At 33.3% G+C, this 136,121-nt stretch overlaps 7 protein-coding genes and 1 long non-coding RNA gene across 9 annotated transcripts; 3 read left to right on the forward strand and 5 right to left on the reverse strand.

The window, feature by feature from the left end:
* Positions 1–7,667: 7,667 nt before the first annotated feature.
* LOC134261424 (uncharacterized) lies at positions 7,668–8,954 on the forward strand. Its single transcript, XM_062743867.1, has one exon. The coding sequence runs from the start codon at positions 7,668–7,670 to the stop codon at positions 8,952–8,954; it is 1,287 nt and encodes a 428-aa protein (XP_062599851.1).
* A 4-nt stretch (positions 8,955–8,958) lies between these two features.
* Positions 8,959–11,007, forward strand: LOC134261425 (uncharacterized). Its single transcript, XM_062743868.1, has one exon. It carries the CDS (start codon positions 8,959–8,961, stop codon positions 11,005–11,007), a length of 2,049 nt encoding a protein of 682 aa, XP_062599852.1.
* Positions 11,008–41,421: 30,414 nt separating this feature from the next.
* LOC134261426 (uncharacterized) lies at positions 41,422–116,622 on the reverse strand. The gene is made up of 7 exons (XM_062743869.1): positions 116,532–116,622; positions 112,109–112,323; positions 111,509–111,689; positions 111,172–111,417; positions 109,878–110,063; positions 101,262–101,349; positions 41,422–41,754 (listed from the first exon to the last, which is right to left on the reverse strand). Exons 1-7 carry the CDS (start codon positions 116,620–116,622, stop codon positions 41,574–41,576), a joined length of 1,188 nt encoding a protein of 395 aa, XP_062599853.1. The 3' UTR covers positions 41,422–41,573.
* On the reverse strand, positions 69,786–86,572 carry LOC134261421 (uncharacterized). Its single transcript, XM_062743863.1, has 7 exons — positions 86,482–86,572; positions 86,156–86,370; positions 81,509–81,659; positions 81,139–81,421; positions 71,281–71,441; positions 70,868–71,188; positions 69,786–69,871 (listed from the first exon to the last, which is right to left on the reverse strand). Exons 1-7 carry the CDS (start codon positions 86,522–86,524, stop codon positions 69,786–69,788), a joined length of 1,260 nt encoding a protein of 419 aa, XP_062599847.1. The 5' UTR covers positions 86,525–86,572.
* LOC134261432 (uncharacterized) lies at positions 74,176–79,170 on the reverse strand. 2 transcript variants are annotated; one of them, XR_009990818.1, is made up of 4 exons: positions 78,576–79,167; positions 78,221–78,289; positions 77,806–77,925; positions 74,176–74,288 (listed from the first exon to the last, which is right to left on the reverse strand). It is a non-coding gene; the product is annotated as an uncharacterized LOC134261432 (long non-coding RNA). The 2 variants fall into 2 exon arrangements; XR_009990817.1 differs by lacking the exon at positions 74,176–74,288 and having other exon boundaries at positions 77,610–77,925; positions 78,576–79,170.
* Positions 116,623–117,033: 411 nt separating the features above from the next.
* Positions 117,034–117,987, forward strand: LOC134261427 (uncharacterized). The gene has a single exon (XM_062743870.1). The coding sequence runs from the start codon at positions 117,034–117,036 to the stop codon at positions 117,985–117,987; it is 954 nt and encodes a 317-aa protein (XP_062599854.1).
* An 8,473-nt stretch (positions 117,988–126,460) lies between these two features.
* LOC134261423 (cubilin-like) lies at positions 126,461–129,081 on the reverse strand. The gene is made up of 5 exons (XM_062743865.1): positions 128,967–129,081; positions 128,649–128,857; positions 128,053–128,203; positions 127,557–127,730; positions 126,461–126,621 (listed from the first exon to the last, which is right to left on the reverse strand). Exons 1-5 carry the CDS (start codon positions 129,004–129,006, stop codon positions 126,533–126,535), a joined length of 663 nt encoding a protein of 220 aa, XP_062599849.1. The 5' UTR covers positions 129,007–129,081; the 3' UTR covers positions 126,461–126,532.
* A 4,769-nt stretch (positions 129,082–133,850) lies between these two features.
* LOC134261433 (L-rhamnose-binding lectin ELEL-1-like) lies at positions 133,851–135,302 on the reverse strand. The gene is made up of 2 exons (XM_062743876.1): positions 134,960–135,302; positions 133,851–134,706 (listed from the first exon to the last, which is right to left on the reverse strand). The coding sequence occupies exons 1-2, from the start codon at positions 135,285–135,287 to the stop codon at positions 134,618–134,620; spliced, it is 417 nt and encodes a 138-aa protein (XP_062599860.1). The 5' UTR covers positions 135,288–135,302; the 3' UTR covers positions 133,851–134,617.
* Between the last annotated feature and the right edge of the window lie 819 nt (positions 135,303–136,121).

Below are 136,121 nucleotides of genomic sequence, written 5' to 3' on the forward strand. Positions count from 1 at the left end.
TTAAAAAAATGCAAATTTTCCATTATTAATCAATTATTCAATCTTAAATAAATGTTGACCAGGGCAATAACTCATTCTTAGGTCTCTTCATTCAGGCGTTTGCTTTACTGTAAAATAGTTTCCCTGCCATTCACAATTCAAAAGTATCTTTAAAGTAGGAAGTATTTAGGAACACTCAGCATAAGAATTATGCATTTCAACCAGTTTTTACATATTTTTCTCAATACTGTTTACAAAAATGTACAATTTTTTATGTTGACATACACTTCTGTTTATTTATGTTTCGCATCTTAAATAATATGGTGACTTATACATTTTTTGCAATTAATGAAAAGTTCAAAGTATATCAAATGAAAATAAATGCAATTTTTGTACGTTGAACCTATAAAATTGTGAGGGTTGAAACACCTTAAATAACATATATAATTTTTTTAATGAACGGATACTATTTAAACAGAAATGATATAATTAAGAAATTAACTTACGTATTTGAAACACTACCATATACAAGAAGAAAAACCAGTCCATTTTATATTTATTAATTTCTAAACATCTATATGAACATGGTGCATGCATGTCATTTATAATTATAAACTTTCACAAACATGGTTATACAAGGAAATTGCACCAGGAATATCAAATTTATTTCACAACAAAGTACTTGTTTATAACTTCATATCAGACAACAAATTCTCTCGGATCAATTCAATTTAAACGGATGTAAATTAAAACATTCCTTCATTATCCTTAATTATAGATGTTTATTTGTACAGATATGATTGTTTTTGATAACAAAATAACCTATTGCACATTCTTTAAATATCTCTTTTTTTCGCTGCATTATCACGAATCAAAATTCGAGTTGGGCGGTATTTTTTTTTAAATATAACATTCGCATATTCTTCTTGTCCTTAAATGCCCCTATTTTATTTATACATCTTCAGCTGTTTTATGTGATATTATTTCTAATGTTTTTGGGACTGATATTTTGTATCATTGATTATTTGGTTGCATTTAAATACTTTGATTTTTTTTTTTACAAAAAATAATGTACAATTTCAAGACGATGTGTACGAGAAAGCAATCAGGCGATACTAATGTCGAAGAGCAGACAATACTGGCATAACTTATACGTACATAGACATGTGTGGAGGTAACAAAAAGTATTCGAGCGCTAATGTCCGTGAAACATTACAAAATAGGAATAGAGCAATCAGATTTATTATACTTTCATGTTAAATATTAAAATCTGATTGGTTTAGAAGCAGTTAACAATCTGTTCTATTACCCTCAGCCTTAGCAACACACTTGACAACGGGTAACACAACGGTAATGCCACGTGCGTGGAAATTATGCGCGTACGATTCACCATAGAATTCTCAAAACGTCAGTTGTGCGTTTGAAAGAACCGGAATAAACTTGACGTCAATAAAAGCTTGCGTCCGATGTAGCTTACTTGAAAACAACAAACGACAGAAGTAATATGTTCTACGGTGCCACCGTTGGGGCGAGCGCAGTTATTTACTAAAACTTTTACACAGCTTTTATTTGCACTGCATGTCCTCAATTCTTTGAAAAAGAAGAAAAGAATAAAAAGAAATCACTTCGTAGGCATCGGGATAAAGATTCCGAACTTTTCGGAAGTTTCCGACAAAATCAGAAATACCCGAGTCTTTAAGTGACGAAAGTATGACGTCAAATAAAATGTCCTTGTTGATTTAGAATGCAAACGATAGTTTTGTGGTATGGATATTGCATTAAATCGTTGTTTGTAATTTTTTTCAAGTAAGTTGTTGCTATATTTTAGCCACCATATTGCTATGCACCGCAAAGGATTATTGGGAGTTTGGAATGGTGAGATAATAATTTCTTGGAACAATGTGCAGATTTCAACCCGAATTTCCTCCGTTCGTACACGTTAGTTTAATATGTTTTTACGGTGCTACCGTTAGGGCGAGCGCAGCTACTTTCTTGCACTGCCTATCCAGTTCATTAAAAAAAGAGAGAAGAAAACAATAAAAAATCACTACCCAGGCATCGGGATCGAGATTCCGAACTTCTCGGAAGTTTCCGACAAAATCGGAAATACCCGAACCGTTAAAGTGACGAAAGTATGACGTCAGATAAAAAGTCTTTGACTTAGAAAGCAAACGATAGTTTTGCAATTTAGTGGCATTGGGATTGCATTAAATCGTTGTTTGTAATTTTTTTCAAGCAAGTTATTGCTATGTTTTAGCCACCACGTTGCTGTGCATCGCAAAGGATTATTGGGAGTTTGGAATTTTTTCACGTGGACTCATAAAAATTTCTTGAAACAATGTGCAGATTTCAACCTGAATTTCCTCTGGTCGTACACGTTAGTCTATTGAGCTCGAAGCGCCGCCTCGCTGCGCTCGCTATTAAGCTCGCTATGTGAGCGGCGCTTCGCGCCGCCTCGCTGCGCTGCGCTCGCTATAATAAAATAAATAGTGCCTGTTTTGGAGGGTAACAGTTGAAATTGACCCCCCTCGGAAAACCATTGTCATGATTTGTACGAAATTGATTTACACTATCTGAGGATGATTCCATATGAGTTTCCTTGCCCATTGGTTCTTCAGAAGAAGATTTTTAAAGATTTTTCCTATATACTCCTATGTAAAACTTTGATCGGCCACTTTGGCCCCAATCTACCCCCGGGAGTCATGATTTAAAGGAACTTGAGTCTACACAATCAGAGGATGATTCCGTATGAGTTTCATCTCTCCTTGTCCAGTGGTTCTTGAGAAGAAGATTTAATTTTAAAGATTTTTCCTATATAGACCTATATAAAACTTTGATCAGCCATTTTGGCCCCACCCTACCCCCGGGGGTCATGATTTGAGCGAACCTGAATCTACACTATCTGAGGATGATTTCATATGAGTTTCATCTTTCCTTGTCCAGTGGTTCTTGAGAAGAAGATTTTTAAACATTTTTCCTATATAGTCCTATGTATAACTTTCATCAGCCATTTTGGCCCCACCTTACCGCCAGGGGTCATGATTTGAACAAACTTGAATTCATACTATCTGAGGATAATTTCCTGGCCATGTGGTTCTTGAGAGGAAGATTTTTAAAGATTTTTCCCGTATACTTCTATGTAAAACTTTGATCGGCCATTTTGGCCCCATCCTACCCCAGGGGGTAATTATATGAACAAATTTGAATCTACACTACCTGAGGATAATTCCACATGAGTTTCATCTTTCCTGGTCCAGTCGTTCTTGAGAAGATTTTTTTTAAAAATGGCATTAATTTTTCTCAAATTCATAATTATATCCCCTTGGAAAAGGACGTGGCCCTTCATTTGTACAACCTTGAATCAACTTTACCCAAGGATTCTTTGTAGCAAGTTTGGTTTAAATTGGCTCAGTGGTTCTTGAGAAGAAGATGAAAATGTGAAAAGTTTACGACGACAACAACGACTACGACAACGACGACAGACAACGGACAAATTTTGATCAGAAAAGCTCACTTGAGCCTTTGGCTCAGGTGAGCTAAAAATCAGTCAGCATTTTTTACCGCGCTTATTACGTAAAATAAAGTTTTTATCAAATTTATATGAAATGATGTATAGCAATATCATGTTTACTGCCAATTTTATTTATAAAACAAGTTCTACCCTATAGTCTTTGAATAGATCAACCTAAACCACGTGTCTTGAATTTAAATCACAACAACATTAGTAGGGGTGTGATTTATATCTTAAAAAATTCAGTTTTGCTCAATGTATTTAATTGTATAATAAAACATTTTAAAATCATAGAGAACTGCCATATTTTTATTTTTTTCGTATCATGCATATTTTTACAAAGAACGATAACTCTTCACACTTGGGTAATAACATTTAAAAAGAGAAAATTTCTATTTCAAGAATGATTTCAGCTATTAAAAATAAATAGAAAAACTAACAAAAAATATATAAAAAAGCATTTTGGTGTAATAATCATGATAAAAAAAATTCTTGTTTTTCATCATAGTGTTAAATTATTGATTTTTGTCAGAGTGTTTTCATAACGTGGATCGATGACGTCACAAAGGTAATCAAAACAAAAATGTAATGACGGCACTGCTTGTATCCAGTTAACTGTGTTTCAGAGGGAAATATTTTATAAATTGTTTGTGATTTATTAGAGAATAGGAGCATTAATCAGGTTTACTGATTTTAAATCCGTATGTTTTTCTTTACTGAAGACAAGAAGCTGCGTCCTTATGTAAGTCAGGATTTCCTCTGATATTTTTGAAAAAAAAAATCAAAGAACGCAAATATAAGTAATAAACAACGATTATTCAGTGAACATGGCATTATGAATAACAAAAGCTCTGCTGGCATATTTTCCATGATGCGCTAGCGCGCATCATGGAATATGCCAGCAGAGCTGTTGTTATTCATAATGCCATGTTCACTGAATAACGTTGTTTAATCTTAAATAATACACCAATATTATAGGGTTATTGAACTTATATTGGTGAATATTGGCACGAGTTGGCTGTTCAAATGCAAGAGCTTGCGAGTGCATTTGAACAGCCAACGAGTTGAATAAGTTGAAAGTTGAATAACTCCTTTATTATATTATAGCTAAAACATTTTCACATAATTTATAATAATAAACCCTCAAATTAATGATTTTTAGTAATGGTATTCAAATTAACGTTTGTCCTGTTAGTGTTAGTGTTCAATATCGCATCATTCCGATGACCCAAACGAGCGATATGATTTCCTTATTTAGGCTAAAATGGATCTAATAAGTACTATATTTTAATAAATAATTTCATTTTTGCGTGAAAAATAAACACATCTTACCTAGATGCCACTTCCTTTCTTTAATTTAGCTCTGAGAATTTGACCAGACGACTTTTTTTGTTTACAACGGGGCGTTCGATATTGAACGCTCATATTCGGAATGTTTGGGCATATGTACTCATATTCGTAATACAAAATTAGCGTTCAATAAAACGTCAAGATATTGAACGTTGAAATTCTCTAGATTTTTGGTGGTATTTTATTAGAAACTATTTATTAGCTATATAATAAATGTATATTATAATATTTCATAATGTAGTTATTATACCACCCGCTTGAAAAACGGAAGAGTATATAGTTTGGTGTCATTTGTTTTGATTTATCTGTTTTTTTTACGAGTATCTTAGGTACGAGTTAATGTGAAGGGGTTTTTGTGGAACTCTTTTGTTTTTCATGCACGCTTTTCGTTTTGGCGCCGACCTGTACGTTTATATCTTCTCTTCCTTTGGTTCCCCACGGTGTAAGTATCAAATATATCTTTTTATATAACTATGTTGTATATGATACTGTTGTATATGCAGTTCAATTCAATCCATTATTACCAAATATTTACATGTCATTTACTTGGTGATGAGTCGTTCGGAATTTATGCATACTACATGTGACTTGTCAATGTGTGAACTTGATCCTGATTAACTCATTATGACAATTAATTGTACTATCGTTAAAGTAATTACACTTGAATGTTATCTAAATTAACATATTAGATTTACTCGATTACAAATTCTATGGTTTAACGCAAGTGTCATAATTATCTTTAATTCCGAGGAGTGTGTTCCTTTATGTTTTGTCATAAACTTTGTGAGATGAAATCTGTTAAATATTCTGGATATAATTTCCATTATTCTTTGAGATAGTATGTTTTTGTGATTTGATATTTCTTTGATTGTGAATTTATGATTGTTTGTTTTTTGTAGTGTTTTACCGCATTTCATCATCTGAAATAAAGGGGTTATCTATCTGCAAAGAATCCATCGTCTTTTTCTATGGCAGAATAGTAAAACAACCCAAATGGAGCCATCCAACGAAGCAGTCAAGGTCAAGAAGGAACCTAGTTCACACAGTTCGCATCACAATTCGCATCATAGTTCACATCGCAGTAGATCATCGTCTTCAAGTACTTCAAAACGCGCCAAGGTTGAAGCAGCACGGGCTCTGCTCAAGTTAGCAGAAGAGGAGGCAGCCCTTCGAAAGAAGTTATCCCAGCTTGAAGAACAAGATGAAATAGACCAGGCGACTATAAAAGCCTCCGCGGCAAGAAGAAGAGCAGATTATCAAGCTGATATGGACCTACTCGCCGCCAAGAAAACAGCAGCAGCACTTGACGCAGAAGCTAAAGTCTTGGAGCAAGACTCATCCCTCACCGATCGCGACTTAAGTGAATATGATATTGCAAGCGTAAAGGAGGATCCACAAACACGGACCACTGAATACGTTTCGAATTTGTGCCGGCACTTACAAACAAATGGAGACAAGTCTTACACTGATACAGATATACCACCGAATGCGAACCTACCTCATCGGACAGAGTCACCAGCCTCATCGTATGTAGGGTTACCACGCACTGTGCACACATTCCAAAGTCCTAACCATGTGCAGAATGCACAACTAGTGCCTGACATTTCTAAATTTCTGTTGAGGAAAGAACTTTTGATATCAAGACTTTATCGGTTTAGTGATAAACCAGAATCTTATTTTGTCTGGAAGTCGAGTTTTCAGAATATTCTAGCAGACTTACAAGTTACAGAATTTGAACAACTGGATCTTCTTGTCAAGTGGCTCGGACCTGAATCAAGCTCCTATGCATTAAGCATCAGAGCCGCTAATGCTGACAACCCAGCGAGGGCCTTGCGCCTTCTGTGGGAGAGACTAGATGAAAGGTACGGTTCCCCCGAAAGAATCGAGAGTGTTCTAAAAGACAAACTTTCCAAGTTTTCGAAGATCAGCCTTAAAGACAGCCTCAAACTTTATGAGCTATCGGACCTTCTTACAGAAATTTCGAGTCTAAAGGAGCAACCGATGTATCAACCACTACTGGCTTACTTCGATTCTTCTGTTGGAGTCAACCCCATTATCGAGAAACTTCCCCACCACATGAAGGAAAAGTGGATCACGAGAGCATCTAAGTACAAGGAAACAAACGGACAGTGCTTCCCACCATTCAAGTTTTTTGTTAGTTTCGTGAAGGAGATGAGTACTATGAAAAACGACCCGAGTTTCTTATTCGGCGAAAGTGTACATCAAGTAACAAAGCCTACTCGTCCACCGGCCTTCCTCCCAAAGCCTCGGTTTCCTGTTACAACAACAAAAACTGACATTTTACCTGATTTGAGGGAGAAGATTACAATGTGTCAAATCCATGGAACGAATCATCGACTTAGTGAATGCCGTGCATTCCAAAACAAATCCTTAGAGGCTAGAAAGAACTTCCTGAAAGAAAAAGGATTATGTTTTAAGTGTTGTGACTTTGCGCACAAAAGCAGACATTGTAAAGAAAAACTAAAATGCACCATTTGTGACAGTGACAAACACGCCACGGTTATGCATGGTGACATTCCCCCTAAGGCTCATGGCGGGGAGAGCACAGTACGGTCAGGAACAAGCACTAACACACATAGAACTTCACTTGAAACGCTGACAGTAGAGTCCTCATGCACCGAGATCTGTGGGAAAATCACACTTGGAAAGTCGTGCCAAAATCTTACCTGTGTTTGTACATCCCAGAGAACATCCAGAAAACCGCATTAAAATATATGCCATACTCGATGATCAGAGTAACCGATCACTTGCCAGGAGCTCATTTTTTGACTTCTATGAAATCCATTCACAACCGGAGGAGTACATAATGAACTCTTGCAATGGAAGGACCTTGACATCCGGAAGACGTGCATCCGGATTTGTACTAGAATCATGTGATCATCAAGTGCACATAGACTTACCTGGTCTCGTTGAATGTGACAACATTCCTGACAATAGACACGAGATTCCGTCACCGGAAGTCACTAGGTATCATCGTCACCTGTGTGACATTGACCTTTACAGTTTGGACCATAATTGTCAAATCCTGTTGCTTCTTGGTAGAGACGTACCTTATGTGCACCACATTCTTGACCAGAGGACTGGTCACCCTGATGCTCCTATTGGACTTAGATCTCCACTAGGATGGACTATCGTCGGTGATGTGTGTGTAGGATCTCAACATGGCCCAGTCAATGTGTACAAAACATACGTGTTGTCCAGTGGACGACCTTCCCTTCTACATCCTTGCGAGAACAAGGTAAACATCAAGGAGCTGCCTACGCCAAGTGTACCCTGTAGACAATCTTTAGACTACTCAGGTCACAATGTTTTCGCACTAACACCTCATGACAATAAGCAAGGATTATCCACGGAGGATAGGGCCTTTCTACAGGAGATGGAAAAAGAGTTCAAGAAAAATAGTGAAGGGAATTGGGAAGCCCCACTTCCATTTAAGGAGCAACGGCCATTGTTACCAAACAATCGGGTCATGGCCTTGGAGAGGGCCAGGAGATTTGACACTAGTTTGAGAAGAGATCTCGTCAAACAGAAACATTTTTTCGAGTTTATGCAGAAACTATTTGATAGCAAGCATGTTGAGATTGCACCACCAGTCAAACAGAATGAAGAAGTGTGGTATTTACCCGTTTTTGGCGTATACAATCCCCACAAGCCTGACCAGATCCGTGGAGTGTTCGACTCCTCGGCTACATTTCATGGACTTTCCTTGAACAATGTCTTGATGTCTGGTCCGGACCTTAACAACAGTTTGCTTGGAGTGCTCATCAGATTCCGCAAGGAACCAATAGCCATAACAGCCGACATCCAACAAATGTTCCACTGTTTTTATGTAAGACCAGATCACAGGAACTATCTTAGATTTTTCTGGCACCATGAAAATGACGTTAACCAAGAGCTTAAGGAGTATAGAATGAGAGTCCATGTATTTGGAAACAAACCCTCACCCTCGGTAGCTACATATGGTTTACACAGAACAGCTTTAGATGCTAGAGACTCATTTGGACCTGATGTCACCGACTTTGTTCTAAACCACTTCTACGTAGATGACGGATTAATCTCCCTACCTTCTGTCGACCAGGCTGTCGATTTTTAAAAAAATGAAACGAACACAGCTTGCCCTAGCTACTCACGGTAATTTAAGTTTGCATAAGATTGCCTCAAACAGCAAAGATGTTGTCCGAGAATTCTGTCCAGATGACCTTTCCAAGGAACTAAAGAGCTTGGAACTCACTGATGATAACTTACCACTACAAAGGAGCTTAGGACTGTACTGGAACATGAACTCTGACATGTTTACCTTCAAGATTTCTTGTGAGGAGAAACCCTTAACTCGACGCGGGGTACTCTCTGTCATTAACAGTATTTATGATCCCTTAGGATTTGCATCACCTGTGATAATCAAAGGGAAACTACTGCTACGTCAACTATCTAGTGGAGGCACTGAATGTGATGTGCCACTCGGCGACCTTGAAGGACAGAAATGGCAGTTGTGGAAGGAGTCTTTGTCTGGACTTCAAGATGTATCTATTCCTCGTCAGTATGTTCCGTGTTCTCTGCAAGGAAATGTACGAAACGAACTCCATATATTCTGTGACGCGTCTGAGAAAGCAATTGCAGCAGTTGCATATTTGCGAGTGATTTGTGAGGGAGAAAGACACTATGTGGGTTTCGTTATAGGAAAGACCAAAGTTGCGCCTACTCATGGACATACGATACCAAGACTAGAGTTGTGTTCTGCTCTTCTTGCAGTAGAGATCTATCAACTAGCCAAAGAAAACCTGGACATTGAGTTACAGAGTGTGAAATTTTATTCAGATAGTAGAGTAGTTTTAGGATATATCACTAATCAGACGAGAAGGTTTCTTACTTATGTCTCCAACCGAATTGAACAAATTCTGAGACACTCAACTCCAGAACAATGGAATTACATTCGTACGGAACTCAACCCTGCTGACATTGGAACACGGGGCTTAACGGCCGACAAGCTTCAGAGCAGTGTTTGGATTAGAGGACCTACTGAATTCCTTGAGAGACAGTCTATTGAGTCAGATAATGCTTCTAACCCGAATACTTACCAGCCTGAGGTAAATGCCTACTTGTCTGATGTCACATCAATGCATAATTCTGAGTCGGAGTCGAGAAGTATTGCATGTAGATTTCAGCAATTTTCTGAGTGGTCTAGACTTGTACATGCATTTGGAAGGCTGAAGACAAGAGCACGACAACAGAAAATGAAGAGAACTGAGGATTCATTGGTCACATTCAAGGAATCAGAAAACTTCATCATAAGTCTCGTGCAGCATGACGTTTATGGAGAGGAGATACACTGTATCAGAACAAACAAACCCCTACCGAAGGGCAGTCCACTTCAAGCATTAGGACCAATTTTAGATGAAGAAGGCATACTATGTGTAGGAGGGAGACTCAACAAACTGAGGTTAGATGAATATGAAAAGAATCCAGCCATAATTCCAGGGTCTCATCACATTGCTACGTTACTAGTGCGCCATCACCATCAACTACTCAAGCACCAAGGACGTCACCTTACAGAGGGAGCAGTCAGATCTGCCGGACTCTGGATCACAGGAGGAAAAAGGCTTGTGTCTTCCGTTATTCACCACTGCATCAGCTGCAAGAAACTGAGAGGAAAACACGGAATACAAAAGATGGCCGACCTTCCAGCTGACAGGTTGGATCAAGTACCTCCATTCACAAATGTAGGAGTCGACATTTTCGGTCCTTGGCAGATCATAACCAGAAAGACGCGAGGAGGAAGCGCATCATCAAAGCGATGGGGAGTCTTATTTACATGCTTGGTGACAAGAGCAGTTCACATTGAGATAGTGGATTCCCTAAGTTCATCTGCATTCATCAATGCTTTGCGTAGAGTTACCAGTATTAGGGGCAAAGTGAAGATATTCCGGTCAGATAGGGGCACCAATTTTATTAGAGCAACGGATGACTTTAGAATAGACACCATTAATGTGGAAGATGATACTTTAAAGACGTTTCTCTATGATTCAGAAACAAAGTGGATTTTAAACCCCCCACACTCTTCACACTTCGGAGGAGCTTGGGAAAGAATGATCGGCCTTGTGCGCAACATTCTAACGCCATGCTTATGGAACCAAGCAACCAAAATATAACACATGACATTCTGTGCACTTTGATGGCCGAAGTAACAGCGATTATAAATTCCCGACCCTTGACACCTGTGTCTTCAGACCCCAACTCTCCATTTGTTTTGACACCAAACATTTTGTTGACACAGAAACATTCTTCTGATTCTGGTTCCCTGGAGTTCGGCGATATCGGCATAAAGGACATGTTAAAATCTGAGTGGAAACGAGTGCAGGGCCTTGCAAACCAGTTCTGGAAGCGATGGAAGTCAGACTATCTTCACCTCCTTCAGCCACGCAGAAAGTGGAAGAACGAAGAGCCAAATATCAAGGAAGGTGATATTGTGCTACTTAGAGAAGACAGTCACAGAAATCACTGGCCAATGGCAGTTGTCCAGAAAACGTTCCAGAGTGACGATTCCTTAGTCAGAAAGATTCAAATCAAATTGCTTAGACATGACAGATCAGTTATTCTTATCAGACCAATTTGTCAGGTTATTCCATTATTAACAGTGTGAAATTAATAGCTTATTTCAAGTATGTAACAGTACAGAATGTACAATTTTTTATGTTTGAATGTATGGTTCTCGGCAGTTACACTTTTTCATTCATGTAGACGATTTGTAGACGTCATTATTCAGTAGTTGTGATATCTATAGATATCAGGCGGGGAGTGTGGTGTCATTTGTTTTGATTTATCTGTTTTTTTCACGAGTATCTTAGGTACGAGTTAATGTGAAGGGGTTTTTGTGGAACTCTTTTGTCTTTCATGCACGCTTTTCGTTTTGGCGCCGACCTGTACGTTTATACCTTCTCTTCCTTTGGTTCCCCACGGTGTAAGTATCTAATATATCTTTTTATATAACTATGTTGTATATGATACTGTTGTATATGCAGTTCAATTCAATCCATTATTACCAAATATTTACATGTCATTTACTTTGTGATGAGTCGTTCGGAATTTATGCATGCATACATGTGACTTGTCAATGTGTGAACTTGATCCTGATTAACTCATTATGACAATTAATTGTACTATCGCTAAAGAAATTACACTTGAATGTTATCTAAATTAACATATTAGATTTACTCGATTACAAATTCTATGGTTTAACGCAAGTGTCATAATTATCTTTAATTCCGAGGAGTGTGTTCCTTTATGTTTTGTCATAAACTTTGTGAGATGAAATCTGTTAAATATTCTGGATATAATTTCCATTATTCTTTGAGATAGTATGTTTTTGTGATTTGATATTTCTTTGATTGTGAATTTATGATTGTTTGTTTTTTGTAGTGTTTTACCGCATTTCATCATCTGAAATAAAGGGGTTATCTATCTGCAAAGAATCCATCGTCTTTTTCTATGGCAGAATATATAGTAATCAGGATGTTCATCCGTCTGTACTTCCGTCTGTTACGCTTTGGGGTACCCATCGCCTATCCGCAACTACTTTCATACCACTAAATGAAATGTGGTAAGACTTTCACATAATTTTGCACCTCCTATTTTACATTTTGTTCCGACACATATTTTTGGTCTGACATAGCAAAGCATGGACACTGCCATTATATTCATATGGGAGGCGGGGGTATATCATTCAGTGAGCTCATTAATCACAGTACCTCTAGTTTAATTTGTTTCGCTATATACATGCATTGCTCTATCTATAAGCAAAAAATTACTTTCATGCAGATGATAAAATTCTTTTTAAAATTGTTTGAAGCGCATTTGTTGTTTTAGTAAGCGGTCATCTGACGGTCTAATAAATGTTTTTGTTAGAACTGAACATATACTCCTATTTAAAGCTGATTGATTATACATATTAATTTCTTGATTCTGAAATACTAGTAATATTACCAATTGATCTGAGCTAAATAATAATTCTTTTCAAATCCTTAATGAAAATTGATAACTTGTAAACAATTTTTTGATATGCTGAAGATTTGAAAAATTGACTTGGCTTGAAAAATATTTTTAAGGTACAGTGTACAACAGAATTTTTGGTCTAAGTGCTAACTGTGCTAAATTTCTAAGAAAACATAATATTACAAATACGAGAATGCTGTCCCCCCCCCCTTTTTTTTGAAATCAGAAAACAAACCTTATTTCTGTAACTTTAAATTGTTTCTAGGGACGTTTTTCTCTAGTTAACGTGACACAAGAAAATGAATGAGTCTAGGATAGAAGAATTAGATAAAAGACAAAAACGATTTGGTATAAATATACTGTATCCTGTAATTGCTTAGATATTTTAAAACATTATCAGCCAACGTAATCAAAGAATGTTTGACAACAAATAAACCTAAAAATTAACAGAACAACCACTGTATACAATAACAATAAAGACGGTCAGACAACCGCATTGAATATTAGCTAGATCAGATTTTTATTGCACGGGGTATTCATATTATAAAATTTATTTATTATTTATATTTCAGTCTATTTTGTTCAGGGAAGAAATTATTTGCCGAATACAGCACGGGGATGTTTTTAAACCGCAACTTTAATATATTGTTACTTAAAATATCTATCAGATGAATTTATGAAGAAAATCAAATTTATTTGATTTATTGATACATTTTAACTTTAAACATGTACAAATGTACCACAGGTTTTTGCTGAAACAGCTGATAACTTCCTTTTCAAATATAAATGTTTTCACAAATCGTCTATGCTAATTTTACACCAGGAAAAAAATAAATTTTCTGGAAATACTACTACTAATTTCAATTGCACCTTCTAATTAACATACAGCATCACAACAGATGCAAACTGAAAAATGCAGACCTGTATCAGTTAGTACCAACATGCAGCTTTTATTAATTGACATTCCATAGTTTCTTAAACTATTCTTTAACATTCTATGCTTTGTTGTTATCAAAATGATATATTGTAAAATGTGAGTCTATCATTATGCTGGGGTGATTTGAAATGAATCGAATGTCTTTTATTAGTTAAATGCTTTCTCTTGCGGATGTTTATTGCAATAAAATGAAAATGGGTGTAATTTTCTCGACATGTGAGCATAGATATATCTTTTTTGATTTTAATCTTAAGTTTGTAAATGATTAATTTTTTGACTGCTTCTCATGTAATCGTTCCTCCTCCAAAGCACCTGATCCCTCTTTTGATGTTTTGTAGGTGTTTGCTCTGATCCATTTTGTAGTGTCTTATGCACTTTTGATCTTCAATACGGTTCGTTATCTCCAAATATTTCATTACATAATTGAATACCGAATGCCAATAACAATCGGCATGTTTTCATTTCAGCAGGTTTTGTTTTAGAAGGAATTCCCCTTAACGCATCTAAAAATTTTATGCATACCCGCAGATTGGCTTTTAAAATCACCTTGCGGTGGTTGAAAGAGTTATATATTGTCGTCTGGATTACGCATTGATTAGAGTGGCATTTGTTCTTCGAAATACATGTAGTAGAGGCAAAAGTCGCGAGAAGACATCTTCCTTGGATTAGACCGAGGTCAGGTATAACGCCACACTCACTACGACTATCCCTGAGTATTAAGTATTATAAGGTTTAAAGTCTACAGTCCTCTATTGTGATGACGTCTCAAATTAAAATGATAGACAAATCCTTCGTTTTCTTTAAATAATAGATGTTAAACGAAGAGACTGATTTCTATAATGTGATAAAATGCTTTTATTTTATGCTCGTAAAGGGTATCTACCAACCTTCACAGAAAGACGCGAAGAACATGGGAAAAAGGACACAATGTGTTAATGATTTTGAAAGTACTCTTTAAATAAATGTATGAATTTTAAAAATTGCAATTTATATAGATCTTCAATCAACTATTTAACAAGAAAGTGTATTTATATGAAGGCCAATTCTTGTTTTCACTAAACAATTAATATTTCAATCTCTTCTTCTAGTTGTTATTTTTTTCCCTTGAGAGTTTTGTAAGCGCTGCATCCAGAACCTAGTGACAATCTATATAAAATAATACTTAGATATGATATTTCTGGATGTTTAAATGAGAATTATGTAAAACCCTTTTTTCCTTGTCAAGTTATACATGTATGTGCACGACCCAAATGAAAAGGCGGATATATAAAAGCTAATTTTGAAGAATTGTATTTTTGAGGAAGCAGTTGAAATAATACTATTTAGGTCTGAAAGGGAAATTTATTAGCTATCTCCTCATTGGATTCACATAGAAAAACGCTTAACCCATTAAAATAATCCATTCCAAAATTTTAATTAGATTAAGTAAAGCATCATTATTATGATTAAAATAACTAGAAACACTTAGAATTGTTAAACCTTAAACCGTGTTTCCCCGTGCATCAATGTGGTCCCCCACTCTGCTCAGTTCAAAATATAAAAGTACTTTGAAAAATGTTCCATCGTATGCTAAGCATCCCCCAGGGATATAGTTGGGCCATGAGAGGGTATCAAAGTTTTACATTGGTCGACAGCAGCAAATGAAATTTTGAAACATTTTTTTCAAGAACTACAGACAAGAGCAAAGAAAATTCATTTGTGAAAGCTTTATTACTTTGTGTTGAATGAAAATTGCTTGGACAAATCATTACTCCTACCATTGAAAACAATTTATATTAGACTGTCATGAAGATTGATCTAAGATTCAAATTAATTAAAATATCATTTCAAATCATTTCATCCTTTACCACTGAATAAAATTTAATAATACATTCACAGATTCTTTTTAGTACGTAGTATCAATATATCCTCCAATTTTACTTTCTTGTGCTGATTCTTATTCGGGGGCTTCGGTGGCAAAACATGGACTTTGCTTTTGAATACATATGGGAGTTGGGGTATCATTTTGTGAGCTCAGTGCTCACAGTAACCCTAGTATGGTTTTATTGACAATGTTTTCATTGTAACTAAAATAGATACAATAAATTCTTGTTATTTCAAAATAGATTGGAGATTTGAGATAGCTGTTGGTTTGAAATAATCTTGAAATTATTTTTGACCATCATTTGACCCCTGAGTGTGTGTGTTAAATTATATCTACATGACACCACCAACCATCTCTTAAAAGATGGTTAGACAACTGTGTTAAATGTAAGAAGAGGTTGGAAAGAAGAAAGTGAGACAGACAGACTTTTTTGCATAAAAGCCTGATTTTTCGACCCCCATTGAGCCATAGGGTAAAAAGAGTACGGAAACCTTATAGTATATCTACATGAAACCACATCAACCATCTCTCAAAATATGATAAAGTTACTGTATAACATGTAAGAGGAGGTTGAGGAAGAAGAATGTTAAACAGACGGATGGACTTTTTTGCACACAAGAACCTTTTTCGACCCCTGTTTGACCTTTGGAAACCTTAGTGCTCATCTACATGGCACCAAAAACCTTTTTTCAATGATGATAAAGCTACTGTGTTTAATTTGTAAGTGGAGCTCGAGGGAGAAGAAAGTGTTACTGAGGGACGGGCGGACGGACAGACATGAGTAACAACAATATACCTTTAATATTTTTCAAAAAGCAATATTTTCTCAAGTCTTTAAGTTTATTACCCATTAGCAAGAATCTAAAGCTGTAATGATTATCTCTAACAGGTCTGCAATATATGTTTATGCCACTCACTTGAACTTAATTACTTTTTGTAGCTGCATTTACAAGATCGAACTAAAATAAGTGCATGTTATATACTTTAATATTTAATTCAGTGTAATTTTCGTTATGAAATCCATTAGACATCCACGATGTTCAAATCGTATATAATAATATAAAATATGCGAAACCTTGTCACCGCGCGTTGGAATACACAGTAGGAACTATATGCATTTTCAATAGTTAAGGAACACCAAAATGTACATTGTTTTTTTGACAAAATTTAATAAAGAACTGAAACCCTGTTCAATTAACGTAAAAAAAACAAAAAATACGAAATTAAGATTAATTTGTAACTTTTTTCCCTCGCAATGTTCGTTTTCGTTATTTAACTTTGCTACTTCACAAACGTCACAAACGACTCTTACGTCAAAAAAACACACCAGTTTTGAAGGGCACTAAATTCACATCAAAGAATATCGAAATAAACAATTATGAAGAGAAAAAAATTAGAGAGTGTAAATATTAGCATTAAATTCATATTTTGGGATGTCTACAGTCCTATAACACACCTGACCAAGGTACGTAAAAAAGTTTTTGCAATCATTGCAGAGAACATATAAAAGTTTTGAAATCATTACCTAATCAATTTTCCCTAACAAAAAAAAAATACTGAAGTAAATTATAGTTAACTATAGTTTACTATAGTTAATTATTGTACCAAAGTTAAAACTTTGATTTACTATGGTGAAAACTTCGGAAATTTGATTTACTATAGTAATAACTTTGGAACTATGCTTTACTATGGCAATAACTTTGTAACTTTGATTTACTATGGTGAAAACTTTGGAACTTTGATTTACTATAGTGAAAACTTTGGAACTTTGAATAACTATTGTTTTAACTTTGGAACTTTGATTTACTGTAGTATAAACTTTGGAACTTTCATTAAGTACTACAAAACCCTTGGAATTATGTTTTTGTTTCCCATTTATTACATTTTATGAAATTTCAAGAATAAGATTAATTAAAGTTTCAGAGAACGTTTTGAAAACCCAACCTGTCCCCTAAAAGAACAAAGTACAACTAGATACGATCTCGTTGCGAGCAACGAGTGGGTCTTCCGTCAGATTCTTGATTAGATGAGATAAGATTTTGAGATTTTCATTCCAAAATGATGATAAAGATGGTGAAAAAGAACGATTTAGCCTCCATAATCTTTAAAAAAAGACATTGAATATCAAAGACTTTAAAAAATCGATTTTTGGCCCCCACGGCCCCTAGTACGAGGAATCAACCATTTTTTCTTCATTTCATCTTAAAGTTCTCAAGATTCTGATCACTTTTTGTTCAACAACTATTCAGAGATTCCTTTCCGTTTTCGAGTTATTTGAAAGAGAAATATTTAGGGGCCAACCCTTCAACTCCCAAATAGGGACGTGTAGCGAAAAATGAAAGGTTGTATATTGTTCAAAACATGATTTTGAACATCTTTTGTTCAATATAACTTATCAAAATATTTCTCACTTTTGAGATATAAAGCGTCAAAGATTTGGCATTCTGGCCCCTTGTGGCCCCTAATTATGTAATGTACGACTTTAAAATCATAATAAACAGTTGTAGATTGTTGAAATAAACATTTTTGCTTCAGTAATGTATCATAAATTCTTGACTGTTAAAGAGTTATCGAAAAAAGACTTTTAGCCCCTCTTGGCCCCTAATTTGAGTGTCCAGCCCCCTTTTCTGGATTTCATCTTAAAGCTCTTAGGATTTTGAGCACTCTTTGTTCAACAACTATTCAGAGATTCTTTTTCGTTTTCAAGTTATTCGCAAAAGAAATATTTAGGGGCCAACCCTTCAACTCCCTAATGGGGACATTTAGCGAAAAATGAAAGGTTGCATATTGTTTAGAACACCATTTTGAACATCTTTTGTTCAATATTACTTATCAAAATATTTCTCACTCTCGAGATATAAAGTGTCAAAGATTTGGCATTCTGGCCCCTTGTGGCCCCTAATTATGTACCATACATCATAAAAATTATAATATATATCTGTAGATTGTTAAGATAAACATTTTTGCTTCAGTAATGTATAACAAAATATTGACTGTTAAAGAGTTATCGAAAAAAGACTTTTAGCCCCTCTTGGCCCCTAATTTGAGTGTCCAGCCCCTTTTTCTGGATTTCATCTTAAAGCTCTTAGGATTTTGAGCACTTTTTGTTCAACAACTATTCAGAGATTCTTTTTCGTTTTCGAGTTATTCGTAAAAGAAATATTAAGGGGCAAACCCTTCAACTCCCTAATGGGGACATTTAGCGAAAAATGAAAGGTTGCATATTGTTCAGAACACCATTTTGAACATCTTTTGTTCAATATTACTTATCTAAATATTTCTCACTCTCGAGATATAAAGCGTCAAAGATTTGGCATTCTGGCCCCTTGTGACCCCTAATTATGTAACATACGTCATAAAAATTATAATATATAGCTGTAAATTGTTGAGATAAACATTTTTGCTTCAATATTATATTACAAAATATTAACTGATAAAGAGTTATCGATAGAAGACTTTTGGCCCCTCTTGGCCCCTAATGTGATGAGTCAGCGTTTTTTTCTTGATATTATTTGAAAGATCTCGTTGTTCTGCATAAATGATGTTCAGTATGTTTTTAAAAAATATTTATACTTTAAAAGTTATGGTGCAAAATGTCTCGAAAAAACACTCTTGATTCGTGTCCTAAATTTTGACCCCTACCGAGCTTCCATACTAGGCACTTCCAGAAGATTTGAAAATATAGGTACAAAACTACAACGTGTCCACTATATTCGCTGAAAATTTCGTTACTCTAACTTTTGCCGTTTTCGAGTTTTTGTCTGGACAAAATGGTCACTAAAAGTCCAAATAAAGGCCGATAACTCACGACCGGAAGTGAATTTCGGAAAAATAAAAAAACCATATAAACTTCAGATCATGATACATCATCCATGAAAATTTCATATAAATCCATCCAAGCATCTCTGAGAAATCGTCTGCACAAAATATCGACAGAAAAAAATAATAATAATAAAAGTGAAAAAGAATCAATAGAATAATAGAAGGGTGTTCCGTTGGAGACGGAAGACCCTAATAAATGAATTTTAATGTTAAAATCGTGTCTTGCACCGATAAATAAGCAATAATTATTATTATTTATGGGGAAAAAATTCTATAAGATAAAAATTACTTCATTTAGAATCAAAATATTTCCTTTCTTAACTTCAGATAATTTTTTTTCTACTGTTTAATGTAAATTTTGCATTTGATTAATTACTTTGCATATTTAAATTAAAATGAATAACAAAAGCAGCAAGAACAAACCAATACCACCTCCCTTAAAACAGACTAAAAAATCAAAAGAAATCATAATAAAACAAAATACAAACATTTGATACTTTGATTTACCAAAGTAAACACTTTGGTTCTTTGATTTACTATGGCGAAAACTTTGGAACATTGATTTACTATAGTATAGTAAACTATAGTTAACTATAATTTACTGTAGAATTTTATTTTTGTTAGGGTAAGCAAAAGGATTTCAGAAAGAAATTTTCTCTGATATTATTTTAAACTTTGATTAACTATGGTGAAAACTTTGGAACTTTGATTTGTTATGGTGAAAACATTCAAACTTTGATTTATTATGGCGAAAACTTTCGAACTTTGATTTACTATAGTAATAACTTTGGAACTTTGATTTACTAAAGTGAAAACTTTGGAACTTTGATTTACTATGGTGAAAATTTTGGAACTTTGATTTACTATAGTACAAACTTTGCAACTTTGATTTACTATAGTACAAACTTTGCAACTTTGATTTACTATAGTAAACTATAGTTAACTATAGTTTACTATAGTATTTTTTGTTAGGGTCTCTCCAAGTAGTTTGTTCCATTTCAAAACCATACTCATAGCGTCATTTTAAAGATCGAAAACGATAGCGTTTATGGCGCTATAAGCAATGAGAGTCAAATATTGATAAATTAAACATTCAAAGTAAAATATCATCTGGGGAAAAATACATGATCATCCATGGATTAAAACACATCAACATAAACAGGAATGGGTTCAAATCGTAGTTACATTTTGAACATTTTATCTAAACTCATCAAATTTAGATAAATTACATTAACAACCTAGTATCATGCAAATGAAACTAAGGCAAATGGTATGGAACCCAGAAAAGTTCATTCTAAGTATTTCTATTTTCTGGATTTTCATTGGCGTAACAGGAGAGACAAAAACTCGTGGGACACACATTTTACTCTTCATATTTACAAGATGAGCTTATTTAAGACTTGAAGGCTCCTCAATCGTAGCGACTCTTTCTTCTTTCACCGAAACACGTTCTTTGAATTCTAGGTAATGTCCGCATATTGAATTGGTATGTCAAAGTATGTACTTGTGTATACGTGCGGAGATTCTCGTCGTTGATGGCTGAAAAAGATATTGGTTTTTCTTTATTATTTATAGAAATTACTCTACTTGATAGGGTTCACATGTAAATATTACAGTGATGAAAAAAAGAAATTTGCATTAAATTATAATGTGTAAACTTTCTTTGAACGTATTTTGTATCCAGTATTTTAAATATGTTTCAATTAAAACGCAGAAAGCTATTTTTGTTATTGAAGGCATGCGTGCAATTTGAACTATACATACTATTGTACAATTTAAGCATAGTTACGTTTTTTTCAACTACGCACACTGTTCTCTTTAATTTCAATCCAAGTAAAGCTATGGTAATTATGAATAGTCCATTCCATATCAATTGAAGAATGAAAATATATCCATCTAAAAGTAAACATAAGTCTAGATTATACTACTGTATGTGTACTTAAAAAAGAGGGCTTAATATTTTAGCGGTTTTGGCGCAGACAACATTGCACTTATTCATGAATATTGATAAAATCAAAGTACTCAGAAGTACAGAGAGCCGGGCTCATTTACAGAGTAGAATGGATTTCTTACATGAATCACGTTTATGTTCTGATGAAAAAATTATTTTAACACTATCAATATAAATGATAAGACACTGACAGTGAGTTTTCAATCCTAATCTGGTACCGCAGCTGAATGTATACAAACAGGCCAGTCCGGTTCCCTCTCCTGCTTTACCTCGTATGTGTAGAGAACTACAGTAACACTGATTATCAAAAATCCTTACGCTAATGAACTATGTTCTTTGACTTATGAAGTTTCAAAGTCATTACTACTAATGTTTATTTTATATAGATAAAACTTTGTGTTATTTTTGTTGCTTTATTTAGCGTTTGTATTATCTTAAAAGCGGTTGAGAGTAAGAACTATATTTTTGCACGTAACTTTAAAATGGCGACTATTGGGTTAACATCCTGCCTTGAACAGGATCACATAAGCCGGCAATTGCTCTTTGAGCAATAAGCCCGGCTAAAAATCATTTATACATACAGTATGAAGCACGGATTTCTGTAGTGCTAATTCATGATTGTGCAAACCACTCACTTTCAAGTGATTGCACTAAATTTTGAGTACGCTAATATATGTACAAGTACATTATCTATTCATCTGTATGTCAGCATGATTAAGATATCTCGTTAAAGGTCAAATTCCCCAACTTAAAAAATGGATTTGCGAAGAATGAATAAATAATAAAACAGACAAGGGAAATAAATTGGCATTGTGGAAAGATAGCGTGACAGTGCTTCTCCATTTGTATTATAGGTAATCATAAGTAGTGAAATATCAAAATAGGAGAGCAGTAGAGAAATATCAAAATAGGAGAGCAGTAGAGAAATATCAAAATAGGAAAGCAGTAGAGAAATATCAAAATAGGAGAGCAGTAGAGAAATATCAAAATAGGAAAGCAGTAGAGAAATATCAAAATAGGAAAGCAGTAGAGAAATATCAAAATAGGAAAGCAGTAGAGAAATACTTTTGGTTATTTTTTAATATCTACGCGAGACTGATGGCCGACTACAATGAGTTCCAGACTCATTGAGGACTCACAATTCTTAACTATGGATCAAAAGTTTATCTTAATCCTTAACCATTACATAGTTCCATTTCTTCATATAGCATAAATCTAAACATATGAACATTATTTTTATTTCTCTGAGAATAGCATAAATATTCATATTTTCGGATCTTCGTAGGTCTTCTTTAATCAGAACTTTGTTTCCCTAGCAACCAAACATTTGATTCTTTGGTTTTTATATAAAAAGAATGATAAGTACCTTTTAAGACTAATGTAGCACTAAGTAAAATAAGTGTATGTTATATACCTTAATTTCTTCAGTTTCTTTACAATTACACATACAATACTCGTATCAGTATAACCAATATAATTTTAAAAAGAAGAAATTTAATCTTATGTTTGAATTCATCTGAACCAAAATCATTTCAATCAACGTTTTTAAATTATTGTTAACTCCCAAAATATAAAATCCACGACATGAAAGGTTTGTAGAAACAAATACGGTAATACTAATTTAACATGTCGTGTAACATACATACTAGTATACCAGTCCTGATCTGTTGTGTTGTTTTACATTTTAAAATAGTCAATTTAATCTGTATACATGTATATACGCCAAATCATTTACTGTAACTTTTGGAGATATAGTCATATAATTTTGTTTATCCCGCTTCAGACAAATTTTTCGTTTGCTGATTGGATAAAGGCTGATCACATGACGCCCTGAAAGGACAAGATAGGGTAATAGCCGAATTTTTGATATAAAAATCAGAACACTGATAAAACTGTGATAGTTTGTATTTAAGAACTTAGAATAATGCTTGCTTTCAAACCAGCACCAATCTGGATTCAAATATTACATGGAAGCCACTAGAGGGTTCAGAAATAGGACATTTTCCCGAATTTCCTCAATTCTGGTGGATTTTCATCATATTTTGGGTACATTTCTCTTCGGAAAACATAGAGCACACGCTTGCCTATCTGAGATTTTTACACATATACTGCATCTGATATCAGTGTATAAAATATATAAATTTGGTAGATAGGCAAGTGTGTGCTCTATGTTTTCCGAAAGAAAATGTGATGTAAAATTAGTGAAAATTTGCATAAAAATGAGAAATTTCGAAAATTGACCTATTTCCTGACCTCACTGCGACCTCTGTATATTCTTAATCTTAAAACCAGGACTCAATTTGTGGCAGGGGTGAAAACAGGTTTTCATGGATAAACTGTTGGATCATTCTGAAAGACACCCAAAATCGGGGGCCTAATACTGGTCTTACCCTATCTTGTCCTTTTTCCGTATAACGTCTCCGTCGATGCGTAATATTGAAATGGTTGGAGGAGTTACCTCCCGTTACTTGTTCGAATGATAGTAGATAATCAATGTAAATATTGTAATTAATTGGTCAATTGTCAAAAGAATTATACAAGTATAATTGATTATTGATTTTATGTCAGACAATAAGAATTGACTAGTCTAAAGAACGTTAGTTTGTTATATTTCATTATCTGATATCTGAAAACTTGTAAACATTGATCAAATTGGAGTACAAAGGGTAGTAGGGTTAACTGGTCTGGGTCTGCATTATGGTATATTACCACTTGGTGTCTGCAACTTGGTATATACAACTTGGAAGGAGCTATTTGGCCTGTGTTTCTTGTCTTGGTTAATTTGCTGTTTGCCATTTGGTGTGGGCGAATGGTATTAATCGCTGACTAGGGTTATTTAAGTGTTAGAGGGTAGAAGAAAGTGTACCCTATGGCAAAGAATAAAGTTGTATTGTTTTATTATATTGGAGCCACTTGGCTGTCTAGAGTAGTTAGCTACTGGTTAGCAGAAGACACCAGGCAGGTGTCCACATAGACGGCCAGTTGTCAGCAGACGCCAGGCAGGTGTCTATTGACCTGTATAGTTGTTGTTTATTTAGGCAATTGTCATAAGGCACCAGGCAGGTGCCAGTATTATTGTAAATATATAACATAAAGGCAGTTAGGTCACTTGATTTAAAGTCACTAGGCAAGTGTCATATTATCTGTATATATTGCATTAATCATACTCCCAGTAAAACTCGGTAATCCGAGCACGGACCTACTGACCGCTCAGCTCCGACACGTTACAAAAGTGGTGGCAGCGTCGGGATTTTACTGGAAGTATGGCTGAACGTAATAAATCAATTGAAGATAGTCTTAGGGAATCCTTAGATAGGATGGAAGAAAAGCTAAGGAGGTATCGCCTTGACCAGTCTACGCCCATTACTAAGGAACATGACCAAGTGTCAAGCCGCGACAGTGGACTTGCAACCCATCAGTCAGATGACTCATTTGATTATGACAGAACACTGAGAGACATCCCAGAAAAGAGTTCACAAGGAAAGAAAAGTACAATGAGTCATAGGGATGAAGGGACAGAAATAAGGGACACACCGTCCAGACGTACATATGACGGAGTAAGACCAAAAGTCCGATTTGCCAATGACTGCAATGTTGCAGAGAAACAGTATGACATCTGGTCAGCAGATAACTTGGCTAAATGGTCACATATGCGACAGTCATCCCCTGATCCATATGTCCCTGACCCATATCGTCAGACGGAAAGAGACGATAGAGAGAGAAAGCCCACAGTCAAGCCTGCTACATACGATGGCTCAAGCTCCTGGCTGGACTACAAGTGTCACTTTGAGGCTTGTGCCAATGTGAATGGTTGGAATGAGGAGAAGAAAAGATTGTTTCTTGCCTAATCACTTCGTGGTCAAGCTCAGGCTGTACTTGGCGATTTACCAACTGACAGAGGCCAACATTATGAGACACTTGTAAGGTCTCTGCGAGAAAGGTTTTCTCCTCAAAACCAAACTGACCTGTACCGGGTAAAACATAAAGAGAGGAGACAAAAATCAACAGAGACACTCTCTGAATTAGGCCAGAGCATCAGACGATTGACCAATTTGGCTTATCCAACTGCACCAGGTGAAGTTCGTGAGACACTGGCAAAGGATCAATTCATCGATGCTTTGATTGATTCTGATATCCGTATAAGAATCAAGCAGTCATGCCCCGCCAATTTGAATGAAGCAATTAGCCTTGCTGTGGAACTGGAGGCATACAACAGAGTAGAGAAGAGAGACAGAGAACTCAAAGGTCATTTGAGAGTAGCCTTTGTTGAAGAACAACCTGACACTGACAAATGTAATAGTGGTCAATTTGCTAATTGGATGAAATCTGTTGAAGAGAACATGAAAAGCATAACTGAAGAGCTCAGGGAGCTTAAGCTCTCTAACCAGAGAGCACCTTACGACAACAGGTACAAAGACACAGGGGTAAGTGGCAGAAAGCAGGAGATAAGATACTATGAATGCAAAAAGCCAGGACACATCAGTCGTAACTGTCCTCAGTTGAAGAGAAGGCAAAAGCAGTCAGATGACAGTTCTGAAAAAGCATCTTTGAAACAGGCCAACGGAAATGGAAAAAGAGCATCAGGACCACAGGTGTCCGTATATTGGGCTTCATGAAAAGAAATCACTGCAAAGTCGATATTAGCAACGAAGTTCTGGATGTCAATGGTCATAATAAGAGAATTACAATTGAAGATTCACTTGGATGTTTTAGAATTACAGCAGCGAAGACAGTTAGCATTCCGCCCAGGAGTGAGATAATTGTACCTGGCAAAGTGTGCGTTCCTGAGGGTTCAAGTCTGCCATACTGTGAGAGTATCATTGAACCAGTTGACAATAACAACAATCAGCAGAACACACTAACAGCGAGAACAGTGGTAAATCCCAAAGAAACTGTGCCAGTTAAACTAATGAATGTTGATCAGGAGTCAAAGGTAGTGTACTCTTGGACCGTAATTGGTCAACTTGCTGAAATAGACACAGTGAAGGACTCACTGGTAAATAAGGAATCAGCCACTACCAACGTTCTGCGCAAGGATTTAGCTGATCTACTTCATAAGAGTAAGGACAACATGACTCCTACACAGTTCAAGCGGGCAGAAGGCTTTCTGTTAAAATATACCAACTTGTTTGCAGAAAATAGCTTGGACTTTTGCAGGACTGGAATAGTCAAGCATCATATCGACACAGGTGACAGTAGACCTATTAAACAAAGATCACGAAGGGTGCCAGCTCATCTGACAGATGAAGTCGACAAAAATATAGACGACATGCTTGAAAAAGGTGTCAAACAGCCCTCCAACAGTTTATGGTCCTCACCAATAGTGTTGGTCAGAAAGAAGGATGGGACGTATAGGTTCTGTGTTGACTATCGTCGCCTTAACAGTTGCACTATACAAGATGCATACCCTCTCCCGAGGATTGACGAGTCACTTGACCAGTTGTCTGGGTCTACTTGGTTTTCGATACTCGACCTCTGCTCAGGCTAATGGCAAGTTGAAATGACATCTGAAGACAAACAAAAGACCGCCTTTCCCTCAAGACGAGGCTTGTTGGAATTCAACGTTATGCCGTTTGGCTTGAGTTGCGCTCCGGCAACTTTCGAACGCCTAATGAAGAGAGTCCTTGCTGGATTACAATGGGACATTTGTATGATATACCCAGACGACATAGTTGTCACTGGCAAAACATTTGAACAAATGCTTGACAATTTGGAAAAAGTCTTTGAAAGACTGAGAGCTGGAAACCTAAAGCTTAAGGCCAAGAAATGCTGTCTTCGTGCACGAAAAGTGACATATCTTGGACATGTTGTTTCGGAGTAAGGGGTATCCACAGACCCTAACAAGATAGCAGTTGTCAGAGAATGGCCAGTACCTGCTAATGTCACAGAGCTTAGGTCATTTTTGGGATTGTGCGGATACTATCGGAGATTTATCCAAAACTTTTCTGCCATTGCCAAGTGTCTTCATGCTCTAACAGAGAAGGGGAAACCATTTGCATGGACATCAGAGTGCCAAGAGGCATTTTATTGCCAGAAAAACCATTTGGTTCAGTCCCCAGTGCTAGCCCATCCGGATTTTACTGTTCCATTCATATTAGACACAGATGCTAGTGACCAAGCGATTGGGGCAGTACTATCACAGAATGTAGATGGCAAAGAGCATGTCATAGCCTATGCAAGTAGGACACTAACGAAATGTGAACGCAGATACTGCGTGACGAGAAAAGAACTTTTGGCAGTCGTGCATTTCGTTAAGCATTTCAAACATTACCTTTATGGCAAAGAGTTCTTGATTCACAGTGATCATAGTTCATAAAGGTGGCTGTTCAAGTTCAAAAATCCTGAGGGTCAGCTAGCCAGATGGTTAGAAACCTTGAGTACCTACAAGTTTCATATCCAACATCGACCTGGCATACAGCATAGAAATGCTGACGACTTGAGCAGAGTTCCTTGTCGACAATGTGGTATGACCCTGAGTGGGAGAAATCGGCATCAGATGAAATAAGTGTCCAAGATGCAAAAACAGTGACACATGTCAATGCAGCTCTTCCAGTAAACCCAGGCATAGGACCTTGTCACAAGATGCAAGAACTTCAAGACAAAGACAGAGACCTGAAACTAGTGAAAGGCTGGCTGCAAACAAAGAGTCGACCTTTGTACCATGAAATAAGTGGACTTGGGTATGTCATAAGAGCTCTGTGATTGCAATGGGAAAGATTTTCCATTGAGAATAACATCTTGTACAGGAGATACCAAGAGGACAGTGGCAAGTCATCTTGCTTACAGGCAATAGTACCCAGCAGTGAACGTAGGACAGTATTACAATACTCTCATGATATTGAAACAGCTGCTCACTTAGGTGTGACAAAGACACTGGCACGCATCCGACAAAAGTACTATTGGATCGGTCTTCAGGCAGACACAAGAGCCTACATTGCAGGCTGCGAGAAGTGCTCAAAGAGAAAGAGTCCGCAGAAGAAAAAGAGAGCACCCATGACAATTGTTGATAGTGGAATGCCTATGGATAGAACAGCTACCGATATCCTCGGTGAACTGCCCACAACTGATAATGGCAACAAGTACATCCTTGTTATATCCGACTATTTCACCAAATGGACGGAAAGCTTCCCGATGCCAAACATGAAGGCTGCAAGAGTTGCCAAGATCTTAGTCGAGGAGGTAGTATCGCGATTTGGTGTACCTTCCAGTAAACATTCAGACCAAGGACGCCAGTACGAGAGTGAGCTCTTTTCAGAGGTATGCCATGTCCTGCACATAAAGAAGACTCGCACCTCGCCTTACCATCCCCAGAGCGATGGCATGGTCGAGCGCTTCAATAAGACCCAAGTCACTATGCTAAGCGCCTTTGTCAATGAACACCACTCAGACTGGGATAGATATTTGCCTTACGATGGCGTATCGAGCATCAGTGCATGAAACGACTGGGTTCACTTCCAACTACATGATGCTTGGTCAAGAGGCATCAACCCCACTTGACATTATGTACGATATGCCCAATGCAGTCAAATATATCCCTATTAATCAGTGGGCTTGGCATCTCAAGGAGACAATGGAAGATGCACATAGATGGTCAGGCAAAAGCGATATCATGACCAAAAGTTATTCTGGCAGCAGTTTAAAAAGGGTGACGAAGTATATGTCTTTTTCCCCGTCCGGAAAGCGGGATTGTCGCCGAAGTTTACAAGCTACTGGCGTGGTCCGTATGAGGTCCTGGACAAGATGACAGATATTACCTACAAGATAAACTGTGGACCATGGGGGAAGCCACAAATTGTGCATGTGGACAGATTGCGTCTCAAACGTAGCCAGGCGTTAAGAGATGAGGTTGTAGAGGACAATAGTTCTCAGGAAGACACTGGTCAAGACACAGAGAGGAGTGTCACTGACAATGAGAGAAATGACATAGAAGCACCTCCAAGTGGAGACGACTTGGTTGTTAATGAAGGTGAGGGTAGAATCAGGAGACCGCCTACCTGGTTGCAAGATTATGTGTTAGATTAAGTGAACACCGAGTGAGCAAATGTTAATATTTAACCATTTTGTTACTTATTTTGCCATGTTGTAAAAGTCATGCGGGACGCATTTTCTTAAGGGGAGGGAAGTGAAATGGTTGGAGGAGTTACCCCCCATTACTTGTTTAAATGATAGTAGATAATCAATGTAAATATTGTAATTAATTGGTCAATTGTCAAAAGAATTATACAAGTATAATTGATTATTGATTTTATGTCAGACAATAAAAATTGACTAGTCTAAAGAACGTTAGTTTGTTATATTTCATTATCTGATATCTGAAAACTTGTAAACATTGATCAAATCGGAGTACAAAGGGTAGTAGGGCCAACTGGTCTGCATTATGATATATTACCACTTGGTGTCTGCAACTTGGTATATACAACTTGGAAGGAGCTATTTGCCGTGTTTTCTTGTCTTGGTTAATTTGCTTTTTGCCATTTGGTGTGGGCGAATGGTATTAATCGCTGACTAGGGTTATTATGTTCCCCAAACGAAGTTTGGGAACATATTGTTTTTACTCTGTTTCTTCTTATTATTATTAGGTCTTTCCACCTTTCCGTGGAAAGACCTATTGGTATTCTTCTGTTTCTTATTATTCTTCTTATTTTTCCGCCGTGTGATTTTGAGTTTCAAGATATATCGAAGAGATTTATAGTCCATAAGAATGTACTCCGTAAAAGATTATTGCAGTTGACCCTGCGTAAATGAACCTTGACCGCTTTCGAAGTTATTGCCCCTTTCACAAGAAATGCTTGTTATTGCTACTTCTCCGAAACCATAAGCCGTAGAGATATGAAACCTTCGCTATAGTCTCTGACTAATTGAGAGGACTCTTCATCTATTCAATGCAAAAGTATTCGGTGACCCCTTCAATAAGTTATTGCCCCTGAAACTTTTTGAATTTTACATATAATTAAATTTTTTTAAAACGACAAGTCGTAGAGACATGGGACCAACTGCATAAGATTCAATGACCTTTGACCTTAAAAATCATGTAAAGGTCAAAGGTCATGGTCATTCCAAAAATGAGAAATTTAGCTCTTTTTATATCTCTTTTGTCTTTCAACATATACTTAATGTCAATGCATCATTAATATGTACTCTTAAAACTGTTTCAAAGATTTTATTCTTGTCCCCTAAGATAAAACCTTTTAAAAGTTATTGCCCCTTGTGCAAAAAACCTTGTTATCGCTACTCCTCCGAAACTGTAGACCCTAGCTACACCAAACCTTCACTAATATCTTAAGGGTCTTTAGACCTAACTTCACTGTATAAGTGCAAAGAATCTGATGACCCCTTATATAAGTTATTGCCCTTTAACTTCTTTATACTTACTATTAAACCTTGTATCTTGAAAACTATAAATGGTAGAAGCATGGGGTCAATTGCAATGTGACCCTTGACCTTTGACCTTGAAGATCTGATCAAGGTCAAAGGTCAAGGTCATTTCATTTTTTTTGTTTTTTTAAATTTTCATTTTTTTTAAGCCATGTCCCTTAAAATTAAATTAGAGAGTAAAATATAAAACTATAAGAAATTTAAAAAGGTGGAAAGACCTCTTATTGTCCTGTGAACAATAAGTCTCCTAGTTCTTATTATTTTTCTTCCTGGGAAAATTTTGTACGCGAGTGATCTTGTAAACTATACATCCGACTTAGGTGAAACCTTTTTAGGGTAAGAAGGCATGTTATGTAGATTTGCGGAATCAAGGTCATTTTGCGCGCACGTGCTTGCAAGAGCGCGCACGTGCAACATGTAAAATGACCGATTAAATTGATATAGGCGTAACTTTTTGAATTTTTGATGAAATGCTTTGAAACTCATAATGTAAGGATATATTAGTAATATAGACAATATGACATGGTCAAAATAGGAAGATCTCACGCGCATGCACGTGCGCTTTGCTCTGATTCGCTGAAACTAAAGTATCAATATCTTTCTTGTTTTTTGAGGAAATCCTATGAAATTTTGAACATAGCCATACACTAGGATATCCTACAACATGATATATAGAAATTATCATGAAAACACGTGCATGCACGTGCGCTGCAATCTGATTGGCTGAAACTTTAAAAAGCTATAACTCCCTTGCTTTTCAACCAAACAGGATGGGATTTGGAACATAGATATATAAAATGGACTTCTACAAAAAGGTATGGTCACCATGCACATGCATACACGTGCGTGTACGTGAGCTGCAATCTGATTGGCTGAAACTTTAAACAGTTATAACTTCCTTGGTTTTCAACAAAACAGGATGGGATTTGGAACATAGATATATATAATGGACATCTACAAGAAGGTATGGTCACCATGCACATGCATACATGTGCGTGTATGTGCGTTGCAATCTGATTGGCTGAAACTTTAAACAGTTTTAACTCCCTTGGTTTTCAACCAAACGGGATTGGATTTAGAACATAGATAGATTTAATGAACTTCTACAAGAAGGTATGGTCACCATGCACATGTATGCACGTGCGTGCACGTGAAATGGGTAAAATGAAAAATACACTTGAATGAGCGAATTTTTGAATACTTTTTGATTAAATACTTTAATATTTAGTACATTAAAATATATAGATTGTGTAGACAAGATGATATGGTCATTACGTACATGCCTTCACATGCGCACACATGCAATGCTAAAATTTGAATGAGCATGGTACATTTCTGGGTAAACATTGTTAAAATCTCAAATGCATAGAGTTTGTGTTATTAAATGAAGCTTACAGGGAATATGGCACCAAAAAGGGGTTGGGGAGCGTTTGGGGAACATCTGTAACGGTCCCCGTTACAATTAGCACTAGTTTTAAGTGTTAGAGGGTAGAAGAATGTGTACCCTGTGGCAAAGAATAAAGTTGTATTGTTTTATTATATTGGAGCTACTTGGCTGTCTAGAGTAGTTATCTACTGGTTAGCAGAAGACACCAGGCAGGTGTCCACATAGAAGGCCAGTTGTCAGCAGACGCCAGGCAGGTGTCTGTTGACCTGTATAGTTGTTGTTTATTTAGGCAATTGTCATAAGGCACCAGGCAGGTGCCAGTATTATTGTAAATATACAACATAGGGGCAGTTAGCAGGTTGAGGGGAAACGTAAATTCCGCTATAATAGTGGTATCTCACTATTATAGTGAAATTACGCTATATTTCCTGCCTTGTATACCCTCAGTTTCATCCAATAACATGCAAGGCGTTTGAACCGCAAGTCATGGTGGGTATTAAAATGAACAAAAACTGTCATGCTTTTATGTTTTGAATTTTAATAAATTTTCTACCGTTGCGTTTAATAATGCGAGCACTCTTTTTTTAACGGAAGTTGCATTTTTAACATAGCAACCAATGATTGCGGGGATATTTAAGCCTATTTGAATCTCACTTATTGCTGATAAATGTGCACAAATTAATGCTTGTTGCAATTGTCAACTCGCACTGGAAAGGGTTTATGGAATTAAAGAAGAAAAAGATTATTTTTGTCTGCATGGTTACGGGTATGGAGAGCCGTTATGATAAACGGAAAGACAAATTATGGCAAACATAAAAAAGAGTATATTGATAAACTCGATTTCTATCCTTTTAACAAAATCAATTTATTATAGATAATAAAAAAAATTATATAAAACGATCCTAGAAAATTTTTCTAATTTTTAATTTCCGCTGGTTAATTGTTTATTTCAGAAAAAAAAAAATCAATTTATTTCGAGAATATTTTACAAGAGTGCCTGTAGCCTTATTTTAACACATGTTCAAATAATTATGATTTAACAATCTTTTTAACTCCGCACAAATGTATCTTATTTAACACTTTATGGTTATGCACTTAGGCAAGAATGATTAAACTATAAAATCTGACAGAAATAGCTATAGTTTGTTTCTTGTTATTTGAAAAATATTTATATATAGAAGTACCTGGTATATAGCAAAATATAACACTAAAAGTATTAATTTTTCAGACTTTTAGATTTATGCCATTGTTTTATTGTTTAAACCACAAGGAAACTTCAAATAACCAATCACCACTGCTCAATATTCAGCATAAGAAGTGCCTTAAACATCCTTGACTCAGTTAATATTTTCCACAATTAAAAATTGATGTAAAGCATCAAATCGGCCGCAAACAATTTAGCATTTGAAAAAGTACTTTCACAATTTTGAAAGCATATCCATGCAGTGGAAGTACAAAATATTCAAAGCTGAACTAGAATCTTGAGAAGCGTATACTATAAACGTAAATAATTACATTTAGCTGTGTATTCTACTGTATTTAGCAATTTTGGTAGAAAATACAGTCCGCTAATTCAAGTACATTATTAAATGTCTTATATATTAACTTTTATAACTAGCAACTTCAGGCAGCGCTAAATCAAACCTACTTTAACTTGTTGAAAATTGAATTTCCGCCAAATATTGTACATGCCAAATGTATAATACATTCACAGTATTTTCATTTTCAATCAATTCTTTTATCATTGACTTCATAGGCATCAGAACCGGGGATGGGGAGCTTGGGGGGGGGGGGGGGGGGGGCTTAGACCCCCACTTTTTTTGCAAAGATAGACATTTTCTATATATTGAAAATTGGGGTTTACCTTTCCTGTGGGTTTAACCCCCCCTTTCAATTTGCTTCTGACTCCTATGGACTTTATTACATCGATGAATTCACCTGATGAGCAAATGCACTAAAATATATTTGTACGTACTTATTTAAAAATATTTATTTCTAATGCTTTGAAGACAGTCTGAAATAAAAATGACCGAACCACGTGCATCCTGGATCTTGATCATGTGATAATCCCTATGGTTTTGCGGAATAGGCTATGCTGCAAGGCGCTGGGCAAAATTTGGAAACGAAATATTCCTTGTATCAGTCGCATCATTCGCAGCTTTAACACATTCAAAACAATTTTTACGAGTTGATCAGTTTTTGATTTTTTATTAACCATGCACTTTATGTACCACGTCATGATGATGCGACCGGAAAATCATAATTTCCCTTTATATCTATACATATAGTACTTTTATGGAACGCCGTCACTGCCTTATAGCAGAACACAACATTGCATTGCGTCAACCTTCCACTACATTATGTCAACACTTTATGACATTTACTCACACTACTATTGCATTGTGTCAACCTTCCATTACATTATGTCAACTCTTTATGATATTAACCCACAATACTATTGCTTTATGTCAACCTTCCATTATATTATGTCAGCTCTTCATGACATTAACCCACACTACTATTGCATTGTGTCAACCTTCCTTTGCATTATATCAACTCGTTATGACATTAACCCACACTACTATTACATTATGTCAACTATTTATGACATTAACCCACACTACCCTTGCATCGTGTCAACTTTCTTTTACATTATGTCAACACTTTATGAGATTTACACATACTACAATTATATTTTGTCAACTTGCATTTCGTTATGTTTACTGTTTATGACATGTAATTAAACAACAATTACATTGTGTCAACCTTTCATTACATTACGTCAATTCTTTATGATATTATGTGAAAAGCTCATGTCATACTGTGCGCACTCTTCTACATTATGTCGATTCACTATTAAGTTATGCGAACACGTGTATCCTCGGCCTTTATATGAGCATAACGTATTTTCCGCGTTCCGAAAAGAACTAAAATTGGCGGGAGAGAAAACTGTCGTAGAAGAAATTCTCAGCGAATTTGAAATGGCATCTTTAATAAAAACTTTAAGCGACAAATGATTGACAACCTTGAAAGGTGCAAAGCCTTAACACTACGACTGTGCATTAAAGTCACGTCGAAATTCAATGGCGTTTACTTTAATCTGAAAACAAATAGTCGTGCAGAAATTTTTTTCTTTTTCTTTTTTTTTTGTTTTGTTTTTTTTTTGTTTGTTTTTGTTTTTGTTTTGATAAAAGTCTTAAACTTCTGATCTTACTAAGAACGTTGTCATAAGATTTTTAACAGTCTTTAACTTTCCTTATTTTTAAAAGTGTAAGCACATCGTATAACACACGTGCAGTGGTGGGTTGGGAAGGGGGAGGGGGGCAGAAATCCCGCCCTACCATCTTAAGTGACCAAAATAAACAAAAAATTAATAAATTTATTGGTTATACTTTGTAGCACATTGCATTAATTTCACATTAAGTTTAGCTGAATTAAGTTGAAAACTTTTTTTCTATAAAACTATTATATAAAGCCTGAGAGCTTCTCTGCTTTCCTCCTTGGTCTCCAAACATTGGCATCGGAAGCAAATTGAAAGTGTTGGGGGGGGGGGGGGGGGTTAAGTGTAAGATTTTTTTGATTTACCTTCATAAAAAAACCTGACAAGCAAAAAGAAGAGGGTGGGGGGGGGGGTTAGGTTCGAACTTCACTAGCAATTTTTATTTCCAAACAACACCACTTTCCACATTATTTTTAACCTAAACTACAACGTGTAGTGGGGGGGGGGGGGGGCTTAACCTACGCAGCGATGTTCAATGTCTATACTAAGTCTATCTGAGGAAAAAAAGGGGGGCTAAGCCCCCCCCCCCCGTTCCGACGCCTATGCCAACCATATACCGCCCCCCTTCCTTGTTCCCATATCCGCCACTGATATGTGCCCATGCATGCTTACTAAGGCATATTCAATTGATTTAGATGAAGAACTGGTAAATTTTTGTAATAGAATTCTGGCCCTGGAATGATCTAAAAAAATTACTAACTCCAGTGACGTAGCATGGTTGAAAAAATTTCTAATTCCAGTGACAAAGCATATTTTTGGAAAGGGGAGGTCAGCCAGAAAAAAATATATTAATTTGCCCGAAAAAACTTGACAAGCCCAAAAAAATTGTCCAAGCCCGAAAATCCTATTTCGGGGAGGGGTGAGGGGTCAAACTTCGATCAGTCCTAATTTTTTTTTTCAGATACTGTATACCACATTGCCCTCAGTGGACTATACTTCAACAAAAAGTGGGGGTAGGGCTGTACTTTCAATGAACATCACTTTTTCTCTAAAGTAAAGTTATGTCTGGGAAAAGAGGGGGGGGGGGCTGTTACACTTCCTAATCAATCAGGACCCTCCCCCCCCCCCCCCCTCTTAACAATCTGTAAAACATTCATTATATACTAGATATACAGCTTTGAGATAATGTAAATGTATTTTTACATCAGGTAATGCACTTTTGGAATCAACATGATAAAGATTTAACACAATATAAAGCTATTTTTAGATCACATAAGAAAGAGTTGACATAACGTTATAATATATCCACATCACGGTATGGAGTTTTGACATAATGTAATAAAGTGTTGATATAATCTAAAGATATGTTCACATCATGTTATACACTTTTTACACCACGTAATAAAGCACTGACATGAAGGTAAGATGTGTTCACCTCATATCATGATGCTCTCGCCGTAAAATAAAGATAAGTCCATATCACGTAATAATGCTTTGATATAATAGAAATATACACTCTCAAAAAGGAATGGATTTTTGACTTCATGTAATGATAAGTTTAATTATAAAACACAATTTACTTGACGTAATGCAATTTTGACCTCACATATTAAAGAAACGAAATGATGTAAAGAAACATTCATTTCACGTAATAAAGTTTTAACTCAATATAAACACATTATCACTTCACATAATTAATTTTTTACTTCAAGTTATGAAGTGCTGACATAATGAAAGGATGTATTTACTTTATGTAATGCAGCATTGGCATGATGTTAAGATATTTTTCATCATCTCATAAAAAATTGACATAACGTAAAGATACGTTCACATCACGTTATGATAAATTGACATAATAAATGCATAGTTGTATGCTATAAGGCAGTGATGGCGTTCCATATACTTTTGTTAACTCTTTTTATATAGTCAAAAATTATCAAATATCTTGATGATAAATGACAATGAAATTGAAACATTACAACAATAACATTTTAAATTTGTTTCTAAATTTAAGCATTTATAAAAATATTTTTCTTATGATTTTTTACATGCTATCAATGAATTATTATACTGAACTATAACAAAAATAACTTCTCAGTTCCCATGTTCACTATCTAACACAACCATGCACAAAAAGATCGGCCGCGGTAGCGTCGGATAATAATTAGTCTTTCTGTTTACCATTACGAGCCTCCATACCCGTTACCATGCAGACAGAAATAATCTTTTTCTTCTTTAATTCCATAAACCCTTTCCAGTGCGAGTTGACAATTGCAACAAGCATTAATTTGTGCTCATTTGTGAGCAATAAGTGAGATTCAAACAGGCTTAAATACCCCCGCAATGATCGGTTGCTATGTTAAAAATGCAACTTCCGTTAAAAAAAGAGTGCTCGCATTATTAAACGCAACGGTAGAAAATTTATTAAAATTCAAAACATGAAAGCATGACAGTTTTTGTTCATTTTAATACCCACCATGACTTGCGGTTCAAACGCCTTGCATGTTATTGGATGAAACTGAGGGTATCCACGGCAGGAAATATAGCGTAATTTCACTATAATAGTGAGATACCACTATTATAGCGGAATTTACGTTTCCCCCCAACCTGGTTAGGTCACTTGATTTAAAAACACCAGGCAAGTGTCATATCTGTATATATTGCATTAATCATACTCCAAGGAAAACTCGGTAATCCGAGCACGGACCTACTGACCGCTCAGGTCCGACACGTTACAATATAAAATCGGGCACGCGATACCGTTCGAAGCGTTGTTATTGTAAGTAGAAATGGCGGCTAAGAAACGGTTTACGTAGGTAGTTTACATGCATGTAGTTAAATTTCTTGTTACCGTAACGATATTTTTAGCTCACCTGAGCCGAAGGCTCAAGTGAGCTTTTCTGATCAAAATTTGTCCGTTGTCTGTCGGCGTTGTCGTTGTCGTCGTTGTCGTAAACTTTTCCCATTTTCATCTTCTTCTCAAGAACCACTGGGCCAATTTCAACTAAACTTGGCACAAAGTATCCGTGGTTAAAGGGGAATCAAGTTTGTTCAAATGAAGGGCCACGCCCCCTTCCAAGGGGAGATAATTATGAATTTGTGAAAAATTTATGGCATTTTTAAACAATCTTCTCCAGAAGCGCTGGGCCAGGATAGATGAAACTCATGTGGAAGCATCCTCAGGTAGTGTGGATTCAAGTTTGTTCAAATCATGACCCCCGGGGCAAGGGTGGGGCCAAAATGGCCGACCCAAGTTTTACATAGGAATATATAGGAAAAATCTTTAAAAATCTTTTTCTCCAGAACCACTGGGCCAGGGAAGATGAAACTCGTGTAGAATCATCCTCAGATAGAGCAGATTTAAGTTTGTTCAAATCATGACCCCCGCTGCAAAGGTGGGGCCAAAATGGCTGACCCAAGTGTTACATAGGAATATATAGGAAAAATCTTTTAAAATCTTCTTCTCCAGAACCACTTAGCCAGGAAAGATGAAACTCATGTGGAATCATCCTCAGGTAGTGTAGATTTAAGTTTGTTCAAATCATGACCCCCGGGGCTAGGGTGGGGCCAAAGTTTTACATAGGGATATATAGGGAAACCTTTTAAAATCTTTTCAAGTACTTCAAAGCTATGATTAGTGATATTTATATGGAATCATCCTCAGGTAGTGTAGATTCTAATTTGTTCAAATGATGAACGCCTGGAGGGGGGGGGGGGGAGTAAATTCAAGCCTGATGTGCTCAGGTGAGCGCTGTGGCCCTTGGGCCTCTTGTTCATTGTTATTGGATTAAAACTTTCTATTTTCATAATATGCACAAATATTTTTTTTATATTGAAAAAGGTCTTCAGCGGGATAAATTCGGCTTCGCCTCGCCCAATACGGATTTCCATTTCACACCCTGTATGAATCCGTATTAGGTCACTAACTGACTGTGTAACTAATATTATCAAAATGACCTTGTTTTCAGGGCAAAATATCATAGTGACATTGACGAATAAATCTTCCTTCAAACATTCTGATGAGCACAGGAAATCCTTTCACGGTTTACATTGCGGCGTCGATTATACATATATTATATGGCTTCGAGGGCAGCGTACCAGAATATTTGCCCCAAGGTGAGAGGAAAGCCCTGGAGTGTTTTTTCGCCCGATGCCGCAGGCAGAGGGCGACATAACACTCCAGGGCTTTCCAGTAACCGAGGGGCAAATATTCTGGTATTGCTGCCCGAGAATTAAGCCATGTAATATATGGTATATAACATTTTTAAGCATTGAACCCAAATCGATCATCAAACATATTTTTAACACTATGTACACATATTTACGTTGAGTATAATATTCCGAAATATCCCGTCTTGTTTCATGGCAGAATGTTTTCAGTATGCTGACACTTGTGTTGATAACCTTTGTTGTATTTAAAGAATTTTTCTCCTCAAATAAATTATTTGATTCCTCTGAATTCAAATAAAGAAATCGCAGACGTTGTTTCGATTTTTAACTTTCGCGGAACTGTTTACATTTGCTTAGCAACTGCCTCTGTTAATTTCGAACCCGACGTAATTAATATGCAGAATGATTGCACGCGAGGAAACATAACTGTGTTCGGGAGGGGAACATAACTGTTTCCGGGGAACATAATTGTATCCGGCGTGATTCGGCAGTTTTTCGGGGCATATGGATAAAAATATTATATTTGTGATATAATGGGAAAACTTCTTTAAAAATGTTATATATATACATTTATTGACTGCATTCGAAGACAAGATGTCCTTTACCAAGACTTTGTCTGTTGTAATTAGGCATAGGGAAACAAGGTGTTTGGGTTAGAGCGAAGGCAACTATTTTGGGTTGTGAAATCGTTCATTTTTTTCGAATTTCCGAATTTCATTTAACTAGATACTCAAAATTTGACACAATAAAATGAAATAAAAAATAGCAAACGTGAAAACATTAAAGCGGCTCATTATCTCATACTATTTAAGAAATAAAGTCCGCGTTTTCGTGAATGTTGCAGAATAACCTACGAGGTCGAGAAATGTTGTTTGAAATATAAAAGCCGAGGCGTTAGCCGAGGCTTTTATATTTCAAACAACATTTCGAGACCGAGGAGGTTATTCTGCATCATTCACGATAACAAGGACTTTATTTCTATTCTACCAAGGGCGATAAATACGGCCGATTGTTTCCTCTATAGAGAAACGAATTAGGTCACCATGTCTCGATTACGCTGTTCTATTTAACACCAGAGAGAAATTTTGTTGACTTACCTATATATGGAATGCAGATGATTTGAGCTTTCGTTGCATTAAAAATAGTCTTGTTTACTTACAAATTTGTTCGTAATATGTATTGATCAGTTAAAATGAATATACAAAAACAAAATCATGTTCTTGTTTTACTGCTAAAATCACGTTGTTTAATGTATAGGGAGGTCCGTGGAATAGCCCCGCTTAGCTATAAAAACCGACATTCATCAGCAACTTGATGCAATTTACAGTGTTTATACTGCAAAAGACGACACATCGATGCGGTCTAATCAAGTATTTCATTCTACAGCCAAACATGCATTGGAATTGTTCAGATTTGATACGTGTTTCTGATCTGATAATTTTTTGATGACGTTCGTGATCTATTGGAGAATAATGTCCGGCGGCTTCCTTTCATGTTTTCAATAACCGTGGTAGAATGTTCAACATTCTTCAGTAAAACAGCGTAAATTATCAACTTTTTATAAAATTTGTAAAATTGACAATAGAAATAATTATTTAAAATAAAGGATATGGAGATAACGAGAAGTATTCCATATCATGTGGAAATGTAAGCAGAAGTAATGAAAATTGAAAAATGACGATCACTTATGACACATCACTGTAGCAGTGCATCAGTGACAAAATCTTGGGAAACTAATGATATTATCATAGTACAGACATGTATAAAAGGTTTTGAAATCATTGCAAGGAACGTATAAGAGTTCTTAAAATCATTACTTAATCAATTTCTTTCCCAACAGCCTGCTTCATTTTCAAAATTAACCATACTCATGGCGTCATTTTAAGGTTCGAGCCCGATGGCGTTTATGACGCTATATGCAATGAGAGTCAAATAGAACTGGATAAACTAAACATTCAAAGAAAAATATCCCCGGGGAAAAATAAATGATCATCCATGGATTAAATGACATCAACATAGACAGGAATGGGTTCAAAATAATTAAGCAAAGACTCCTCAATGGTGACGACTTTTTCTTCTTTCAGCGAAACACTTGCTTTGAATTTGAGGTAATGTCCGCTTTCTTGAACTGGTGTTTCAATGGTACCTGTGTATATGTGCGGGGATTCTCGTCGTTGATGGCTAAACACTATATTGATTTTTTTTCTATTATTTCAAGAAACTTCTCTGTATGATCAAAAGGTTTAAATGTAGAAATCACAAGTGGTATCATAAATAAAAATAAGTACTTTATATTTACTTGTCATATTTATACTATATTCGAACCTATTGTGTTTCCAGTTAAATAATTTTGTTTCAATTTAAAATCAAGAAGCTAATATTTCTTTTTATTGAAAACAGACATTATGAACTATTACTGATAAATGTACAATTTCAGCATACGTTTTATCTAATACTCACACCATTATCTTTAATTTTATTCCCAGTAAAGCTATGGTTATTATGAACAGTCCATTCAATATCAATATCAATTATAATATATCCATCTGAGAGCAAACATTATTCTAGATAAGAATATCCCTTGAATACCTGAATGATTATAATTAAGTGAACATAAGTTGTGAAATGTCAAATAGGAGAGCAGTAGTGAAATAAAAGTATACTAGACTTAAGAAAATTCTGTTTTCGCCATCTATGCGAGGTCTATTCCTGATAAGAGCGCAAAATAACCCGGTATATGTACATGAACGTTACTGTAATTTTTACTTCCGATGATACATGTTAAAATTAACCTAATTTCTTTGAAATTAAAGGAAATATATTCTTACATATTTCCATTTCCAATTGTTTTCCCTATGATAAACACTACAAAAGTGTGTCTTGTTAATTTCATCATAATAACCTGTGGTATGTATATTTCTGTATTACTGAAAGGTCAAGTGTCAACCTGCATGTATATCACTGGCGTATGAATACACTGAAGAAAAATATAGTTGTTTTGTTTAATGTGTTTACAAAGTAATAAGATGTAATATTTCTTTTTACAAATGTAATAAAAAATGAATTATAGAAAAATTTGTTGAACTTTAAGTAGATTACTGGTCTTATTCAAATACATAAAGTAATTCTGTTGAACGTCTGCTAAAATCACACAGTCTTCTGCAACTCCCCATCATTTCCAAAAACACAGTCAATAAGCATGGAGCCTGACAAGTCCTACGGAAAATTTAGTGTTCTTCCCCCAGTCACTGATCGACCAGAGTTAACCAATGAAGATGCGTAGTTATTGCTTTCACTTATATCTGGTAACAAATCCGAGCTAGTTCCAACTGAACTGAAACCGAAGCCCTCTGACCATGATGTAGCTGGCATGGATCCCTTTCATGATGATGATGACTCTCTTCTTACTTCAATTACTGCATCGGACCTGATACCACATCTATCGCAAACTCCACTTCAAATGGTTCTTCAGCAGCCTGCAGATCCTGGTTTGCCTCCCCCTGAAACACCAAGTACAAGTTATAGATTTAGAAAAGTTACAGAGAAGCAGATAAAAACTTATCAAGAAATGACTCAATCCAAAAACACCAAAAACACACCAAATGGGGCATCAAAATTTTAGATGGTAAGTTATTTATTTTGCAGATTCTTGAATACAAATTTATAAACATAATACATGTGCAGATTATAGTATAAATATATATACATGTAAAACATGTAAAAAAAGGATCACAGATAAAAAAATCAATTTAATTTTTTAAAAATTAAAATAAAACAAATAATAAGCAAATAAAATAATAAATATACAAAAAGTATGATAAAAATATAGAAAAATTAAACAATTAAAGGTAACGAGTAACATAATGCATGTACATGTATTGTAGATTGGTATTTGGAAACTTTCCACGACAACATTGACCTTTCATCAGTAAGAGCTGAAGAATTAGCCTCTAAACTTGAACGGTTCTACTGTGAAGCTAGGCCTAGCAAAGCCAAAACACCAAATGAAGAGTACCATAAAAATACTTTGAAAGGCATACGTGCAGCAATCAACCGTCGGTTATCAGACCTGAGAAGGGATATTGATATTGTCAATGATAACCTTTCAAAATGGCAAACAAATGCTTGACTGGCCTTCTAAAACAAAGGATGACAGAGGGAACATCTCGCCCCACAAAATACAAGGAAATAATTCCCAAAACTGATCTAAAAAATCTCATCCTTTCTACAGACTGCATATTCCTCACCAATAAATCTTCGCTTGGCGATGTTGTATACCATAGCAATTCACTTTGTATCGCGAGGACTTGAGTTTCACCACCAACTTAAAAGCGACTCGTTCGAATTCAAAACCGACGAAAATGGCTTGACCTATGTCTGTCTCACTCACGAAACAAAGCAGAAAAACTACCAAGGTGGACGTGGACTAGACAAACATGAGATGATGGCTGACAAACGAATGTACGAAACACAATCAAAAATTTGCCCATTTCAAATGTTGAAGTTCTTCCTATCAAAGACTCCTATTACTGCTACAAATCTGTTTAACAAATGTGTGAGAGAGGCAATCTCGAATCCCGATCAAGAACTTCGGTACAACACTCACTCACTTTCCCAGAAAGCGTTTGTAAATTTCTTACCTGATATTTGCAAAATGGCAGGATGTCAACGCTACACAGCACACAGCCTCCGAGCAACAGCAATCCAAACAATGAATGATGCTGGGTTTGAGGCGCGCCACATCATGTACATGTCCGGTCATAGGAATGAGGCTTCAATCCGGAGTTACTGCAGGGAGCTATCCTCGGATCAAAAGCAAGTTGCCAGTGCAACGTTATCAACCATCACAAATCGCCACAGCGTCATCCGACATCGTCCCCCAGTCCTTTAATTCCGACCGACATATCGCTATAGCCACGCCATCATCTGCCATCGTCACTCAGTCATTTAATTCTGACAACTCAACCTCCTCCTCTTTTCTATCATCAACGCAGACCGGTTTCCTCACCAGCTCCCGTTTTATTAACTGTACTCTGATTTTCAACATGGCGGCGGACAAGTAGCTTACACGTGTTTATGCTTCCGCTAAATCTATTATCTAGGTCACATATTCATCATGACAATTAACAAGATTTCTTTGTTCACGATTTAAATTCTATTGTTGCTTATTTCATAAATGTCAATATTTGAATACAGTAATTAAAAAAATCATTTTATTTGTTTCGTGTTTTATGGGACTATTTTTTAAAGTAAAATTTGACGTCACAGGTCGGCCAATATAAAACATGATGGATGCCTTGTGTATTTCAAATCTACGAAGACTGGACGATTACAAAACAAATAAAAAATGAAAATATAAGGAATCACTGTCTAGTTTTGAGGGTATGCCAGGGATCACCAATAGTGGGAAACATGGGATAATTTTAGCATAACGGGCTTCGCCCGTTATGCAAATTATCCCATGTTTCCCACTATTGTTGATGCCCTGGCATACCTTCAAACTAGACAGTGATTCCTTAATTGACTTTAGTGGAAACGTCATAAATGAATCAGCAGAATGTAGATAATTGCAGTCATTTCCTAGACCTGTATAAAAATTAAACAACTGTATAAGAATTAAACAACTGTATAAGAATTAAACAACTGTACATGTATAAGAATTAAACAAAAAAGAATCTTATTTTGTATTGTTTTATGAACTTTGAGATTGAATGCTGTTCGTTATCGACATATCCTTTAATAATGATTTAAAAAAAATCTCTATCTTTTGTTAGTATTTCAAAAACAAAAAAGAGATACACATATACTTGTAGTATGTTAAAATACAAGAAACATATATTGACGCAAGCGTCAAAAATCGGCCACAAACTAATTAATTGTTTCTTTTATGAAGCAACTTAAGACTGAAATGGTGATCTGTTTTTAAAATATCTTATATTTACCTGTTATATCTTTCTGACATTAATCACTTGTGCACTTAATTATATAATGCAGGTTCATTATTACATGTATAAGCAAAGTACCCCTTGTCCCCTGCGTCAACAAACCGTGGACCTGTATAATTAGGAGGCATTTACATTAAAAATTTAAAACTAAAGTTTAATGTAATCTACAACTAAATATGCAGTGTAGTTTTAATTAATTATGCGGGACTCTTGCTTTCTCTTTGAGGAAAAAAACTAAACTCACTCTCGATCCGCCACTGCATTTCTCCTCTTTCAGTTTCTTTGAGTTGTAGAGGGAAAATTCTTGGCAATTGTAAAACGTGCATTATCCTCGTCTGCTAGGCCAAATCTTGTAATATTCTGTAGCCTTTTAGTTCTTTTGATGAATTAACATTTAACCATATTTTTGAAAATGTTTATATATTTACAGGTGTACACGTCATTTTAAAATAAATACGTACAACAAATCCTGCTTTAATAGAGAAAGTAAAATTGTGCAATATACGTAACGCGGTCTTTGCTTTACACTATGCCCAACACATGTCCTAATTTTCTCCGCACCTCAAACACCCCTACTAATGTTATTGTGATTTAAATTCAAGACACGTGGTTAAGATTGATCTATTCAAAGGTTATAGGGTAGAACCGGTTTTATAAATAAAATTGGCAGTAAACATGATATTGCTATAGCCTGTTTCTTTAGAAAACATGTCCTGTAATAAATGTTTCCAGACCTTTCTGAAAGACTTTCATGATTTTCAACAGAAAAGGGTGGCTAAAGGAGGGGTTGTTAAAATAACAACATATCTTATAATACTTTTTGGCGAAAATTAGAGCTCACTAGTGACCGATTCGCTGGTAAAAAATGTGCATTATCATCTTCACTGACAAACCTTTGTTTGCCTTATATGACTATTGTTATAAATGCGCACAGAGGATCTTACCACGAGCAACTGACCATGCATTCGTTGAATGAATAGCAACGTTTACGCTAAATACATGTTTACATTTTACTTCGAACACGTAGTTCAGGTCAATCTACGATCACGTTAATGGACTTCAAAATAAAAAAAGTTCTTACGAACAAAATACAAAGATAAGAAACTGAAAGATGTTACGGGTGTTTTTAATTTGTTGTTAAATGGTAAAAAATGTTTAATAAAATGCAGTTTGCGTCTAGTTCAGAACACCAGCGCTTCAAGGGTAAGGAAAACGAGCAGCATTTCTTATTCATGTAAATGGACAAAACTTTGTTTACGTTCGTGATCACGTGTTCGGCCAGAGAATTCACCTGGCAATTGTATTCACCGATAGTACAACAAAGGAATTGATACAGACGAAATCACTTGCAGTATGACTTTCAGAAACCTAGACTTCCCCCGTTTATGTAATAAATGAATTGTTTTCATTATGAGCATGAAAATAATACTTTTAAAAATGCTTTTTATTTACATTTAAGATTCTCCTTTTTTCAACCGTAAAATTCCTGTAGTATTCGTAGTAACCCATAATGCAATACTCATTCAGCTGATTGGTCAGTTAAAATCATGCTGGTGCCTCATTTGCTAATCTGACGCCAAAAAATATAGTCCTTGTTCCCATGCAAAATATTTGTCCAAAAAGAAATTTTAATTCATAACAGCAGAAAATTGTATCATAGAGAATACTTATTTTAGTTTGAATGAATGTTAAAGAGATCGATTGGTTGAAGTACATTTCTGTAGACATTATCAGCTTATTCTAGGGTGGTGAAAACTGAAACGCACCATATCTTTTCTGTTTACCATTCCTCCACGTGCTAGTCACTTCCTAGCCACATTTCCGTGAATAATTTACCCTATCTCGCTGAAGTCTCGCTAACTCTCGCCAGAGCCACTGCCAGAGCTACTCTGAACTCATCGGGTTTTATAATTTACAGAACACCAAAAAATTAAAGGTTCCGAACACATTAGAAGGGGTGTCAAACATGTCAAAGTTTCTCAATCAGGATTGGATGAAATATTTACCTCATTCTTTATAAAAAAAATGATTTTATTTTTATTGTGCGTTCTTAGTAAACACTTAGACGCTCTTTTTAATATACTATTATATCAATGTAAAAAAAAATTATTTAAATTGTTTTAACTCCGCAGAAACGCAGAGCGACTGCAAACTTTCATATCATATAACCGACCGCCTCCTGGCGGCCGGTAATAAGTGATGTTGCTGCTCCTTTATAAATTTCAGATATGATTTAAGTAAAGGAGAAAGGCCGAAAACTGTCCATTCTGTGAGAGAAAGAACTAATCGAGGGCCGTAGGCCCGAGATTCGTTCTTTCTCTCACAGAATGGACAGTTTGAGGACTTTCTCCTACTTAAAACATGATTCTCTTTGTTCAAGGTATTGTTTTTTTTTAAATGTGTAAAACAGGTAGCACCTATACAATAAATTCATTGTTTACAGAATGGACAGTTACAGATAAGCTTAGGGTGCACAGCAATTTGTTGAATAGCCATTGTGTTTCCAGATGCGAAAAACAAATTAAAGGTCTTTGTCTACAGAATGGACAGTTACAGGTGGATTTCAGGGATGGTAGTATTTACATAAGAATTCAACTCCTCAAAATCATTTTATAATTTGTGTCGTAAAGGCAAACATGTTTCCCTCCGCTGGAAAGAAAATATGACAGAATCGAAATTGAATTGCTGACACCAAAAGGTGCACAAAACCAGCGATATTTTGACCTAGCTGGAAACAAAGAATAGTAAGCGTAAAAGAAAATATTATCCAAACTTTGATCCTCTCGAAACTTGTTCGACGACAAATACATGTACAGATATTTCAAACCGGAGATTTTTTGAATTTGAATTCAGTTTTTGAGGATATATTAATTGCAGCAGTGTAATGGTGAAATGCAATTTGTGTTCTGAGTGTTGGATAACTGTAGCGGGTATTCCCGGCAGTATGATGGAAAACACAATACTGTTGAAGTTTACACTTTAATTACGACATCTCTATGGAATTTATAATGGATTTAATGGAAACAATGGATATGTCCTGCAATATACAAATTGCATCATAAAAATATGTACAAAATAGTATTTCAATTAAACGTTCCGATTATAAAATATAACACATTATCTGTCTTCCCTTTTACAATAAATTATCATCATTTACTATGATAATACACAAGAAATATACTTTACACATGATATAAGGGAAATAACCCTTAAAACTCAATTACAGTTTACAATCTTGTGAAGAGTTATCTTTATTTGATATTTCTTTACAAATCATAAAATATATATATAGACAGACATACCAATTTATGGAACTGAACTTTCTCCAATTCAAATATACATTTCTTTATTTTATGGTGTTACCTATGTACAATAAATAATAAAATCAGGATTTGTCCTTTACAAATACCTTTCTCAAAATAAATAATTATTTAGATTAGCCTGACTATCAAAATCTTCACTTCAAAATATGTCCAGGTTTAAATACAAATTGATCTTCAGCAAAACTTCATCAGATTTATCAATATCTGAATAAATAGACAGATAACTCAGAATGTAACAATAAAAGTAAAATATCTTGTTTTCCATATTTTTAACTAAATATTATAGAAAACATATCTTGTAGCATAAAACAAGTAAAAACTTACATTTCAGGAATTGTCCAAGGTCTCAAGGTCTTAGGAAATAACTTACATTCAGCAAACAACAAAACTATGTCTTCTCCATTCAAAGTCAGAATTTCAGAGCTTAAACTGAATAAAACTCACTACACCACAAAGACCAAAACACTAACCAATGAAAACTAAGCATTTAAAAAACTGACCAATATATATGTGTGTGGTCATGTAAAAGTGTATGTACAGGTGTGGATCCAATGGGGTGTATAACTATATAACTAAATACCAAGTTAGTAAAGAATAGAAAAGAATAATGTACATTAAATTGTATTTAATGTATTTGTTTTTGTTTCCCTCTTGTGCACATGCCAAGGTTTACCTGTAACTGTCCATTCTGTTTGTTTTAACTGTCCATTCTTTTTGAAAAACTGTCCAATCTTTAAAAGAATGGACAGATTTCCAAAAAGAATGGACACTTACAGGTGACTTAATGGATTGTTAGGGGAGATAGCTCAACGCTAAGCTACAGAATAGACAACACAAACCAAAGATTTACGCCATGATCATGTTTTAATGTACATTTAATAACATATATAATCCAAATTTCGAAATGAAAAATTAATATGACTCTCCGAGGCCTTGTTGTCTGTATTTAAAAAAATCGCTCCATATACAATTCATATAAAATTATATTATTCTTTGCTCAAAACTTTTATAGAATGTTTTTTAAACGGATTATGTGGTTTAAACAAATGTTATCCTTGAGTACAATTTAAAGACAAAACATTGATTTCACGGAAACGCACAACACGGAATATATAATCAGAGCATTGCTGAAAAAGGTTGTTTGTTTCTTAAATATAACCTGTATCCTGGACAGTTGTAGTATTGTCTTTTACTTGAATCAATTTAGTTTCTAAAGTTGGCTGATTCGTACTCCTTGAACTAGGATCCGATGTTTGGCTCTCTGAGGTTGTTTCCTTTAGTTTTGTTTTCCCCCTCAGTAACGCCATTGTTGTCTTTAGATTTATGTTCATTGTTGCTAATTGATATAAGATAAAGCGAGTATTAAGAGTCTAAATCTAATTTACGATAATTTGGCCAAGAATTAAAGTCATTCCTTGTAATTTGATTTAAAAATAATTACACAACTTTGGATGTAAATTTGTGCTGCTTTTTATGAGTTCAAATTTACCAAGCAAGAATACAACCTTAGTAATGGAAGTGATGGGAAGGGGAGGTAATAACTGATACATAGATCTAGCAGCCATAATGTCTGTTTACATGAGGTAATATCGAGTGACTGTTTGAAATTAATGGTACATTTATTAAATCTGGAATTTTCCATAGATTTCGAGGACTGGAAATGAGGGGATTGCATGGATAAGAAGATTAAACTGGTCGTCAGGGGGATGTGTCTCCATACCAAACCAGATTATACAAAATTATACAAAATAATATGCGTTCCTTTTTGGAAATCAACCAATGAGAGGCGAGAATACAAATAAAATTAAATTGTTAAAGTTTGCATACAGATATCTCTCCTTCAAGAAATCATGATAGCAGGAGGAGGAACTATATTTAAAGATATAAAATACGTCAAATGTAAAGTTAACGATTGCTTTCTCGTGTCCAGTATCCAGAATTCACCTGTAGTTGACGTTGTGTGGGTAAACCAAGAGAGGCTAAACTATACCTAATACCTGATATGTTCTTTGATAAAATCACTTCATTATATCCACAACCTTCAATTACAAAAATGATGATTTAATTAACATATATAATTATCATGTACGGGAAAAAAACATATCTGAGATAATTTAAACAGTAATGATGTAGTAAAGAAATTAACTTACGTATTTCAAACAGTAACATACACAAAAAGAAAAAGCACTCCATCTTATATGTTATTAATTTCTATATAACTATATGAACATAGTGCATGCATGTCACCGAAAAATCATGAACCTTTACAAACATTGTTTTACAAGGAAATTGCAAAAGGATCATCAAATATATTTCACAGATCATCAAAGTTATTTCACGACAAAGTACTTATTTATAATTTAATATCCGACAACAAATTCTCGGATCAATTAAATACAATATTTTAGTAATTTCTAAATGTCTATATCAACTTGGTACAAGCACGTTATTGAATGATCGTAAACCTTCATAAACATGGTTGTACAAGGAAATACTCCAGTTTCGAGATAATTTCCCTTGGAGCGCTCTTTCGTTGAGGTGGAGCGCTTCGTTGCATGTAAACAGACAGATGGAACAGAATTTTAGCTATTAAATACACTGCATCATCGATATACTGGTTTATCATAACTACATGATTGTCAGGATGCACTGGTCAACTCTAGAATATGGAATTAATGTACAGACGTCATTCTTAAAGCAAAACAAAAATCGGAACAAAAAAGAAAATATCAGTGGATGTGAAACCTTTGTTTGTTTCCTTGAATTCTTAGAAATTAAAATCCGAGTTTGGCTGCATTTTTGATAATTCACGTATTCGACTTATCCTCTAAATAAATGTTTATATTTTAGATCTATATATTCAGTCGCTTGGATATAATATCATTTCTAATTATTTTGGGATTGATATATTTTATTTGTATTTTAAAATATTGGTTTCTCTTCACAAAAATAATATTTATGTCTTTCTACTGTCACATAATTATCTGTTTTAAACGACCAACATATGTACATTTTCAGTGATTATTTACATTACAAAATCTTATCATGAAACCTGTAGTTATAATTTGTATTCTAAAGTTTTGTTAGGAATATGAATTCCAATGACAAGCTTTCACAAAGAATTCAGCAGGATATTTTACGGTTCTCATCCTAACATATTTGAATATTTTGCAATCTAAGCATGTACTGCTTCAAATATTTTAATATTACTACCTGGTCCATGATTTGTTGTATGAGATATATGTCTCATTCTACATATTTTGGACAAGCACATGAAATATGAAAGGAGCGAAATTACAATACAGCAGTATGTTAAGCTAATGGCATTCAAAGCTTTACAGATTGTGTAAAGGTAACGTGAAGAGTTTGGTTTTATCTATGAACAGTTCCTGATTTTAAAAAAGTGGTAAATTTAGATGCAAAAAACATTTTAAAAAAAAATATCTAGCTTAAAGCCCCTCTTTCACCTGCCCGTGATGAGTTTAGGAAACAGGTCTTATGTACATATATGTTGTATGTTACATCAATCTATACACCCAAAAGTGGCTGGTTAACAAAAGAGGCAATGTAGCGGTACTGTAACTTTCTTTTAGCGGTAATGACGATGAAGTGGTTATGAAAATGTTTTGCTAATCATGAAACATGTACACACATATTTTAATAATAAAATTTATTTTAAATTACTATTTTTACATTTCAGTTTATTTTGTTCAGGAAAGAAATAATTTACGAAAACAGGAAGTTTTCATTTTTATCCAACATTAACTTTAAAATATTTATCCTTGTTGTTTTTATGGAAAAAATGTATTAAATAGATTTCATGTTTCAAGGTTATACATGATTACAAAAGGCACTGAAAATCGGAATCTTTAGACATGATTCCAACGCATTGTTTTTGTTGTACTGGAAAGGAAATCTCCACAGCGCATCTGAAGAGTTTATGCACGCCCGCAGATCGGCTTTAAAAATAACTCTGCCGCAGTTATATGACTTATAAAAAGTCACCTGCGTTACGAAGTGATTGGAGCAGTGTTTGCTCTAGGAAAGAGTTGATGCATAAGTCAACGGAAGTACTTTAAATATTCTTTTGGTAGAGTAGAAACTGGGGTAACGTATAACGTACTCACAATGGAATGTCCCTGAGTGTGGAGTATAGGTCTACAATATGCAGTTCTCTAAAGTGTCGACATCACACATTTAAATGATTAGAAATACTTTTTAAAAAATTAAAGATGTCAAACAAACAAACAAACAAACAAACAATCAATCAAAAACAAACAAACAAACTGTGTTCTATTTTGATAGAATGCTTTTATTATATTTATACTTGTAAAAGGTATATACCAACTTTCATGGAAAGACGTTTACTAGAAAGGAGAATAGACGCTATGCGTTAATAAGTTTCAAACAGCACTTTTTGTGAATTCTGAATTTTAATGATTGTAACTTATATTATTTCCAATGAACAATTTAACAAACACGTGTATTAATATTGAGCATAACTCCTGTTTTTATTTATTTGAACAATTAATATTTTACTACTTGCTGATCAAGATGTTTTCGTTTTCTCAGGGATTTTAAAAAGCTCTGCGTCCTGATCCTAATTAATTACGCAGATATGATATTTCTGGATATTTAGATGAGAATTATGTAAAATCTTTTTCCTTGTCAAGTTATTTGTGCAAGACCCAAACCATCACGGAAAATATAAAAGAATTTGCAGGAAGCAGTTGAGATCATATTATTTAGGTTTGAAGGGAAATGAATAAGCTTTCATTTCAATGGATTTACACGGTACAACGCTCAACCTAATTGAACAAATCTTTACAAAAAATTTTACTAGATGCTGGATTAATTCAATTATTATTTACGTGATTGAAATAACTAAAAACATACTTAGAATGAGTTTCTCTTGTAAAATGTTAAATGTGTTGTTAAACCTTTCACCATGCATCAATGTGGGCTTTTCTATTTGCTCGTTACAAAATGTAAAAGTACTTGTGAAAAATATGTCCCAACATATACTTATCCTAAGCATCCCCGATAGATATAGTTTTAGTTATAAGCGGGTAAAGGGTTTTTAAAGTCTTTCATTGGATTGATGGCTGCAGAAAGGTAAAAAGTTGAACTTAGTCATAAGTCATAAAAGTCATAGAAAGTTTAGTATGTCTTACTACTACAAAAAATTATTATTCGCATCACTTACAATCAAAATAGGTCAAAAATATATACACCAGTTCAGACATTCATTTTTCGTTTGTACCAACTGTCTTCAATTCTAAACGACAATTTCTAAAGCGAGATAGACTATTAAGAAACAAGTTGATTAAACCTGAATATCAGCATTATTGTTTCAATTCATTTTCTCGAACATTCTACGGTCGATAAAATGGCCTTGTCAACAAATTCAATCTATCATTAAATCAAATGCTGACTATTTCATTTTGTTTGGTCATTATTTACACACTAAATTTGCTGAAAGCGTGATACAGTCGTTAAAGCATTAGCTTTAGAGTCTTGTACTTAGGATTTGACCCTTATATCGAGGGTTCGAATCCCACTGTAAGACGTGTAGACTGGTCCTCCAAATGAGACCCAATAAACCGAGGTCCCTTGTTGCAGTAAGAACTAGCATGAAATGATCTCTCACTGTTCAATGGCCGTAAATGCCTAGTATAGGACAAAATTTGCACCTCTCTCCCGGCAAGTGCTTGTGTCTCAACATGAATGAAAAAATCTTAAGAGGGACGTTGACAGAAGAACAAAAAGACATTGAAGACAAGAGTTTTCTGTTATTTCCCGATCTCGACAAGGAGCCCACGCCTAATGTGACCAGTCGACAGTGGCTGCTTTTGTGTTTAAGAGTTACGTGTTTGCTTTGTCTCTAAATTTGGATTATGGACTTTTGAACTTGAATGCTGTTCGCATTACGTTATTGACGTTATATACGTCATACACGTTATTGAATGTTTATGATGTATGTCTCGCAAAGTATCTGCCCAAAATCTTCATTCTGAGAAAAAGTTGATGATTCCTTGATATTTTCTCTTTTAATTTATTGTTGTTGTTGTACGCAGATGAATATAATAAATGGGTATTAATCTCTCATAATTTGTTAATTTTAATATCCGAATTAACTTTACAGATTTCACAGATTTTAAATGTATATTGTTGCTCAATTTTATTTTCACATTCGAATAGTTAGTTGTGTATTTTAAACTCCCAAGTAGATTGGTCAGACAGACTTTTGAAATATATGGAGACAACAAAAAAAATAATAGCCAAAAATCAAATATACGAGGGTTGTTCGAAAACTTCGTGGACGATGTCAATCTTCGTTATATTACTCACTAGAAATTCAAAACCATCAAAATATATTAAGTAAATATATTTGTTTTGTTGACGTGTGAAGGTTAATTCCATTCGTTTTAACAGAAATCAATTTGCTTCATTTTAAAAACAACATGTTTAGTACCCGCGGAGCACACTTAACGTCAATGAAACGTCAAAACATAGCGTCAAGAATTTTTAAAACACACTATCCCTATACATTTCACACAGTATAACCGAATGGCCTTTCATTTAATCCCTTTTCTTATAGTTCAAATTTATTTTTTAGGAATTGTTCTCGTTGTATAATTCGTTTTTGTCGTTTTCGTTAAGGAATACCTATCTTCTCAAGTTGATTTTTTTTTGCAACAAAGCAAAATATAAACCATAATTTGTTAAACAAATTCATGTAACAATTATTACTTTAAATTTCAAGGTTGTTTTTTGTTTTTGCTCCATATTACACAGAATATGACTACAGACATTATTTTGACCTGCTCTGCCATCCGATTTTTGCATCTTTAAAATCTGGATGTTTTGAATGAATCAGAATATTTTGAAAAAAAATTAATACGAATCATTTGAATTTATTGTTTAAATATTTCTACCAAATTTGGATAACAAATCCACGAACTTTTCGTACAACCCTCGTAAAATGAAAGGCATAACTATTTACTTGTATGAATTTATCGTTCAAAATTCAAACACAATGCCAAGTTGTATTTGTTTGCAAATCATCATAAGTATTCTGAAATTAATTAAATGCTGAGTTTTAAAAAATCTTGAATTGTTTAATCAATTTATTTGTCAATAACTTGACTGGAGTGTAAAAAAGAACCAGACTTATTGCGTTATTTTAAGGATCAAGTGAGATGGCGCTTAAGACGATATATACAACCATAGTCAAATAAAACATGATAATTAAGGAATGAATATGAAATAAACATTCAAAATAGAATATCCACGAGGGAAAAAATCCATGATCATACATGGTATTAATTCAAGGATTAAATCACGTTAACATAAAAAGGAATGGGTTCAACATAAATAAAACTTTATAATTAAGGAATGAATATGAATTACACATACAAAAAAGAATATCAGAGGAGGGAAAATCTGTTATCAGGCATGGTATTTACATATGTATTAAATAACGTCAACATAAACAGGAATGGGTTCAACATAATCCACCGAAGACTCCTCAACGGTTGCGACTTTTTCTTCTTTCTGCAAAACGCTTCCTGGGAATTTAAGGTAATGTCCACTTTCCTGACTTTGTGTTTCTATGGCACTTGTGTATATGTGCGGGGATTCCCGTCGTTGACGGCTAAAAAAAATATTGATTTTTTTCTATTATTTCAAGAAACATCTCTACTGGTAGGGTTTACATGTAAAAATCACAAATGGTATAATAAATGAAACAAGTACTTTACATTTACTTGACATTTTTAAACCTTCTTTGAGTCTACAGTGTTCCAGTAAAATAATTTTGTTTCAATTTAAATCAGAGAGCTATTAAATGTTTTATCGAAATTTGACTTTATTAACTACATGTATTACTTTTATATTACAATTTCAGCATGCGTTTTATCCAATGCTCACATGATATTCTTTAATTTAAATCCTAGTAAAGCTATTGTAATTATGAACAGTCCATTCAATATCAATTGAAGAATGAATATATATCCATCTGAAAGTATGCATAAATCTAGATTATAATATCTATCCATCTGTATTTCAGCATACATCTAGATCATAATATCTATTCATCTGTATATCAGCAGAATTCTAGATTATAATATCAATCCATCTGTATTTCAGCATAAATCTAGATCATAATATCTATTCATCTGTATTTCAGCATAAATCTAGAATATGTCAATCCATCTGTATTTCAGCATAAATCTAGATCATAATATCTATTCATCTGTATTTCAGCATAAATCTAGAATATATATATCCATCTGTATTTCAGCAGAATTCTAGATTGGAATGTTTCTTTAAACGTGAATAATAATACTAAAGGTCGTATTCCCTAACTTAAAATGGATTCGCAAAGACTGAAAAGAAATAGAAAAAAAAAACAGACAAGACATTAAAGTGGAGAGGTTGAGTGAAAGTGATTCTCCGTAAGAAAGTAACCATATGTAGTGAAATATCAAAGTAGGGGAGTAGTAGAGAAATACAAGTATATTTGACTGAAGAAAACACTACGATTCGTTCTTTTTCCATCAGCCTGGTTGCTGAATCCTTTCTGTTCTAAACACAGATCGAGGACTTGGAAGTCTTAAATATAGATCGAATGTTTATCTAGATCTTTAAGTATTATATCGTTTCAGTTCTTCTTATAGCATAAACCCAATGGCAAATATATGAACATTGTTTCTTTTCTTCGCAGAATGGCAACAACATTTAATACTTTCAGATCTTCTTGTGTCTTCCTAAAGCAGAAATCTTTTATTCTAGGAAATAAACGTTTTGAAGTTTTCGAAGGTATTAAAGAAATTAGAAACAATTTGTATGTGATAACCATTTGAGACTCAGCTAGAACAAATGTTATGGTATAAGCATCACTAGATTCATAAATAGAACTTTTCACATAATTCGAGGTAAGCAGTACATTATTCATAGCAATAAAGATTTGTACTTATTCAAATCTTTATTGAATAAAAACAAAAGTTCAATCTTCATGAGAGCTAAGCAAGGTCTCTAACACTACTCGTAAAAATATGAAATATATTTAATGATGTCTTTACTTGACATTCTTGAGAGATGAAGTCAGTTGAAATCGTTAATCATATCATTCAGGTAAAGGATTACAAATATACCGATAAACATTTTTTTATCATTTGAAAAATAAACATTTTCTAAAACCAAAGAACGTAAGCTATATGTTACTGTTACAACGCACTTTGAAAAATTACGCACTTTGAAAATTTCTGTCAAAGTGCGTTTATTTTGGGACCAAATCAACGCAGTTTGAAAAAGTAAAAGTTTATTTCAAAAGCCTTCAATATTGACCATATTAACGCACTTTGAAAAAAGATATGTATATTTAGCTTGGTCAATATTCTTGCAAATCTTAGGTATGATAAATAATTGAACCTGTTTGATAAATCTTTGGTGATGAGGTCAAATCAGGATATGAAAGTGAGTGATTTTGATTTTTCCATTCTTTGAAAATTCTATCTCCACTGAATGTTTTACTTAAGTTTTGCAGTTTGCATGCATTTATATGTAAACTAAAATTCATTGAAAGTTTTCAACGTCATACCAGTTATGCAAATACATAGATTTTGGTGTAGCATAGGTTTCGGTATCGCAAAGGGGGTCTTAGGTATCCAAATATTTTGCAAAGATATATAGGGATTGAAAATCTGGCCTTATCTTTGAGGGGGTTGCCCACTTTCAATTTGATACCGACTGCTATGTACAATGTTTAAGAAAAAAAGAATTGAGCTGTGAGACCATTTGCTCGTCTTCCCTTTGTTCCTAATGAGGTTTAATGAATACATGTAAATGAAAATGTTTTCGAAAGACATAATTTATACAAATTGATTCTCTCAATTACTAAAATCTAAGTATAGAGGGTTTCTTTTGTTTTGAAACATATTTTTTTCAAAGTGCGTTCTATGTCCTCAAGGTAAAAAATGTTTATGTACACTCTTAACACACTTTGAAATATTTTTTTAAAGTGCGTTGATTTTGTCCTATTTTTGACACACTTTGAAAAAAAATATTTCAAAGTGCGTATTTTTTTCAAAGTGCGTTGCCATAATGCACTCCTCTAAACGGTTTAGAAAATTGCATTTTTGCACTTGTACCCCTCTATGCAATATTTAAAACTTGATATTTTCACCCTTTCATATTCCTCATAAAACGCTCACTCATTCCTGATAAGAGCGCGGATAAACCCGGTAGATGTACATGCACGTAAAATGACATATTTTCTTAATAGCATAATTTATTTGAAATAAAAATGTATATTCTTACTCAACTTTGGTGGAAATATCATAAGTGAATCAGCAGAAAGTAGATACTTGCAGTCATACTCTGTATCAAAATGAAACAAAAAGGATCGATAATAATTTGAAAAATATATTTTTATGTTTTTTTAATATTTCAGAATAAACAAACAAACAAGAGATACATATATTCCCAGGATATTAAATATAACTTTCATTTCTGTCCTTTTCTGAATTTCAGATATGATTTTATGTACATAAAATAACTTATATAACCTCAATTTTGAATTTTTGGAATTGAAAAATGAATTTGACTTTCCGAAGCCATATTGCCTATATTTTAAAAAATCCCTTCATAAGCAATGCATCCCAGCAACTTTTCAACTTGTGTTTATTGTCAGAGAATCTTTGACTGTAACACCTCTATAAAAACGGTATTTTATATGGTGATATGATCTTTAAGGCTTAATCATATATCCCTTAAATATAACAATTCTTGTAAATATATCATATACTTACTACAATATCAAACAGAAGTGATAGTTTGTATATCATGACATTACATATTGTAAACATTTATTTATTGATTGGAGATACAGTCGATTAGATATAAGTAAGGTCTGCTGATTTTTTTCTAGCTAAGACAAGACGTGACCTCATACAAGCCAGAATATTTTCATGCATGAACCGCTAGCGTGAATCATGGAATATGAGCTACAGATCCATGCGTTTTAAAAACCTTCGATTTACGCCGTTGATTGTTTTTCGCTCACTTCAGGTATTATTTCTTTTATTTTATGTTTTCCCTAGCTTTATAAGTGATATCTGATATTTCACCATACATTTAATACCTTTTCCATATTGTTTAGTATGTACGTTTGAACGGTTCTGAAAGAAGGGCCGTTTGTGGAAGTGGGCGTAAAAATAAGAATCCTTAGACCGACATTCCAAATTAAAGAACGGCTGTTTCTGACCACATATGGACCCTTGAAAGGTACTAAAAATATCAATTATTTGAGTAAAATACATGATTAAAGTCGGATACCATTCTAAGATTGTAGAAAAGCAGAAACTACAGGACATAAAACCTGAAATGAGCGACGAAACATCGGCGGCAAAATTCGAAGGTTTTTACAACACATGAAGTTGTATCTCTCTGCTTTATCTGTCCGAATTTTCTCAAGCAGAGAGCTACCGTTCTGCAGTTAGAAATATGCCAGCAAAGCTTGGCTGAATAACGATGTTTAATTCTTAAATATGTACCTGTAATCTGGACTCTCGTTGTTTTGCTGATTTTTGGAATCTTTCTATTTTCTAATATTGTTGTTTGATTTGTACTCCTTGAACTGGGATCGAATGTTTCGCTCTGTGGTGTTGTTTCCTTCATTATTTTTATCTTTTTTGCCAGTACCCTCGGTGTTGTCATTAGATTTATTTTCATTGTTGCTAATGAAATATAATATATAAGTATCAAGGCAAAGCAAAAGTTCCGCTGTTGTTTTGGCAGATCGTTGTCGTTTTATTGAAGACAATCAAAGTTAAATGAAATGTAAACAAATCAGTTATCCTTTTCACAAAAATCCTTTAAATGAGATAAAGATTCCCAATTTAAAAAAGTATCTTGAAATGTTCATTTAAATAGATCAATAAAGCCTTTATTTTTCTATAACATCAAAGAAAATTGTAAATAATATTTACATTTAATATTAAAGGAAAATAAAAACTCTTATGTTAGAGAGTGATAAGGAATTTTAAAATTTTAAGATTGGTCATAAGATTTTTCTAAAGAAAAACTGACACGTAATTTTATTTGAGTAGTTACTTTGTTTGGTGCTATAGATATTATTTGATGATTTCTGTGCTTTTGTTTTCAAGGTCGTTTCTCTTCGCATCTTTGTTGTTCGTGTTGTAATCTCTATAAATATTGTTCGTGTAGTGATTTTGGTATCTTCTCTGGGGTTGATTGTAGTTAGTTCAGGGGGTTTTGTTGTTCTTGTAGTAGTCTTTTGTGTTGTTGTGATGGATGTTGATGTCTGTGTCGTAGTCTTCATTGGTGTTGGTCGACTGACTGAAATCGAAAATCATTCATAAAATCGATTGGAGTATACTTTAAAATTCATTAGTCAAGAAATTACAACAAATTTATTTTCTTATACTTTACCTATCCATGCTAGACTAAACCCTCCTGCTGTGTGACGTCCATCAGAGACAAAGGTTATCCTTATCAATCTACCACTCAGAAACAAAGAAAAAGGCCCTCTCTTACCACATCTGTTCATGGCGGTAAAACAGCATGGATCTATTTCTGTTATCTTATAAATGAAAGACGTGGAGATAACGAACAATAATAGAACTCAAAGCCTATAAAACAATTCAAAATAGGAGCAGAGCAAACACGGATCCCGAAACATCAGAGGTTGGATCAGGTACCATGGAGGAGTACAGTACCGACCAGACCTAATCTGACACATAGCAGTCCCAGAGCAGTCTCACAGCGGTCCCGGAGCAGTCCCGCAGCAGTCCAAGGGCAGTCCAAGCGGTCCCAGAGAGCAGTCCCAGCAGTCCCAGTGGGCGGGGTTTATTAATATTATGGATGGACCTAACTCAGAAATGAGATTTCCAATAAACAATGGAACTATAAAAGGCAGCTGAAATTTATTCTGAGTAGTATGCTAGGAATCCTAACTATGCGAAGGCCATTTACATTTATGACCAGTAAGCGCATAGAAACAATTTGAAATAATATTTACTGAAGAAAGAAAGCTTTCACACCGACATAAATGAATTAAACTTAACATGAATTTTATATATTTAATCACAATTATCTGGTATATTAATAATTCAATTTCTTATTTTTTTTATGATTGATACTGGTTCCCATACATGTATTTTTTTATACAGAAAATTAAACTTGAATTGATTATTTTCCACCAGAATCAGCTTTAAATCGATCTTATAATTATAGAGTAAGGCCAATTTACATAATTTGATATATGATTATTTTTATTGACATGTTAATTCAATTCTTTATAGTTTCTCTATCTCTACAATACTCAGTTTTAATTTTTTGTATTTCTAAATGTTTGAAATCCTAAGATTATGTTGAAAACTAATTAATCCTGAAAGAAATTTATACACGTTTCATTTATCAATTTTTGGCTTTACATAGATTTAATCTAGGGTCATTGTTGAGCCGCATGTTCAATGATGTGTAACATTGATAAGTGTACCAAAATTCATGCATAATCGATTTTTTGCCCAAAGGCGATTGAAACCGCAAGTGTTGATACCATTTTATTTATACACATTATCGGCCTGGTCATGTCATGTCGAGCAAAAAAAAAAAAAAAAAAAAAAAAAAAAAAAAATGAAAAGAAAAGAAAGAGAAAAAGAAACAGTTTACAATTCCCGGTATTTTCAACTGTTTATTTTTTAAAATAAATTAATGTACGAGGGTCATTCAAAAAATACGTAGACAATGCTTCTCATCGTCATATGATTACTACAAGATTATAGATCAAAACATTTTCATATATATAAACATTTATTTTGTCGAAGTGTGAAGTTTCATTACATTTGATTAAATATTAGCCAAAATTTAAAGCAACGTTTTGTTACCACGAAGCACGGCTAACCAACATTGTTACGTTAAAAACAACGTTGAGAAAGTTTGTCAATATTATACTCATTTTTTTTTAAATTTCAAACACGTTTTGTAGCGTCTTCTCCATTCAAAAAGCATATCCATAACACTTAACACCTAGTTTGCTAATAATTGTACAAAAATAGCTTAAATTATAATGTCAGTGTTTTCAAATTCTTTAATTTACCATGTGACTCTATTAATTCTGCAATAATGAAGCACACATCACGTTCAATGACGTTCCTAACTCTTTTGACAATATTTTTAACTTTAACGTGTTTCTTTGCAGACAATCCATCGTCCGATTCAAACTCACTACCACTCAAAAATTATATTTTCCATTTAATACAAATACACATATTTTTCTATATAGATATTTTAAGCTTCTAGACGACGTTTCTCGAATGTAAACTTTAATTTTATTGCCACTTGCTGCTCCGTGACGTCCTCCAACGTCATGGTTTTTGCCTTTTTAAAGCAAGTCCATATGTATTTAGAAACTGATATCCTTAAATGGAGCGACTTATTACATAACCTGATTTCATTTTAATTACTACAGCAATACTTTATTTAAACATGTAAATTTTATTTCGTTTTAGCTCCATTTATTAGAGGTATGTTTGTAAATACTATAAAGTGAAAATTAGTAAATTACTCAATTTTGACGGTGCTCCGTGACCCCATTTTTGCTGTTCTAAATCCTTGGTAATTTTAATAAATATGAAGATACATTCCAATTTTTTTTACTCAAATTATTTTAATCTGTTGTTAAAATATTTGTACCAAATTTGGATATAATATGTCGTTAAATAAAAAAGTTAGGACAAAAGTCTACGAACTTTTTGAATGACCCTCGTACTCTTTTAAAAACTTGTTTATAGATTAAAAACTAATTGATTTATAAATTCCCCAATAATTGTTTACATTGTTTATAATACTGATCAATGATGGCAGAATTTTATTTCATGGTCATAAAATCAATTGATATGTTTTATTAGAGAGTTTCATTTTTTTAGCGTGATACGTGTACTTGTTAAAATGTAGATTTTTCAATTAAAAATAACATATCTAAATGTAATATATCATTTTTAATAGTGCCAGTTAATGCCAATTTTGAGTATTGAATATTACATTAAGTAATAAAATAGGCCTACATTAAGATATTTTTTCTCATGAACATGTAGTTTATTTTAGGGAAAAAATTCTCCTGACTTCCTTATTTAACATTTTAATTTTTTTTTTTAAAATCTTAACTACTTTTGTGTATAAAAAAAAGTCCTGAAATTATCAAATAATTATACATGTAATACATGTAATCTCTATTTATTAAGAGATTATAAGAAATCCTTCCTTTTTAAATAGTTTAAACTCCTCTCTGCTGCAAGTAAACAAAACAGCAGGGAGTCTGCAAATTCAGAATACACAAGGGGGCGGAGCTATCGTGTCACTCAGAACCTCTTTCACACATGAGTGCACAAAGCAGTCCCTGAAAGCATCCCCAGGGACAGCTGGGACTGCTGGGACTGCTTTCTATAGCAGTCCCAGAGCAGTCCCACAGCAGTCCCTGAGCGGTCACAAAGCAATCCCGGGGACTGCTTTCTTGGACTGCTTTGGTGTCAGGCTGGGTCTGCTCGGTACTGTAAGCATCCTCTGCTGACTGATCACACCCGCCGTGTGCTCCTTGTCATGATCAGGAAATAATGGAAAAACCCGTCGTCAATAAAGTGAATTTGCTGAAAAGGTCATTGTATCGAAATCAGCTTCAGAATAAGCATTAGTTTCATTAACAAGTTGTTATGTTTTAAAAGATTATTAAAATATATATTTATGTCAATAATAATTTTTTCCATTAAAATTAAGAAAATATAAAAATGACAATTTCTAGTTATAAATGAATACGTAACCATCCAAGCAAGATTTGCAATATACAGCTTATTATAAAATTAATGTTATTTTATTATTTTTATTTTTATTATTTTTTTTTTTTATTAAAACACATATGAAAAAAAGTCTTTGGTAAAAGCTGTCTTATAAAATCATATATAAAAGAAAAACTGCTATAACTTTTTTTCGATATCAACACAATAGAGTAAAATAAAATATTAATGGCATACGGAGAGTTGTTGACAGAAGTTATTTCTTATGTCAGCATATAATTATTTCTTACTAATTTTTCAAAGCTTGCCAACAGATACTAACCTTCAAGTAATCAGTGCAGGGGCCCCAGTAATCATGATATCTAACAATATCAAAAACATCAAATTTAAAGTTAACGGTTGCTTTCTCGTGGTCAGTATCCAGAATCCACGTGTAGTTGACGTTGTTTGGGTAGTTACCAGGGAAACCTGGTGAGACCAAACTTCCCCTGATACCTGATATATTCTTTGATACAATCAGTTCATTATATCCACAACCTTAAATTTCAAAATTGATGATTTAAACAACACATCTTTTCATCTGCAAGTAACGCGTATCTTAGATTATTTAAACGAAAATGATATCATAAAACATTTAACTTACGTAACTGAAACACTAACATATACAAGAAAACAAACCAGTCCATCTTATATTTTAGTAATTTCTACACATCTTTTTGAACATGGTACACGCATATCGTTGAATTATCATAAACCACTAAAACATGGTTATGCAAGGAAATTGCAACAAGAGTATGAAATTTATTTTACAAGTCCTTGTTTATAAGTTCATATCAGACAAAACCTTTCTCGGATCAATTGAATTAAATCGGATTTAAATTTAAACATTCCCACATTATTCTTAATTAAAGTTGCTGATATGTGCCATGATGATTTTTTGAAAGTTTGATCACATAATGACATTGCACATTCTTTAAAAATGTCCTTTTCCTCTGCAATCACACCAGTCACAATCCGAGTTTGTTATTTTTTAAAGATCATTTGCATATTCGACTTGTCCTCGATTGGGTATATTTTATATCTACATTTTCAGCTGTTCATGTGATATTATTTCTAATGATTTTTAATATTTTTAATATTTAAGTTGTATTTTATTATTATTTTTTTTTTTACAGAAAATAATGTTCAATTTCGTTTCATATAATAATTTGAATATCTGTATTGTAAAGACGCCTCAAACGAGAAAACAAAGACGTGTTGCTAGTGTCGAAGAGCATACATTATTTGCAAAACTTATGCATAAAATGTGTGGAGATAACAAACAGTATTCGAGCTCAAATGTTAATGAAACATTATAAAATAGAAGCCGAGCAAACAGGAACCCCCAAGACATCAGAGGTGGGATCAGGTGCCATGGAGGAGTGAGCAGCCCCTGTCAACCGCTCACAACCGCCGTGCAGTCTTTGTCATGATCGACAAATAACGGAAAAATCCGTGGATAACCCTGTGTGCTGATTGATTATTATTAATGGTTTGATCCTTTATAAATATTACTAGTTTATCTGGAGCCAAAAAATATTCTTTTCGAATCCTTTATGAAAACTGATATCATAAAACATATTTATTTTAAATGCTACAAGATATGAACAAAAAAATTATATGGTTTGAAACGTAATTTCAAAGTGTAACTGTATGTTAGATATGAGTTCTACATGTGGCATATTTCAAGGAATATGTAAGACTTCAAATACAGGAATGCTACTTGTTAATCAGAAAGCAAACCAAAAAATTGGCATAGTGCCTTGAATGAATAACATAATTAGTTGCTAATTTTCTTTTTTTCTGTATTTGAAATTTTTCTCTAGTGAATGTTTTACTTTCTTTGATAAATAGAGATCACTTGACACAATATGCTAATGCACCACTTGTTATTCTTGTAAGTGAATTTAATATTTGCCTAATCGGTACTAATATATCTTATATGCTCTCTTTTCAAATACAAGGGTTGTCCCAAAATTTCGTAGACTGAGCTCATATCTTTTAAAGAAATTAATGTATCTTTATAAAATTTTCAGGGTGGATAAAGCGTGTTCTTGACAGATAAATTACGAAGTTTTATGATGTTTACTTGAAAACTTTTCGAGTAATAACATTTAAAGTGATATCATTCTCTAACACCCGGAGCAATCTTCAACGTCAAAAAAACCCCAGATGTCAACAGTTCAAATTTTGGAGAAAATATTTCAATTAACAGAATCAAATTCTTAAATTAAACGAAACGGTTATAGTTATAAATGTGAAATATCTTAATTACTATGATATGATCAAACAATAAAATATGTAAACAAAGTTTATGCATGTACAGGTATGAAATAATAATAATTTGAAAACGCTACATTTCTACGGGCCTTTCGTCTGTTTTCTCTAAGGGAGTTGCACAATGCAACTCTTGCCCATTTCTTAGCCCCGTCTTTTATTTTAGCTACTGTTATTCACATATACATAGAGAAACCGTTTTAATCATTTTAAATACTCAGGATGAGAAAAAGTTTCCTAGTCTACCAAACCGTTATGACTGGTAAATTTTTGTAAGAGTGAAATTCAGGATCAAAACACTTGATCATAGTCCAGTGCGCCGCCTGTGCCAACGCAGCCGCCATTTTTCAGAAAGTCGGATTTCAACCTCATGTATATAAAACGTTATAAAAATCATATTTATCAAAGCATTAACACCAGAATTTGGAGAAATGTAGTTTATAGAACAATATATAGAATTTTCATGTCCATTAAAAAAAAATACGGGGTAGTAATTACTTTCCGTAGGATTTTAAATATAATGTACTAAATTTCAATCGCAACTCTTGGGTATTGCGCCGTCTACCTACACCAGACAATGAAATGTGTCTTTTGAATTGGAATAATTTGTGTAGTTAATCCATATTTGTCCATAAATTTATTAGATAGTGTTGGTTTAATCTATATACGAAGTTTCATTAATGTATGACATAGGGTTCCTACAAAACAACGCTTGTCTACGGAATTTTGGGACAACCCTCGTACAGTGGAATTAAGGAATTACTATATCCTAATTTTGGTATTTGCGACCGTTAATGCTGATTTAACAGTCACAAACTGAGTTTTACCGGCGACGCGTAAACAATGCCGTTAAATCAGTATTAACGGTCGCAAATAAATTAGATGATTAGTTATTCACATTATAATAAATCCATGCATTCTGTTTATTGTTTACGTCTTATTTTGATGAGTTTCGTTATAAAAAATATGTCACGAGGCATTGTGTATTTGCGTCGGTCTATTATGACGTCACAATGAAAAGCTTTCCCTCTCGTTAATGCTCATTTTACGGCTTCAAACGTCAGTGCGTTAGTCAATCAAAACGTGTCTTACAAAACAGTCGTATTAGAATTCACAAATTGATAGACATTTTAATGACCTTCTTGCAAAAAAAAAAAAAAACAAAACAATTATCCGCACTGTTTTTGCTCATATCATGTATGCCCACTATCATATAATTCAGAATCAATCCAGTGTCTTGCTGTCCATACCCAGTCCAGCCAACTTCCCGTTAACCCAATTTTATGGGAAAATCTAGAACTTGCCTTGAGGTGCTTACATAATGCCATTCCAACCGACCTCTGATTACCCCAGTTTTATATAAAATCTAGAAATTGCTTTGTTGTGCTTATGTAATGCCCTGACTATCTAAAATAAATACTTCTATGAATGTTAATCTATCAACAACTTTTTACAAGGGACATGCATATTAATTGTTTAAATTTTACAAAATTTAACAAAGGAATCCCCTGCAGACACCATACTGATTACTTTAGCAAGCTTTTCCAAAGTCAAGCACCGCATACAATTGAATATTTTTTCTGTGTTTTTTAAAAAGTTCTGACATAAAGAACACAAACGCAAAGATAAAAGAAATTTATCCCTGCAAAAAATATTGCAACGTTTTTTTGAAATGGTTCAGCTTTAGTTAATATTAAGTTATTAATCAGTTTAATGCTTACTTACAGTGTAACTCTGGAATAACATTATTTTATATCAGACAATTCATAAATAAGTTTTTAAAAGTTAAAAATAAATTTTCATTGGCGGTGCGTTAGGAATTTTGTCTAGTGTAATTCATCTGTATTTGCTAAGATATTTACCATTACCACACCTCTGTTGATTTTTCGACGAAATCCTGGTTTACGATTGGTTGAAGTCTGTCAAGTGAAGGAGGTGGATAACTTATTCCCAGTCAATTGTAAATCAATACACAGTCGATGTTTTTATATCAGCCTTTCTTTACATACATTCTATTTTATTAGATATTCATATGATGCATTCATTTACAGCAAAATTTTTACTCGAAAACATCTTCTTTGGTTAAATTTTTTTTTCATTTTCTCTGAAAAAATACAAAAAAAAAATATATAAAATAAGTAAGAGATAATATCTGTCTTTCAATGCTGAAGCCACAATTATCCATCATTCGGACGCATGTCTTTTCACAAAATCATATCGAATCGGTTTGATGATCAAGACTTAAATCCATTGTTTATTTCATTTATTTCCCGGTCGACAATTAATGGTTCCATTAATGTTTTACTGTCTGTTTAGATGTAAGGTATTAACAGGTCATTAAAAACTAGAGTGACACTTCTATGTGAATTTCTTTTTTACTGTATGAGGCTTTAAGTGTTCTGGGTGCATTACACCATTCGTACTGTACACATTATTTTTTATGATAACATGCGGTCTCCTTCCAAAAACTTTGTCGTATATATTTTCTGGAGCATCCATATATATTCCTTTGTCTTGCATGTTGTTTTCATCTTTGAAATGTTCCAATGGAATAGATTCATAAGCATTGTCTACAATGGGTATTGACTTAGGGAATATGTGTCCGCTTTTAGACTTGTCTTGCATATCTCTTGACTTTTTAACAGATGTATTGAAAAACAGAGAAATTTTAACTATTAAGATTTAATAGAATAATTGATGGTTTTAAATGCTACTAATACACAAAATAAGGTTCAGAACATTGGTTCAACATTTTATCTGATAAAGTTAACTTACAGTAATACCATTTATTAAAAAAAAAAAAATAATGATCGTTACCTGTCTCTACGATGCTTGCCGATGTAAATACCAACTGCCACCAAAGTTATTTCAATTACAGCAATCCCAGTTGCCATGATAGCTGTAATATTTTATTTAAAGATGGAATATGTTAAAGTTTTGAGTGATTGAGTTTATTATGTTTAAGGGTACTTACCACAAACAAAAAATGGATGCACGGCTTGATATATATATTTTTTTTGACTGATTTCGATTTGAAATGACATAAATAATAAATCCCTGAATTAAAAAGAAATCGTAGGTTTTCCTTGGTGCTTAGATAGGAGATTTTGTTTTGCTTTCTATATAATTACATACAAAATTTTGCACAATTTTTTAACCTGATGACAAAATCTTACAAAATTCTCCCAATCTACTTGGTAAACATTATTCAGGTTACCAATTTGAATGTAAATCTGAGAAATAATGCTGATTTCTGAAAAAAAAATTGTTTGTGTTATTTATCCTTAAATCAAACAGAATGTAGGATTTTCATCAAGCCAGCTAGCGCGTTGTAAAAATATACCCGTAGAACCAATTTTACATGTTTAAAAACCAATAACCAATATATTATTTGAATACCCCGCCCCCTTCATATCGTAAGATCTAATTATAAACGAAACTTTTTAACATCATTTAGCCTTATATTTCTTCATATCATGTTTATTTGGTATGAACCCATCAATAGCAAAATTTATTAACAAGACTAAATAGGACTATTAATCAACTTTTTTAAAAAGTGCTTTTCATATCATGAAAGTAAAATTTTGAAATTAATTTGTATAAAAGATTTTCAAAAAAAAAAAAAAAAAAAAGTGAAGCAGTAAGTTGATGGACTGTTATTGATATTGTAACATCTCATCAAATCTTTAAAAAAGACTTTGTAAAGGTTAATTTATTACTAATTTTTTTTTGGTTATGATTATGAGCACCATTTTCCTATCCTTCACAAGTAATTTTATACTCATGATAACACATTTAAAAATTAAAAACTTAGGCACAAAAGTAACCCTAAACCTGAAAAAATGTTAACTTATGCGCTGTTAGTTCTAAGCTTTCAGAATTCATGTACATGTACCTGTTTTCTCTCCAATATTTGCATTTTTGTCCGCTGTCGACTGATTAGTTGCTGTTGTTGACTGATCCAAATCACTTGAGATTGGCCTGAATGACTTCCTTTCTGAGGTTGTTTCATTCATTATAGTTGTTTTTCTTGTTGATAACGGCAGTGTTGTTGTTGTCTTGAAGGTCTTTGTTGTTGGTTCTGGATGTTTTGTTGTTTTCTTGGAGGTCTTTGTTGTTAGTGTGGTAGACTTTATTATTTGTTTGGTAGTCTTTTTTATTTGTGTTGTGGTCTTTGTTGTGTGTGCGGTAGCCTTTGTAGTTGCTGATCGACTGACTAAAAAAACAAAGATAAGGACAAAAAAGATATTCTTTTTGCCTTAAATCAGGTAACATATTGCGGAAAAAATCTTTTACTATTTTACATACCTCTCCATTTTAGAATAAACCCTTTCCCTTTGTCCCGTTTATCAGAAACAAAATTAATCCTTATCAATCTACCCTTAGCAATCTGAGGAAACGAACTAAATCGACCACATCTGTGCATGGGGTAATAGCAGCACGGATCTATTACTGTAACAATGTGTAATCTGAAGAATAATTCAATATATATACACATTATATCAAAAATGCAGTGAAGATATTAAAAATATATAAAATCATTAATCGTACCTTTATTTCCATTACCATTCAGAAACTATTAAATTATCATTTAAATTGTGAATACATGTACACAATTATACCAATAACAAAATTACAGCATAATATGAAAAGCTGATAGAAGTCTGATTGAAAACAAATGAACTTATATAAAATGAAAATCTTTACCTTTTACGTTAATATGATGTGACATAAAAGTTATTGTATATATTTTAAGATATTTTAAGGTTAATGAAATGGAAAATAAGTTTTACCTGTAACATGTGTAAGAAATCCTCATTGCAGGAGGAATATTTATATTTGAAAATATCAAAAACATCGAATTGAAAGGTAACTTTTGCTTTCTCGTGTCCAGTATCCAGACTCCATGTGTAATTGACGTTGTTTGGATAGTTACCAGGGAAACCTGGAGAGGTCAAACTACCCCTGATACCTGATATGTTCTTTGATACAAAAAATTTATTGTATCCACAACCTTAAATTTCAAAATTAATGATTTAATTCACAAAGATTATTATTTACTGGTAAATCGTTTCCAATATTATTTAAACAAAAATGATATAGTTAGGATATTAACTTACGTATTTGAATCACAAACATACACAAAAAGAAAAACCAGTAGTTCATTTTATATTTTTAGAAATTTTTAAATATCTATATGTACATGGTGCATGCACATAATTAAATAATTACAAACCTTCATAAATGCTTTAATACAAGGAAATTGCAACCGGAATATTAAATTTATTTCACAACAAAGCACTTGTTGATAATTTGACATTCTGACAACAAATTCACGGATTCATTCAGCTCAAACGGATGTAAATTAAAATATTTCTATCTGATTCTTAATTATAGACGTTGATTTGTAAGATCATTTAAATCATAGATGTTGGTTTGTACAATCATGATTTTTTTCAGTTTGATAACCTTATGACTTTGACCATACTTTGAAATTGATCTTTTCTCCGTTTTCGCGAATCAAAATACAACTTTTCCAGTATTTTAAAAAAGTTACCAAACAGTCGATATTTAAATAAATAAATCTTAGTGTGATAAAAGTATCATCCGTCCATTTTTGTTGGAGGGTGAGTGATATTTCATAACCTTGCTAATTGAATATTTTTAACACAACATCAAGTTTTTTTGTCTTGACTCCTGTCCTTCTCATTGGAAGAATGGAAATTTATTGAGGAATATTTAAGATGTATTTTTTGACAATAGGATTACAAGTGGAATGTACATGCGCATGGATAATACTTGAAAGAAATTGATATGACTTTGATAAAATAATGATTCTTGAGATTCTTTAAACGTTTTTTTAAATAAAAAATGACGTAAGAAAGGAAAACAAATTAATATGATAGAATGAAGATAGGAAACGGGCTGTTCAAAGCTATATGAATTAGTTTAAAATGCAATTGAGATCAGGAATGCCGCAAGTCAGCTGAAAATATGAAAGAAAACTTACATGTTTAAAAGCAACTTAAAAAGTTTTAAAAAAATCTTTATACCTAATTTCGTTTCAATATGTGCAACCTATGCGAAGAAATTGGACGGAAATTGCAAATAATTGGAATTTTTTTAAGTCCAAGGGGTAAAACTCTGTAAAAAATGGCACGATCTTACATAATCAGAACTTGACCTTGATATTAAACTGTTATATCGGTACACCAAATTTCATATCAGTATGTGCAACGGTTAAGAAGAAAATGAACAGAAACTTATCGGACCGACAGACAGAAGAAAAGCAATATGCCCTCCTTCTTCGAGAGGGGGGGGGGATAAAAATTAAATGAAAAACAACTAACAAACAGTATATGCCAACTTTCACAGAAAAATGTTTGCTAGTTAGGAGAAAAAAAATAAACACAATGTGTTAATGAATTTTGAACAACTCTTTCATGTGAAATCTAAATTAAATGATTGTAACTTAGATGATCTCCAATTACCAATTTTACAAATACTTGTATTAATATTGAACATAATTCTTGTTTTTCTATGCACATTTAACATTTCACTAGTTTTAATTTTGTTCTCATTTTTCTTTGAATTTTTTTTTATAGTCCCGCATCCAGATCCTAATAATAACCTAATAGTATATAAAATCATACCTAGATATGCTATTTCTGGATATTTAAATATGGATTATGTAAAAAACTTTTTCCTAGTCAAGTTACATGTGCAAGACCCAAATTAAAAGGGAGAAATCTAAAAGCTAATTTTGGAGAATGATATGTTTAGGAAGCAGATGAAATCATACAATTCAGGTTTGAAATGGAAAGAAATAAACTATCATTGTAATGGAATTACACAATGGAATGCTCAACCTAATTAAATAAATCTTCATGAAATTTTACTAAATGCTGGATTAATAAGATCATCATTATCATGATTAAAATGACCACAAACACACTAAGGATTTATTTCTCTTATAAAATGTTATATCTTGTTAGACCTTTCCCTCACATAAATGTGGTCCCTCTCTTTTCTACCTACCAAATCTCATTGTGCTCATAAAATGTTTACTTCAAACGTGTACTTATCCGGACAATCCCCAGGGATATACTCCCAGTAGTTTGGCCATAAGTGGGTAAGAGGGTTTGTACAGTTTTACATTGGAAGGATGGCTATAAACGGGGAACATCACTTAAAATCGAACTACTTCCGAAATGTATTATTTGCATAACTTACAATCAAAATAGGTGAAAAAATATACCAATCCTGACATTCATTTATTGTTTCTATCGTCTGTCCTCAATTCTGAACGACAATTTCTAAAACAAAACATACTATTAACAAACAAGTTTATTAAACATGAATATCAGCTGTCTCGTTCAAATTTATTTTTTCAAACAATTTACGGTCTATACAATGCCTTTGTCAGAGAATACTATCTATCATTAAATCAAGTGCTGGCTGACGTTTTATATTGTTTGGCCATTATTAAAACAGAAAAGAACCACGAATGATAGTATTGTTCTCCCGCCTACCTCTAAGTCAATTCTCAAAAGTTAACATATTAGAATGATTTTCAAAATTTTTATAGATATTTATATGAATTTTGATAAAACATTACTGTTTTGGGGTACCAAAGAGAGATAACTCTATAATTTTGGTAAAACTTGAGTTTTTCACTATAGAAATCAATGGAAAACGGAAAATATTTTAAAAACATCTTTCCTCCCCGTGAAACAAAAATTCCTTTTTACAGGTAATATAGACTGTCATTTTACAAATTTATGCCAAAGCTTTTTGTGTTTCACGGGGGGGGAACATATGTTTATAGACAAAAAACAAAAAAATGCTGATTTTTTACCAATTTTAGAGCTATTTTCAACTACATAATTTGTTTTATTAATTTATATATGTTTTATTTATTTGCGTAAAACATAAGAAAAGATATGAGATACATTTTATCATATTTAAGACTATTTCAAAATATGGTGATTCTTGAAAGTTCGATTTCACTAGAAAATATCGTCTACCCCCCTTTTTTCGAGAGCTGAAATTAATGATAATTTACTATCTAGCGCTGGAATTAAAATGATTAATCAAATACCATATAACTGTTCTTTGTATTAAACAAAGATTTAATGGCCAAATTGCCATTAAAATGGAATTTAATAGGTGCAAAATGTAGGCGGGAATCAAGAGTTAGAGTACGTAGTTCTTTGTTGTCCGAGTGGTACAGTGATTAAAGCATCAGCTCTAGATTCTAGGACTCAGGATTTGTTCCTTACATCGAGGGTTCGAATCCCAATGTGTGACGTGGCGACCGGTCCTCGGATGAGACCGTATAAACCGAGGCCCTGTGTTGAATATTTTTAGTATATTGCTAAGCATGTTGCATAAACCTCATCAACTCTTAACTCGATTTCCGGTATATGCTAAACGTTAAGCATGGTATGTACCTTTCTTAAATGCCGTAGCATATTGTTTAAGAAATGTAATCAGTAATAACATAACGTTAACATTTAAAGGAATTTTACCAAAAATGAAATGAAAAAAAAATAATCTGCATGTGTCTACTCATGTGGCTTTTAAAGACTTATCAAGACGCTAGCGATATAAAAAAGGATTAAAATATGACATCATTTGATTGTTGCCTAGTTTTGTCAACGTCCAGTACTTGTGACAATGCAGTGTACATGGAAACGCATTTTTCCAGTTCACAAGTGCTATGTTCTTCTAGTTATTCTAAATATCATCAGACGTATTTGATTTTCCCCAAATTATATGAAATATAAACAATCATTCAATCACGACCTGAATCTTGAATTAATTGAATCAAAAATGAAATGTCTAAAAATCTAAGTATAACGCAAAAAAAAAGCATGAAACAGAGAGATGTACATATGTAGAGAGAGATTTGCCTTTTAAATATATCTAATATTTTTTGATAGTTTAATGTTCTGCTGATATAACCTGCATTTAACTTTTATTAATTGAGAAAAATTTAAAGATTTGATGACTTTATGCTAGAAAAATCCCAAATATAACACAAGATTATAAATAGAAATCGAAACAAAACCCACATTTATCATGGAAAAAAAATGCATAACATTACTTTTTCTCTACATCCTCCACAGTTTATTCATCGTTTTTTTCTCTGTTTTGTTCAAGTTAAGACGATAATTAAAATATGTTGTCGATATCAAAGAAAGTATTTTGATAAATTATCATGAATATGTTATTATTATTTTATAAATTTTTGTATTTTTTGCCTTTTTCTTCATGACTAGTATTTGTTTATATTTAATTGAAAGCAGAATTTAAGTGACTTTATTAAGATGGAAGCAGTGTACTTAAGCAGATTTTGAAATGAAACATGGTGCTTAGAATTTTTATGCAACGGAAATTAAGCATGTTATTCAGCTAATATATGCTTAAGAAAATCCTTTGAATTTTTATGCAAACGAATCCTGATGTTAAAAAAGTCCGTGTTTGCTTTGTATCAAAATTTGGATTAATGGACTTTTGAGCTTGAATACCGTTCGTTATAGCCACATAATATGTTATTGAATGTTTATGATGTTTGTCTCACTAAGTATCTGCTCGACTTATTTGTTTATTTTCGCATATGAATTTTACAAATTGTTATTATTTTCTCATAATTTGTTAATTTTAATGTCCGAATAAACTTTTCAGATTTCACAGATTTCAAATGTATCTCGATTCTCAATTTCTCATTCGAAGACTTGGGTATTTTAAACTCCCTAGCGATTTGATCAGACAGATGAAATAAAACAATGGGCCAATTAATGGAACATAAAATGAAAGGCATAATTATTCACAGGTATGAAATATATCGCTCAAAATTCAAACATAATACCTAGTTGATCTTGCTTAGAAAATCATTATAAATATTCTGGAATTAGTGAAATGCTGAGTTTAAAAAAGAAATGATTGTGTAATCAATTTATTTGTCGTTAGCTTGAATGGAGTAAAAAAAAAAAGAAACAGTACTTATTTCGTCATTTTTAAGGATCAAATAAGATGACACTTATGACGCAATATGCAACGATAGTCAAATATATCCTGGTGAGCTTGAGATAAAAGATACCACAGAGTCCGACACTTCTGCTTCATATTTGGATATTTTACTTGAAAAAGACTCTAATGGTAATCTAACAACTAAGCTGTATGATAAACTTGATGACTTTAACTTTTCTATCGTCAACTTTCCTTACTTATGCAGCAATATACCTTCATCACTTGCATACGGAGTATATATATCTCAATTGATTCGATACGCAAGAGCATGCTCTACGTATGAACAATTTCTTAAACGAGGTAAATTATTGACAAGCAAATTGATGAAACAAGAGTATCAACAGTCTCGTTTAAAGTCATCATTTCGTAAGTTCGATGGTCGATACAATGACCTTGTCAGCAAATACAATTTATCATTGAGTCAAATGCTAACTGACGTTTTTCATACCACTTGTTAGTCCATTATTTATACACTGAATTGCGGGTGTGACCGGTCGGCAGGGTATGCTCACTCCTCCATGGCACCTGATCCCACCTCTGTTGTTTCGGAGGTCTGGTTTGCTCTGCTCTAATTTTGTATATTGTATATTGTTTAATGGATTTTAAGATTGAATACTGTTCGTTATCTCCATATCCTTAATGCAACGATAGTCAAATAGAACTTCATAACTAAGGAATTAAGATGAAATAAACATACAAAAAAGAATATCCCGGGGGAAAAAGCCACGATCATATATGGTATTAATGCATGAATTAAATGACGTCAACTTAAACAGGAAAGGGTTCAAGATAATCTACCGAAGACTCCTCACTGGTCGTGACTTCTTTCTGCGAAACACTTCCTTGGAATTTAAGGTATTGTCTGCTTTCTTGAATTGGTGTTTCAATTGTATTTGCGGAGATTCTTGTTGTTGATGGCTGAAAAAGATATTGATTTTTTTTATTAATATTTCAAGAAACAACTCTATATGATAGGGCTTACATGTAAGTATTACAAGTCCTATAAAAATGAAAGAATAAAACGTATTTTACATTTAACTGAAATGTTTGTACTAACTTTGAACCTATCTTGTATAAATAAAATATCCGTATTTCAATTTCAACGAGGCCCAATCTAGCTGGAAATTACGAAAACGGATCTATATATCTTTTTATTCTTGGAAATATATTTGTATGCATTATGCTAAGAAAAATTTGAATGAAATTTTGTTACCTTGCCTTCATTGTAGTGAAATGGGGGCATGTTCAAGATACGGACCATTTTTCATGTTTTCATACACAACTATATACAAAAAGTCCCCAATTAACGAAGGAAATGACAGATTGGAAAAGAAGATAAATAATGAAATATTTTGTTTTTTACATGTATAATGCAATTTCTTTTCCTCTTTTACAAATTGAAAAGGAAATTGGACGTAGCCTTTATTGCAGTTAAAAGTGGGCATATCAAAACACAAAAATGGCATTATTTTATCCAATAATATATTTTATAAGTCGAAATGGGTTTACATCAAATCAACGACTGAATGTAAAACTGTATTAATTTTTGAAAATTAAATAAGTCTTACATTATGACATAATTTTTTTTCTTTCCTTTAGTTTTTTTTTCTTAACACACGACGTTGTTTTACTTTAAAAGGCGGATGAAAAATACAAAATAACGAATTTTACTTATATCATGTAATACATGTATAAGGATTTTAAAGATTCATAGAAGTAATAGTTTTTAAACCCAAGCTTATCCATGCATATTTACGTTATCAATATAAAAAGAAGCTAGTACTGAGTAAACACTTGAACATTTTCAAGGAGAAATGCTAAAAACCGCTTACTTTTGGTTGCAAGTTATTTAAACTCACAAATTGAAACCAAGATGAAATCAATGAATCTCTACCTAGAAATTGATACCTAAAATAAATTATGTTCCAGAAGAGGCCAGAATGAGCGAGCTTTTCAAAAATGCACAGTCTATAGAGCTACCAGGTATGCGAGATTTCCAAAAACATTTTAGCGCAATTTGACGTCATTTCAATTGTGTACTGTGTACTGTGATTATGCCTGAAATAGCGCTGCATGAAACCGTATGCACAGATCAAGTTGATCGGAACTTGTTAAGTAAGAAAACATTTTTTTCTTTCTTTCATTGAAAACAGGCAATATCAGCTATAAATCCTGGTAATATTTCAGCAGACGTTCTTCTACTACTCACGTCGTTTTCTTTGATTTCAATCCAAGTAGAGCTATGGTACATATCTGAACATTCGATTCAATATCAATTGAAGAATGAATACATACCCATCTGAAAGCAAGCGTTATTCTTGATAAGAATATCTCTTGAAAACCTGAATGATAAGAAAATGAACATAAGTGATGAAATGTCAAAGTAGGGGAGCAGTAGATAAAAATACAAGTATATTAGACTTAAGGTCATTTGCAACGCAGGGTTTTCGGAGAAAAAAAGGTTTATACATAGGTTTTTTCACTTATGAAAAAAATGTCATTGAGAGTTATCTCCCGTATGGAATTCTCTAGGCGCTGAAAACAAATAAAGCATAAAGAATAGGTACATGAATACTGGGAAGTGCAAAGATGTAACATAATTATGCTGAAAGTGGTGATAGCTAGGTAGACCGGATGAGAACGATTCTATAGGTTATTTGAAGGAGGCACCATTAAAAGTTACCAATTAAACCTTGCAAAAATGTTTTATGACAGTTCGTTTCCAATAAAGTAAATTATAGAATAGAACAAACAATTAGTCTCTTGATCATTATGAATATTGATTAGATGTTAAAGGAAGTAGCTCAAAATTTAGACCAGTGCTGGTATTTTTGTGTTTTGTTTCAATATTTGCATTTTCTGCCAAAGTATATGCGTGTCATCGGAAATGATGATTCAACAATGTATTTTATGTATAAATGGGTTTTGGAGAACACTTAAGGTAAAAACTAATATAGACCCATTTTATCAACATTTTACATAGGAAATGCATTGAAAATTGTACAAACATTAATTTGACAAAATCTATAAAAGAAGGTTGACTTGATGGGTAAAAAGGGTTTGAATTGAACATGTTTGGTAACATTAAACCTGTTCAAAAAATCTTGAAAAATTCTATATGAAAGCCAGAAACATTGCCAATGTCCTTGAGAAAATGTTATGTTTTTTTTGCCATCCACGCGATCCTTGTCCTTGAATCCCATGGACTCCAGAACCTGCATTCATGGTACCTTAATACAAGTAGGAACGGGTTATAGCACACCCGCCTTTTCTCTTCAATTAAGACATGCCATTAACAACATTTTACAAACATGTCATTAAATATTAAGGCTTTTAATGCCATAGATAATCGAAAAAATAAATGAAATTCTACTTACGAGTGTTTTGTTCACTAATTCAGTGTATGTGGGTTGATCTTGACCGACACAACTACTCCCTCCAACGTGGATATGTGTTGACCAAATCGAGAGGCGTGTTATAATGCTTTTAAGTACAATAACACTTTACAGAATGAAATATTGCATATCTACTTTCATTTTTCAAGTACATAAACGTTTGCTTTTTAACGTTTTGCAATTTAAAACCTTTTTAAATCGAAAAAACACAAAGCTTCACCTTTTTTTCATGTTGAATATTTCGATCGATTTTCACTTCTCGTATGTTGGTCTTATATCTAGTTCTCGCAAGGAAAGCTGGTCGGACTTTTACGGATTTTCTTCATATTTTATTATGTTAATCTCCGAATTGTTCCAATTTACGCCTAATAAGGTAAGAAGTTATGTATGTGTGCTACGTGATCATTCAATACCTTGTCAGCTTGTAAAACAAGCAACATGCATACATTATATTAAACAGTTATATAAGACCTTTCCCTACTATGATGTTTTAGATGTCCGGTTTGCTCTGCTCTTGGTTTTATTTTGTGAATAAATCTTTGAGCTTGAATACAATTCGTATTATCCTTATCAGCAAAAGATACGTTAAGATGTTGTAATCGATCGGAAAAAAGGATTTCAAACTCATTTTTACAGAACAAACAATCCATAGATATTTTGCGTTTACATTGTTTTAAATGCAAAGATTAGTTGCTGTATCATGCAGATAATTTTTTTAATAGTCAATCAAAGGTGTATTAAATGTAAACAACCCAGATTCCTTTTGAGAATATGGTTACCTTGTTTGGTGTCATATAAATTACAAAGTGGATTCTTTGCTGTATTTTTCATTGTTGATTTTCTTTGCATTCTTGTTGTTCGTGTGATGCTTTCTGTTGTTCCTATGGTGTCTTTTGTTGTTTTCCTGGAAGTCAATGTTGTTCGATAAGGGAGTTTCGTTGTTCTTGGTGTAGACTTTTGTGTTTTTGTGATGGATTTTGTTGCGTGTGTGGAAATCTTGATTACTTCCGGTCGACTGACTGATATAAAAATAGTTTGAAAATCTAAAATCACAAGGAAACTACTTTAAACCATATTTATTCAATAGTTCTTTTATTATACCTTACCTATCCATGCTAGACTAAACCCTTTTGCTGTGTACCATTCATCAGAGACAAAATTGATTCTTATCAATCTACCCCTCACAGTCAAGGAAAAAGGGCTATATTCACCACATATGGTCATCGCGTCAAAACAGCACGGATCTATTTCTGTTATCTAAAAAACAAACATCAGATTCATGAACAACCTGTTATGTTTCGATAAAGTACATATAATAATTTTATCATTTATGATATCAAAAAATATACATATATAGTTGTGTCCTTGTGACATGACCCGGCGAGTTTTTCTTTAAAGTCAAGCATACTGTAACTGCGATACAGAACACTTTTTGTGGGCGTTTCTTATGCAAATAAGCAGAAACTGTGCTGTATCTGCAAAATATCAACGATACAGTATAATTCATCTTTAGCGATGACAGAAAGCTGTATCTGTATACAGACACAACAATCGTTCAATTCGCATGATAGAACTGGTAACATTTACTCAAAATTTGAGATGAATTAAGAGTAAAATTTTACAGCATTAATTTAATAGTGTCGGATTCAAAAATTTTAGAAATCAGGGAGTTTGGCAGTTCACAAATGATTACTTTGACCCCCCCCCCCCCCCAAAAAAAAAAATCAGTTGAAAATCATTTTTCGTGAGGTTAGATTTATAACCAACCAAGACACTATGTACATGATATCGTAATCTAGTGTATATAAATTAAAAACCGTATAATGTACAAAAGTTTATCAAAAATCATTTACGAAAGTGAAAAAGAAAAAAAAAGGTGGGATGAGAGGCACCAGTGAGTGCTTGGATCCCCTCTGTTTACACTACATTTTATTAAAACATGTAGGTAAAGTACCCCCCCCCCCTTCCTTTCATCTATTTATTTAAATTTTGTCTATGACGACCTGAGGAGGACATTGTCGGACACTTCTCTCAGATTACGTTTTCCCCAAAGAAAAATATTTCCACCTGATTCTTACGTACCTAGTATCAAAATGTATTGGATTCAATCGTAGCTTAAAGTTAAAAAAAATGTCAGCAAGAGCTGGATAGAGAAAAAATCCTACACAATGAAATCTAAATTAAAATTTTTTGGAAAACAAATTATATAATGCATCCCCTAAATAATTATTTCAAATGATAAATACCCGCACGTCCACCTCACTCGGCATTTCAGTTGCATTGCTTAAAATGAGATACTAAATCAACTTTCTGCAAAATCATCTGACTGGTTGAGTGATATGTACCCAACTACGCATGTAAATATGTGAGGTCATTAAAAAGGTCATGTCACAAGTCATTTAAAATACTCGTTTCCTACTGTGTCGGAGATACAGGGCGGGGCACGGCTGGAGCTATCGCTCTCGCCTCAAGCCCCGCCCTGTATCTCCGATGCAGTAGGAAACTCGTACTTTAAATATAACATAATAGTTTTGTATCCATTCACATCAAGAAAAGATATTTATAACAATTTCTAATTCTAAAAAAATTCTTTTTTTAAAAAACATTTTGATTGGCTTATGCACTGATGTTTGAAGCAGTAAAGTGAGCATCAAAGAGAGTAAAGGCTTTTCATAATAGAGGGACGCAAAAACACAAGGCTCATGACTTATTCCATATGACAAGATTCAGCAAATTAAGACGTAAAACAACAAGAAAAATGCATAAATTGCATAAGCATTGTAAAAAGTATGTTATCATTTGATATTTGCGACAATTAATGCAAACATCCGTTTTACCTTTGTAACGTTGAGTTATGACCCGGATTGGAAATTGACCTGGGGGTCATTTTTCAATTGCAACGTTGAATACTGAGACCAAAGGCGTTGAATTTAGACCCTAGTCCGTTTATAACTGAGCCGGGTCATAGAATTTTGATCATTAAACCGGTTCTATATTCAACAGCATAAAAAAACATATTTATGACTTGGTTTTCACAACTGTGATTTAATCAATAGGCGTCGGGAACAGGGGGGGGGGTTAGGGTTGCTTAGCCCCCCTACTTTTTTGCAAAGATAGACAAAATATAGGCATTGAACACAGTGAAATTGGTTTAAGCCCCCCACCCCTATTTTTTTCAACAGACACGTTACAGTGTATTCAAAGAAAGAAGAGTAATTGGTGTTACTTAAAAAAAAAAATTGGATCCTGACCCCATCCCGCAATGATTTCTTCTTATCTTTTCCAAAATAAACTTTTCTTGTTTGTAAAGTAATATTCCGCTACTACCTGTTTAAAATATGGAGGGTAAAACGTTGCATTAATATACTTTTTTGTTTTTCTTATTCAAGAATTGTCTTTATTATTATTATTTTTTTTTAATTTGAATTCCACAATGCTATATAGTAGAAACATATAATATGAACACAATATTTCATTGCAGCATTCATTTTTTGAGAGGGAGAGAGAGAAAGAGAGAGAATGCAAGAGATGATGTCATAAAAGAAAGTCGGTGATAGATAGAGTAGGTAGCAAAACTATTTTTGAGACAGGGTTTATTGATATTAGTCTGAGAGTATGGATTGCCAATTTTGCCAGGAGGCGTTAAACTCATCTATTTTATCACTTTCTCTGGCTGTATATTTCAATGTTTTGTAAATAATTTTGAATTCGTTCAGAAAACCATGGGTAGAGAGGCTAAGGTGTTGACAACGAACTCTGTAAACATATTGTTTCATTGACATAAGCAAAATATTATATGATTTTGATGATATTGTTTTACTTATATCTTCAAATATAAAACTTTTACCATCTAGATTTAATACAATGTCTTTTCGATGACAATGTCTAACAAAACCATCTAGAAATTGTTTTACAACGAGACATTGTCTTTATTTTTCCTAAATCATGTCATTGTTCGATAAAATATGATTCCTATTCGATTAATTGTTATTGTTGTGCGAAAAAATATTATATTTCTGTTCGAGAATCATCACCTTTAAGTTCCTATTCTATTCGAAAATATGTGATTCCTATTCGATAATTTTGTCATTTCTATTCGATAATAAAATGATTTCGATAATCATGTTAAACCTGTCATTCCTATTTAATTGAGTTTACATCCAGTTTTAGTTTTGTCATATTTCCCAGAATGCAATTACTTAAAAAGACTAAGAAAAACATCGCATAGGAAAGATCAAATTATGCAACAAGATAAAAAGTTTATCAATTAGGAATCGTATTTTTTTTTCGAATAAAAATAAATGCTAGTATGTTTTCGAACAACTTTATTACCTATAAACCAAAAACACAAAAGAAAGATGAAATTATCGAATCGGATTAAAAAATTTAGCGTATAGGAATCGCATGTTTTCCAATATGAATGGCATCGGATAGGAAACGCGTGTTTTGGAAAAGAATGATATACTATGATATAATAATCATATTGTCATATTTTCTCCAATGGGAAAAGCAATTCATCGAATACAAGTTACAAATTATCGAATAGGAATAACAACTAATCGAATAGGAATCACACTGTATCGAATGAGAATATGTTTTAGAATAAGGATAATCTCATTCTCAAGATTTTGCTCCAAAAACGATCATTTTTTAAGCCGAGGCAGCCTACTGACAGATAAGTTTGTTACAAGGATTTCACCAACCTTGTTTACGGACAGCATTACTTATGGTCGCTATATTGATCTTTTTTCACAAATATAACCTATCATTGGATTCATTCTGGCCGATGTGTTTCATTCTAATTTTTAGGCTTTTAATTTTTATAATTTTATACTGATTCTGACTAGATGGGATGTTCTGCCCACCTGATCAATATATATACATGGCTCACTTTCTAGATACCAGATTTCCAGGATTTTTGTTTTATGCCATATTCATAGTTTTGTAGTTAGTTATGGATGCTACATAATGGATTTTGGAAATTATTGTCAAACAATAAAGTTGTCATGCTTGAAGATAACTGAAATCATGTACTGATCAAAATGTAGATATGTACGCGGGATGATAGGTTTATTTATATTATTCTTGAAAAGTGAAAACATTGAAACCGAAATATAAATATGGAGATACTGATAAATCCCGGAAAACAACTTCCCAGTTCAAGAAATGTTCTTGAAAAAAAAAAAATCTGGAGTAGGTCAATATTCAACAGGGTCAATTTTCAACTTGTTGATGTCATCTTGGATAAGAAAAAGAATTATCAAGTTGTTGAAAAATAACCCCGGGTATAATTTCAAGGACTTTTGGTCTCAAATTTCAACGAAGAAAAATCACCCCCGGTTCAATATTCAACGTTGAAAAATGAACCCTGGATTAATTTTCAACTCGGCTCAAAATTCAATATTTTTATTCAACGGAAAAATCAGCTTGCGATCGTTATTGCAGCATTATCGGTCGAATAACCAAATTAAAAGATAGTTATTCCCATATGCAATATCCTTTACTGAATGCAAGCCGGCAATCATTATCATAAATTTAAACACAAATCAATTTTAATGAATCTTGCATAAATATAAAATAATGATTTTAGATAAATATCTGTATAATAAAATCAAAGATAATAAAATTGCTTCAACTTCGACATGATCAAACAAAGTTAAGAAAATCTTTTTAAAAAATTCTAATACAAGAAAAGGAAAAAAAGTTGCTGTCTTATGTGCTTGTCTATCAAGAATTGCATGCATATATCTTACCTTCACGAAATCATCAGTGCAGGAGAAGGTGAAACGATGTTGAAAAATATTCATAAAGTCAAAGAAAAATACAGCGGTAGCGTTGACGTGTCCAGTATTCAGAATCCACGTGTAGTTGATGTTGTTTGGATAGTTACCAGGGAAACAAGGAGAGGTCAAACTTCCCCTGATAGCTGTTATGTTCTTTGATACAATCACTTTATTGTATCCACAACCTTCAAGTTCAAATTTGATGATTTAATTAACATTTCTTATTATGCACTGGTAAAGCGTTTACCTTCTAATATTATATAAACAAAAATGATATGATTAGGACATTAACTTACTAATTTGAAACACTAACATATACAAGAAGAAAAGCCAGTCCATTTTATATTTGAGTAATTTCTAAATGTATATGAACATGGTACATGCATGTCAATTAATAATGATTAACATTCACAAAGTTGTACAAGGAAATTATAAAAGGATCATCAAGATTCTATTTCACAACAAAGTATTTATTTATAAAGTTATATCAAACAACAAAAAATCGGATTAATTGAATTCAAGCGGATGTAAATTTAAACAATCCTACATTATTCTTAATCATAGCTGTTGACGTGTACGATCATTATTTTTTTTTTAAATTTGATAACATATGAACTTAATGACTAATTGCACAAATTTATAAAGAATTTATTTTAATATTGTTTGTTTCCCAGCATTCTTAGAAATTAAAATCTGTGTTTGGCTATATTTCCAAATATGGATCACTTATTTGACTTGCCTATATTTTAGTTCTTCATTTTTAGCCGTTTTATGTGACATAACATTTAATAATTTTGATGGGATTGACACATTTTTTTTTTGTATTTGAATAATTTCATTTCACTTGTATCAAGCAATTGAAATTGAATCATTCAGAGGAACTTATAATATTTTGTATAAAATAACTTGTCTACGTCACAATGAGTTACGTCAAAAACGTATTACTCCGCTTGACGTTACTTTTGAAATAATTCTCAATTAGAAGCCTTTTTCCGGATGAAATATTGTCACGTTGTCTACTCTGAAATTAAATTATAAGGAATGAAGCTAATTTCAACTTATATCAACAACAACAAAACTTGGGGCAGTTTACGCTTTCTTATAAACCGCTTCGCGGTTTATAAAGCGTTAACTGCCCCAAGTTATGTTATATGGGATAACATAAGTTGAAATAAGCTTCATTCCTTAAATACGTAAATTTCTTTTCACAAAAATGATATTCAACTTCATTTCTTTTAATAACTTCTGGATATCTGAAATTTTAGAGACACATAAAAGAAAAATGAAACATGTGTTGGTAATGTCAAAGAGCTAAAAATAATGGCAACCAATAACCTTACTTATAACGTGAATTAACTTTAAATAAAAGTATTGATATACAAATATGGACTCAATGTAGGTCAATATGCATTTATAATGACCCAGGATGACAGATATTGACCGAAGATACATGTAGTATATCGACCGAGGGCGCTAGCCCGAGGTAATATAAATGTATCTGAGGTCAATACATGCTTCCTGTCATTACATGCATCAAAGTTGCATTGAGAAAAAATTTATTATATTATATAAATAATAATTTCCAAAATTTTTTAGTACAATGTATATCTTCCTTTAAGTTATGTTTACAGAGATAGTATTAACCATAAATAAGTTGAATGTAAATGTTTCAGAATTCATTGAATATCACTCAGAGGAAATTGTTTCGGTAATAAATTTTAACCAATATCATAATAATAACGCAATATATCTATCTCCGAGTAACACAGAATACCCCCTCCCCCAGATTGAGAATTGCACTCGTTTACACTTGCACAGGAAATGCACTCACAAAATATAAATACCTATGTCTTCTAAGATAAGATACAATCTTACATGTCTTTATTTTCTTTAGTCTCCGTAATCGCGTAAACAGCGTCAAAACTCTGCTCGCCGAGTGAGTGGAAAAATGAAAGGGTATCACCGTATGTGCTAAGTATTCCCGAAAAATTTTGACAGATATGCTTGTAATTGTTTTGTATTATCAGCCTCAGAGTTCTTCACTATGTCTTTTAAATTTTTCTTACCTACAACTTGCGAACTTCCATGTTTGTCTAAAGCGAAAGTGAAAACGAGGCAGCTCGTGCGAGTCATTATTCGCTTTCAGCAGTCGTTATTAAAAAATAAGTACTTCGTATTGACCAATCAGATTATCGGATTTCACAAAGTTATGTAATATTAAGTTATATGAAATAATGTGAAGAAGTAAATAGAAGAGGATTAAACTATTAATGTCTTTCTACGGTCTCATATCTGATTAAACCGACCGAAGAATGTCCATAATCATTGATTATCTAAATAAGGAAAACTTATCATGAAACCTGTTATGTTATAATGAGTCTTCTGAAGACAATCATACACTAGACAAGTAACTTTTATCAGCCAACATAATCAGAGGATTGACAACGAATAACAGTGCACAGGACCGCCGTAAAAATTAACAAAACACTGACAAAAAACTCTATGAACAGTGCTTGATTAAAAAAATAATAAAGTGGTTTATTTAAAAAATGGATTTCAAATTAAAAAAAAAAATTTTGCTCAAAACCCGTCTTTCAATTCCCCGTGATAAGTAGGGGAAACAGGTCTTATGTACGTATATGTTGTACAGTTGTACCTTACATCAATCTATACACCCAAAAGTTGCTGGCTAACAAAAGAGACAATGTAGTGGTTATGCAATTGCTTTTACACGTAGGGGTAATGACTATGACGATATAGCGTTAATGAAATGTTTCGGTAATGAAACGCACAGATTTTAATAAAAGAATTTATTTGTTATTTACATTTCAGTTTATTTTGTTCAGGAAAGAACTAATTTTCCGAAAACTTGATGTTTTCATATTTACCCAACTTTAACTTTAAATATTTATCCTTGATGTCTTTTTTATTGAAAAAAATATTACATGTAAATATATTTCATGTTTCAAAGGTACTTGGACACAGATTTGAAGTTAATATTTTCTCTATAATATTACGACTTACATATCTTAATGTTGTGTATTAATGAAATAAGGTACTTGGACACAGATTTGAAGTTAATGTTTTCTGTATAATATATATCACGAATTATATATTTTAATACCATTTCACACAAAAATTAATTAAAAATATTATTTCATTTAAAAATTATTTGAACTTTAAATTTTTTGGCGGGTTTGATTGACACATCCTTGCACTTTTACAAATTTTAACTTTATTCTTAATCCTTGGAAAAGTGGCAATTCTGATGTGTATTAATGAGAAAAATTAAAACTTAAATTAAGAAGAATAATTTTATTCAGCGTACAAATGTTAGAAAGCAGAACTACTTCACAAGTATCGTCATTCCGCTATGTACAGAGTTTTGCGAATCGATCACACTCGTGTTATGTACAAAGGTTTTTGTAAACATGTTATTGTTTGGTGTTTACGATTCACCGGGTGCGTTAAATCGCCAAAGTCTGTTCACCACATCTGCACGGACTGACAATATATTGTGCGTTTGTTTTGCTTTAGAACATGTCTACTCTGAATTTTCTGGATTATAGTATTAATATTTTTCATTAAATACACATCAGGATTGCCACTTTTCCTATGGATTAAGAATAAAGTTAAAATTTGTGAAGGTGCAAGGATGTGTCAATCAAATCCGCCAAAAATATAAAGTTTTAATAATTTTTAAATGAAATAAGACTTTAAATTAATTTTTGTGTGAAATGCTATTAAAATATGTAAGTCGTAATATTATAGAGAAAATATTAACCTCAAATCTGTGTTCCAAGTACCTTTAATACTATAATCCAGAAAATTCAGAGTAGACATGTTCGAAAGCAAAACAAACACATAATATATTGTCAGTCTGTGCAGTTGTGGTCGGCAGACTTTAGCGATTCAACGCAACAGGTGAATCGTAAACACCAAACAAATAACAGGCTTTTGCCATGATTACAAAAACTGTATACATGACACGAGTGTGCTCGATTTGCTAAACCCTGTAAACAACGGAATGACGATATTTTTGAAGGAGATTTGCTTTCTAACATTTCTACTCTGAATAAAATTATTTTTCTGGATTTAAGTTTAAATGTTTCTCATTAATACACAACAAGATTGTTACTTTTCCTAAAGATTAAGAAAAAAGTTAAAATTTGTGAAAGTGAAAGGATGTGTCAATCAAACCCGCCATAAAATTAAAAGTTTTAATAACTTTCAATGATATAAGATTTTTTATTAAGTTTTATGTAAAATGCTATTAAAATATATAATTCGTGATATCAAACAGATAAAAATAACCTCAAATATGTGTCCAAGTACCTTAAAGGTTATACCTGATTACAAATGGCACTGAAAATCGAAATCTTTAAACATGATTCCTGTGCATTGCTTTTGTTGCACTGGAAGGGAAATCTCCCCAGCGCTTTTCAAAAGTTTATGCATGCCCGCAGATCAGCTTTACAAATAACGTAGTCGCTGATATGACTGATATAAAGTCATCTGCGTTACACAGTGATTAGAGCGGTGTTTGCGCACGGAAATACTTGATGCAGTTCTCAAGAGTGTTGATATCACACATTTAAACGATTGACAGTCAAATACTCTTTTGAAAAATCAAAGATTTCAAACAAACAAAAAACAAACTGTGTTCTATTTTGTGATAGAATGCTTTAATTATATTATACTTGTAGAAGGTATATACCAACTTTCATGGACAGGGGTTTATGATCATAAATATCGTACAGCTCTTTTTGTGAATTCTGAATTTAAAGATTATAACTTATATTATTCCCGATGAACAATTTAACAATCACGTGTATTAATATTGAACATAATTCCTGTTCTTTAGTAAACAATTAATATTTCACTACCTGTTGATGTTAACTTTTTCTCTTGGGATTTTTGTACGCTCTGCATCCGGATCCTTATTATAACCTTAATAAAATATTATATTTCTGGATATTTAGATGAGAATTATGTGAAACAATTTTTCCTTGTCAAGTTATATGTGCAAGACCCAAATCATCACGGAAAAAATATAAAAGAAGGATATTTTCAGGAAGCAGTTGAGATCATACTATTTAGGTTTGAAGGGAACCTAATAAGCTTTCATTTCAATGGATTCACGCTGTACATGCAGTACAATGCTCAAGCTAATTGAATAAATATTTACAACAATTTTTATTAGATGTTTGATTAGTTAGAGTATCATGAACATAATTAAAATAATTAGAAACACACTGAGAATTAGTTTCTCTTATAAAATGTTAAATATGTTGATAAACCTTTCCCCGTGCATCAATATGGGCACTTCCATTTGCTCGGTACCAAATGTAAAAACACTTGTAAAAATGTCCCACCATATTCTTATCCTTAGCAGCAGCAAGGGATATAGTTGGGTCATAAGTGGGTAAGAGGGTTTTTAAAAGCTTATGTTCGAAGGATGGCTGCTGGTAAAATGTTGAACTCAGTCATAAATCATGGAAGTCATAGAAAGTTAACAATATCTTACTACTACAGAAATTTATCATTCGCATCAGCTACAATCAAACTAGGTCAAAAAATGTATACCAATCCATGCATTCATTTTTGCTTAGATCAACTGTCTTCAATTCTAAACGACAATTTTTAAAGCGAGATATACTATTAACAAACAAGTTGATTAAACATGAATATCAGCATTTTCGTTTCGATTCATTTTCTCAAAAATTTTACTGTTGATACAATGACTATGTCAATAAATTCAATCTGTCATGGAATCTAATGCTGACTGACGTTTTTATATTGTTTGGCCATTATTTACACTGTCTTTTAATATGTTGCCTGCGTGATACAATCATTAAAGCATCAGCTTTAGAAACTTAGACTTAGGATTTGACCCTTATATCGAGGGTTCGAATCCTACTGTAAGACGTGGAGACTGACCCTTCAAATGAGACCAAATAAACCGAGTCTCGTGTTTCAGTAAGAACTGGCATGAAATGATCCCCCACTGTTCAATGGCCGTAAGTGCATTATATAGAAAAAATTTTGCAGCTCTCACTGGCGAGTGTTGATGCCTCCATATGAATGAAAAAAAACTCGCGAGGGACGTTAAAAAAAGAACAAACAAACAAACTGCATTGTAGACAGTGTTTTCTGTTATTTGATTTGTATATTGACAAGGTCTTTTTATTTGTCAGTAGTTTGCCTTGAGTAAAAAGAGAACGATACTTATTGCGTCATTTTAAAATCAAAGATTTCGCTTAAGATGCTATATGCAACGATAATTAAATAGAACATCATGATTAAGAAATCGAGATAAATTTAACATTCAGAATAGAATGGATTAAATAACATCAACATAAACAGGAATGGATTCAACATAATCAGCAGAAGACTCCTCACTGGTTGTGATTTTTCCTTCTTTCTGCAAAAGGCGTCCTTGCAATTTTTGGTGATGACCATTTTTCTAAATTTGTGTTTCAGTGGCACTTGTGTATCTGTGCGAGGATTCCCTTCGTTGATGGCTATAAAAATATTGATTCTTGTCTATTTTCTCAAGAAACATCTCTACTTGATAGGGTTTACATATAATAATCACAAGTGGTATAATAAATGAAGTTCTTAGCTTTTTCTTGACGTTTTTAAACTTTCTTTCAACCTATAATGTTTCTAATAAAATAATTTTTGTCAATTCATAATCCGAATGCGATTATTATAATTTTTATAGAAATTAAACTTTACAATATCAGCATACATTTATCCAAGGTTTTCTCCAATACTCACATAATTTTCTTTAATTTCAATCCTAGTAAAGCTATGGTAATTATGAATAATCCATTTAATATCAATTGAAAAATGAGTATATATCCATCTGAAAGCAAGCATAAATCTATTTTATAACATCTATGCATCTGAATGTCAGCATAATTCTAGGTTAAAATACCTCTTTTAATGTGAATGATTATACAAATGGTCGTATCCCCCAAATTAAAAAAATGGATTCGCGAAGAATGAAAAGAATAAAAAAGAAAAGGGAATTACAGTGGAATTGTGTAGAAGTTGAGTGCAAGTGCCATAAGTAGCCATAAGTATTAAAATATCAAGATAAGGAAAGAGTAGAGAAATACAAGGATATTAGACATATGAAAGCGCTACAATTGGGTTTTTGACATCACAGGAGTCTGAAGTTTTATTGTCTAAAAAAAAATTCTGAAAAAAATTACGCACCCTCAACTGAAAAAGACACCAGGATGGCAACGTGTTTTAGGGGGCCCCACCTAAAGAAATAGATCCTGGCTAGGCCAGAAAAAACTAATTCAATATCTGGAGCGTTTGTGTTATTTATTCAAGTTGAAAAACTTAATCTGCTTGATGACTACCCTCTGTTTCTTGCCCCTTTACCACTTTGGCAGTTCATCCTGGATTCCATGCCACGAAACCGAGCAAGGCAAATATCTGAGCAAGGCAAAAGCCCCGTTATTGTATTAGGCAGATTGTTGTTAAAATCAGAATTAATTGAAATATAAACAAACCAGTGATCCTTTTCATAAAACGATATTGATTAAGATAAAGATTCCCAATTTATCACGAGTATCTTCATTGAAAAAGATCAATATAGCCCTTATTTTTCTATAACATTAAAAATCTTTGTTAATAATATTTGAAAGGAAAAGAAATACTATTTTGTATCAGAGTGATAAGAAATTTTGAAATTGAAGCTTAGTCATAGAAAGGACACCGATAACTTTATTTAAATATATATCTACCCTTTTTGGTGCTATAGAAAATAGCTGTTGATTTCTGCGCTGTTGTTTTCGATGTTGTTTCTCTTTGTATCTTTGTTGATCGGGTTGAAATTTCTATGAATGTTGTTCGTGTAATGATTTTTGTTTCTTCTCTGGGTGTCATTGTTGTTAGTTCAGGTGGTTTTGTTGTTCCTGTAGTAGGTTTTTGGGTTTTTGTGATAGATAGTGTTGCTTGTCTGGTAGTCTTTATTGATGGAGGTCGACTGACTGAAATAAAAAAAAATCAGTTTGAAAATCACAAGGAAAATACATTTAACTTTACTTAGTCAAGAAATTACAATTAATTTCTATTATTTTACTTTACCTGTCCATGCTAGACTAAACCCTTTCGCTGTGTCTCGCATATCAGAGACGAAATTGATTCTTATAAATCAACCATTCACAGTCAAAGAAAAAGGGCCTCTCTTACCACATCTGTTCATCGCGTCTAAACAGCACGGATCTATTTCTGTTATCTAATAAACGAACATCAGATTCATGAACAACCTGTTATGTTTTGGTAAAGTTCGTTTACATATAAAATTAATAATATGAAAAATATAGATAGTTGTGTCCATAATAATTTTGTATCCGTTGAAATTAAGAAAATATATATTTCTACCCCGGTAATTCTGTTTTATATTATTTCATGGACTTTTGATCTTGAATACTGTTCGTTATCTCAATATGTTTCATCAATATCGTTCACTGAATGCAAGCAAACAAGATTTGCAATATGTGTGTAAGTTACAAACATAAAATTTGAAGACAAAATCAAATCAATTACAAGATACATGCAACATAAATATAAAAAAGATTTTGGTTTAGTGCCTGTCTCATAAAATCGCAGATAAAAAAAACTGCTTCAACTTTATTTCGACATCATCAGAATAAACATAATTAAAAATGGATTAATAAAATGAAAAACAAAAAAAGGAGAAAGTTTTTTTGAAGTAATTTTTACTTATGATTGTTTATCAAAGTTTGCATACAGTTGCCGTACGTTCAAAAAATCATCTGGAATGGAACCTATGTAGTTATACGGAGTCTTCTAAAGACAACCATACACAAGACAAGTCACTTTTTCAGCCAACATAATCAGAGAATGTGACAACGAATAACCCCACAAGACCGCCCTAAAAGTTAACAAAACACATACAAAATGACAGTCAGACAATATGACATATAACATTAGCTCGATAAGATTTTTATTGATATTCATATTTTAAGGTAATACATGTACCATGTATGTGTGCTGAAACAATTGATTACTTCCTTTTTAAAGTTATTGTGTTGAAAAAGTGTGTATCGATTTCACGCAAAGTAAAATATAATTATCCGGGAGATTCTAATTACAACTACAACTCGAAAAAGGTCACCACAATGGTAACAGACCGCAAAGTACCCAACCGTATCAGGACAGCTATCATTTACATGTAAAAATTCGTAAATGAAAATCCGTCTTTCTTAACAACTAGTATTCGGTAAAATTTTATGTGTTGCTGTTATCAAAATTACAAATTTTTATGAACTGTCAGTTGTCTAACATCATACATGCATGCTGAGATGCTTTTAATAAAACAAATTGTACTGATAACAGATAGTTTATTGCCTTCTCATGTGGATGTATATTGCAATAAATTGAAATCAGTTGTGATTTTCTCGATATGTGGACATACATGTAGATATGACTCTATGGCTCTATTTTAAATAATTAATTTTGTGAACGGTAGTCTGAGGATGCCCACTCCTCCATGGCACCTGATCTCACATCAGAGGTCACTGTTTGCTTTGTTCCTATTTTGTATTGTGTTATGGACTTTTGATTTTGAATATTGTTTGTTATCTCCATATGTTTCATTTTATAATTGAACATCAGATGCCAATGATAATCCTTAGACATGATTGCAACTTATTGTTTTCATTTCAGCAGGTTTTTGTTCTGGAAGGGAATTCTCTTCAGCGCTACTTAAAATAAAATAAAAAAAAAAACTTAAAAATCATTTAGTTGTCGTAAAATGTCATATGAAGTCGTCTGCATTAAGCAATGATTGGAACGGTGTTTCCTCCCAAAAAAAGTTGACGCATTTGTCGCGGGTAGTAATCTCCTTTGGGCAGAGGTACCGTTTAACGTCGCACTTACGGCTGGATGTGCCTGAGTGTTGAGTATAATTCTATTGTGTGATAGAAAGCTTTAATTTTATACTTGTAAAAGGTATTTCAACTTTCACAGAAAGACGTTTACTAGAAAGGAGAATAGACACAATGATTTTCGAACAGCTCTTTTATGTAAATTCTGAATTTTAATGATTGTAATTTATATGATCTTCAATTAACAATCAAACAAACACGTATATTAATATTGAGCAAAATTCTTGATTTAAGTAAATAATTAGTATTCCACTTTTTTATGTTATTATTTTCTCCTGGGATTTTTTGTAAGTTCTGCATCCAGATCCTAATGACAACCTATATAAAATCATACTTATTAATGATATTTCTGGATATTAAGATGAGAATTATATAAAAACTTTTTTCCTTCTCAAGTTATATGTGCACGACCCAAATCAACACGGAAAAATATAAAGCAAGGATATTTTCAGGAAGTAATTGAACTCATACTATTTAGATTTGAAGGGAAATTTATAAGCAATGGATTCACACAATACAACGCTCAACCTAATTGAATAAATCTTTATACAAAACTGTTAACTAGATGCTGGTTTAATTTGATTAGAAATAACTAGAAACACACTTAGAATTAGTTTCTCTTACAAAATGATGAATGTGTTGTTAAATCTTTCCCCATGCAACAATGTGGGCCCTTTCATTTACAAAAGGTAAAAGTAAAAAAAAATGTCCAAACATATAATTATCCTAAGCACCAAACGGAATATAGTTGGGTCATAGGTGAGTAATAGGGGTTTTAATGTTTAACGTGGGACGGATGGCTGCAAAAAGGTAAAAAGTTGAACTCAGTCATAAGTCATAGAAGTCATAGAAAGTTAACAATGTCTTATACTATTAAATAAATGTATGATTTACATTACTTACAATCAAAATAGATGAAAAAAATATTTACCAATACAGGAATTCATTTTTGTTTGTATCAACTGTCCTTAATTCTAAACTTCCATTTTTAAAGCGAGATATGCTATAAACAAACAATATGATTAAACATGAATATCAGAAGTCTAGTTCAATTCGTCGATAAAATAACCTTGTCAGCAAATTCGATCTATCATTAAATCAGATGCTGACTGACGTTTTTATATTGTTTTGCCATTATTTACACACCTAATTTGTTGCAAACGTGATACCACGGTTAAAGCATCAGCTGTATAGTCCTGGACTTAGGATTTGATCCTTACGTCGAGGGTTCGAATCCCACTGTCAGACGTGGAGACCAATCCTTCGGACGAGACCAAGTAAATGGAGGCCCCTGTCGCAGTAGTGCTGACTCGAAAAAAGATCCATCCCTGCTCAATGGCCATGTAAGTGCGTAGTATAGGACAAAGTTTGCAGCTCTCCACCGGCAAGTGTTGGTGTCTCAACATGAATGAAAAAATCTCGAGAAAGACGTTAACAAAACAACAAATCAACACACTAAATTGTAGACAGAGTTTTCTGTTATTTTCTGACCTTGACAAGGAACCCACGCCTAATGTGACCGGTCGGAATATGGGTGCTCTCGTGTTTAAGAGGTCCGTGTTTGCCTTGTCTCAAAATTTGAGATTAATGGACTTTTGAACTCTAATGCTCTTCGTATAACGTTATTGACGTTATAAATGTCATATACGTTATTGAATGTTTATGATGTTGTGATGTCCCGGACTAATGTCTCGCAAAGTATTTGCCCGAAGTCTTCATTTTGAGAAAAGGTTGATTATTGCTTGATATTTTATCATTTTTTTAATTATTGTTGTTGTTGTACGCATTGTACTTTTATTGATAATAATATTATTTATGCATGCATATGTAATTTTCAATTCCTGTGATTAAAATATAATGATTGTAGTATATTTTATGTATATGTCAGGTTTCGGAGCTAGGACGTTATGTTATGCATAGTCTCAGGTTTTGGGGTTTTGCGTTGATTAGTCGTTAGCTAACAAGATTTGTACACACCATTTTTTGTAAGAAAAACATACCCTCCGCCAACCCGTACAACCGTCCCTTAGGTTTACTATGGGATGTATTTAATAATGTTTTTGTCTTGTGGCCTATTGTTGTGTTGCCACCTTATTTTTCAGTTTAAACGTCTGATATATTTGTGTTTTTTGAGTATTGTCATGATGTTCTTTTAATTGTTGGGAGATCCAATAGAAGGTGTAGAAACAAATTGTAGAAAGTCACAGGATCTCCCAAATTTCATGTGTTTCATTTGTGTCATTGATAAATGACATATTTACAGCAATACTCATTCTTGGTTTTTCATTCAATCTGAAAAATAACAGAGCTGCGGGAAACTTGGTTTTAAATTTGCACTATTATCATATGGAAGGCATAAATGAATTTTATAAATTGGTATTAATCTCTCATAATTTGTTAGTTTAATATCCGAATTAACTTTTCAGATTTCACAGTTTTAAATGTATGTTGATGCTCAATTTTCTCATTCGAATAGTCGCCCGCGTGGACCAGTGGTTAGAGCGTCTGCTCTAGAGTCGCAAAGTAAGGAATCAATCCTTACGTCGCAGGTTCGAATCCCACTGTGGGACGTGGGGACCAGTCCTTCGGATGGGACCGTATAAACCGGCACGAAAAAGATTCCTCACTGCTCAATGGCCCTGAGTGCCGAGTTTAGGATAAAATTTGCAGATCACCACCGGCAAGTGGTGGCGTCTCCATATGAGAGAAAAATTCTCGAGAGGGACGTTTAACGATATACAATCAATCAATCAATCTCAGTCGAATAGTTGTGTATTTTAAACTCCCATATAGAATGATCAGACAGATTTATGAAACTGATGGAGACAACGAAAAAAAAAAAGAAAGCCAAATCAAATATACGAAGGTTGTTCGAAAAGTTCGTGGACGGTGACAATCTTTGTTATATTACTCACTAGAAATTTAAAATCAACACAATATTATATGTAAATATATTTGTTTTGTTAATGTGTGAAGGTTCATTCCATTCGTTTTAACAGAAATCAATTTACTTCATTTTAAAATCAACATGCTTTGTACCCGCGGGGCACACTTAACGGCAAAAAAAAAACCCCCAAAAAAAACGTCAAAACATAGCGTCAAGAATTTCTAAAAATACTATCCCTATACATTTCACACAGTATAAACCAGTGCCCTTTCGTTAAATCCTTTTTCTAATTATTATTTATTTTTTAGGAATTGTTCTCGCTGTGTAATTCGTTTTTGTCGTTTTCATTGAGGACTATCTATCTTCTCAAGTTAATTTCTTTGCAACAAAGCAAAATAAAAAGTCATAATTTGGTAAACAAATTCATGTAACAATTATTAATTTAAATTTCTTGGTCATTTTCTCCATTTTACATAGAATATGACTACAGGCATTATTTAGTGCATTGTCTGTAACTTACTAAATTTTGACCTGCTCCACGATCCGATTTTTGCATTTTTAAAATACTAAATCGGAATATTTTGGATAAAAAAATTAATTTTAATCATTTGAATTTATTGTTAAAATATTTCTACCAAATTTATGTAACATATGACGTCATCTAAAAAATATATGACAGTTGTCCACGAACTTTTCGAACAACCCACGTGAAATGAAAGGCATATCTATTTACTTGTATAAAATATATCATTCAAAATTCAAACACAATCTTCAAATAATTGTTTAATCAATTTATTTGTCAGTAGCTTGACTGGAGTGTAAAAAAAACCCTCTGAGTTCATCATTTCAAGGATCAAATAAAATGGCGCTTAAGACGCTATGTGCAACGATAGTTAAATGAAACTTCATTATAAAGGAATAATATATGAATTAAACAAATAAAATAGAATATCCTAGGGGAAAAAATCTACGATAATATATGGGTATTAATACATGGATTAACGATGCCCTGTCTAATTATTTCTGCCCTAGGGATTTTGATAATTTTTTGATAATTAATTTTTACTGTTATATTTATTGTTTTAAGATTAAAAAATCGAATGTTCACCACTCCGATTTCCTAGGGGGTCATCTCAAAAGTTGTCAAATTTTACTATTGGATCGTATGGGAATTTTTTTTAAAAAGCGTCAAATTATCACATTTTTCCGTATTTTTTGGTATTGCTGCCCTAGGGATTTCTATTTCATTCTAGTATATGAAAGTTATAGTAAAAAGTCACCAAATTGTGAAATAAAAAAAATAATTCACCATCTACGTTGGTTTAGGAATTAATTATTAAGTTCATTTTTCTTCAAAGCCCAATAGCTCTAAATTTGCCATATTATGGTATTAATAAATATCAGTGCAGATGAAGTATCGGCGCTTATCATTTTTCCCGTAAAAATAGCAATGTTTAGATTGCTAGTAAATTTCTTTGGATGATCTGTCATCAGTTTTTATGTTAAGTTCCATGGACGTCTTGAACATACAAGCGAGTCATGCGTTATTTTTCAGCGTCATGCATTGCTTACAAATTCCGAAAATTGTGACGTCGCTAGAGCCATTTCAGCGATTTTTCCTAATTGTTGTCGAAAAATCACATTTTCATACCAGTAGAGTTTACAAATAATGTTAATTTTCTATGTAAATAAAAATATTTGGCAAAGATGTTATGTCGCACAATTTTCTGTATGAAATTAAAAAGCTGTGCAAAGTCGTGCGCACTCGAATTAGACTCGGCCTCGTTAAATAACATCAACATAAACAGGAATGGGTTCAACATAATCAATTGAAGACTCCTCAATGGTTGTGACTTTTCCTTCCTTCTGTGAAAACATTCCTTTGACTTTAAGGTAATGTTCACTTTCTTGAATTGATGTTTCAATGGCACTTGTGTATATGTGCGGAGATTCTCGTCGTTGCTGGCTGAAAAAGATTTTGATTTAACTTTATTATTTTAAGAAACTTCTCAACTGGATACATGTAGGGTTAGTGTGTAAATATTACAAGTCCTATCAATAATGAAAAAAATAGTTGCATTTAATTGAAATGTTTGTAATATCTTTGGATCTATTTTTCATCCAGTAAAATAATTGTGTTTCAATTCAAAATTAGAAAGCTTTTTTTTTAAATTTAAAACATATATTATGAACTATACCATGTATACATCTTATTGAACAATTTATGCATAATTACCTTTTCTCCACTACTCACATCGTTGTCTTTAATTTCAATCCAAGTAAAACTATGGTAATGAGGAACAGTCCATTCAATGTTAATTGAAGAACGAAAATGTAGCCATCTGAAAGTTAGCATTAATATAAATCAGAAAATTTATCCATGTGTATGTCAGCATAATTCTAAAAGCTTCAAATTTCTGTTTGAACGTGCAGGTTATTACAGTAGAGGGAATTAAAAAAATTTCAATGCACATTTTTAAAGCAACTCAATATTAAGTAAACCTGTTTGGTTTTTTGTTTTGATTGCTATTTATATAAAAAGATATCGATCTGCCACCATAGCAAGGACTTTGCTTTCAGCAAAGCCTGTCTAAAATGGATTCGCGAAGAATGAAAAAAAAAATGGACAAGGGAATAAGGGTAATTTGGAGAGTTTGAGTGCAAGTGCTTCACTATAAGTAAGTTATTATAAGTAGTGAAATATGAAAAAGGGGAGAGCAGCAGAGAAATACAAGTATATTAAGTTTAAGAAAAACGCTACGATTGTTTTAATTTAATTCAATTTTATTTTATTTTTTTTTGTGATCTGCACCAGCCTGGTGGCTGAACTCCATGGGTTTCAGACATCGATCAAGGATTCGGAATATGGATCGAATGTTTCTCTGAATCCTTATGTATAGTATAGTTCCAGTTCTTTTTATCGCATAAATTTCAACATATGAAAATCATTTTTTTCTGTGTATAATGGCGACAAAATAATTATAATTTCGGATCTTCTTAGGTCTTCCTAAAGCAGAACTCTGTTTTGTATGTAGGTACCATTTGAGACTCTGGTAGAACATATGCTATCATTTTACAGATATCACTCGATTTATAAAAAGCTTTTCACGTAGTTTGATCGATGCGTATTCAGATAGTTCTTGTATCAAAATATATTTTCAATTTACACGAGAGCAAATTCAAAGCAAAGATTTAATAACTCTTGGAATTTTTTTTTCAAATCTGTGATAATTTTGGGAGATGAAGTGGTTTTAATCGTTAATGGGAAAGGATTATACATAATTATACGATGAGCAATAGTTTTATCAACTTAAAGGAATTGAAGATTTACTAAAACAAATGAATGTAAGCTAAATGTATGTCAGTTCTCTGATCGGGTAATAAAATCTCTTTCACTAATATTCAAATGTTGCAGTTCCGTATACAATCTTTAAAATTAACTTTTTTATCCTTTATATCACAATTCATTAAACATTCAATAACATTTTAAAAACAATGTGAATATACCCGGTAGAATGACAATTATGCACATTATCTTTTGCTTTCGATGATTTATGTTATAATTAACATAATTTCATTGAAATTAAAATATACATATTCTTACTCAACTAAAAGAATGGAAACTTCTAAAACAAATGAATGTAAGCTTTATGATAATTGCAGTCATATGCTGTATCAAAATGAAACAAAAAGGAAACAAATGATTTGAAAAATAAATCCTTTTGCGTTGTTAATATTTCAAATTCAAAATATCAACAGCAACAACAAGAACAAAAAAAAAAAAAACAAAACAAAACAAAAACAAAAACAAACAAAAAAACAAGAGATACACATTAATATCAAGTATTTCATATTGCTATCTAAACTCCAGGAAATTTAATGTTCATTTTAAAAGCTAACCCCATTTTGTTATCTAACTAATATGTTTTACGGTGTGAACGTCGGGGCGTGCGCAATTCTACAACAAAGAACACTTGAAAAATTAATCAGTCACTTCAAACATCAAGCTGCACGAGACATCTCGACCAGCTGTGACGTCAAAAGACGTCACTGAGCTCGTCCGAACTTACGGAGACAGACGAGCGTCTGATTGAAACTAGGGGCCTATATAACTAGTGCAATATGATCGAAAAACATCGCAGAGTTATTTTTTTTGTTTCTTTGAAGGATTTTACAAACAGAAAGCCTTTTATGCTTTACGTTATTATTTATTCGCGCAAAGGACATTTGGTAAAAATAGGAATTCTGGGAATGTTACACAGAGAAATTTGCCTGACGTATGTAAAGATTTCATTTTGAATTTTCTCTGTTCTTACATGGTAGTCTATTGAGCTCGCTTCGCAAGCGTTGCTTAGCGACGCTGGCTGCGCTCGCTAAAAAGAAAACATCATTTCTTATAAACCTATTTACCTTGTGATGTCAGCATGTTGTCAGAAAATCTTTGACCTTTCTTAAGGATTCGGGGTTAAATATCATACTCAATATCTCTGCACTTAAGATTTTCATGTTCTCAGCATTTTTATTGAATTTCGGCAACGGATTAAACTTGACATTTTGATATTTGACAATGTACTGCCAGTTAACAACGTTTATTTCCATTCTTATGTCGATACGATATATTCCATTGAGTTTTGTAATGTTTTCGTGCAAACGTTTATGATAAACAGAACCGAGCAGTTTGTTTATCATTGATGATGCTGAACTCTGACTACTTTTGACATCAATTGCTTTAATCTTTAACTCTATCGCTCACTTGCCAAATGTTTATACTTTCCCAGGATATTTTGTATCTTTGTTTATCCATGTAATCTATGCATGAATAGATTTGCATCCAAAGCGAAATCATGTGAAACTAGCAACATTACATTGGCCTCGAGGATATAAAATTTTTACATAGTGTTTGAGCGGTTGTTAATATTTTGACCGAGAAATATCAATAATGGCTACTAGATTTCCCCCATTTCCGAAGTTTGATTTTTCAGATCAAAGTTCAATAGGACAGCGTTTGAAAAATGGATCCAGCGATTTGAAAATTTCATCCTTGCTATGGGAATTACCAGGAATGATCGCAAAAAGGCAATGCTCTTACACTATGGAGAAGATGATGTTTACAACATCTTCGACACTCTTGATGACACAGGTGGGCCAAATGATTATGATGCAGCAAAGACAAAACTGACAGAGCCCTTCAACCAAAAGAAAAACCTTGAATTCCAAATATACTAATTTAGACAGGCTAAACAACAATCAGGTGAAATGGATTCCTATCATACAAGACTGCAACAATTGGCAGAAAACTGTGAGTTCGAAGATGTAGATAGGGAAATAAAATCAAAAATTATTCAAGGATGTGAGTCAAGTCGTCTTAGACGCAAAGCGCTGCGTAAACCTGACTTAACTCTCCAACAAATTCTAGATTCAGCGAAAGATCACTTTATGAAGTCGAAAAATCCAAGCCTCCTTAAATATACAAATTTAGACAAGCTAAAAAACGATCAGGTGAAATAATGGACATCATAAATGCTGTGGCAAACAGGAAAATGAATTCGTGTAAGCAAAGAAAACAAAGGGAATCAACAAATAAGTGTCGCAATTGTGGAAAGCAATGGCCACATAAAAATAGACCGTGCCCAGCAAAGGACAAAGCGTGTATCAAATGCAAGAAAATCGGACATTTTGCAAAGCAGTATAAGTCTAAGCCAGGAAACAGGAATCAACAAATAAGTGTCGCAATTGTGGAAAGGAAAGCCCACACAGGACAAACGTGTATCAAAGAAGAAAATTGGATATTTTGCAAACAATTTGGATAAGAAATTTACACACACCCAAACCAAAGAATATGCTTTTGGATTACAACTTAATGCAGCAACATCGATATCCTTTGCCCGAGAATAGTGTTGTTTCATTTCCAATGTCATTTTCTTTCCAACTTAATGCAACAAAGTCTTTGCCTATTGCAAATGTCGAAATAAATGGGATGAAAGTTGACATGCTGGTGGATTCCGAAGCAATTGTTACTGTCATCGATGAGTCGACGTTTGAAAGAGTAAGTCGCAAGAAACCAATTAAGTTGTCAAAATCAAATGCTAAAGTTCATGCTAACGGAACTAAAGCAGCGTTACCGATAATAGGTAAATTTCGAGCTGAAATAGAATCTAAGTTCAGGATTATCGACATTGAAATTCTTGAAGTGAAGAGTGCGAGTGGATGTTTACTTAGCTGCGCTGACGCACAAAAGCATGGACTTATTTCGATTACAATGAATGCTGTAGAACAAAATTGAAATACTGACCAATCTGTTATATTAGCAAGGTTTGCTGATCGATTTGAGGGGAGAGGAAAACTGAAAGACTTTAAAGTGAAACTTCACATTGACGAAACAGTAAAGCTCGTTACGCAACCACATCGCAGAATTCAGTTTCATTGACGAAAGAAATTAGAACGAGAGCTAAAGATATGGAAGAAATGGACGTCATAGAAAAAGTTGATGGACCGACTCCGTGGGTGTCACCAATTTTAGTAGCTCCAAAACCTAAATTCCTGACCAAGTGAGAGTTTGTATTGACATGAGAAGAGCTAACAGAGCTATACTGAGAGAACGCCATGTCATGCCTACAATCGATGAACTTGTTATTGATTTGAATTGAGCTAAGATATTCTAAAAATGGACATAAACAAAGGCTATCACCAACTTGAGTTAGTTCCAGAATCGAGATATATCACAACATTTTCATCACATGCTGGACTGTTTCGCTACAAAAGGCTTTTTGGAGTAAATTTGGTAGCTGAAGTTTTCTAGGCAGACATACAACAAACTATTGAAGGCATGCCTGGAGCACGCAATATAAGTTATTATATTATTGTGTATGGCAAATCCCAGGAGGAACACGACAATTAGTTGCTCTTAAAACAGAAAAAAAAACCTTACGCTGAACAAAGATAGGTGTGTATTCTTTGGATTTATTTTCTCTGAAAATGGGATATCAGCTGACCCCAAGAACGTTGAAGCAATCCAGTTTCCTTGGCATTGCTAACTACTGTGCACGATTCATCAAGGACTTCGCCACAATATCACAACCTCTATGTGAACTGACCAAAAAGAATCAACAATGGAAATGGACTTGGGAAAAGAAACATGAACAGGCGATGCAGAATATTAAGGATGCATTAACCAGTAGTGCAGTAATATCCTATTTTGACCCTTCAAGACGCACAGAACTCATTGTCGACGCAAGTCCTATCGGACTAGGAGCTATCCTTACTCAAATTGATGGAAATGGCAACCTGAAAGTTATTTCCTATGGAAGTAAAACGCTTTCTCTAGTGGAAAAACGATACTATTAGACAGAACATGAAGCCCTTTCAATTGTCTGGAGTTGAGAACATTTTCACCTTTATCTTCTTGGAAACACATTTGAACTTGTAACTAGTCATAAGCCATTGGAATTAATATTTGGGAACCCAACATCAAAACCGCTTGCCAGAATTGAAAGATGGGCATTGAGACTATAGCCGTATGATTTCGCCATAAAATACAAACCTGGAAAGTGACTATATCTCACGTCACCCAATTCGTCAAGGAAATGAAAAATCGTTCTCTGTTGAAAGTTGCACCAATTTTGTAGTCCAGACAAATATCCCGAAATCAATGACTCTGGATGAAATTCAGAAGGCTTCTGACAACGATGTACTGATACCAGTATTCGAAATACAGTGAGGAGTGGATCATGGTCTGATTTCAAAAAATCAACCCGACCAGACTGGCAATCTGTATATAATTGAAGGATGAATTGACTGTTTCGGATTCTGTGATAGTTTACCGAAAGGACAAACTGTTTGTTCCACACTCACTCAGAAAACACATAATAAGTTTAGCACACGAAGGACATCAAGGTATCGTAGATACGAAGTCGTTGCTAAGGGAAAATGTTTGATTTCTGGGCATTGATAAACAAGTTGAATCGACATTAAAGGGTTGTTTACCTTGCCAAGTTACGACAGAAACAAAACATCTCGAGCCGTTTAAGATTCCACCTTTACCAAGTGGACCCTGGACGGAATTGTCAAAGGATTTTTGTAGACCATTTCCCTCGGGAGATTATCTCATGGTTATTATGAATGAGTACTCTAGATACCCAATAGTGCATTTTCTTAAGTCTACGTCAGCAAAAGCTGTTATTCCTAGGTTAGACAAACTATTTGCGGAGTTTGGAACACCAAAGGTTCTGAAAACTGACAACGGACCTCCGTTTAACGGAACAGAATTTCACTAGTATTCGGAATACTTAGGATTTTCTCACAGAAAAATTGCTCCTTTATGGCCTAAAGCAAATGCAGAATCCAAAAGTTTAATGAGAACAATTGAGAAAACAATCAAAGCAGCTAATGTGGAGCATAAAATTTTGAAAAAAGAAATTTTTACATTTCTAAGGAACTACAGAGCTACACCTCATTGTCGAACAAAGTATCTCCATTCGAAGCTTTATTCACCGGAAAATCAGGACCAAGATGGATGTAGAAGCTCTTAACGAAAACAGATGAGGGAAATACGAAATCCACACGGAAACGGAGGAAAATGATCTTAAAGCTAAATTAAATATGAAACAACATGCAATCACTATTCTCGGGTAAAGGAAATAGATTTTGGAGTAGGAGACAATGTTTTGGTATAACAATAAAAAAAATTAAACTGTAAACCCCATTTGATTCAAAACCACATGAAATTTTAAAGACTAAAAATACTATGTCCACCATCGGGAATAATGAGAAGACAATTATAAGAAACGCGTTGCACTTCAAAAAGTTAGAAGATAAGGCAGATCAGGATGAGGAACTCGAAGTTGACGTTGAAATACGTACCCGTGAAGACAGATAACTCTCCGTGTGAGTGACCCAGCCGTCCTCAGAAAGAAATCCGCGCGCCTAAAAGACTTATTGAAAAAAATGTAATTTAAAACACCATTACGCGTGTAAATTGTTACCATTAGTGAATAAGTGACAAGAACAGTGTATTAATAGAAATATTACCTGTGACTGTGTTTATATCTACTTAGAATTAGACAAAAGTGTTGTGTCTGTTTATCTTTATTTTGATTCCTATTTTAATTCATTTGGGATTTAATTCTATTTCAAACAAAAGGAGTGATGTAATGTTAAGTGCAAACGTTTATGATAAACAGAACCGAGCAATTTGTTTATATTTGCTGATACTGAACTCTGAATGCTTTAAACTTCAATTGCTTTGTAATCTTTAACTGTATCGCTCACCGGTCAAATGTTTCCCAGGATATCATATTAACTCTGCCATTTTGTATCTTTGTTTATCTATGTATGAAATAGTCATAGATTTGCATCCAAAGCGAAATCATGTGTTGTTCTTACTAGTAACATTACAAGTTTGAAAAAAGATACCACACAGTCTGACACACCAGTTTCGTATTTGAATATTTTACTACTTAAAGACCAAATAGTAATCTAACAACACAACTTTATGATAAACCTGATGACTTGAACTTTTTAATCTTCAACATCCCTTACTAATGCAGCAATAAACCTTCCTCACCTGATGCTCTACGTATGTACAATTTTTATAACGAGGTAAATTATTTATAACCAAGTTCACGAAACAAAAATATCAGCAGTTTCGTTTAAAGTCATCATTTTGTTCATTTGTCGATACATTGATCTTGTCAGCAAAGACATCAATCATTTCAAGAGTCAAATGCTGACTGACGTTAAATTTCTCGTACTGATTTTTAGTCCACTATATACACACTGAATTGTTGACGGATTTTTCATTCATTTCCCGATCATGATAAGGAACACACTTCGGGTGTGACTGTTCGACAGGAGATGCTCACTCTTTCATGACACCTATTACTTCATCTGCTCTGATGTTTTAGATTCCCGTGTATGCTCTGCTCCTGAACTGTATTCTTTAATGGACTTTGATCCGGATTACTCTTTATTATCTTCATTTATTTGACTGACAGATAATTTCGATTTCAGAATAGAAAACTTTCTTAAATATATTTTCATAATTGTATATTTTCATACTGCCTGTTTTCCCTCTCTATGAACCTGCATGCATTAGTTTCATTCATAGCACGATGAAAGCAACTTCTGCCATAATTCATCCTTTTCCTGTACTGGTCAGGTGCAGCACAAACTACCCCATTTACAGAACACATTTGAAAGTACATTTATATATATGATATATATAATAATTATATATATGATATATATAATAATCTATATAAAAATCAGTTTGTATAATTGCATAGTAAGAATTTTAAGAAATTAGACAGATCTCTATCTATTTCATATTTAAAGTAAAAAATCTTGTTAAAATGCATCATTTTCAAGATCAAATTGAAGTCTTTAAAAGAATTTACGTTAGAAAATCATTCTTTACTTAAAATCAATCGAAAAAAATTCTCTTTTCATAAATTAATATTGTTATTTGTTAATTTTCTCCGAGAGTGTAGATTATGATGACGCATTACAACTGCATTAAAACAAAAAGTTAAGGCGACACCTATTGTATCCAGAAAACTGTGTTTTAGAAGTAAATATTATTTTGTATGTGATTTATGCGAGATAAGGTGGGATAATAATGAGTTTGGTCTTCTGATTTTCTTCAGATATGACAACCACCCGTGCCCCTTTTTAGGCAGGATTTCCATTGATACTCTTGAAAACATCACAGAAATGCAAATTTAAGTAATATTCTATGATTTTTCGGTGAACATGGTCTTGTGAATAGCAAAAGCTTTTGAGGCATTCTTTCATGCATGCCCCACTTGAACGCTTCATGGAATATGCCAGCAAAGCATTGCTGAATAACGTTGTTTATTTCCTAAATATGTACCTGTATTCTGGATAGTCGTTGTTTTGTTGTTTGTTGGAATATGTCTATTTTCTAATTTTGTTGTCAGCTGATTCGTACTCCTTAAACTGGGATCGAATGTTTCGCTCTCTGGGGGTGTTTCCTTCATTATTGATATCTTTTTTGCCAGTACAGTCGGTGTTGTCTTCAGATTTATTTTCGTTGTTGCTGATAAAATATAATATATACATATCTAGGTAAGGCAAAAGTCCGCTGTTGTACTAGGCAGATCCTTGTCGTTTTATCTAAAGCAACCAACATTAAATGAAATGAAAATAAATCAGTGATCCTTTTCACAAAACTTTTATGATTAAGATAAAGAGTCCCTACATGTATCTCTTACGGATATCTTCGTTGAAATTGATTAAGGAAAACCTTACTTTTGTAATTCATCAAACAACATTGTAAAAAAATATATGAAAGGAAAATAATATATATTTATTGACTGAGTTCGTGGGCGGTATGCGTTTTGTCGGACCAAAGAACTAAACTGTCTGCCTGAGACATATAGGTCTAAGGCAGACAGTTTGCATTGGTTCGAGGTTCGACAAAACGCATTTTGCCCGAGAACTCAGTCAACAAATGTTTTGTTATACCTTTCATTTTATTTTTTACCAACATATATTTGTATTGTCTTCCGTAATGTAACTTCAGTGCCACCCATTCTGTGAAGTAAGCGGTTCAACATCTCATCGACCGGTCCAACATCTCACTCAGTGGCCCAACATCGATTTTCCAATGTCCGCTCAGCAAAACATTAGAAATGTTGGACTTCTTTTTTATAAATTTGTATAGGAATAAATTTTAAAGGGATAACAAATACTATTATGTAAGAGAGTGATAAGGAATTTTATTAATCTTAAGCTAAGTCATAAGATTTTTACGATAAAAAGGACATAAAACAATTTATTCAAGAAATGAATTTAATTTTTGAAGATTCATGAGTTTATGAACTACTACGTTTCACACCAGCACATTTCATGAAGAGCGTTAGCATGAAGTGTTATAATTCATATACCTGTTAAGTTTTAAAACTTATATCTTATATTTACATAACCTTTCTGATAATTTGCAACAAAATGTATGCCAATCAGCTGTTATTTTCAGAACACTTAGTTTGCAATATAGTCTTGACGTCAAGTGCGGTATTATGACGTAACAATAGAGATATTTAAAATGCTCATCCATTGAACGTAATGAGAAAATGAACAGTCTTCCTAATTGCAAAAAATTTTAAGGAAATTATTTGGAAATGTAGATATTAAGGTATAGATACCTTTTTTGGTGCTATAGAAAATAGCTGTTGATTTTTGTGCTGTTGTTCTCAATGTTGTTTCTCTTTGCATTTTTGTTGTTTGAGTTGTAGTGTCGATAAATATTGTTCTTGTAGTGAATTTGGTTTCTTTTCTGGGGGTAATTGTTGTTAGTTCAGGGGGTTTTGTTGTTCTTGTAGTAGACTTTTGTGTTGTTGTGGTGGATGGTGTTGCTTGTGTAGTAATCTTCATTGATGCTGGTCGACTGACTGAGATAGAAAATTAGTTATAAAATTAATAGGAAAATACTTTAAAGTTTATTAGTTAAGAAATTACAAGAAAGTTTTTTTTTTACTTTACCTATCCATGCTAGACTAAACCCTCTCGCTGTATGGCGTCCATCAGAGACAAAATTGATCCTTATCAATCTACCCCTCACAGTCAAAGGAAAAGGGCTGAACTGACCACATCTGTGTATAGGGGTGAAACAGCACGGATCTATTTCTGTTATCTTATAGATAGATATTAGTTTATTTAAAACCTGTTGTGTTTTTTAAAAGCACATGAACAAAAATATAACATATATTTATGCTATTAAAAAAATGTTTGTGTCAATGTTTTTTTTGTATTCATTATGATTAAGAAAAAAATATTTGTGAAAATTACTCAGTAAATTTTCGTTCATAAATTTATCACTGAGCGTGAAATTGATGCAGAAAGGTTGTAAAATGAATATTATAATAATTAAAATTTGAAAACAAAATGAATTCGATGAAAAGAAAAGAGAGATCTGTTTGATAAAATGAATTCATGGATAATTAACTGCAACAATTTTATTTCGACAGCAAAAGAATAATCAGATTTAAATAAAAAGAGTGGCTGTCAGGTAAGCTATTACTTATATGAACTTATATAGTGATTTCAAACTAGTTTATCGAAGGTTGCAAACAGATACCTTACCTCCAAGAAATCAGCGCAGCGGGAAAGGTAACTGTGATACTTATCAATATCAAATACATCAAAGGTAAAGTCGACAGTTGCTTTCTCATGTCCAGTATCCAGAGTCCATGTGTAGCTGACGTTGTTTGGATAGTTACCAGGGTAACCAGGAGAGGTCAAACTACCCCTGATACCAGATATGTTCTTTGATACAATAAGCTTATTGTATCCGCAACCTTCAATTTCAAAATTGATTATTTGAAGTAACATACCTTATCATATCAAGATCTTAGATAATTAATATATATATACAGCATGCTATCTATTTAAACTTACGTATTTGAAGCACTAACACAAAAAAGAAAGACACCTGCATATTGTTTTAGTTATAATAACAACTATTCCTCGTATACATGTACATTTAGCATTTACAAATATTGTTTTACAAGGACATTAAACAGGAATTGTATATTTATGCCACCTCCTGGTGCTTGTTTCTAATTTTTGACTAGGCTTTTTTTCATTTGATGTCAAATGATTAGGCTGTGAAAGTGATGTTTAATTGCTTCTCTTAAAATGTTAGCGAATAACGAATAGCATTTTTCATCATTCATGCAATATAATATTTCACTGTATGTTATCATTTGTGCTTTTACGACTTATCAATAAATTAAAAGATAAATAATAATGTTGAACACGTGATCAAATCTGGTGACCTTCAAATGGTTTCTCAGAAGATCTCAGTGAACATTTTAATCTTGTCATTTTGTCCTTATATATTTAGAGGAATATTGAGACGAGAAGAACCATGCTATAACAATAACTTTATAAAACATATAAAATGCAATTATTATAACAAAAATTAATTCTTATGGCTTATGTACATGTACGTACTTTTCTCAAAAGTACCTTTGTACAAAATGACTACATACATGTAAATTTGAGTTGATTTGTGTGTCTACAACATTTTTTTCTTTGTTTGGCTTTTTTCCGTTAATTTGTTAAAATCTGGTAAGTAACTTTTGTTGGCTGTGATTTTTCTTTCTTGAGTTGAACTTTTATTTTTCTGAGATTGACTCGCTCTGAAAGCTTTTTCGTCAATGACAATAATGTTTCCCTAGGAATAGAGCGACATGAATTTCATGTTCGTATATACTATGAAATCTGTTGATAGACTTGGTTAGAGAAATCAGAATGAAAGAAAAATCGTTTTGATTAAAGATACTATTTGAATTAGATTGAACCCTTCAGCTGCACCACTGTTAATCTACCGCTCATATTAAGAGGAAACGGGTCAAATGTACCACATCTGTGGAAAGCGGTATAATAACACGGAAATTTTTCTGCTTTCCGATAAAATAAAATTATTACACACAAAACAAACCCCATTATATTCATTCAAACATTAATATTCTTTTTTAAATATAAGTATTGCAGAGAAAGATATGTTTTGTTTCAAACATATTTTTTCATATATTTTGTCTGAGACTCTAGTTTTACTGGCTTGAACTTAAACCTGTCACAAAATCAGAGAGAGGAAGGACATATACTATTATACTTGAGAATATCACAACAGCGGAAATAGAAGAAAATGGGGGGGGATAGATTAAATAATTAAAATGAATAAAAAGAACAACACTTATGTGTATTTTAACTGTATACCAAGCTTATGATATAATGTAATGTCATTAGACGTGATGGGGAAAATGGCCTTTTTGAAAGGACGTAAATATAAATGAAAGAATAACATGTTGACTTTATATGATATCAATATGTTTTGTGACACGGAAATCCAAAGCACATTTTCCCCAAACTATTGCGGATATCGAATGAATTTTTAGAATATTTGTATTTCTGGTTGTATAGCATGGTATTGGATGAGATCCTGTGAAACATAAAAGTAGTAATTTTTTTTAATAAAATACTAATCCTTTCAAAACATATCAGAGTGACAGCTTCATCGGACATCAGGCATTCGATGTTTTTTTTATTATTGTTATTTATTTATAAACAGACAACTGAAAAAATATGCAGATAACAAACACTTATCAAACTCAATAGTCAATTGAAATAATACAAATTTAAGGCAGAACATTTATGGACACTAGACAGAAATATCAACATCCACTAAGGTTTTTCAACAAGTTTATAACAAGGTTATCAGTATTGATAATCTCTTTTAAACACTATTTATATTTTTAATTCAAGTCATGTTTTTATTCAAAAATTAAATTTTTCTTCCATAAAGTTTTCTTTTAAAACCAATTATGTTAACACGATTAATTAATTTAAAAAGATTTTTGGATGGGAGACCTTAAACCAGGTGTTTTATGATTATTGATTCCAATTTATCTAAAATATTGTAAAAGTTCTGGATATGTCGTATAAGGAAATGAATGCAGGAAATTGGTACTTTTATTATTTCAGCACTATACTATCTTCAAATGAAAAGCAAACATCCGCCACACTTGAATATTAAAACTTTTCCAATGGGAGGTATCAAAGTACATCTATACATCTGCTCTTTTCATCCTTTTTTATTGTTAATTTTATTGGGTTTCTAAAATTTGAATCTCATTTGAGAATTTTAAATGACAATTTGATAGTTTTTCGTAAATTATTTTCAAACTGTTGCTGTATCAGAAATGATAGATTTTTCTACCAAAAAGCCAATTTATATGAACATTTTGATGGAAACACCTCGAAAGTTGATAAAATTTTCGTTGATTTAAACTAGGTGAGGCATTTAGGTCGTTTACCGTTGTCTTTAAAGTCGTTAGGTACTTTTAGTGTATACTAAAGACCAGAAAATACGAAGGCAACAAAAGGGTGCAGAAATACTTTTTAGGACTTACATGTAGCAGTTATTATAATTTTACATCTACAGGAATGTATTTGACTGGTAATACATTTATTAACAATGTGTCTTTGTGAAACAATGATGTCCCCGTAGGTTAGCTAATATTGAAGGTTTTAAAGTGTCACAGATTTGACCACCAGAATTGGGGAAATATGGGAAAATAACCTACTTCGTCACTCTCTTGTGGCCCTCGTGTAAGGTTTGAAATTAAAGTTCTTAACTCCAAACCAACATGGTTTTAACTGTGTTAAAGATCAAAGCACGTGTGAAGTATGAAAGCCCTAGCACAAAATATTATGGTCAAGTTAAAGTGTGTTAATTTTTTGTGAAAGTGGGGAGAACTAGAAGGTCACAAGATCACATTTTAGTACCCAAAGAAAAGTCATGTCAAAGGAATTTATCCGTTTTAAACTTTTCTTTCATTATTATTATTATTTCTCTTGATAGTGTAAAATAATAATTAATTTTTAGCATTGTTTTGCATACAAATGAGGCTAAATACTACATTAATTATAAAAATAAAACACCCCGGAAAAATCAACATGTCTTGATTCTTTTTTTTTCTCTTTATTGTAGAATATTTTCTGCCATGGGGAATGACTTGACAACTCGACGCCATGTAATAACATGTGAGCATCAAAACTTGAAATATTTCTGCGTTGTGTGTGAGAAAGGCCTGTGCAATTATTGTAGATTAAGACACAGTATAGACATAAATACGGAGAGTCATAAAATTCTTAAATTGGAAGAGGAAGAGTGTTCTCATCTGGAAAAAGAATACTACTGCAATGTCTGCGACCGAGGTATCTGCTCTTTGTGTAAAGTCATACATGCCGTGGACAAACAACTCCATAATGTTATACGAATAGAAAGATCGTTGTGTACACATCCAGTTAAGGATTCTTATTGTAATACATGCGATCAGAGTTTGTGTGATGAATGTAGAGAGAGCCATGACAGAGAATATAACATAAACTCTCATTTTGTTATACGGCTTGAAGATTTGTTTAAATGTGCTCACCAGAACCAGAAATATTTCTGCAATACATGTGACCGAAAAATGTGTATCACGTGTAAAAAGAACCACGCTATTTGTCAATTCACTAGATCACATGACATAGTTCCATCTGAAGAAGAAAATCAGTCTTTTCAATGTAATCATGAAAGGAAAGATTATTTTTGTAGAACTTGTGACAAAGGATTGTGCATACCTTGTAAATTAGAGCATGTTGTTAACATAAACGCAGAACCTCATGAAGTTGTCCGGTGTGAAGACTTGTTTAAGTGCATTCATGGAGACATAGAGTTTTATTGCAAAACATGTGACCGGGGTCTCTGTAGCCATTGTTCAACCAAACATCTCAGGGGACACTTTACCTCATCCCATCGTGTTATAAAATTTAGAGATCTATATCAGTGTATTCATCAAAGAAAAGATTATTTCTGCAACAATTGTGACTTGTGTCTCTGTGAATCATGCAAAGATGAACACTTGGTAATGCAGAATACTAGAACCCATGATGTTATACGTTTAGACCTTGTGTTAAAGTGTTCCCATCAACATAAAGATTATTACTGTACAACCTGTGATCAAGGACTCTGTGTTCAGTGCAGAGCGGTTCATGTCGTAGATCTTGACACTAGACATCATGATGTCATCGTTCATCAAGAACATTTTGGAGAAAAAAACGAAGACGAAGTATGCAAGATACACCCAGGTTTTATATATGAAATGTGGTGCTTGTCGTGTAGTATTCCAGTTTGTTTGAAATGTAAAGGACACTGGACACACGATCTCCTCGAGACAGCCTTTAATTTGCTAAGACAACACTATGGGGAGAGGATAATTCATATCAGAAGTGGTGTGCTCCCAAATTGTGAGGCTATATTAGTAGGAAGAAATCCCATAATTAGTAGAGAGAAGGCTGTCTGTAAGAGGGATATTTTCTACATCTGCAAAGATATGATCATTAAGGCTGAAGCACTAAAGAATCAGATAGATATGGTGTTATCCGAAGTAATTATGCAGTGTTCACTTGGTAAATCACAGCAAAATACATCAATAAATAGTCCTTCTTTCCACAAAATGGAGAACAGTTGTGGACTTTTAATGAACAGACCAGTGCAATTCCTCCTAGTCTTCAAGAAACATAGTTTATTCAAATTCAAAAGCTTTTCAGAAAAAATCAAAGAAGTATCCTTTTCTGACAAAATCAGTCGAGGAGACGTTATTGGTTTATTGCTCGACATAAAAGTTCCAGGCTCTAAGAAAAGACAAATAGGAAACGAGCAGCTTTTTAAACTTAGTGAAACAGCTGTCTTACGGAAAATTTTCCCAGTTAAAGGTATTAGCCGTGGTTACCACATTTCCTGCCTTTCGTCAAATCAGCTTTGTGTCAGTGACAATAACAGTCTCGTTTTCATAAACTTCAAGTGTGAAATCTTACATCAGCTGAGCGATATAGAAAGTGGTAGGCAGGCTCATGCAGCAACCAAGATAGGTGATTTGATTTATATAGACAAGTTTTATAATATTAAAAAAGTATATTCAACAGATAACACAGTGAGTACATTACTTAAAACATCGGAACCATGGAGACCATGGTGCCTACACAGCTCACTTCTAACCGAAGACTTGTTACTTTTGATGAGGAAGCGGAATGAAGATGTCTGTGATTACACAAAAGCCAAAGTTACTCGGATGACGAGTACGGGAGACCACATCCAGACTATCCAATACCAGAGCAAAGGAAAGAAGCTGTACAGCCGACCTGTCTGTATAACTGAGAATAGTAATGGAGACATCGTTGTCTCTGATTACGACTACGGAGTGGTGGTGACAGATAAAGGCGGGCAATATCGATTCTCTTACACTGGTCCTCCCTCTGGATCACGACTATTACCACAAGGAATCTGCACGGACTCTCTCTCCAATATCCTTGTGTCTGATCGTCACACTTTCCAAATTCATCTGATTGACAAAGACGGCAACTATTGTTTTTTGCTGCAGACATCGAAACAAGGAGTAGAAACACCATGAAGCCTGAGCTATGATTACAGAAATCAACTTCTCTGGGTTGGTTCGAATTGTAAAAACAGAATCTGTGCATATAGATATATAGAACTACAGAATTACCTCAAAAGTAACGGCATAAATTAAGATTTGTAATAGAACCATCCATCTCCCAAAACATTCAAATATTAAATTATGCATGTAGTTGGGAAACCATTCACTAGTTCTTTATTTGATGTATATTACTTCTCATCAATGACATAAATGCTAGCAAAAACGAATTTCTGCTTAATGGTCATTGTTTCCAAGTACAGGTCTTTTGTTGTATCACCTGAAATTGTTTGCATACCCACAAGAAGAAAATGTTTTTAAATAGATGTATGATAAAGAAGCAGCAACAATAAACAACATTTGACATTAGTTTTATTTTGCAAATTATAGGGATAGTCTGAAGAAAGGTGCAACACAATAATAATACATATTCGAACAATAACAGTTTTTTTATGTACCTGCGAAACATTATTCATCCTTCATGTCAGTAAATTGTTTTGAACTCGTATTGTCAAGATTGATGTACATGTGTGTAATTTAAAAGACGAGATTGATATTTCAGCGGGTTTGGCGCAGCCGATGATATGGTAATAAATGAAGATCAAGTGTAGTGCAAGTTCATGATCACACCAAAAACTCCCTATCCATTGGTTGCACTAATTTTGAATACGCCAAATATGTATACGTGCAGTATTACAATCTGAAATTGGTTGCTAGCCATGTAGAACAGTTAGGTGGTGTTTCAAAAGGACTGAAAGATGCAATATGCATGGGATGTGCATAGAATATCCTATGAATTTAATCAAACGAGTGGCGTGGGTTGAATAATAATAATATCCGACCACAATTCATCGGAAAATTTTGAATCCGATGTTTTATACATCATTAACAATGCTTTACCTTGTGTTCATATAGGAATCTGTTTTATTTTACTTCATTACTTTTTATGCAGAATCTATTGTGTCGTCAAAACTGTGGAATATCAAAAAATATTCAATTGGTGATATCCACGGAATAGAAGGTAAACATGGAACAAAAGTATATGATACATTATAAAATGAACAAAATGTTACCCGCTTGGCGTAGTGGTTAGAGCGTTTGCTCTATGGAGTCGCGAAATAAGGTGTTGACAATTAAGTCGCGGATTTGAATCCCAGTGCAAGGCGTGAAGACCTCCATCAAAGGAGACCCTATAAATTGAGGTAGTATGTCGAAGTAGGTGCTGGTAATAAAAAAATCCTGACTATTCAATGGCCTTAAATGCTGAGAAAAACTTAATATTTGCAGTCCTCCATTGTCAGATAGTGGTATCTCAATATGAGGGAAAATCTTCGAAAGGGACAAACAAATATGTTCTTTTCAATGAAAATATAGGGGAAAACTTTTTTTACATTTTGAGTATTTGTTTGTATGTTGGTAATACATGCAGATTGGTTATTTCAATTGGAAAATTCAAGTTCCTGAAAACCACGTTTCCCCCGTGTAATGAGTTGTGAAGTTAGGAACAGAAATTGTGGCTTTTGATCTTCATAATGTCAGAAAATTATATCCATCATGAAGACTTTTATTGGAAAAAAAAATGAAAGCAAAATTAGATAAAGGTTCACATGGAAAGTTTTTCTGAAGAAATACATTGTAGTCAAAAATGCAATGATCTACTGGTTACCAAGACAAAAATGACTTTCAAAAAGGCAGATTAAAAGTACTTCAATGCATACTTTTTCAGTGCTTAACATTTTGATATAATATTAAATGGTATGAACATATTCTGAAATGAATCAGTTTGCACTTGAATGATTCTTTTACCATCAATGTCTCCTTTAGCACTGTCATGCTCCGTTTTGTATTCCGATGGCCTAAAGATAAAGATTTTCAGTGAACATCATTGATAGTTATTAAAAATCAGTCAGCAAAATATTAGCTGTATGAACTCTTAAACATTTCCCATGCATTTGATAAGAAAACAGTGCATAAAAAATGTACAAGCTGTATACCTGGCTAAGACCCCAAACACGATTTCCAAAGCGCGTCTATTTAAACATTACCTTATCAGCTAGAAATTAACGAATCATTGACGCGAGTTTAATATGAAAGATTTTAAAAATTAATATTTTTAAATTGTAGACTAATAATTGATGTATATTACACGAGGCCTCCCATCTCAATTTCAATAGACCCCGCCCACTAATGCCAAAACCAAAGACAGTCACACGATATTTACAAGCATATTAGGCCTCTTTAGCTTAAGTTTGTCCTATTCCTTGGCGAAATGTACACTCCAGTTGAATGATCAGGAAAACAACTCAACAAACATAAAAAGAGTTATCACAGAGAAAACAAAGAGAACTGGAAATATTTACCTGAAAAATACGGAGATAACGAACAGTATTCAATATCAAAAGCCCATAAAACAATACAAAGTAGGAGCAGAGCAAACTGAGACCTCCGAAATATAGATGATGCGTTCAGTTCTCAATTTTAAAATGAACATTCGTCTTTTCGCAAAATACTAGTATCCATTAAAATTGTTAGTGTTGTTGCTATCAAAATGCCATATTGCCATGAAATGTCAGTTGTCTTGCATCATGCTGAGGTAACTTCAAATGATACAGATGTCACTGATTAGTTTATTGCTTTTTTGTGTGGATGCAAATTGCACTAAATTGAAAATTAATGTGGACATATGTATTGTGCCTTTGTTTTTATTATTTATGAATAATCAATTTCATGAGTAGAAAGTGATGCCGATGATAATCGGAATCCCAAGACATGATTCCAGTGCATTGTTTTTTGTGTCTGCATTTTTTTCTGGGTTTTATTTTTTTTTTTTTTTAGTTTTCGGGAAGGGAATTAGCGCTTCTTAAAAGTTTCTGCATGCCCGCTTGTCGGCTTTAAAAATCACTTATGCCTAGGTCACATTTCCCGGCCGGTAGCCGTAGACCAGTGGTAATCGGTGGTAGTCCGTGGTGTTAACGATGCCCCAACATCGGTCCACATCGGCCTAGTAGTCCTTAAAATATCAGTCACATTATCCAGCGCTGGGTATACGATGGGCAACCAATGCGTTTTATAATAAAAATGGCATGGTTGCCGGTCGGACTTACAAAGGCCCAGCGATGCATTGCTAATCATAAAACGATGTTCCAGGATAATCGGCTGATGTATATTACATCGCTCATAAATTAGTGAACATCGATCGTACATCGGTCGACTACGGGCCAGTGTTTCCTCGAACATCGGCCGATGATCGGCAGTTATCTGTTGAACACTACGCAACCCTCCGATGACCTCAGATTCAACGGATATTGGACGATGCTCGGCCATACATCAGCCGATCCTTGAAAGATGTGTTAATGATGGGTTGCCGATGAGGAGCGATGTGAGGCATCGTTGGAGACATCGTTGAATTTTAACTACGAATTATTTCTTACTGATGACCCCACCGATTCGCAAAATGGCATCAGTCAGCGTCCGATCACTTGTGGTGTCCGGCCGGCAACCACGCCATTTTCATCAAAAAACGCATCGGTTTCTCATCGTATACCCCATCGCTTGATAATGTGACTGATACTTTACAAGGGCCCAGCGATGCATTGCTAATCATAAAACGATGTTCCAGGATAATCGGCCGATGTATATTACATCGCTAATACATTGGTGAACATCGTTCGTACATCGGTCGACTACGGTCCAATGTTTGATCGAACATCGACCGATGATCGGCCGTTGTCTGTTGCCCACCACTCAACCCCCCGATGACCTCAGATTCAACGGATATTGGACGATGCTCTGCCATACATCGGCCGTTCCTTGAAAGATTTGTTAATGATGGATTGCCGATGAGGAGCGATGTGAGGCATCGTTAGAGACATCGCTGAATTTTAACTAAGAATTATTTTCTACCGATGAACCCAAAATTCGCAAAATTGCCTCAGACACCGTCCGATCATTAGTGTTGCCCGGCCGGCAACCACGCCATTTTCATCTAAAAACGCATCGGTTTCTCATAGTATACCCCATCGCTGGATAATATACTTATACTTAAGTCTGGCCGGCAACCACGCCATTTTTATTAAAAATCGCATTGGTTGCCCATCGTATAGCCCATCACTGGATAATGTGACTTATACTTTAAGGACTACTAGTCCGATGTGGACCGATGTTTAGGCATCGCTCACACCACGGATTACCACCGATTACAACCGGTCTACTGCCACCGGCCGGGAAATGTGTCCTAGGCATTACGCAGTGATTATAGCGTTTGCTCTCGGAAAAGTTGATCCATACGTCTCGGGCAGTAATCTCCCTTGGATCAGACCGTGTAAAATGGAGGTCAGGTATAACTCACTGAAGAATGTCCCTGAGTGTTGCGTATTTTGAGGTCTAAAATCACAAATTAAATAATTGACAATTTGCAATTTTTGAACTTTAAGATCGAACAATCGAAGTGTTTTTTATTCTTTTCAAGAATGGTTTTAAAATTTATGTACCTTTAATTAAAACTCTTGTGCGAATTAAAGTGAAAATATATTTTTTGAAATTAAATACATTTTTCTAATGATTAATGAAAAGAAATTCTTTGACATGTCTTGTTTTTTCATTGCTTATGCTTGTTAAAGGTATCTGCCAACTTCAACAGAAATACGTCTATTAGAGAGAAAAATGTATACAATGGGTTACTTTATCATTTTCGAACAGCACTTGTAAGTGAATTCTGAATTTTGTTAATTTTAATTGATAAAATCTTTCATTGATACTCAGCAACAACAACAACAACAACAACAAAAAAAACAGTGTAAAGTAAGCCCAATCTTTTGTTTTCCAGTAAACAGCTCATAGTGTGAAATCAAAAATTTTCGTGGGGGTTTAATTTCGTTCTTTTCGTGGTGTGAAGAGAGCCACAAATTCATGTCCACCACGGAATGTAAAATGTGACATACATAACTACTCAACAATTCTATATCCAAATCAAAACCCGACGAACAAAGAGTTTTTTCTCAAACCACGAAAATATGTGATTTTACAGTATTCTACTACCCTTTTTTTTGCGGAATTTTTATTAGATCTACATTAAAACTCCAATAATAAGCTTTACACGTATGATATTTTATTTTGATCTAATAATTCCGGCTGTTTAAATGATATAATATGTAAAAATATTTTTTCCTGGTAAAGTTACATGTATTTTTGAACGATGTAAATCAAATGAGGGAAATATAAAAGATAACTTTGAACAAGGACATCTTTAGGAAACAGCTGAGATTATGCTACATGTATTTAAGTCTGAGAGAGGATCTTGTATAAAATTTTATTTATATTCTCAATGACAAAACAAGATATCGAGGCAAAACTTCCACAGAAGCCCTCTAGTAATACCTCACCTTGATTGCCAGGAGCTCCCTGGGTCGGTATTTTTTTAAATTCAATATTTAACCACAGAATTATATACACCAGAAAAAAGTATCAGTGGTCGGAATAAAATATACTTAGAATAATGAAGAAACATACAGAAACCCTCAGCAAAGCTTTAGACCTTTCATTCTGACCTTTCATTCTCGTTCCTTCTTCAGAAGCTGTACAAAATAACATTAGTAACATAGTAGATTAAACATAAATTAATAGAATATATGATATGATAAACCGTGTATATTTTTCGAAGCATTTATTTTTAACACCAGGATTTCAAAGAGGCATGCTTAGTGCTAAGACGGGACATCCTTGTCCAATGCGTTTTGATAATGTACATTTTCTAGTTAACCAATTATTATTTTCAGTATAACAAAAAGGTTTTGTGTGTAAAATTTTAACCCATCATAGGAAATTCTCCCAAACGTTGAGGAAAGAGTTTGAAACAGGAATTTCTATTTAGTTGAAACAATGCATTCGATTGAAATTTGCAATCAATAGTTAAAATTCTTCATTATTTTATTCACAATGAAAGGGAAATTAATTTGATTGCAATACGACAATTCTACATATAGTACATCGGTTTTTTTATAAAGTGAAAATCCTATACATTTGTATGGGATATATCGAAAACAAGTTCTTAAAAATCAAGTTCTTAAAATCATTGTTTAATCAATTAATTTGTCAGTAGCTTGCCTTGGTTAAAAATTGTCCGTATTCAGAGCGCCTACTTTAAGATGAAAAATCTGGAGAAAACCAAGTGATCAAGCTCAAAAGTCTCATAAACAATACAAACACAATATAAACTATACAAAATAGGATCAGGACATACACAAACGTCTAAAACATCAGAGGTGGGATCAGGTGCAATGGAGGAGTGAGCATCCGCTGAAGACCGCTCACATCCGCCACATGCTCCTTGTCTTGATCCAAAAATAATCCGTCAACAATTCAGTGTGTATATGTATAGGATGTCTGGATAAATAATCTTGATAACGGGAAAATCCGTCGTCAATTCAGTGTGTATATACAGGATCGAATAAATCGGGGTTTAAGACAACAGATATGAAATTGAACTAAATAAGGGAAGAAAATGAATTAAATATCTGAAGTCACAAAATACAATACACAAAAGGGAAAAGGTGTATACGTGCGGAGATGGCCGGAGCTAATATCAGCTACAGAAATCGATGCTTTATTTATTTTATGAAACTCTACTGGTTAGGGTTTGTATATTAATTTTTTTTTGAAAAGGAAGAATGTACTTTACCTTTAATACATTTTCTGAATTAATCTAGTACCTTTTGTATCTTTAGTTATAAAAATGTTTAATGATTTCGGAATTTTCAGGTTTGACCATGCATAGTTCTCTATTAGTCTCTGTTCACGTCACGTGACTTTAATTGTGTATAAATACCGAGACTCCGCATTGATCAGAGTTCGTCGGACGCAGCCAAGGTTAGAAGGCGAGTGTCGTGAATGATGTATTTGGGTGTTATATTTCTCGCTTGTTTTACAGTTAGAGAGTGAATTTGGAAGGCCAACCCAGTTAAGGCCTGCGACAAACTTGGTTGACCTCCAACATAGAGGCTAGCCATAGTTTGTTATGTCCAGGCTGCTATACTCATTGTGAGTCCTGAATAAGGCATCTTACAATGAGTGTAGTGGTTAAAGGGCTATCACATATACTGTCTGTCCTGAATAAGGCATCCTACAGTATATACAGTAGTCCGAGGGCGACTGGGCATCTAAATGTTAGGTTTGAACTCCCCATTTAATTGTTGATTACCTTCGATTGCTATAGTGATTTACAGTTTATTTTAATTTACCTAGATAAGGTTAGGACATATTTGTATATTTCGGCAGTCCATTTAAATCATGCCTATTGTTTCCAATCATTCTATGTTGAACACCCCCAAACCCTGGAAATGACCAGATACGATCCCTTTGATTAACTGTAAATGCGTTACAAATGTGTGTCAGTTAAAACATCTAAGATTAAATGACGATATCATACAAAGGTTCAAGATAATCAACTGAAGACTCTTCACTAGTCTTGACTTTAACTTTTGTCTGTGAAACATTCGCTTTGCATTCAAGGTAATGTCCACTTTCTTGAATTGATATTTCAGTAGCATTAGTGTATACGTGCGGAGTTGCCCGGCGCTGATGGCTGCAACAGATATTGATGTCACATGTATTTGATTAGTTCAAGAATCCTTACAAAGCAAATAAAAATCAGAACGTTAGTTTTCCGTAAAACAGAAATAATGAATAAAATATCACGATAAACTTACAAGAGACATTTTTTTAACTACTCACATCATTTTCTTTAATTTCATTCCTAGAAAAGCTATGGTAATAATGAAAAATCCATTCAATATCAGTTGAAGAATGGATAAATATCCATCTGAAAGTAAGAATTATTTTAGAATAAAATTTATCTTTTACAATTGGATGATATTACCAAAATCTTCATGTTATAAAAATGATGCCCAGTTTAGGTGATTTCATTCCTAGAAAAGCTATGGTAATAATGAAAAATCCATTCAATATTAGTTGAAGAATGGATAAATATCCATCTGAAAGAAAGAATTATTTTAGAATAAAATATATCTTTTAAAATTGGATGATATTACCGAAATCTTCATCTTATAAAAATGATGCCCAGTTTAGGTGATTTCATTCCTAGAAAAGCTATGGTAATAATGAAAAATCCATTCAATATTAGTTGAAGAATGGATAAATATCCGTCTGAAAGTAAGAATTATTTTAGAATAAAATATATCTTTTACAATTGGATGATATTACCGAAATCTTCATCTTATAAAAATGAGGCCCAGTTTAGGTGATTAGTTGGACGTAGAACATGCTCTTGTGTATCCGGAAGAAAGAAAAAGAAAGAAAGAAAAAACAAATCAAAGAGAATAGTGTCAAAAGTGTACATAGAAGGGTCGAATCTAAATCTTTCTATACTGTAAATACGAAAGTGAATATTAGTAGCGAAAGCATTCTTACACAAGTTTCTTATAAGTATTTCATTCTTTGCATGAAAGAATATACGAATGTATATTTAAGAAATCTTTCACTTCTGATTATTTTATAAATACATCATTTATTTGGAATAGAAATGTATATTCTTATTTAATTCTTGTGGAAATATCGTAAATAAATCAGCAGACGTGAAATTATTGCTGTCATATCCTGTATAAAAATGAAACGAAAAAGAATAATGCTATGTGCATATGAGTTCAATATTAGTATATAAGTCGGATATTGTATTGAAAAAATAATCTTAATGTTTAGTCTCTCAATCTTTATAAAACGCAGCAAAGACTTATATCTTTGTATATATTTCTAGTATTTTAAATATAAAGGTTAGTACATCACCTTTCTGAATTTCAAAATTTAATTTACATTAGGTAGCATGTTTATCTCCCATTTTGAATTGAAACATTAATATGACTATCCGAAGCCTCGTTGCTTATATATAACAAAAAAGTCCTTTCGTGATATGCAGTGCATCCTAGCTAAGCTACTGTTTTAACTTGTGTCTGTTTTCAGAAATGTTTGTCCATCGTGCTATTATAAATTCTGAATTATTTACTTTAAATGATATGATATTAAATAACATATTACCCATTTTAATATTCTTTATTGTCATCCGGTACATGATCGAGTCAAAGGGATACATCTATACCAGTACTGAAAAATCATATATTTTCGTGGGATCAAATTTTGATGTTTTGATTAAAAACTCTTGGTACGTGAGGATTTGAATTCGTGGATGAAGAATTGCTGAGTAGTTATGTATGTAATATTTTACAATTAGTGAGTCTGCTTATACCCCGAAAACAACAAAATTTAAACGCCCACGAAAATTTGTGATTTCACAGTATATTATTGTTGCATATTATATTTTTGGAGGAAAAAGAATGAAACAATTTATTATTTTATTCTTTGTTGTTGTTATTGTTTTTATGTTGTTGATGTTTTTTATAACATGGACAAAACTGTTATAAACAAATACCTCGAAGTGTTTACAATAAGTAATTCAATGTCTCGTAAAATGTAACTTTCATTTTTATATTAAGAAAGTTAACAAGTCAATAAATAAAAAATTAAGATTAAAAATAAACCTGAACTCATTACTGTTGCCATCTTGCTGTTTGCCAGATTCTTGGTAATAACTGCCGCGGGCCGATCTTTATTTTTCGAATTGAACACATAGGAGTCTGAAACTAATTTGTCCTGTATTGCTGTCCCTATTGTCATTGACGACAAGGTTCTGTTTAGATTTGACACCAAAGTTGCTATTTTAAGGAAAAAATTAATTTGGATAAAATCTTAATTATTCTCTTAAAATTGTCGTTGCTGAAATTATATATTTCAGACAGATCCAACAAGTCTAGAGTTAAACCCCGAACCTTGGGTGAAAATGGGTTTCTCTATTTAAAATGAATTTCTCCGTGCTTTATTTATTAATATTTCTTCATCCTAGACAGTTATGCCAATTTAAGACTTGTCATAGAATGGATTTATAAATAGAATTAATTTCATTACAACGTGTATTGATGATGATCCTGTAATAAACTAATGTCCAAAAATATGTTAAGATTTAACGTCATCATTTACCTATCCATGTTAGACTAAATCCTTTGGCTGTGTCAATTCCATCAGAGACAAATGTGATTCTTATAAGTCTACCTCTCACTAATTGGGAAAAGGGGTTGCGCTGACCACATCTGCGCATGGCGGTATAACAACATGGATCCATTTCTGTTATCTGATTGATTTTAAAGGTGTACAACTGCATCATTAACAAACTCTGGGATTTTGATAACCTTAATAAACAAATACTCATGCATTTAAATTAAAAAAGAGTTGATATCTTTTTTAAACTCGTTAGAATTAAGAAAACTGAAATTCAAGCATCATTTATAAGATTTGCATTAAAAGTGAATTCAATTCCTATCAAAGTAGAAATAAATTTTCAAAAAATATTCGAATACAAAACCATAAAAATAAATAAATTCAATGGTGACTGTGGAGAGGTCTTGATTGATAAATTCCACAAATCATATTAAAATCCTCTATCTATTACAATGATAGTTTTTTTTATAACATTAACTGATAAATTTAAATATATTCAAAGTCTTATTGAATTGGACAAAGGTTACTAAGTGATTTATTTCAACAAATGAGTCGACGTATACATACAGATATCTTACCTCCAAGAAATCACTGCAGGAGAAGAACCAGTTTGCTTCAAGATCAAAAACATCAAACGTAAAGTTAACGGTTGTGCTTTTGTGTCCAGTATTCAGAATCCAGGTGTAATTGACATTGTTTGGATAGTTACCAGGGTAACCGGGAGAAGTTAAACTTCCCGTGATACCTGAGATGTTCTTTGTTTCATTTTTTCCATTACATCCGTAGCCTAAATGTTCACAATTAAGTATATTTATTTAAATAAACATATCAACATTTACCTTTACCAGATCCAAGATAATTATACAGAAATGATACAATTAATTGTGATAACTTACGTATTTGAAACAATAACCAACAGAAGAAAAACAGGTTCATCTTATCATTAAGTTATGATGAAAGTAACTCTGTGAACATAGAACATACTAGAATAATCCCCAAAATTCACGAAGATGGTTAAAGAAGGAAATGAAAAGAGGAATTTTACATGTTTGGAACTTTGATTATGTTGTTAGTTCCGATTTTTTTTTTTAGATTGGACAGCTGTTTTTGAATCTATTTTGATCAAATGATAGTAAAGGATAAAATAGGCTAAACCCCATTTTTTAACAATACAAGTTTATCAATAAAAACAGGTAGTCGCCCCTGACACAAAATTAGTTTTGGTTCTTAGTTATGGGATACTCAAAAGTCACAGAAACGTCAGAAAAAATGTCAGTTTCCTAATTCTTTTTTTTTCATTTCCAAATTTTTATCCATTTTACAGCCAATATTTTGTTTAAGAAAACTTAGAGCTTGTTAAAAACAAGTTTTAGGGCACAATAAAGCTAAACCTTCTTTTTTGTTATTTACACAGTTTTAAAATAACAACTTAATCACATAGATTTTTAAAAAAAAAAAAATTCTATTTAAATTGCCATTGTGGAACGTGGTGTCACCTAAAACATGTAGATTACTATTGATCATTTGTTACAACCCAAGTACAGCGTACCATGCTGTTTAGGTATCTGATACAAAACAGCGTTGATAAGAACATGTATTTTTAATTGTTAAAAATAATTTTTATACATAAAAAGAAAATTCATTTTGTTTAAAAATCTGTCATATTCTACATTTACATTATGGTGCTCTTCGTGGCGCGATGGTTAGAGCGTTGCTTTAAAGTTCCGGTGTAGCAGTTGATCTTCGCGTTGTGGGTTTTAACCAGGACAAGGATACCAGTCATTCGGATGATGGTCTATCACATCTGTTACATTGAAAAATATTTTACAATTCAGATTTGTGTTGTTCTTATGATATTTATCACTATTTTCATAAGACTTTCGCTGCAATGCGGTTTGATGCAATGATAACAATTAAAATCTAATCGAGTTAATTGTAGAAAAAAATTTTGACAGTTAAAAAAATTTTACAATCAACACCATAGCCACAAGTGAACACAAGATTTGTTTCAGTTTGATAAGATCACTACAATTCATCCACGTTCGTGTCCCCGATTTCAATCGTGGCGCAAATCGTGGTAGTGGGAAGATAGCATTACTCGTCGTTATCTCCATGTTACATGAAACCAAAATGTTGTGCAACAACTGCAGGAATAAGATAATTATTCTTTTCTTTTTTTTATCTTTTTCATATTTTTAATTTTTTTCTCAACATTTAATTTTTCTTCCATAAGGTTATCTTTCTCAAAAACAAAATTCACACTAACATTTTCTTGGATGAAACGCTTTCAGAACAGGTGTTTTATGATAATTGTTTTCAATTTATATAAGATATTTTCAAAGTTCTGGATATGACGCATAAGGAAAAGAATGAACTGCAGGAAATTGGCATTATAAGTACTTCAGCACTAGACTATTCTATCTTTATTATACCCCTCGCTTGAAAAGCGGGAGGGTATAAAGTAATCGGTATGTCCGTCCGTCCGTCTAGCTGTACGTCCATCCGTCTGTCTGTACGTCCGTATGTCTGTTACACTTTGGGGTACCTATCTCTTATCCGCAACTCCTCTCATACCACTGAATGAAATTTTATGAGACGTTCAAAGAATCTTTGTTATACAGCTCAACGCACTTTTTTAGCTCACATTGTTTTTCGCACAAATTAAAGTAACATTTTTGTAATAAAAATTACAATTTTCGAACGTCAGTACGATGACATAGCCCTATGTTATATTACATATGTAATGTCAAATATAAATGTCCTTTAAAATTATTATCTCAAGTTTCCAAAGTGGGTGTTTGAAAGGGGAATTTATCAATAAATGGTACGATGTTTCTACTATACGATTCTACCATAAATTTTTACAAATTGTATAAAACGAGCTTTCCTTGACACCATGTAGTTGAAAATTTCAAATTTTCTTTTTAAAGGTGAGTAGTTTTTTAAATTCTTTGCTCATTTACCATACTCCTCTTGGTTTTGTCGAAATGTACCGGCGAAAATGGAAAACACTAAATAAAGAAGCCACACTAAAGGGTATGATAATGACGTATTGTTTATTTTTTTAAATAGTAAATTCTTTCTATGAATAGAAAAATTCTTCTGCATTTACGGTTTGAAGCGTTAAAATCTTGCAGTGTGATAAATGTTTCATGATTAAAGATTTAAGAAGGTGACCATGAAAAATGCCACCTTATTTACATACAAAGCAGTAAACAGATGAAAAATATTTTTATCACCCTGCGCTATAAAGAGTCAGAATGCACAGAAAATATGCAAGTTACAGTAGCTGTATTGTGTCTGAGTCTAGGTTTTCTGGAAAGAGCTACTGCTTTCAAAAGAACGGATAAAAAGATATAGCTGCATTTGACAAGCAAATGGGAATAGTTATTTTTCAGCCATGAATATATCCAAGTTCAACCAATTGATATGTGTAAATTATGCTTTAGGAGATTAAATAAAACTCCATAATAATGTAACAAATACTTTTAAAATGTATTTTGTCGCCTCAGTACACAGTATTATATTATAACAATGTAACCTTAATTTGTGCGATAAGCCATGTGAGTTTACACAGTGCGTTTTATATAAATATTGCATGTAGTTGAGTGTAACATTGAAAATTTTCACCCCAAGAAAACCATTGTCAACCTCAGCTGCGCCTCGGTTGACAATGGTTTTCTTGGGGTGAAAATTTTCAATGTTACACTCAGCTACATGCAATGTTTATTATATTATACTGAATGTTTTATACAAATACATATTACAGTGAACCGTGCGCGCATAAATTCCGCGCAGTCGTTATTTTTTGTAATACCACCCGTCTTCAAGCAGTGTTGACTGTTGCTACGCAGGAGGGCGTGGCTTCATTATTCAGCGCGTAGTAGTGTTTTTTATCAAATGTTTCTCGACGAATCAGATTCAAGTAATTTACATGAAAGTATAATATAGCTGTATAGTGCCCTTGTGACCTCCTATTTTACTTTTTGATCTACACATATTTTGAGTTTTCCAGTAGAAAACATTGACACTGTCATTTTTTAGCTCACCTGAGCCGAAGGCTTAAGTGAGCTTTTCTGATCACATTTTGTCCGGCGTCCGTCTGTCCGTCTGTCTGTCTGTCTGTCTGTAAACTTTTCACATTTTTGACTTCTTCTCAAGAACCGCTGGGCCAGTTTCAACCAAACTTGCCACAAAGTATCCTTGGGCAAAGGGAATTCAAGTTTGTTCAAATGAAGGGCAACGCCCTCATTCAAGGGGAGATAATTGGGAATTAATGAAAATTTAGTAGCATATTTTAAAAATCTTCTTCTCTAATGATACTTTCACATATTCTTTATTACATAATCCCATTGTGACCTCCTATTTTACTTTTTGATCTGACACTTATTTCGGGTCTCCAAGAGCAAAACAGGGACTTTGTCATTATAATCATATGGGAGGAGAAGGTATCATTTAGTGAGCTTGTTGCCTTTGTCATTATAATCATATGGGAGGCGAAGGTACCATTTAGTAAGCTTGTTGCTCACAGTACCTCTAGTTTCAAGTGAAATGAGAAACAAGCATTCGCTGTACTAAGATTAAGCATACAGACTGATATGATCTCTCTTTAATCATTCAATGTGACGCATCATAGTGTAGCTATACACCTGCTTTATTCATCGGGATTTTTTGCAAATTTTATTGGATTTTCCGAACTTAAAATCTCTTAATCGAACTTTTATTGAAAATTGATTACTTTTTTTATAGCGAGCGCAGCAAGCGTCGCAAAGAGACACCCGTCACTGCAAGATCTAACGACAACGCTTATAACCTGCCTTAATTTAATGAATTTATTGCAAAAAAAGTCAATTATAAATAGTTCTTCATTAAAATCAGCCCTGTTCAGGCATCGGTTTGGTAAAGCAACATGCATACGACGTCATGTGACAGTCGGAGTCTTAGACGCCAAACGTTTCTCATCCTTCATGTCAGTAAGTTGTTTTGTACCTGCAATGTATATTTTATGTGTGATTCAAAAAGCAGACTTCATATTTTAATGAAAATGATATACTATTTTATGAAGGACAACTTCATTTCCCTTGATTGAGCTAAATTTTGATTTCGCCAAATTATGTACACATACATTGTTAGAATCTTAAATTGTTAAATAGCCATGTAAAAATCATAAGATTAAACATTTAGCGAATGTTTTAAAAGGATTGAATACTAGGTTTTAAGGGAATATGCGTGTAATGTATATAGGATATCTCAAATGAGTTGTGTGTTTTCTATCTCCAAGTCTTTAAACACACAACAGGTTGAATGAAAATGATATCCAACCACAAATCATGAGATTTTTTTATCCCATGTTTTGTACATCATTAACAATGTTTTACGCTGTGTACATAGAGGAATCTAGTTCATTTTACTATATCATTTTCATTTGTTTTTCAATTCAATCTATTGTGACGTCACAACTGTGGGATATCAAAATATATTCAATAAATGTAAGCAATAGAATAGAAGGATAAAGACCTTATACATCATAATAATGACCTTCCTGTCACCCGCGTGGCGAAGTGATTAACGCTTTTGCTCTAAAGTCGCAAAATAATGAGTTGATCATGATAATTTTGTCGAGGATTTGAATCCCATTGCAAGACATTAAGACCAGTCCACCAGATTGTTTATGTGGGTTTTTTTCCTTTATGCAATTTTAAGAGATGGTGATTTTTTAAAAGCGTTTCGGACCTTGAACGCTCATGCACAGTAAGTACTAATTAGAGTAAACTCACAAGTACACAGTCCATAAACTTTTTACTTGATTTTTTTTGTACAATTACGTGTATAAACACACAACTACATACTTGAAGAGAAATTAACTTTTGCACTTAACAGACCCATCATTGCATATCTATAAAAAAAAAAACACTTTATCAATGTTTGTAGAACTCTTATTATAAAGTCTCTTGTATATAAGAGTAAACATTTGATCATTAATCTTTTTGAAATGTAAATAAATAATTTGCTTTGTAAGATAATCTTTAGGGGTTCACAAATATATATTAAAACAAATATTCACACTGAGAGACGTAAATATACATGACTGTATAACATTATTTGTTTTGCCTTTTCAAATGCAAATGCTTATCATTATCGTATATTATTTTCAGACGAGAGATCTTTAGAACTTTTGCTAATATCTTCTGAAGATCAATGGAAATTAATTTGCACAAAGTGTCTCTTTTGCATGTAAAACAAAAATTAAAACAAACCTTGTAGGTTTAAATATTGCTCTAAAATATACAATCATTTTATACATGTTATAGTTATATTTAAATTGTTTATTGAAGAGTGTTAACTATACAAATGATATGCTTTTATATTGTTTTAGTCCTTAATACCATCCACATGGTTGTTAGTCAAAAATTTTCTCATAGATTCTCTCTCTCTCTCTCTCTCTCTCTCTCTCTCTCTCTCTCTCTCTCTCTCTCTCTCTCTCTCTCTCTCTCTCTCTCTCTCTCTCTGTGTGTGTGTGTGTGTGTGTGTGTGTGTGTGTGTGTGTTTAAGGATTCTTCAGTAATTTGTACACCAGCAGGAGACAGCCTATGATGCAGACACCAGGTGTGTTCCTGTTGCTGAGACTAATCTCATCTGAAATAATAGATGAATTATTTGTCTTGATGAAATGCACATCACAACTGAGAGAACATTTTATTTGAAATAAATTATAGGCTATAGATGACAATATGTTTGTAAGTAAAATACATTTATCTTGATGAAATATTACCCTAAAATCAACTATGTGGTATGTTTCAAACTTGATTTCATCTCATCAAGTTAAAGCAAAGAGTGCAACAGCAAAAAAACTGACTAGTTTCTTTTTTAAAAGTGTTCTTTAACCTACCTTGAGAGACACATTTGAAATCGAACTCTAGGTATTTGTAGATGCCATAACACGGATCTGCCCCAAACATCTCATTCTCCACTGTAATGGTACAGCTCTGACGGCCATGACAAAGCGTCTTCATGACTTTGAGCGATGTTGGGGCTCGGCAGTCCGTGTTGTTGTGTAGACGCTCAATGTCGTATGGATGCCGACATGTTTCTTTAGACGTTCTTCCAAAGTTGGCATCGGTCATGTAGATCAGAAATCCATTACGGCAACTTATGGTGTGTGTCTTCTGCTCACATATAATACCGGATTCTGGTATAAAATATAACATTATTCTCATTTTGTTATGATCTAAATATAGTAAGTAATTAAAAGAAATATTTTTTTACCTTGTCATTATATTAATGCATACATGTATTACAGTCATGTTAACTGTTTTATCTTTTGACAAATTCTGTAAACATTTACAGTTGTGATACATTTATAGACACGAAAAAAACCTTTCCTTTAGACTTTTTAAAGAGGGATAGTGAATTATTTGTCAAACATGTACCAACTTAATTTAGAAGTCATGTACATGTTTTTAAAACAATATGTGTTTCTGAACACTGAACACAGATGCCCTCGTATGGCAGCCTTTAGCAAAAATTAAAGTTTCACAAATGCAAGTCAAACTCCAAGGTCAAGAGATGATAAATGTGTTATCCAAAGAAAAGATTTCTCGATAATTATACCAACCATTCAAAGCCAGGATTAAACTTTATAAAATGTGAGTCAAACTCCAGGTCAAGGTCAAATTAAAAGCACCCAGGAGAAGGCATTGACATTAGAAATAATCATGAGATATATTAAAGCCCTAACTAACACCAACTGTTCAAAAGCAGGTCAATTAAACTCCAAAGTCAAGGTAAAATGGTCAAAATTTTGGTATCCAGACAAAGATCTTGTCACAAAGAGACCCCTACTAATGTGTTCGGAACCTTTTATTTTTAGGTGTTCTGTAAATTATAAAACCCGATTAGTTCAGAGTAGCCCTGGCAGTGGCTCTGGCGAGAGTAAGCGAGACTACAGGGAGATAGGGTAAATTATTCACGGAAATGTGGCTAGGTAGTGACTAGCACGTGGAGACATGGTAAACAGAAAAGTTATGTTGCGTTTAAGTTTTCACCACCCT

Source organism: Saccostrea cucullata, unplaced genomic scaffold (assembly GCF_032062105.1).
Source record: "Saccostrea cucullata isolate Sc308-1 unplaced genomic scaffold, CSIRO_AGI_Scuc_v1 ctg4570, whole genome shotgun sequence".
Lineage (NCBI taxonomy): Eukaryota > Metazoa > Mollusca > Bivalvia > Ostreida > Ostreidae > Saccostrea > Saccostrea cuccullata.

Coding starts and splice junctions, on each gene's coding strand:
- LOC134261424 (XM_062743867.1), top strand. CDS start 7,668: ATGAACTCTTGCAATGGAAGGACCTTGACATCCGGAAGACGTGCATCC.
- LOC134261425 (XM_062743868.1), top strand. CDS start 8,959: ATGAAACGAACACAGCTTGCCCTAGCTACTCACGGTAATTTAAGTTTG.
- LOC134261421 (XM_062743863.1), bottom strand. CDS start 86,524: ATGGACTGGCTTTTCTTCTTGTATATGTTAGTGTTTCAAATTA. Junction 71,442..81,138: donor CTGGGTTGTTTACATTTAAT/ACACCTTTGATT, acceptor ATTATTCTTCAG/ATTACACATTGTTACAGTAA. Junction 71,189..71,280: donor GTTTATTCTAAAATGGAGAG/GTATGTAAAATA, acceptor TTGTTTTTTTAG/TCAGTCGATCAGCAACTACA.
- LOC134261426 (XM_062743869.1), bottom strand. CDS start 116,622: ATGTTCTTGATGAACGATGACATCATGATGTCTAGTGTCAAGATCTAC. Junction 111,418..111,508: donor GTTTAGTCTAGCATGGATAG/GTAAAGTAAAAA, acceptor TTTCTATCTCAG/TCAGTCGACCAGCATCAATG. Junction 41,755..101,261: donor TTGAAATTAAAGACAACGAT/GTGAGTAGTGGA, acceptor TATAGTGTTTAG/CCATCAACGACGAGAATCCC.
- LOC134261427 (XM_062743870.1), top strand. CDS start 117,034: ATGGAGAACAGTTGTGGACTTTTAATGAACAGACCAGTGCAATTCCTC.
- LOC134261423 (XM_062743865.1), bottom strand. CDS start 129,006: ATGAACCTGTTTTTCTTCTGTTGGTTATTGTTTCAAATAC. Junction 128,858..128,966: donor TTGGTTATTGTTTCAAATAC/GTAAGTTATCAC, acceptor GTGAACATTTAG/GCTACGGATGTAATGGAAAA. Junction 128,204..128,648: donor CCTGCAGTGATTTCTTGGAG/GTAAGATATCTG, acceptor AAAATCAATCAG/ATAACAGAAATGGATCCATG.
- LOC134261433 (XM_062743876.1), bottom strand. CDS start 135,287: ATGAGAATAATGTTATATTTTATACCAGAATCCGGTATTATATGTGAG. Junction 134,707..134,959: donor TTTCAAATGTGTCTCTCAAG/GTAGGTTAAAGA, acceptor CTATTATTTCAG/ATGAGATTAGTCTCAGCAAC.